This window comes from Kogia breviceps, chromosome 17 (assembly GCF_026419965.1).
Source record: "Kogia breviceps isolate mKogBre1 chromosome 17, mKogBre1 haplotype 1, whole genome shotgun sequence".
In the NCBI taxonomy this organism is placed as follows: domain Eukaryota; kingdom Metazoa; phylum Chordata; class Mammalia; order Artiodactyla; family Physeteridae; genus Kogia; species Kogia breviceps.
The window spans coordinates 51451741-51568475 of record NC_081326.1 but is presented as its reverse complement, the minus strand read 5'-3'; the positions used below and the strand labels follow the sequence as shown (position 1 = coordinate 51568475).

At 36.1% G+C, this 116735-nt stretch overlaps 2 protein-coding genes across 5 annotated transcripts; one reads left to right on the top strand and one right to left on the bottom strand.

The window, feature by feature from the left end:
* Positions 1-16511: 16511 nt before the first annotated feature.
* ENY2 (ENY2 transcription and export complex 2 subunit) lies at positions 16512-28771 on the bottom strand. 2 transcript variants are annotated; one of them, XM_059043514.2, is made up of 5 exons: positions 28608-28771; positions 27107-27183; positions 23463-23533; positions 22091-22165; positions 16512-19068 (listed from the first exon to the last, which is right to left on the bottom strand). In XM_059043514.2, the coding sequence occupies exons 1-5, from the start codon at positions 28611-28613 to the stop codon at positions 18992-18994; spliced, it is 306 nt and encodes a 101-aa protein (XP_058899497.1). In that variant the 5' UTR covers positions 28614-28771; the 3' UTR covers positions 16512-18991. The 2 variants fall into 2 exon arrangements, with proteins under 2 accessions (XP_058899497.1, XP_066873264.1); XM_067017163.1 differs by having other exon boundaries at positions 28680-28771.
* A 187-nt stretch (positions 28772-28958) lies between these two features.
* On the top strand, positions 28959-111268 carry NUDCD1 (NudC domain containing 1). Of its 3 annotated transcripts, XM_067018004.1 has the most exons (11): positions 28970-29189; positions 29782-29813; positions 40656-40810; positions 56629-56814; positions 60414-60594; positions 64012-64194; positions 67795-67999; positions 71134-71278; positions 75983-76108; positions 108799-108958; positions 110966-111268. In XM_067018004.1, exons 3-11 carry the CDS (start codon positions 40703-40705, stop codon positions 111256-111258), a joined length of 1587 nt encoding a protein of 528 aa, XP_066874105.1. In that variant the 5' UTR covers positions 28970-29189; positions 29782-29813; positions 40656-40702; the 3' UTR covers positions 111259-111268. The 3 variants fall into 3 exon arrangements, with proteins under 3 accessions (XP_058899482.1, XP_066874103.1, XP_066874105.1); XM_059043499.2 differs by lacking the exon at positions 29782-29813 and having other exon boundaries at positions 28959-29189; XM_067018002.1 differs by lacking the exons at positions 29782-29813; positions 75983-76108 and having other exon boundaries at positions 28961-29189.
* Positions 111269-116735: the final 5467 nt, after the last annotated feature.

Below are 116735 nucleotides of genomic sequence, written 5' to 3'. Positions count from 1 at the left end.
CCTCCCTCCCGTCCTTCCCCTCCTCTCACCCCCTTCCTTCCTCCCTTCCTTCCATTCTCTCGTCTTCTTCCCTCCCCCTACTCCCCCGGCCGTTTCTGGACCTGTACAATTTCCTCTGCTTGTCTGCCTTGGTTATTAATCATCCCCAGGTGAGCCTCAAAGACCACCTAATACGCAAACCCCACGCAGTTTCCCCCTTCCCATTCATATAAGTTCGTGCTCTCCCTTTAATTGACAATCATACCAAGGTTTATTGGTCTCTGGGCACGTCCCCAAACACGCGCCTTAGAGACGTCAACCCACAATAGTTCCAAAAGGACTATTACTATTATTATGATCCCTCTCGTTACAAGCCGTAGACTGAGGCGAAGGTTAAGTAACTTGCCCGAGGCCGTATACCTAAGTGTACAGCGAGGACTCAAGCCGAGCGACTCTAGAGCCAGGGCTCTTATGCCCGCCACGGGCCCTCTATTCGGCAGACTTCTAGCGAAGGCTTGCAATGCTTAGGACATCCTAATACTAAAAACTATTCATTATTTATCTGAAATTCGTATTTAATTCGGCATTCTGTATTTTTATTTACTAAGTCTGACAACTCTAGTTGGGCGGGAAGAGAGAAGAAATAGAAGAGAGACCTTAAAATCAGTGAAATAAATAAAATTAAGTCCTTGCTCTTCAGAAGTTGTATCTATCTCATTGGGGTTAAATTTTTTTTGTTAGATTTAGTTAATTATAGTCGTCTTATAATTTTGTGCAAACGAACTGTCACCAGTCTACTGAAAGCAGTGCCAGCAAAGGTACCCTGACCTTCCTTACTTCTTTTGGAACTCTGTAGCATGTGACACTGTCAACATCTTTCTTGAAATGCCATTCCTCCTAATAACCTTGGGTTTCTTCCTGCTTCTCCAGTCACTTCTAATATTTTTCTTTTCCATCTTCTTTTGGAAATTGGTATACCTGCAGGGTTTTTTTTCACCCTTCCCGAACTCTGCTATCTAGAAGCAGACCACTTAGCAGAAAATCAGCTAATTGAATGCCAATTTGCTAATTATTTGCCAAATTCCCTAAATTTAAAGATTGCAATGTTGTAGAGCAATAATAAGCAGCTTTAACAAAAATATTCACTTTAGGTTATTAGCTGTGAAATACGTAGAAGTATATATATCAATAACCAAAATAAAAATTAATGTGGGAATTTCTATATGGAATTTTTTGGTTAATTTTGATTTATTTCTGGTGCTTTCAAATTAAAGTTAAATTAATCTAAATTAAATTTTAGATGACTTCACTAAAAAGTGAATAAAGTTTTATTCAAAATCCTGATTTTTGCACATGCTTTTAAATGTATAAGTTTAAATTGAATATAAGACATAAGCTAAATGATACTAAAAAGAATATTTATGATTCTTTTAGTATTAAAAAAGTAGAAAATGTCATTCAAAAAAGATTATGAAATAAGAAGTACGTGAAAAATCTTGTCACAGACATGTACTGAAGTTGTGATTTCTAATCAGGAATCATTGAAATAGGTAGACTTTCTTTAAAGAAAGGATCTATATTGTTTATAACAAAAAGGAAAACTTTTCTTAAGTTTTGGATATATCAATAAAGTGATTAGAGACCTTTTTATGTTGATTTCTGTTTTGCCAAACTTTTAATATTTTTAAGATATTTTCACAAAATTCTTCGAGTGTATCCACCAGCAAATGGCATCCACCAGCAAATGGCATAATATATAAGGTGGTTATTCCTATTGTGTTTTATTTCATTTTTCTACTTAACTTGTACTAACCACATGGTCCCTTCTAGATTAAAATGGTCCCTTCCAGATATTTTTACTTCCTGTACACCTAGCCTTGTAACGAGTTAGCTATATATGTAAGTATGTACAAATATATATACAAACATACATTTATATATGTGTATATGTACATAATATATACACATATCCATATATAATATGACATTATGAATATTACATATTGTAATATGAAAAATGTGTGTATAGTTTTTCTATATATTTCACCATCAGTAACCAAAATCAAATAGTCTTGTTCAAGCTGCTAAATATTTATGTTAAACTGCATTCATTTAATTTAGCAAACTTGGCAAATTAGTCATTCAACAAATTGATCATTTGGCTAATTGGCCTTAAACTGATATTTCAACAAATAGCCTGCTTTCCTGTCATGTAATACCTAAATTTCTTAAAGAGGCAACACTGTAATTTACACATAGATTTTTACTCAATTCTTCTTGAATGAATGAGGATCTTTAACATTTCTATTATAGTGTGTATTTATATGATAAATCAATGTCCTGAAAAATACAGCAGTGAGATTTTTAATCTTAAATTAACATAGTGACAATAAATAATTATAACTAGATGGAAATTTGTATAACTAAAACATCAACTTGGAACCACAAAAAGTGGTTACGTAGCTTACATGACTAATGATTTAAATTGTTTTCATCTTTAGAATCTTTAAACCTTTGCAATACAGACTTATCATGGAACACGGACATGGGGAAACATGAAAAGAGAATCCTAACTACCAAACTGTGTGCTTCTTTTGTAAGTTTTAAAAACATCTAGCTCTAACAAAAAGCTGCCTATAGGGCCAGCATCACGGGAATATGTGCAGTCTCATAGGGCCCCACGTTTGGTTTAGTTCTCTGCTGTCACCATCCTGAAATCCTTAATACTTTTTGAATGAGGGGGAATCTCTATTTTCATTTTGTTTGGGATCTCACAATTATATAGATGGTCCTGCCTGCCCTTATGATGATAAAAAAGACAGGTTTTTAACTTGTTGATCCTTCGATTTAAACATAATAAGAAAAAATGATAACTCTTGCAGAACTAAAAAGAATAAGGAATTCACTGACTTGGAAAATGAGCTGTGTGCTGGAGCCTGATTTTGAATCTGCACCTAATTGTGAGAGATGATGAATAAAATGAAGTACCTACAAAACAATAGTTTGCCTTCAACAATTATTCAGTATACTAGGCATTAAGAATATGGCAGTGATTTAAAAAAAAAAATCTCTGTTCTGATGGAACTTATATTTTTAGTGGAAACAGGCAATAAACAAAATAAATGAGTAAAATATACAGTATGTTAGGAAGTAATACATGCTAGAGAGAAAAAAATAAAGCAGGAAAGAATAGTGTGTGTATGTGTGTGTGTAGGGTGTGATGGAGTTTTAGATAGGATGAACAGGAAGTTGTCGTGGAGAAAGTGCATTTTGAGTAAAGTTCTGAAGTGAGTAGCTTAGCCACGTGGATATCTGGGAGAAGAGCCTTCTAGGCAACTGGGAGAACAAATGCCAATGAGTGAGGAGGGAGTGTGTCTGGTGTGTAAGGGGCAGGAAAACCAGAGGGGCTGGAGTGGCCAGAACAAGCTAGGTGCTATAAGATGTGAGGTCAGAGAGGTAATGAGAAGAGGGGCAGGTCGTGGCGGATCACAGAATTGACTCTGAGTGAGATGAGAATTCACTGTAGAATATTGAGCTGAAATGTGACACGCTTGAACTTTCGGTTTCAAAGAAACACCAACTGCTCTTTTGTTGCACTGGGGCAAGGGCAAACACAGCAAGATCAATTAAATGCCTCCTGCAAATGATCTAGGCAAGAATAATGGTCCAGGATGGAGACAGTGTTGGTAGTGGGAAGTGGTCAGATTATGGATATATTTGAGAGCTGAGTTAACAGGATTTGCTGACAAAGGGTATGGAGGGTAAGAGGAAAAAAAGGAGTCAAACATGACTGCAAGAGTTTGGGCCTCAACACCCAGGAGTACGGGGGCCATTAACTGCAGGGTAAGAATGTTGAAGGGGTGGGTGTGGGTGAGTGTATCAAGAGCTCATTTTGGATATATTAAGTTTAAGACCTATTAGACATCAAGTGAGATGTAAAATAGCAAGTTTGGTTTTGAATCTGAAGTTCAGGGGGAAATCCAGGTTGGAGATATCAATCTGAGAATGATGAGCATATATTTTAAAAACAGTGAGACCAAATACAACCACCTAGAGAGTAGAATATAGATGGAAACATGAAAACATCAGAAACCTGAGCCTTGGGAAACTCCAATATTTAGTAATGGGAAAGATGAGGAAAAACAAGCAAAGCTGACTGGGGAGGAGTGATCAAAGAGGCAGCAGAAAAATCACTTGAGAGTATTGTGGGAAGCCAAGTAGAGAAGTATTTTAAGGAGGAAGAAGTAATGACCATCAATTGTTCCTGCCATGTCAAGCAAGAAGAGCAAGAATCACCTTTGGATTGAACAATGTGGAGCTTATTGGAAACTGATAAGAGTGGTTTTAGTAAAGTGGTGGGGGTGAAATCCTGATTGGAGTGGATTCCTGAAAGAATAGGGATAATTGGGGATCCTTTTAGAGTCTGCCTGCCAAGATAAGCTAGAAGAGTTGGAGAATCAATAGCCCAAGGAAAAATAAAGTCCCTGCCTGGCGCCAAGGGTGGTGGTCTTGAATTGAAGTGCAATCAATGAGAATGGTAGCATTTTTTTTCTCCAGCTACTTGAAATTTGCAGGTACAAGCAAGTGAGTAGGCAGCTTTGGGAAAGCTAGTGGCTTTACTCACTAGACTTTAAAATAGCTTTCCTATACTAAGATGACACTGTCAGCAGCAGCATTCTCAGATAAAAAGTCAGGAAACTAGAAAGATGTTAAGGGGTAAAGAGGCTCTAAAACCTACTGATAGAATAAACCTTTGTTCTCCAGCAAGCCTGTGGGTTTGCTTTTGGTTATTGCTGCCTTGGGAATTTTTGTGTCCATTGTTTGAAGTATGCAGTTTGTTATTTGGCAGGGGCACTCTTATTTCTCCCTTTTTTATATCATCCCAATTTCTCCTTTGTGGAATGATCTCTTCCCCATTAGATATAGTCTGTTGAGGCAAGGTGTGTGTGTGTGTGTGTGTGTGTGTGTGTGTGTGCGCGCGCGCGTGGTGTTGGGGGAGGTGACCTAGAGTAGGCCAATCAGATTCTCCCTGGAACTTGAATCTCAAGCAGAGGGACAGAGAGGAGCCTGAATGCTGGAGTTTGTTTATTGCCTTGGAAGTGACCTGACCAGATTGTTCACACAAGCACTGTTTCAGAGGTTCTTTCCTTGCAGTCCTAGAAAATGCCTTAGTTCCTGCCTGTTTTCCACATTTTGATTTGCCAGGTTTCCCAGTGATAATGTAAGTTTTAGATACTCTTCCTGTAAATTTCCATAGTTATATAGTTTGCCAGTCAGTTACGGTTGTTTGCAACCCCCCAACATTCTAATTAAGAAAACATTGTTATCAGTAAATCATGCTTTTAGAGGGAGGGAGGGGAGGTTTTTTTTTTTTTTTTTTTTTTGCTGTACGCGGGGCTCTCACTGTTGTGGCCTCTCCCGTTGCGGAGCACAGGCTCCGGACGCGCGGGCTCAGCGGCCATGGCTCACGGGCCCAGCCGCTCTGCAGCACGTGGGATCTTCCCGGACCGGGGCACGAACCCGTGTCCCCTGCATCGGCAGGCGGACTCTCAACCACTGCGCCACCAGGGAAGCCTGGGAGGGGAGGTTTTGTATTCTCTTCTCTTTATTTCTCTTATTTTCATATTTCGTTATTTGGCAGGTTGGAAAAGATCTGACATTATAACAACTATGCAATATTTGATTAAAAGGCATGTAAAAGAAGAACTCTAGATGGTTGTAGCAAGCAGTACAAGTACTTTTTCTTGAACAAATTTTGGAAAAATATAGCATTAGTAATAGTGAATGAGCCACATTGGTACCTAGCTGCATGGACTGATAGTAGAAATTAGCCCTGTATAGTGGCTCAAAAGTTTATTGTGCATGCTTTTTTTTAAACATTATATATGAGTTGAAAGAAACAAATAACCTTTTAACAAGTATAACTTGTTTTTAAAAGCCCTGGAAAATGAGACCATTTTGAAAAACGCAGCACTGGGTAAAATGATTTAATAAGGTAGCAATGTTCTCAGAGGGGTGAATCACTTGGTAATTCTTCCTTTTTCCAAAACCCTACAAAAAGTTACATATGGAAGCTATATTGACCCCCAGTATTTTTTTAGACACAAAGTTATTAAGCCTCCCTTCTTCAAATAACTGTCTACATGGTAGGGTAATACTAGCTGAGAAAACTTTTTCTAGTACAGAACTGAGAACAAGTCAGCCTCCTTTGAGCTTTTGCCAAAGGGTAATAAACAAATGCTTCAAAGTAGACAAAATGCTGTTAATCTTGACTTTATATTATGAAATATTCCACAGTATTTCCTGATCAAGTAAGGCTGATGGTTTGTAATTTGTCGCTATTGCCCTCTTTCCTCCCTTTTAAAATAAATGGCAAATAAGGTTGAGTGAGAAAAAAAACACTGGGAAGGAACAAAAATCCAGTGTAACTGGTGATAGCACATTGCGGGGAAGGCAGCGGAGAGATGAGTTTGGAGAGAGAGGCAGGGGCAAATCAGAAAAGCTTTTAGGACTCAAGTAAGGAGTTGTCCAACTTTAAGTGGCGGTGGGTGACTTGACTGATTCATGTTTCAGAAAATGCACTGTTGCTGCTACATGTTAAGGGATTAAATTGGAGACAAGAATGGAAATAAGATCGGTTTAGGATGCTGTTGTGGTGGTCTAGACTAGAGATAGTGAAGATGGAACTACAATGGCAGTATTGGAATTGTTAAAAAATGGGCAGATTCCTGGATATGGGTTGGAGATAGCACTGCTATTAACTTTTGGAATGGATTCACGGGGTAAGGGAAGCCTGGGATGCCCTAGGTTTGGGGTGTTAATGCCTGGTGGATGGTGGTGCCACTTACTATGATGTGGAAAGGCTGGAGGAGGTTCTGTTCTGGGGTAGAAGGTCCATACTCCTGATTCGCCCAACTTGAGCTCAGGGTGCCAATGAGGAGAAGGGTTGCCTAGAGGCTAAGAGTATGGGTTTGGGAGGCAGAGTGCCTGGGCTCCACTCTTCACTCTGCCACTTAGTAGCCGGGAAACCTTGGACCAGCTATTGAACACCTCTATGCCTCAGGGTTTTTCATGTAAAATGAGAATAACAGAACTTACCTGATAGTGTTGTGCTGAGAAGTAAATGACTTAGTAAGTGTAAAATGTTTAGAATAGTCCCTAGCATATGGTAAGCTCTCAACAAATGGTAACTATTCTTACAAACCAAGTGTAAATGTCAAGTAAGTGAACAAATGTGGGAGTTATTCATCAGCATATAGATGGAATTTAAAAACACAAAAATGGCTGAGATCCCCGAGGGCAGATGTTCATGAACTTAGATGGGAAAAAACTACAGCTTTATTTTCACTTTCCTCTAAGTGAAAATTTCCATTCCCTTTAATTATTAATGTAGACAACAAACCACAGTATTGTTATTCAGTATCTGCAACATCAGTGTCACCCAAGGAAAGCATAGATATTTTCATACGATATTACAGTTGTTGGAGGTATCTTAAAACATCATTTACGCTCATCACTACTTAAGGGAATTATTAGACCCACAATAAGACCACACATGACTATACTCTTCCTGTCTCAGACACTTGTGCATTAGTTAATGTGATGGTACACAAAGGCTACAGTGGTGTTATTTTTTAATAGACTATTTTTAGAATAGTTTTAAGTTCACAAAATAGAATGGAACGTACAGAAGTTTCCCATATACCCACTGCCCCTCCATATGCAAAGCCTCCCCTGTTATCAACATTCCCCATCAGAGTGGAACATTTGTTACAACTGATGAATCTACATTGATACATTATCACCTGAAGTCCATAGTTCAGGGTTCACTCTTGTACGTTCTATGGGTTTGGACAAATTTATAATGACATGTATACACCACTAAAGTTTCATACAGAGTAGTTTCACTGCCCTAAAAATCCTCTGTGCTCCTATTCATGCCTCCCTCCCCCAAATCCATGACAACCACTGATCATTTTACTGTCTCTATAGTTTTGCCTTTTCCAGAGTATCATTTGGTTTGAATCATACAGTATTCAGTCCTTTCAGATTGGTTTCTCTCACTTAGTAATATGGATTTAAGTTTCTTCTATGTCTTTTCATGGCTTGATAGCTCATTTCTTTTGAGCATCAGATAATCTTCTGTGGTCTGGTTGTACCATGGTTTATTTATCACCTACTGAAGGACATCATGGTTGCTTCCAAGTGTTGGCAGTTATGAATAACGTTGCTGTAAACATTGTGTGCAGACTTTTAAAATTAATTAATTAATTGATTAAGTTATTTATTTATTTTTGGCTGTGTTGGGTCTTCGTTGCTGCACGCGGGGGCTACTCTTTGTTGTGGTGCGCGGCCTTCTCATTGCAGTGGCTTCTCTTGTTGAGGAGCACAGGCTCTAAGCGTGTGGGCTTCAGTAGTTGTGGCTTGTGGGCTCTAGAGCACAGGCTCAGTAGTTGTGGTGCACAGGCTTAGTTGCTCCACGGCATGTGGGATCTCCCCAGACCAGGGCTCGAACCCGTGTCCCCTGCATTGGCAGGCAGATTCTTAACCACTGCACCACCAGGGAAGCCCTTGTATGCAGATTTTTATAAGAATATAATTTTCTTCTCCTTGGATAAATACCAAGGAGTGTGATTGCTGGATCATGTGGTAAAAGTATGTTTAGTTTTGTAAGAAACCTAACTATCTTCCAAAGTGGCTGTACCATTTTGCATTCCTACCAGGAATGAGTGAGGGCTCCTGTTGTTGCTCCACACCTTCTCCAGCATTTGGTATTGTCGGTATTCTGGATTTTGGCCATTCTAATAGGTATGTAATGTATGTCATTATTGTCTTAATCTGCATTTCCCTGATGACACATGATGTAGAACATCTTTTCATATGTTATTTGCCATCTATAGATCTCTGGTGGGGTGTCTGTTAAGGTTTTTTGGCCCATTTAAAAATCAGGTTGTTTGTTTTCTTATTGTGGGATTTTAGGGGTTCCCTGTATATTTTGGCTTATAATCCTTTATTGGAAATATTTTTTTGCAAATATTTTCTCCCAGTCTGTGGCTTAACTTTTCATTCTCTTGACAGTGTCTTTTGCAGGGCAGAAATTTTAAATTTGAATGAAGTCCAGTTTATTGATTAGTTCTTTTATGGTTTGTGCCAACACAGTGTTTTTATTTTTAAAAATTCTTGCAAACAGCAGGTTATTTCATGCAAGAAAATCTCAAGACAAAGAGCTAGGTACTCCCAAAACTTGGATTTGCCATTTAACAAAATTCTTTTCTCTAACATCCTATAAACTAAAGAGAGACTTTAGTTCAACCATGTGCACTGAAAATGTTCAGGTTGGTTTTTGGACTGGAACAGAAGAGAAATTGTTGGAAGAGGTCAATGAATCAAGAATATGACCATTGGTTGACCCTCAAGATGGACCCAAGCAATCAGAGGCTCCTTACCCCGACCCCTGTCCTTGGAATATATATTCTGCCCACTGTTCCCACATTGGGAGCCGTTTTCAAGGATGCAGCCTTGAGAAGTAAGGTGGTGTTGAGACCATCTGGACTGAATATGTGACTGAACCCCTTTAAGGCCTCCATATACACTTTTTAAAAAGGGGGTGGGGGGTGGCAGGTACAGAAATCTACTTGTCTTGAAGCCACCCAAGATAAGCCTCACATGTAAGTTCCCTTATTTATTAAACCTTCCACCTACCAATCTGGAGTCATCTGCCTCTTTTTTCAGTCTCTCCTTGCCCTCCATGTATGGGGGCCAGTTTCAGATTTCACCTGGTTAGCTCCCAAGGGTTCAAACCAACAGAAATCTAGGAAAGGTTCTAATGTCAAATGTTTTGATACATTGTAGAATTATGGAAATATCTTAACATTTTGAAACAAGCAATGGAGGAATTAACAGCCTCACCATTCCCCTTGAGTATGCACCTGGAAGAAGAATTCTTATTTTGTGAGTTTCTTTGGAAACTATCAAGGCTGTTGACATGTTGGAAATGGTGAAAAGTTGTTTTATTGCTCTATTTTTTAAAAATTATTTTTCCAAACAAAACTTCAACTGGAAAAAAAGCATTATACTCCTTACATGACTGGTCCCAGCAATGCTTGGTAATATATCTGGTATTGCTACCTTAATGGAATAGGAAGCACCTCATGATGTCATCACTTTTTGTTTTTTTACACAGACATGCACCAGGAATTAAAACTTTTCTTCTAATCTTGGGAGAAGCTTTGCCAACCATCAGAAAAATCATCAACATTATCCTCTGATAATTCCTCTGGATCATTGCATTTTTTAAAGTGTCAATAAGAGGACCAGGTTAGGAAGTCCATCTTTACCAAACAGTTCACTGGCTTTCTCAGAGAACAAGACCTAAGTGCTTGTTTGAATTAAAGACAGCTGCTTTAGTTTTTCTGAAAGAAAAGAAATTCCACACTCAATACCTTGAAAAGAATGATTTATCCTTGTGCTGACTCACCTGGCAGTTAGTTTTTAATCATATGAATGAGATAAAGCATTCATTTCAAGCCCATTATGGTTTCTACTTTAAAATAAAAAACTGTTTAGAGAAATGCAAATCAAAACTACAATGAGATATCACCTCACACCGGTCAGATTGGCCATCATCAAAAACTCTAGAAACAATAAATGCTGGAGAGGGTGTGGAGAAAAGGGAACACTCTTGCACTGCTGGTGGGAATGTAAATTGATACAGCCACTATGGAGAACAGTATGAAGGTTCCTTAAAAAACTACAAATAGAACTACCATATGATCCTGCAATCCCACTACTAGGCATATACCCTGAGAAAACCATAATTCAAAAAGAGTTATGTACCAAAATGTTTATTGCAGCTCTATTTACGATAGCCAGGACATGGAAGCAACCTAAATGTCCATCAACAGATGAATGGATAAAGAAGATGTGGCACATATATACAATGGAATATTACTCAGCCATAAAAAGAAATGAAACTGAGTTATTTGTAATGACGTGGATAGACCTGGAGTCTGTCATACAGAGTGAAGTAAGTCAGAAGGAGAAAAACAAATACCGTATGCTAACACATATATATGGAATCTAAGGAAAAAAAATGTCATGAAGAGATTAGTGGTAGGACGGGAATAAAACACAGACCTACTAGAGCATGGAGTTGAGGATATGGGGAGGGGGAAGGGTAAGCTGTGACGATGTGAGAGAGTGGCAAGGACACATACACACTACCAAATGTAAATTAGATAGCTAGTGGGAAGTGGCCACATAGCACAGGGAGTTCACCTCTGTGCTTTGTGACCACCTAGAGGGGTGGGATAGGGAGGGTGGGAGGGAGGGTGACGCAAGAGGGAAGAGATATGGGAACATATGTATATGTATAACTGATTCACTTTGTTGTAAAGGAGAAACTAACACACTATTGTAAAACAGTTATACCCAAATAAAGATGTTAAAAAAAAAAATTGTAAGCTCTCTAGGATTAGCAGCTGATTGGGAAGACCAGAACAGAGGCTGATATCCTTTCCAAACTTTGAAATGCTGGAGAAGGTGCTTTACCCTGAGATGGCTATCAATTTTTCTAAAAAAAGAATTCTATGGACACCTAGGAACTACTGAGGACTCCTTCAGAAGTTACTTCTATCTTGATGGTATTAAAGCTGAACCACAGATCTATAACCCTTTTCTTCCTGATATAAACTCTATCAAAGATTTTGGGGCTTCCCTGGTGGTGCAGTGGTTGAGGACCTGCCTGCCAATGCAGGGGACACGGGTTTGAGCCCTGGTCTGGGAAGATCCCACATGCCGCGGAGCAACTAGGCCCGTGAGCCACAACTACTGAGCCTGCGCATCTGGAGCCTGTGCTCCGCGACAAGAGAGGCCGCAGCAGTGAGAGGCCCCCACTCGCCGCAACTAGAGAAAGCCCTTGCACAGAAACGAAGACCCAACACAGACAAAAATAAATAAATGAATTAATTAATTTTTTTAAAAAACAGATTTTGTCCTAGCTTATGACCTTTGATCTTAGAACCAAATCTTATTAGAGTTAAACACAAAAAGTCTTTGAGAATTCTGGTGTTCTTTGAGACAAGATTTTTGGCCTTGCAAAGTAAGGTGAAGAAGCTTTAACTCCATTTGCAAAAATATATATATCTTACCCAATCAAGAGTTTCAATACTTGCAACCATTAAAAAAAAAATTGAAATTGATGGAATGTCCAACATACCATGTATAGATGATGTATATATGTTGTCCTGTTGAATACCATGTCACAATTTAATGTTCTTATACAAGTTAATAAATAACTTGAATAAGCCTTTACACTGATATTTTAAAATAATAAGACATGAAGCTTACCTGTGTTTGAAATACATGCCTTATTTTTGCGTTAATAAAGAGGAATATCATGCATTTATTTGGAAATATCTTATAATTATATTTTAGTATAGTTTTCCTGCATAACTCTAAGAATTTTATTTTGTGCATTTAAATATATTATTCTGGGAGAGAATTCATAGGCTCCACTTTACTGCTAAAGTAACACAAAAACAGCTAAGAACCTTGATTTAGGGAGAGAGTGCAGATAGAGAAGAAACTAAATCACGTGATTAGGACTTGAGGAACTCTAACAATTAGAGGTCTAGCCGAAGTCAGCAAACAAGACAGAAAGCAGCTGTGAAGCGGAAAGTCAGATAGTTTTGTAGCCCAGAAATCAAGGAAAGAATGTGTCTGAGGAAGGGGAGTGGTCACTTCTTACGGTGCTGCCAAGAGGTTGATTAAGGTAGTAAGTCTCTCTTGACCTTGACATGAATAGTTTCACTGGAATGTAATTTCCATGGGTGAACGGGTGGCAGGTGAAGAAGTGGAGACAGTACCTAGAGACAACTCAGTGATGTCGCCTTCCTTGCTTTGAATGGGAGCAGAGAAATGGGGCGGTTCCTTGAGGGAGATCTGTGATCAAGACATGGTTTTTATAAAAGAGGGACAACTACTGCGCTAAGTGACTGTGCTGCTAGAGAGAAACTTCTGATGGAAGAGGGGGACAACCACAGGAGCGCAATCAGTGAGAAAGAGAGAAGCACAGAGCGCAGGCAGAGGAAAGGCTTGGATGTGTGGGTACAGATTCAGGAAGGCTGGTAGTTTTGGTGATGGGGTGATGCTGGGTTCTTGTCTGATTGCAGCTGTCCCTTGATAAAACATAAGGCAGTGTTGTTAGTACAGGGGAGGAGTGTGAAATAAGCACTTCAGGGGAGTGGGAAAATGTATATATTCAATACTAGGAAAGCGTAGGAGAGTTCTTAAGCAGTGAAAAGTGTTCACGGAGATTTGTGATCAGTTCTTTTCAAAATTTTACTTTGAAAAATTTCAAACCTATCTGAAATAAGCATTTACATCCTCTTCTGTTAGATTCACATGTTCTTTCTCTCTCTCCATATTAAATATATATACATTTCTGTTGTTGAACCATTGGAGAGTTAGTTACAATGTGACACTTCACCCCTAAATGCTTCACAATGGAACAAGGTCATTCTACTTGAATACAAATGTAACATTCAGGAATTTTAAGTGCCACAGTTCATGTTTAAAATTCTCCAATTGCCCTAATAATGTTCGTAATAGTTGTTTTATTTATTTATTTACACATTGCTTTAAATACTAATGTATCTTCATTCTCTTTTAACATAGAATGGTTCCTGACCTTTGTTTTTTTTTTTTAATCTTTCATTCTTTCTTGACATTAACATTTTTGAAAAGTTCATGCCAGTTGTTTTCGAGAATATTGTTATTTTAGAGTGGAACTTACAGAAGGGCTGTGTGATTTTCCTCAACAGAGTTCAGGTGATCAGGTGCACACAGCAAGGAAGCACTCAGGGTAACTAGGTTTAAGCACGACTGTGTGTGAGATTAGAAAAGAAGAAGACAGAAGTAATTGGGGTAATTGTATAGGAGTTCAAATGATAAACCATCAAATCTAAGCGGGTAGGGAGGGAAGAGAGAACATGAAGGGAGTGATGGATAATAATAATAAAGGGGTCATTAACTGACGAGGTCTCTACAAAGTCTCTAAAGTGAAAGAATTGTATCAGGAACATAGGAAATGCAGCTGATCAGTGAAAGCCTCAGTGCTTTTTCATGAAATACGTCTGCTGAAAGCCTGATGTTTATGGATGGGGTAAAATATGGGAGATAGATTCCATACACAAAACTGTTTTATGAGCACCATTACAAGGAGAAAAGTACAGCATATATATAAGGACTTGTAAAGTCCTTTACCATAACTTTGACTTTATGTCACACCTCCGAAGAGGAGTGCCCATAATTCCCATACTTTATTATACTCCCAGCATCCCTAGCGGAAAGGAGATGTGTTATTGATAGGCAACTGCACGTAGAACATTTAAGTGACTAATGAAGTCTTTAAGCACAATAGTGGTAGAACTGAGAAGACCAGAGCACTCACTTACATACCGTACTAGCCACACTGAACACTCCCCAAATCACACGATGTGTATCACTACCTAAATCACCCAGTCACACAGGCTGTGGTTTAATGGACATCTCTATTTCAATTACTCTATTTAGTGCCTCTTACCCTGCCAAAGCCCAACTTTGATATAACTAGCTGCCTAGGAAGGATAAATTCTCAAAGCTGTGCCCCCCCCAAATAATTTTAGAATACAAAGGTATAAAGTAAATGAAAGGCATTTATTATCACTTAATTCTGGTGATCCCAGGCACAAAGCCAAAGCATTTATAGACGTGGTAAGTACCAGCTGCTGTACTGAAAACTATTTTATGAGCAACATTGCACCATGAGTGCAGATCCTGCCTGCCTTCATTTGTTGGCTTTCTTCACCACTGTCATCATAAGCCAATGCTCATTGAATGTCCACAGGGTTTGGAACTATATAATGCTCTATTTATGCACATATGTATATTTTTTAACAAAGTTACATAGTAAGAAAAAGAAAAATATGAATATTATTACCCTTTAAAAGGGTTTCCTGAGAGAATGACAGGGAAAATATACTGGAAATTATTTTATTTATTAATGTACATACTGTGCTTCTTTTTTGATAAAATAGCTGAAACAGAATCATTTCAGTTGTGGTGTATGCTATTTAAATCAGTTTGCTGCCTGAATTACTAAATTGGCTTCAGAAAATGATCCCAGTAAAATAATATCTACAGTATTATTCTTATCCCAGTAAAATAATATCTCAGTGTAGCTTCATCTAAACTTATACCAGAAGCACATTCTGAGGTCCTCATATTAAGCTTTAATTCAATTACACTTGCATCTTGAAAAAGCTGACTGGGCTGCTTTTGGGCCTGTTGAAATGAGAACACTTATTTCAGTGAGCCCCAGAGAGGATCAAAATACAGGCTTCAAATGCCCCCTGGTGGCTGATAAGCAGAATAACCAAATAAATTCGAAGTCTGGCATAAACAGGTTTTCCCTATTGCCGTTTATGTATTAATTCATTTAAAAGAACATGTCAAGAATTTACTGTTTCACACCGAAGATCAAAAGATAAGTGGGATACAGTTTGTTTCATTGTAAAACGAGGGTAAAAAGATAATTTCAACTCACCCTGCTAAGTGCCATTATAGTGATTTTTTTTCTATTCTGATCAAGTAAAACTAGTCTATATTTTTGTAGGTATTCTCATGGCAATTAATATTATTTATAAATTCCTGAAAAATAAAAGCAGCTGTTTTCCACATAAGTGTAATTCATGTATCTAAATAAATCTAGAAGACACATAGTAAATAATTACATTTTTAGTTTTTCCTAGGAGTAACGTGAATCCATACTGCTTTTTCTGATTACCCAGATTGCTTTTTATAATTATCCTACTAATAATATTTACAGTTTTTAAAGTTATTTTCATTCTTTCCAGGTCAGCATTATCAGATCTATTGAGCAGACGAGGAAACTGAGGCAGAAGAGTCAGCCTTACCTGATAATTCAGTATAATAGATGAGACCACAGTTCAAACTGATTGCACCTCTTAGTTTTCTTGGAAGGTTCATCCAATGACTTTTGTGTGGTTTCTCATGGTAAATATGAGGGGTTTTTATGGAGTCACTGAGTAACATGAGAAAGCCGTTTACAAGAAGGGTTAAAACACACACACACACACACACACACACACACACACATTGGATCATTTCCAACATCAGCTACTGAGCAGCTGTCACAATTCTCTTGAGTTGGATGGAGTCTTTTTTCAAGTTATGAAATGTCCTATATCCAATTACCAATCCCCAGAAAACCCAGGCCCTGGCTTTGCACTGTGCAACCAAATGATACACTTGTGATGCCAGAGCAAAGCGATTACATAAATAATTCACTTGGGTCTTCTTTAATCCTATACAAGAGAAGCTTATGGTAATCCTAATTAGTATTTTAGTCACCCAGCACAGTCATGTAACGGTAATCTTCTATTGAATTTCCAACATTGAGCACGAAAGGGTGCAAGATTTTTAAAGAATGTGTTCCTAGTTTACATAAATCAATGATGTGAGTCAAAATATACACAAAGTTGGTTTATTTGAAAGGTATCAGTGTTCTAGATGCAAACTATAAGATAATTTCTAAGATGTCAAAAAAGCCCTAGAGGTGGTGGGGGAGTTCTCAGCATTATCATTTTAAATCTACGCTCTTTAGTATCTTGAATTGCTATTACATATTTTCGATTCAGCTATTTTTGTTCCATTTCAAAATATTTTCATAATAACTTTTCCATTTTCTCATATTTGCTTTTGAGCTATTATTTCTATGAGCAATTTTTGATTCACTTTCATATACAGTACTATGAAATAAAAACTACTCATTTTTAACATTTATGTACCATTTAAGATTGTTTCCTTTTTGATAATCAGTAGCAGAATGGTGAATATAACTATCATTACTTTGGATCATTGCTTTGTAAGAGATGAGGTGAAACAAAAAATTCTTTGGGGTAGTTTTATGATTTTTGTGTGTGTATCTTGGACTCAAAATTTAAATAATTAAGTCCAGTTGGTTCAATGACTACACAAACTATAAATTCATCAGAAATATAAAGTTGTATCTCTAGAACATGAACCAAAAATTAACATAAAGGCTTTCCTCAGCTACACTCAATTGTTACCTTCTTTGGTGCTCCTATAATGTTCATTCACTAGTCCATTCATATATTAATTCCTTTGTCCATTCATCCACAAATGAGTATCATACAAAGTAAAAATTAGTCATGTCTCCTTCCCTCCAGGAGATGCATGCTGAAGTTGGAAAACCAGTGTTGAAATTAGGCACAGGTGCTTCTTACAGAAAAACAGTGGTGGGGAATCTAAACCACAGCAAGAAACGTCAGAATGTTTCGGCAATGGCTCAAGCTCAGTTTTGAAGGGCAAATAGGAATGCCGTAAGTAGAAAGGCTTTCCATGTTGGTGGATTTTCCAATGTATTAGAGATGTAACACCTTGGTACTTTGGGGGACTCTTTAACCAGAGAAATAAGTAAATGACAAATCAAGAAGGGCCTAGGTGCTACGCGGAGCTTGAATTTTACCTTGCAAACTAGGAAGTTATTGAGAAATCTCAAGTAGGGGAATAAAATGACCAGGCTTGAATTTTAGTAAGGTCACTTAGGCAATAATGTGCAAGATATATTGGAGGAAACATGGAGCAACTGGAGTGAGGAAATATTAAGAGCCGACTGAAGTAATCTGGGCTTGAACTAAGAGGGCCTAAGTTAAGCAGGCAGGGCGACAATTTACCGTCTTGCTACACCCAAAATGGTCTTGATCAGCAGCGCGAGCATGTTTGAGAAGCTTGCCTGAAATACAGAATCTTGTGCCATATCCCTTACCTTCAGAATCAGTATTGTAACAAGCTCCTCAGGTAATCTGTATGTCTGGGAGGCACCACACTGGAGGAAAAAGGAAATCACTCTTAGGTGTGGTCAGTTTGAGGTGTTTATGGAACATTCAAGGAAGCTGATCCATAGCAGCTGAGTATATGGATCTGGAGGCTGGGTTGGAGATGCGATTTAACATTTATCAACCTGTTAGTATTTGAAGCCATGGTCCGACCCAACTTTCCTGGTATCTGCCCAGGAAATTGTATCATTAGACAGAGGGCCCAGAGGGAGCACTAAGAAGCACCATTATTTAAAGTTCCATACAGCAAAAGGTATCCACAGGAAAGAGAAGGAGCTTCCAGTGGTAGGTATAAACAACGTGAGCAGTGGCAAGAGTTCCAAGTGGCCGGACGGTCAACATTCTCATTTTCCAGCAGAGGTCACGCAAGAATAGACAAAAGTCCATGGATTTGGCAATCCTGATGTCAGAGTAAAGCTATGGGTGGAGATTATTTCCCATTAAGTTCTTTCTTGACCTTAGTAAGTGGGGATGCAATTTAGTTTCTGCTTTCAAAGTTCAGATGAGTAGAGTATGTGAGAGGAGCTTGGTATGGAGCCAGTTTGCAAATGTTCTCTCTTCCAGTAAGATGGTAAATTCTTTGAGGAATAAGGAAGGCACATAAAGATGAGTAAGACCCGGTCCTAACCCTCAGCGTTTATAACAAATAAGAAATAAGATATCTGTAGTACAAGGTGGGACATATATTATAAAATATTATAGGAATTCAAAAGAGGCATACACTACATCCAAAGAATCAGAAGAGGCTGCTTACCTCTCCTCAATTGTTATTACAGAGATCTGCTTACTTAACATTTACATACTTAACACTTAAACTATATTCACTGCTTGACTTTTTCTCTTAACAAATCTGATGAATTATTAATTAAGTCCCATTTATTCCAAAATCCAAGGAAACTTCAAACTCATTCATGAGATATTTATTAAAATAACACATTTAGGGAAAAAAATCAATACAATTGTATACATCATTACTGAAAACTGTATACCATCATACAAAAAAGGATTTTATTTGGGGAAATCAATTCCTAATTTATGGCAAGTTTTACTTTCAGAAATAAAACCACAAAACAACACAATCTAATTCAATCTTAAAGGCTGGCATGCTGAGCAAGGAATGTTCTTATTCTTTGTAGGAGCTCCTTCTTTACACTGTCAGGTACCAGGGCTGAAATATAAAAATAAAAACATAAGAGTAAAGAAGATCGCAATTAATATATGTCAATTTGAGATTTGGTATTTTATTCAGGACTACCAACAAAATAATTTCATAAGTAACCCTTATGCTTCAATAAAAAAATAAAGACATTTGAGAAAATAAAGTATATTTGCAATTCATTATTTGAATGAATTATCCAATACCTAAAAATATATTGCACATGTGAAAATTCTTTAAACTAGGAATAGAAAAGGCCTTTTTTAAACAGAGGCTATAAAAGATTGATGAATTTGATTCAAATGCAACAACTTAATAAGCTTGGTCAAAATCACCATAAACAAAAACAAAAACAAAAACTGAGAAAACACTGCTAATCTCTCTACTACCCAATTTCTTCAATTTGATATGAAAAAGATCAGCAGGCTTACAGAAAAATGAGCAAAGGAGATGAAGAAAAGGAGAGGCATATAGTTCTTGAATATAAAAGTTTAACCTCACAACAGAAATGAAAATTAAAACCACATTCAGATAGCATGTTTTACCAATGAGACCGGCTAAAATCCAAAGGTCAATAATAATATATGTATTGGCAAGGCTGAGGGAAAACTGGCCCTCTCATATTAGCTGGTGGGAGAATAAATTGACAAAACATTTTGGGGAAGGTAATTTGGCAATACTGTATTGAAATAAATGCATATACTTGAATGAGCAAAGATGTAAAAGCTGTATTTATTATAGGCTTATTTTTAAAATTCTGAACCATGTAATTGTATTATCTATTCAGAATATTAAACTAAAAATGGGAAAATGGCAGTTTTCTGGTGGCCTAGTGGCTAGGATCCTGGGCTTTCACTGTTGTGTGGCCTGGGTTCAATCCCTGCTTGGGAAACGGAGATCCTGCAAGCCGTGTAGCATGGCAAAAAAAAAAAAAAGGAAAAACAGCCCTGCTCTTTGAAATTTAAATTAATATTAAATGTCAATAAATAAATCTACACTATTTTCCCCCTTTTTGGGTACAAAAAATAAGGACAATAGGGAATTAACTATACAGATACTCCTCTTTATAAATTTACTGTAAGCCTGCCTAGAAATAAAGACTACATAATCAAGTCCACTGCAAATGTGATCACTATGTATGTTAAATATACTTTTAATCAAAATTATGGTGATGGAGAACAGATCAGCTGCCTTGGGGTTACAGATGTGGTGTGACTATGAAGGAACAGCTTGAGGGCGTTTTTTAGAGTGAATCTATACATGTGTATAAAGTTCATAGAACTGACACTAAAAAAGGGTCAATTTTACTGTATGTTAATTTAAAAAATAAAAACAAATACTTCTCTTGACAATAAAAAACACTATGAAAATAAAAGAAAAGATTTATTTTTACTTCTCTTTTCTTTTTTGCTCATTCTCTAGCAAGGGAGCTAGCTACAAGGGATTGAAATGGCCAACACACAAGTATTGAAGGAGAAGCAAAGGATGATTTCTACCCTGTTAACAGATTAAGTTCTTAAGTGTTACCAGATTAAGCATACATTACAGAAGAAAAGTAGAAAAAGAAATTATAGTAATTTATTTTTTATTTTTTAATTTTTTTGTTGTTTTTTGTGGTACGCGGGCCTCTCACTGTTGAGGCCTCTCCCTTTGCGAAGCAAAGGCTCCGGACGCACAGGCTCAGCAGCCATGGCTCAAGGGCCCAGCTGCTCCACGGCATGTGGGATCTTCCTGGACTGGGGCACAAACCTGTGTCCCCTGCATCGGCAGGCGGACTCGCAGCCACTGCACCACCAGGGAAGCCCAGAAATTTATTTTAAAACATAAATCCATGGGGAGAACAATAAATACTGCTTTCCCCCGCTCCTTTTCCTGAGACATGATTGACCAAAAAAGTCACATTGTTTAGCTGTAAACAGCCCTAACAAAGATGGCTGGAAAGGACCATGAGATGTTGTAGCTCCTTCCACATGGTAGCAGTTCAGGGGACTAATATTCCCTAGTTATAATTTAAAAATCATTTACTTTTCACACTTAAATTCTTTTTACTATTTCTGTGTGAGGAAACAACTAATGGGTCATCTAATTTACCTGCTTCCATTTATAATACAACTCTCCCCCCGCCCACTGACTTCCTGAAATGAAATGATGAAAATAATCTTACACTTAATTATATGATGTAATTCCTGACTTAATATTTATTACATATAAATATTTTGTTAATAGTTTATTAATATACTACTTCCTCTCTTTCCTTTGGTTTCTCTAAACAAGGTATTAAAGGGAGAAATTAAGAAGGTAGTTGAAGTGTGAGTCTTAAATATGAATTACCCTGACCATGAAGTTACGGAGCTACCAAATTCTTAATTAGACATTCAAGAAGACATTTTTGTTTTTTTAATTTTTATTTTTATTTTTTTTGCGGTACGCGGGCCTCTCCACTGTTGTGGCCTCTCCCGCTGCAGAGCACAGGCTCCAGACGTGCAGGCTTAGCAGCCATGCATAGCTCATGGGCCCAGTCACTCCGCGGCATGTGGGATCTTCCCGGACCGGGGCACAAACCTGCATCCCCTGCATCGGCAGGCGGACTCTCAACCACCGCGCCACCAGGAAAGCCCTTGTTTATTTTTAATAAGGAAAGAGAGCAATGACTCAGGGGCTGCTGTAAAACTCTGAGTTATTAAATATCAGGCTAAAGTTTACAAATCCTAGCTTCAGGTAATATTTGCCTCTACAAAATCCTGTATTTTAAAAATGATCTGTTCTAACAACCACATCAACTTACATTTGTGTACTGTTTTAACAGTGCAAAAACGTTTTATACCTCTTACTTGTTTGTTACTCAAGACCATGCACAAAAGTTGGTGAGGCAACTATAACTCTTCCCAAAGAGGAGATGCAAGTACCCACATAATTTTGGAAAGGGTGCTTTTCCTTGTAAAAAGAAAGAAAAGCTGCACCAGCAAAAGAGAAAAAAAAAAAAATAATGTCTTAGCCCACATTTCCTTTCACACAATTTGTATTCATTCCTTACCTCTGCCTTTTGGTGTGATTTCAGCCACCAAGTCATCAACAGTAACGTGTTCTAGTCCTTTTTCTTTAATTACCTCTTATGCAAAAGCAAAAAACAAATCATATCATTTAAAATCATTATCTGTAAGAAAGATTTTCATAGAGGAAGGGTTAAGATCATGTTTTTAGAGTACAGACTGGTCTTTAAAAAAAAAAAGAGGACACTTTTTTTCTTTTCTAATGAAGGTTTAGTTCAACCTTAAAAACAGTATGTATTCACCAGATCAAAAACATAAAACAAATCATTATAACACTTAGAATGTAAATTCAAATCTATTTGTAAAAAACTGGAAACTTACAACTGCACAGATCTTATTTCACAATAATCATATCAGCTCTTGAATGTATGGAGGGGGAAAAACTGTAATTTAAGTCTAACTTGTAATTTCACAGCCCCAAATTAAAATATAGAACAACTCCTTTGCTCCTTTCTCTTCTCTAGGCTGGGCCAAAAGAAGGAGAAAGGAGTTTACACTTATTGGACCCCTATTATGTGCTGGGTGCTTTGCATCATTTAATATTCATGATAATTTGACAGGCTGGGCATTTTGCCCACTTCAGAGGTGAGGCAAGTGAGGCTTAAAGATTAAATAACTCATTCAAATACGACTTGAAATCCAGCTCTAGTCTTACCAGTGAAGGTCTGTATGACCTCAAAGTCTATGCTTTTATTAATTTGGCACACTGCCTTCTTCCGGTTAATGATATAAATAGTTTCTATTATCATTTGTAGAAACCAATACGAGAATTCATTATAAATATCCAGAATTCCAGCATACCAAAAGCTGAGCCAGAAAGGAAGGAGGCTCATCTTAGTGACACATGTAATTTATCTAATGGCATAATCATCAATACCTAATTGCAATTTAACAAGCTCCCATTTTATAATTTTTAAAATATATGTAATTTTCTAAGAGCTTTTATAGATGATTTTTTCAAAAATAACACTGTTAACGATAGGAGATAGACTTCCTGTAAGTCTGCCAACCGTAAAGTGCTCAACATGTTAAGAAAAACAGACTAGGAATAATTAATGTTTCACTTTGAGTAGGCACAGCAAAAAAGGTGGGATTCCATATTCCATGCCAGAGGAAATCTTGCCTCACTTGTTTTAAGAGAAACACAAAGAAAATTTCTAAAAATTAAGGAATAGGTCTACTTATTATTACTGAGAGGAGGTAATCTATTACCACAAGATTCAGTTTTCTATTTGTTTAAAATTATGCTCGAGCACTCAATATATCTTAAAATACTGACTAATTTTTCTAATGAATTCCAAACCAACACAGTTGAGAGCTATGGAATTAGCTTATCTTCTAAATGAAACAGATTACCTTTACAGTGTGCCTTCAACTGATCCTTCCAGCCACATTCAATTAATTTAGCTCTCAGCAACTCTTTGAGGCTGTTGAAAAAGAAGTGTTTCCAAATTAAACTACAACAGTGTACAATATCTTAGATAGGAATGTTTGAAGTAAAGCTTCAACTGTTCAATTAAAAATCCCACCTTCCAGTTATAAAACTTTAACCATGGCCTAATCTTGGTTCTACCCCTAAAAAGTTCTTTGATCTTATGCAAGTCATTTAAATGCTGGGCCTCATTTTCGTCATCAGTAAAATTCAATGAAGTGGATGGAGTACAATTCTTCTTAAGAAACCCTACTCTCTGGCCTTCTTAACACACTTTCTACTTCCCTCCACCAACAGGAATATTGTGGGTTTTGTACAACTTCAGAAGGGTATTAGTTGAGTTTGAAGCAGCTGTACTTTTGAAATCTTCAAACTCCAAAATCCATTCTTTTACTACAAATTCTTACCCATTAGCTCTCTTATTGCCCCCGTTATATAGCTAACCACATAGACTTGCCCCTCCCTTTTTCTCATTATCCTTCTAAATTACACATTAACTATGGTATTTCATTAATTCCAAGACTGTGTTTTCCCACATTTTAACAATTCAGCAATTGGCATGCCTATCATAATTTAATTGGCAGTATTTTCCTTATTCTTAAAGGTTAAAAAAGTATTGGTGTGTATTACAACTAATGACATCATGGGTGCAATAAAATATTTTATCCTTTTGCAACACCTAGTCTTATAAAACCTCAATCTTCAAAGTAAATCACCTCATTTCTCAGCTTACACATGTCAAGTCCCAAACCAAAGTGCTTCTTTTTCAGTATTCCTAACATCCATTAAGTGACATTTCCATCTAGATGTTTAAGTCATTTAATCGTAACAGGGACAAAACCCAACTCTTGCTTCTCTTCCATCTCAAGCTGTTCTTGTCAGACTGGCAACTCCATTCTTCCAGATCCTCAGGTGGATCCTCAGGCTAGAAACCTTGGCAGCACCCTTCACTCAGCAATTTTGATAACACTAACATCCAATCCATAAGCACATCCTGTTGGTTCCAGTTTTAAAATATATACCTGAAATCCAAATGTTTCTCACCACCTCTGCCATTACTACCTAGTTGAAGCCACCATCTTTCTCTTGACGGGACTGTTGCCAAAGCCTCCTAACTTGTACCCCTGCTACTTCCCTTGTACACGTCCTTCTCCTGTCACTGCTCAAAACCCTCCAGTGGCTTCCCAATTTACTCAGAATACAATTTCAAGTCTTTACTACAACCTAAATGACCCTGAATAGTCCGCCCTCCTCCGAAGCAATGCCTCTAACTTTACTCTTTCTCTCCTTCACCCAGCTGACTCAGTCTTATTAGTTTCCATGGGTTCCTCAAAATGCCAGGCAAGGGAACTCCCTGGCTGTCCAGTGGTTAGGACTTGGCACTTTCACTGCTGGAGCCTCGGTTCCATCCCTGGTCGGGGAACTAACATCCTACAAGGTACACAAGGAAAAAAAATGCCAGGAAAGCCCCTGTGTCAGGACCATGGCTCTTAGGAGTCCCCTCACTCCCTTGTATCCTTTTGATCTCAGTGAAGCCTACTTTTTTTTTTCTTATCCAAAATAACACACCTGATTATTCTCTGCTTTATTTTTCCTCTAGAACTCATCACCATCTGACATATTACACATTTACTTTCTGTCTCCTCCCATTAGAATGTAAGCTGTGTAAAAGAACAGGCTTCATTTTGTTCACTACTGTATCTCCAGCACCTCAACAGGACATGGCATATGGTAGAAACTCAGTAACTTTAAGCTGCATGAATGAAAACAGATAAAAAAACAGTAATACATAATACCCTATACCCATTATTGGCAATACTATCCTCTCAGTTTCCCAAGGCACTGTTCTAGAGGCTTTCTTCTTCCTCATTCCTCATGTCAAGGGTTGTTGATTTTACTTTAAAAAAACAAAACAAAACAAAGTTCTCCTTTCCATTTTTGCTGTTTTCCACTTTTAACCTATTATCTTCTGCAATTTATCTCTAGCCCTTCAAGTCTATCCTCCATATTGCCAAAATAACATTCCTAAAGTGCAAATATGATCTAGTCAGTCCCTTTCTTAGAATTTTTTAATGACTCCCACCACCCAAGGATAAAGTCAACAACAGATGTTTTTGCAAACTACCACCTATTTTCCTGCCATTTCTTTGACAGTAAAAACACTCCACAACTCTCGGTGTAAGAAATCCAGGTAGGGCTCTAGCAATGGAAATGTGGCCTAGGCAATGCTGATTATGAATGGCCTATTACCTAAGTAGGGTGGTGATCTAGCTAGGTCCTTTGCTGAAACTACTAGGAGAACGGTAGTCTCAGTTGGAGAGATGTAAATTGTGAACTGCTAATTTCTGCCACCTTGTGGGTAGTGCCTTCTTGAGAATAAAGCCAACAGAGAGGAAAGCAGAGATGAGAGACAGAAAGACAGACATGTTCTTGGCAACAATTTTTGAGTGCCTGGACCCAGTGGTGCCTGAAGCACCTTCAAGCCCTAGACTTTTAGTTACACGATCTTATATAGAAATTGGCTGAGCCAGTTACTGAGTTCAGTTTCTTAACATTGTTAATGGAAAGATTTTTGATTATACAAAAGCCACATTTCTCCTGTCCACTGTCTTTCGCATTTTAACTGCACAGTTCCCCAGAATATTAACATATTTTAACAAATTTCTTTGACTTTGCATATTCGGTTCCATCTGCCTAGACTGTCCTTTCTCCTTTACCGGGTTGGGGAACTGCCAATCCTTCTTACCCAGCTGAAGTACCACTTCTACTACTCTGTGAGAGCTTTACTGATTACCTTAATCCCCGGGTAGAACTGAGAGATCCCTCTTGTTCCTTATATATATATTTCTCTCATACAATTTATCACCCTGTTCCTGGAAGCCTTTTTTGATTCCTTAGACTCTCCTCTGTACTTCCAAACCTGTTCATTCTTCAAATATTTACCTGGCCAATTACGTGCTAGGCATGATGCTCGGTTTACGGTAGTATTTCTGCTGTCAAGGAACTCAGATTCTTTTGATACAAACTAGCAAAGGAGGTGATTATAATACAAAGTGATTAAACACTATGATGGAACAAGGTATTTTGGAGTTAACAGATTTCTAGAAGAGATGATACTTAAATTAAGACCTGATAATGAGCTAGAATTAGTTAAAGATGGGGGGAAGGAAGAAGAATGTTTCAGAGAGTAGGAATAGCACACATTGCTCTGAGGTTAACAGAGCCTGGCAACTGAAACTGGTTGCATCATGCAGTCTCCCTGTTAAAAAGTAAGTAACATTTTATCTTCCATTGTAGTCATCTGGGTATGTATTTTTTCTTCTCCATTAGATTAGACATTTTTTGAGAGAGAGTCATTTCCTGTTCATCTTTGTACATGATCCACTTCCCTCCAAGTCTTGCCATATTGAACAGACCTAAGCATTTTTAACAGATGTTAGGAATTGCTTTTGATAATCTCAATTTTCTGTAATTATTTCCACCGACATCAGTCTTGTTACTTTTTAGATTCTTATAACTGTAATTTAAAGATGTTAAGTGTAATTAATTAACACAATTGATTACTTACCGTTCTCTTTCTCCAGTTTCTATCAACTTTTGGTTAATTGCTGCTCTCATCTGCGCATCTTTGTTCATCTTGCTAACCTGAACATCAACATGTATTTTCAGATATAGAACACTTACAAAGCATTTTCTTCTAAATCCTCTCAAGCACCTCAACACATTTAACATTCTGTCTATCAACTGAAGGGGTGATAAATTTCAACAATGTGTTAACAAGGTCCTTACTCCTAATATTATTTACTGCATCCCAATAAGTCATGATCATGACTTTACAATTTTCTTCCCCCATGTACCCTTTATTAATGAGTCTTTGGATAATGACAATTACTGTAACATTTATTAAACACTTATGTGCCTGGAACTGAGCTAACGCATTGAGTTTTTAATCTCATTTAACTCCCAGATCTTATTCTTTTATGCAAGTACTATTAACATAGTTTGTATTTTACAGATGAGAAAACTGAGGCACCGAGATAGAAAAGTGGTGAAGGCAGGACTTGAACTCAGCTACTGTGACCCCAGAAGCCGCAAAATACTTTAACCGCACATAATAACTGACTGCTAATCATTTCTGCATCTTAATTAACTGTATTCAAAATTTGGGGGAAGCTATATAACCTAAATATCAATAGAAGATTAGGCACAGTTTGTGAAAAATGAAATTCCTGGGTAAGGATCTTAAGTGCTTTACTTTACTTTCCACTAGTATGTACCCAGAATTACAACTAACAAACTAGCTGTAAGTATGTGTGTGTGTGTGTGTGTGTGTGTATGCTCTTTATCAAAGCTTGCTGGTTGGGTTAAGGAGAAAACAAATCTCAAATTAATTCCTAACTTAGAAGATTCTCAGTTTTCAGTAAAAACAGACAACCAAAACGGTGTAAAAAGGACAGGAAGGATAAGCTGTAAAACTTGGAATAAGCTAACGTTACTCCACATATCTGTCACCAACTTCAGACTACTTTTGTTGTCCCCCACCTCGCGGCCTCTATGAAAACTCAAGACTGGCAGTGAGTTTTCAGAGTTGATTTTTTTTTTTTTTTTAATGGAACAGGAAAGGAGAGGTTGAGAAAGGACTAGGATATGTTTGCTTTTGCAGTTGGAGGCTAACATTTTCAAAATAATACTAAGGTCTAGTCCGTACCATTAGCAGAATACTGAACTTGATCTTGCCTTGGCCCCCAAAATACGGAGAGTGACCTTGGACAAGTCAGTTCTTAAAGGCCTCAGTTTTCTCACTGGTAAAACAAGGGCGCTAGGGGATCCCTCCCAGTTCAGACAGTCTTTGGGAAAACAGAATAGGGCGGAGACAGCGGGAGAGGCGGGAGGGGAGGAGCCAGAAAACAAAGCGAGGACTGGCTTCAGGCCAACTCCGGTAGCACGCCCTGTCGGAGAGCCCTACAGGCCCGCGAGCGCGGGTCGGGGAAGCTAACGAAAGACAGCACATCGAAAGGAGCCTGGGCTGGGCCCGGGTCCCGGCCCTGAGGACCACGGGCATAGCTCACCACCATCACCGCGGGCGAGGGCCGTCCCTTCCCAGCGACGAAATGACCCTTGCGCTGACGACCGTTACCTACCACACTCTTCGGCTGCCCGGACCTAGACCCTCAGTAGCTCGGGCACCTAAGCACACAGAAAGCTAGCACACGCATTTCCGGGGCGGGGTCTCGCCACCCTGCCTATAATGTGAGAATTTAACCAGCGCGGGCCGCCTCCTGGTCGCTTAGCCCTCTGGGTAAGAGAGTCCATATCCCGCTGTCGCACGGGCATTAAGTTCCCTAAAAACTACATATCCCAATATGCAACAGAGCCAACTTCCCTGTGGGCACTACATTTCCCAGAAGGCACGCGACGCCGCAGTGTTTTCTGGGATGGGAACCACGCCGCCTCCCAGCCACGGTAATACGCGTTAAGCGCGGACCTTTCAACCCGAACTTTATTAATTCTCACGCTAGGCCCCTGGAAGGCGATGGAGGTGGCCGCTAATTGCTCCCTGCGGGTGAAGAGACCTCTGTTGGATCCCCGCTTCGAGGGTTATAAGCTTTCCCTCGAGCCGCTGCCCTGTTACCAGCTGGAGCTTGACGCAGGTGGGTAGCGGCGGTGCCCCCTAGCACTCTGTTCCTTTCTCCTTTTGGCTTCCGAAACTCGACGCTTCCCGCATTTTCTTCTTTTCTGACTCCGGCTAGCCAGGCGACCGTGGCCTTCCTCAAGGCCTGCCGGGCAGGGGTGGACCAGAGTGGCTGCCTCTGGAGAATGATGCCCATCCCCGACCCCCGAGGGAGTCGCCTTCGAGTGGCTCTGCCGTAGCGGGACCCTGGGCCGGCCTTAGACTCCTCTGCCCGTGCTCCGAGGTCCTGCATGCGGGTGCTTTCTGGGCTCCGCCCGCCTGTCGGTCCTGGCCTGGCCCCTGCTGCGGAGAGAGCTCAGGGCAGGCTTTCCTCCTGGAGCATCCTCTGTAAACGTGTGCGTTGAGAAGTCACACCTCTTTGGAGGATCTTCTGCTTCTGTTTCCTCTGGCCGAGACCCAGTTCTTAGAAAACTCCATTGCAGTTAGGAGCGTTTTCAATTACCTACGGGCCATCAGATTAAGGACTCTATCGTAGATTACATCTCGAGAAAAATTTGAGGAAAAGTTGGTTTAGTACCCACACTTATACTACTTGTTTTGTTTATCTGTAGGTGGCGGGAATATTCATCCTTGTTTTTACAAGGTAAAGAATGGCATTTTTGTTAATGATAAAGAGCTCTCAAAGATTGCATTTTTAATACACAGCCCTGCTGATTCTGATGCATGTTGTCAGTGGATCACACTTTGAGAAATAATCTAGAGTTAATAAGTTTTATAGAATCAAATAAGTGTTTATTCATTTAATATATAAATTATATAAGTTCAGAAATCTCTATTGAGAGCCTGTTTTATGTTACATGCTTATACAGTCAAGATGAATATGACACAGCCAGTAACATAAAAATGTTGTCTAGTTAGGAAGAAAGGTGTAAACAAATAATTATAAGACAGTAAGGCAGTGATAGGGATATGTACAAAACATATTGATAATGTTTCAGTATCTTTCCCAAACCAGCCTGGGACATCTGGGAATGCTTCCAAAAGAAGTTGATATCTAAGTTGAGCTTTAAAGAATAGGTAGTTGATCAGGGTAAGAGAAAATGAGCTTGATGTTTCTTTTCATTCCCTTCCTTTCTCTCTCCCACCCCATATAAATGAATGATACCACCATGTTAGTTAGCCTTGCATTAAAAAACCACCCCAAAACTCAGTGGCTCAAAACAGTAAGCAGTTATTATTGCTTACAAGTCTACAGGTCAGCTAGGTGGTTCTAGTCATGACTGTATTTTCTCATATGTTTGGGGTTTCTCTGGCTGTAGGCTGGTTTAAGATGATTTCAGATGGTCTCTTATCCTTCAGCATGCTGGCACAGGGTTATTCCAAGAGTCTTGTCTTGAAGAGTTTTTCAAGCTCTGATTGCAGTAAGTGTGTTATTGTCCCGTTGGCCAAAACAAGTCATATAATCAAGCTTAGAGTTAATATTGGAAGCTCAAACCAAAGGGCATAATAAATCCAGGGAAGCATAAAAAATTGGGACTACTAGTGCAGGTTGACATAATTGCTCATGCGAGAGTCATCTTTGGTGTGTTTCTTCTCTTTTATCTCCTATTGTTTCTCAGCAAATCTAGTCAACTCAAAATCTTGACTTCTCCATGCCTGTACCCTTGTCCAAATCCTTGTTATCTCTTACCTGAACTATAGTACCTTCCTGACTAGGCTTCCCGCCTTCGATTTTGGGCTCCTTCATTCCGTTCTTTGGAAGGCAGTACTTATAGTTTTTTATCGATAACTCGACATTTGTTTGATATCTGTTTCCTCCACTAGACTGTGAGCTCCATGGATACAGTGGTGTTTCTCTTGTGCTTGGCATAGTGGGTACTCAATACATTGAGTGAATGAAGAAGAGAGTTTGTTGTTGAGGTCGTTCCATTCATGGGAAGCATGAGCAAAGGGAAAAAATTAGATTGTGTGCAGGGCACTATTGCTGTATTGCCTGAGCAAAAAATCTACTGGGAAAATGAGAGGACTTAGGTGAGGGCATGTTTTGTCTTTTGGACTTTATCCTGTAAGTCAGTGTTTCCCAGACTTTTCCATGGGCAATTACAATTAAAAATAAAGCTCAGCTGTCATAGATTTACCAACTTTTTAATTGCTAAGTGCAGGTGTTTCTTAAGAACTATCACGTACTCACCCACCCTTTCATAAACAAAAGGATATTTTGACACCAAAAAAGCAGGAAACAAAATCTCACAATAAACAGTCCTCTTAATTGAATACATTAACTTTATGAAAAACTGAGTTGTTCTTTTTCGCCCCTCATTTCACCAGTGTTGGTCTTAGATTCTGTTTGGGATGCACAAGTGGAGGTGATGAGGTGCCATTTAGGGTTTTACGTTTGGAAGGGAAGTGGCAGGTTTGGGGATTGAATAGTTCACTCCTAGGCTCTGTGGAGATTGAGTTTGGAAGATGAGGGGAATGGAGATGGGGAGACCAGCTTGGAGGCTTTGCAATAGTTCACATGAGGAGCTTTCCTTAAGAATTAATGACTTGAGGAGGATGATGAAGAAGAGGTTAATTCTTTTAAAGACTGCTATTTGTAGAGATATTGTGAGGTGTGATTGAGCTACTCCTCCTGACAGTTTGATTTCTTTTATAACCAACCTAAGGGGTTCATGTTAATTCAGACTGTTGGCGGGCACCTGTGGTGTGTGAAACTTCCCAATTGGGATGTGAGAATGAAGATGTGGTGTCTGGTCTCAAATTGCTTGGAGCTTTCAGTTTTATTCTCTGGTCTTAAATGTTATTAAGTTGTTCTGAAACCCCCTATGCTACATAAACAGTAAATGTCACTTTGTCTTTTTCTTTTCCAAAGAACTAAGCAAAAAAACCTTTTGTATAAAATTGTAACTGCCCTTTGATCCAGCAGTTCCACTTCTGGACATTTATCTTATATTTTTTCCCTAGACTCTTCATTAAGTAAATGTATATATTTTCCTCCTATATTTCACCTAGCTAAATCATACTCTGTTCTTTCATCTTGGTTTACGTGTTACTTACTCAGATTCCTTTCTTGACTAGTAAAAATCTGTGCTATAGAATCTGTACAAATTAGAATCTGTACTTTTCCACAGTACCTGATTCTTCATAGACTTCATCACACTTGAGCATTTGATGTCTGTTTTCTCTGCTAAGACTGCTAGTTCTATATCGTGGGTCCTGTATCCGTCTTTTTCTGTCTTTCTTCTCTGGAGCTGCAGCATGACTGATGAATAATAGAAGATTTTATATCACAACCTAAACAGCTTTATTGAGCTATAACAATAATCTATACATATTTAAGTGTATAGGTTGATAAGTTTTGACATGTGTTCATATACAGTCATGAAGTCATCATCACAGTCAAGATATTAAACTTAGGTACCATCCCCAAAAGTTCCCTTGTGCCTTTCTGTAACTGGCCCTCTATTCCTCCCTCTCCCTCTCAGTCCCTAAGCAACAACTGCTCTGTCACTGTAGATTCGTTTGTATTTTCTAAAGTATTATATACATAGAATTACACAGTATGTACTTTTTTGTCTGGCTTCTCTTACTCAGCATAATTACTTTGAATTTATTCTCATTGCATGAGAGAGAGATTTTGAAATCTCTGGCTATAATTGTGGATTTTTCTCTTCTTCCTTTCAGTTCTGTCAGTTTTTGTTTCATATATTTTATGTTGCATAAACATTATTGATTATTATGTTCTCTTGATAAATTAACCACTTTATCATTATGAAGTAACCTTTATATCCTTGGTGATAATCTGCCCTGAATTCTCCTGTTTGATAGTCAAATAGTCACTTCAGCATTCTTCTAATTAATGTTACCATAATGTATACATACATATCTTCCATTCTTTTACTTTTAACCTATTTGTGTCTTAGTATTTAACATGCATTTCTTTCGTTTTTTAAAATGTATTTTATTGAAGTATAGTTGTTTACAATGTTGTGTTGATAACATACATTTCTTTTTGGCAAAAATAGTTGGGTCTGTTTTATTCAAACTGATAGTCTTTATCTTGTGATTAGACTGTTTACATTTAATGTGTTTATTGATTTTGTTAGGTTTGTGTCTTTCATCTTGCTGTTGGTAGTCTGTTGGTCCCATTTAGTCTTTGGGAAAATGGAAGTTTCCTGCTTTTCTGCCTTCTTTTGGATTGAGTATTTTTAAATGAATCCATTTTTATCACATTTGTTGGCTTATTAGCTATGGCTCTTTGTTATTTTAGGATTTATAGTATACATCTTTAAATTATTACATGGTGCATTCAAATGATATTGTACTGTTTCATGTGTAGTATAAGAACTTTACAAAAGTATACTTCCATTTTTCTCCTTTATGCTATTGTTGTTGTACATTTTACTTTTACATATTACTATAAACTTGTAATACATTGTTATTATTTTTGTTTAAATAGTTAATTATCTCTTAAAGAGAAGTAAAAAGTAGAGAAAAAAATCTTACATATTTCTGGTGCTCTTCATTCCTTTATGTAGATCCATATTTTTATCTGTATAATTTTCCTCCGCCTGAAGGACTTCTAATATTTCTTGCAGTGTGGGTCTTCTGGTGATGAAATATTTAAGCTTTTGTGTGTCTGAAAACATTTTTATTTTGCCTTGATTTTCGAAAGATATTTTTGTTGTGTGCAGAATTCTAGGTTAACAGTTTTTTGCTTTCAGTACTTTAAAGATGTTACCCCTTGTCTTATTACTTGTATTGTTTCTGATGAGAAATTGTATGTTAGCCTATCTTTGTTCTTTTATGCATAATATCTTTTTCTTCTCTGGCTGCTTTTAAGACTTTTCTCTTTCATATTGGTTTAGAGTGGTTTGATTATGTTGTGTGTTGATGTGGTTTTTCTCATGATACTTGTGCTTGGGGTTTTTGAACTTCCTAGATCCATGGGTTTATAGTTTTCATCAAGTTTGGAAAGTTTTCAGCCATTATTTCTTCCTTTTTTTTCCCCCTGTTTTCTCCTTTGAGGAACCTAGTTACCCATTTTTAGATTACTGGAAGTTAACCCCAGCTCATCAATGTTCTTTTTCTTTTTATTTTTTTCTGTTTTTTTTTTTTTTTAATCTTTCTTTGTGTTTTTTTGTTTGTTTTTTTGGCCCTGCCGCATGGCATGCAGGATCTTAGTTCCCCCGACGAGAGATTGAACCTGTGTCCCCTGCAGTGAAAGCATGGGAGTCTTAACCACTGGACCACTAGGGTAGTCCCTTAAATCTGTTTTATTTTGGATAGTTTCTTTTTTCATGCCTTTAATTTCACTAATCTTTTTTTTTTGCAGTGTCTATTCTGTCATTAATCCCATCTAGTGTACTTCTCATCTTAGATATTGTAGTTTTCATCTCTAGAAGTTTGATTTAAATGATTTTTAATACCTTTCATGTCTCTGGTTGTCATTTTGAACATTTGGAAGGTACTTGAATAACTATTTTAATTTTTTAATTTAATGTTTAATTTAATTAAACATTTTAATGTTTTAATGTTTTGTTCTGCTAATTATAACTTCTGTGTCAGTTATGTGTTGGCTTCTGTTGATTGGGTATTCTCATTGTGGGTTTTGTTTTCTTTCCTCTTTGCATGCCTGGTAATCTTTGGATGCAAAAAGTTGTGAATTTTACCATATGGGTGTAAGACATTTTTGTATCCTTATAAATCTTCTTGAACTTTGTTTTGTGATGCAGTTACTTGGATTAATTAGATTAATTCCACTAGGTGTTGCTTTTATGATTTTTTAGCCTTGTCTGGAGCAATGCTCAGTCTGTGGCTGATTATTCCTCACCACTAAGACAAGACTTTTCTGTGTACTCTGCCTATGAATTTGGAGTTTGCTCTGGTCTGCCTAGTGGGAACTGTGACAGCTCCTAGCCTTGTGTGAGTACCCAACACTGTTCCCTCTAATCCGTTCAGATGGTTCTTTCCCTGGTCTGGGGTAGTTTCCTCAAACATATGCCGTTAGTTCTCTGCTGAATATTTGAGAGAGACTCTCTGGAGTTCTCTATGGCTCTCTCTTTTCTGGTACTCTGTCCGATGAACTGTAGCTGTCTTGGTCTCCCCAGACTTTCAGCTCAGATTCCTCAACCCAGGGAGTTGGTCAGGTTCTACCTCACTTTCCCCTCTTTGTGCTGTGGGCTGGAAACTCACTCATGGCACTAAGCTGGGGCAGTAGTAGAGCTCACCTCATTTGTTTCTCATCTCTTAACGATCACTATCCTTTGTTGCCTGTTGTCTTGAAAATTATTGTTTCATGTAATTTTGTCTTCATTTTGGTTCATTTTATTTTGTCTTACTGGTTGTTTCTGAGGGAGGGATAAATCTGATTACTATTATTCCATCTTGGCTGCTCAATGCATATTTTTAAGGGAAAAATAATTTTATAGAGTAGTAGAGCTAGAAACAAAATTAAAGTGGGTTAATGAGGGTAATGAGCAAATGGGAGTGTAGACTGTTTCAGAGAAGTTTGAGAAGTACAGGGTGGGAGAGAGCTCTGCTATGAGTGCAGAGCGAAGAAGAGGAAATCTTTTTCATGTGTTTTGAGAGTAGGGAAGTTTTCAGCATATTTAAGTGGAGGAGAAGGGGCCAGTGGAGAGGAGTTAACCTGAGGAAAGGCCTAGAAGAGGCAGGAGAGAATGGAATCATAAACAGCTGTGTGAGAATTAGCCTTAGAAGGGAGAAGAGGAACCGGGAGATTAACACTTACTCTTCTTCTTAGGTATCACATAGCAAGTACTTCACATAATTTAAACTTGTCAATAATTTCATAGGGTAAGTATTATTAACTTTTATTACAGGTGAGGAATCAGGGTAGAAAGTTAGGTAACTTAACCTTAGCCATCAGTGGCTAACCTGACCCTAAAGCTAGTGCTTTTTCTAATGCACTTTGTGGTCTCTGGGCTGTTTCTTCAGGGCAGGGAGAATAAAAGCTGGCTAAGGTTTAGGCTATAATTGGAATAAAGGGAGAGAAGAGCCATGTAACTTATTTATGTAGGTTTACTATAAAATTCATGCCTACTCTTCTGGAGGAAAATTTGGGGAAGAGAAGCAAATCAATGTGTTATGGTGCAGAAGCATTGTATAGAAGAGTTGTGGGAGCAATGCTGCTAATTCTAGCCCTGCCTTGTTCTGTTCATTTTGCTTCAGAACTAACACAAACCTGTACTCTTGCTTTTTTACATCTTTATATGTATGCAAAGAGCAAACTCAGTAACTAGGTGAACAGAAGACTTGACTGATCATTTTTAGAAGATAAATGGTCTAAGAAGTGACCTTTGTGAGTTAACGTTCTTTGTCCCTTCCCCTCCTTTTAAAAAAATACTGTACTTTGCTAATGTAAGTGTTAGATTGAGTCATATTCAGTTGGTGTCAAAAGAGTTGAATATTGACAATTTCATGTGGTTCAACCTAATTGTGTATTTTGAAAGGACAAGAAGCAGTAATTGTGACCATTGTTAGCACCATTAGGACACAGGGATCATGTCTGTTTTATTTACCAGTATTTGCCCAATGCCAAGCACCATATCTGGCACGTAGTAGACATTCAATAAATAATTTGTGAAAGAAAAACTACAGGTTTTTGAGGTTCCATGCATGTTTTATAAGAAATTTAGGTAAAGATTAAAGGAGATTCCCTTCTTGTTAGGCCCTAGGTTCTTTTTCATAGAATAAGAGAGAAGGCTTTGGGCCTCTCACTGCCGTGGCCTCTCCCTTTGCGGAGCACAGGCTCCGGACGCGCAGGCTCAGCGGCCATGGCTCACGGGCCCAGCCGTTCCGCGGCATGTGGGATCTTCCCGGACCGGGGCACGAACCCGTGTCCCCTGCTTCGGCAGGCGGACTCTCAACCACTGCGCCACCAGGGAAGCCCTAAAGCTGTTTTATTTCTAATGCAAGATAATGTTAACCAATAAAATATTTTACTACAATGGCTTCTTAGCCCTCTGTTAAAGAGGTTCCTCTTCTTCAATCATTTCAGAGATCAAGCTGGATTGGAGACTCCTTGCTATCCACCCCTCCCTTAGGCTTTACAAAAGAGCCCCATCAGTGGTTAAGCTCTGTCACATTCTGGACATTGTTTTTCTCCTTTAATTTTTCTCTGCCTGCCTTTTTATACTCAAGTTGATTGACATGGTAAATGCAATAACTTTTCCTTTCTCATTTGGGGCCAGAGAGGTGGCCTTTTTCTGAGCACTGTCAGCTTTTGCAAAATAGCAAGTATGTAATGTGCCCTTCATTTGTGTCCTAATAACCTACATAAATTAATCTTGTCAGAATGCAGCAACCTAAAACTTAGACTTATTTCATGGTTTCCTAATAATGGTTTTCCAGAATCAATACAGTTACAGATGAGGTGTTGTTCCAAGGCAAAGGGCTTGTTCAGGTTTGCTCAGGGGTCTTTGGCACAAATATGAACAAAATGTATTTGTTGTATCATTGCCTAATATTACTGCTTTGGACCATTGTGTTACCACGTACACTTCCTGCAGTATCTAGTTTAATCCACACGGTGGTGCTAGAAAAACAAGAATTAATGATTGTTTCCCTTCTAATCAGTGAATATGTATTTTTAGCTTCCTTATAAAATAAACACTTCCTTGAGTCATGTAATAATTTCCTCAGCCTCTGTCAAATCCATCACAAAGTTATGATTTAACCTCTGATAGGTCTCCAAATTTCAACCATCCTTTACTTGGATGACTGCAGTAGCTTCCTGGTGGATCTTCCTGGGTTTACTTTGCTTTGCTCTGGTCTGTTTTCCATAGGTAGTTATAAGTAACTTTAAAAAAATATATATATATATTTTTTATTTTTGGCTGCATTGGCTCCTCATTGCTGCACACGAGCTTTTCTCTAGTTGCGGCGAGCGGGGGCTACTCTTCCTTGCGGCACGTGGGCTTCTAATTGCAGTGGCTTCTCTTGTTGCAGAGCACGGGCTCTAGGCACGCGGGCTTCAGTAGTTGTGGCACGCAGGCTCAGTAATTGTGGCTCGCGGGCTCTAGAGCACAGGCTCAGTAGTTGTGGCGTGTGGGCTTAGTTGCTCCGTGGCATGTGGGATCTTCCTGGACCAGGGCTCGAACCCGTGTCCCCTGCACTGGCAGGTGGATTATTAACCACTGTGCCACCAGGGAAGTCCCTATAAGTAACCTTTTATACATTCAAATCTGGACTTTACTCTCCCTCTTAAAAGTTCTTAAATGAGCTCTTACTACATTGAGTTTATCAACAAAGATAAATAAAGGCAAGGCCTTTTGTGATCCAGCTTCTGCCCAGTTCTCTAGCTTTATTCATCTCTTGCCTTTCCTTGTGCAGTTCTCCTTGTTGGTCTGTATTTCAGCCAGTCTGGCTGACTTAGTTTTTTGAACACAAGTGTTTCCTTCTACTTTTGCCTGCTCTCATTTTGCCTGTGATAAGTAGTTTTTTGTGTGTGTGTGAGTGAGTGTGTGTGTGTGTGTGTGTGTGTGTGTGTGTGTGTGTGTGTGTAGGGATGTTTCTTTTTTTTTTTTTTTTTTTTTTTTGCGGTACGCGGGCCTCTCACAGCCGCGGCCCCTCCCGTTACGGAGCACAGGCTCCGGACGCGCAGGCGCAGCGGCCATGGCTCACGGGCCCAGACGCTCTGCGGCACGTGGGATCTTCCCGGACCGGGGCACGAACTCGTGTCCCCTGCATCTGCAGGCGGATGCTCAACCACTGCGCCACCAGGGAAGCCCTGTAGGGATGTTTCTTAACTCTACCTTGTCCTTTGTAACTTGGCTCAAATTTTTTAAAGTCTTCTTTAATCTCCCCAGGTAGATCAGCTTCCAGTGTTATTTGTTCTCACAGTATCCAAGAATTTTTCTTTATAACATTTATTACAGTTTAATTATATATTTATTTATTTGACTAATGTCCATTTCCCCACTGGATCATAAGTGTTAAGAAGGTAGATTCTGTGCTCTTTTCTCATCATTGTATCATTTGTGCCTATTAAAATATTTGCTGAATAAATGAATGAATAAATAAATGTAAGTCAGCCAGGACTCAAGGCAGGTAATAGAAATATGAACAGGTGAACATTTGGGGAAAAAAAGATGAAAATACTTGCAATCAGAATACAGTAAGGTGAGTTTCATAATTAAGGTAAAATATTGGCCCAGCATAGTCTACTTATGTATTTCCTTTTGGAGCAGAAATTAATTCTAGGTCACTGTCAGCCCTGAACTATAAGTTTCTCTCTACATAGAAGGGAAGGAGGAGTGGGAGGCAGAGATCACGCTTGGCAGATTTAAAATTACAGAAGCAGGACTTCCCTGGTGGCGCAGTGGTTAAGAATCCACCAGGGTTCGAGCTGGTCCGGGAAGATCCCACATGCCACGGAGCAACTAAGCCCGTGCGCCACAACTACTGAGCCTGCGTGCCACAACTGCTGAGGCCTGCACGCCTAGAGCCCGTGCTCTGCAACAAGAGAAGCCACCGCAGCGAGAAGCCCGTGCACCGCCACGAAGAGTAGCCCCCGCTCGCCACAACTAGAGAAGGCCCGCGCACAGCAATGAAGACCCAACACAGCCAAAGATTTAAAAAATAAATAAATAATAAAAAAAAAAGGAAACATAAAATTATGGAAGCAGCTAAGAGAGTAGATCTTAAAAGTTCTTATAATGAGAAGAACAGTTGTTAACTATGAGGTGATGGAGGTGTTAAGTAAACTTATTTTGATAATCATTTCACAATAAATACATATATCAAATCATTATGTTGTATACCTTAAACTTATACAATGTCATACGCCAATTACATCTCAATAAAGCTGGAAAAAAGCAAAATAAAGTTATGGAAGCTTCCAGTGCCCTAGTGGAAAATACACTGTTCTTTAAATAGGAAACCTTGTTTCTGTTCCAGATATGATCACTGTTTTGTTCTGTACTCTTAGGAAGGATGTGGTATAGCATTAGAGAAGTCACCATTTGCACTTAACATTTATTTCCATAATTATTTTATGGGGTAATAAAAACATTCTCTTTATTTCTTAATGTGTGGTAAAAAATGAGCGAGGTGATAGAGGTAGAGCATTTTAAAAAGCACACACTTTATAAAGTGTACTTAATATTTTCCCAGAAAACAGGAAATCTTTCAATTTTATGATTTCTCTGTTCTGTTTATTTATAATTACAAGGAAGAGGTACCTGAAAGAAAAGAGTGTGGTATGAAGAGCTCTGTCTGCTCTGGCCACTGTATTCTGAGTTCTGTAAGGGCAGGGGCCTTGTCAGTTTTACTTTCTGTTTATCCTCTGCACACAGTGCCTAGTAGGGGCCCAGAAATTGTTTTTGAAATGAAAAATGTAGTGAATTGTCCTGAAGGCCTTGGTAATTAGTATTCTGTGATTTTATTGCCTTGTTGGCATTCTGCAGAAAAGAACAATCTGAGGCAGAACTCTTGATGTTTGTTTATTTTTCTTATATTTCAGCTGTGGCAGAAGTAAAACTTCGAGATGATCAGTATACACTGGAACACATGCATGCTTTTGGAATGTATAATTACCTACACTGTGATTCATGGTATCAAGACAGTGTCTACTACGTTGATAACCTTGGAAGAATTATGAATTTAACAGTGATGCTGGTAAGAAAAAAATTTGTAATACTAGGATTTTCCAATAAATTTGTTACTTAGTTTTCCCTTTTCATCTAATGTCTAGAGAATTGAGGTATACATACCTTTAATATATGGAATCCTATCATCAGTTTATGTAAGGCTTCATTTTGTTTAATTCAATTTTAATTTTTCCCCTTATTCCTGTTACTTAAATTTACTTATTCCCCTCCACTCTTACCAACAGGCAACTACTCTGATATGTTTTATATCTCAATATTGATGTAACTGCTTTTTCTATGTGAGTAATTAATCCTATGACAGTGGATTTGTCTGTTTTTTCCTTTTAGTTAATTTTTGCTTTATGTATTTTTAAGTATGTTAATTGGATGCAGACATTTTATCAATAGGATTGTTTTGTCTGCTATGCAGTGTCCTTTTAGCATTATAAAATATCCCTCTTTATCTCTGGGCTCTGGGAATAATTTGTCTTGAAGTCTTCTGATATTAATATAGCTGTCCTGGCTTTTTTTTGTTGTTTAATTAGTATTTGTCTTTTCTTTCCTTTTTCTTTGAGTTTGTCAGTGTTGTTATTTTTAAAGTGTGTCTGTTGTAAAGAGCATATAGTTGGGTCTTGTTTTTATCCAGAATGACAATCTTTGTCCTTTAATTGGCTTAGTACATTTATATTTAATGTAATTACTGATATGGTTGGGTTTATGTTACCATTTGCTAATTCTTTCCATTTTATCCTATCTGCTCTTTGTTCCTTTGTGTCTCTTCCTACCTGTTTTTTTAATGCATCACAGTTTTTCTTCTAAAAAATTTTTTTTCTTAAAATTCCACTTAATTTTCTCTTTTGGCTTTTTATTTAAACCTGTTTGTATTGTTATTATTTTTAATGGTTAATGTAGAGATTGTAGTACTCATCCTTAATTTATCCTACTTTGCCTCTAATTAATGTTATCCCACTTTTTAAAAATGTAAAGATCTTATGATATTATTATTCCTTTTACTTTTCCATGCTCTGAGCTGTTGTCATACATTTTATACTTCTTCATACGTCCTAAGCTACACAATACATTGTTAATGTATTTGCTTTAAGTAATCAGTGGTCTGTCAATAGCTTCCTGACTACTTTCTGTTCCTTTTAGCTTTCCTTTGTGTTGCATCTACAGAATAATCTATCCAGTTTGCTTGTTTAGTCTAATCACTTCTCATTTAAATTCCTTAAATATTTCCTTTATGAAAAAATCCACACTTTTTAATATGTAATTTTAGAATAGGTAATGCTTTCATATGATTTAAAAAACAAGAAATTTAAAAAGGTATTTAGTAAAGTCTCTCTGACCCCAGTTTTATCTGTCCTGTGTTCAGTACCCCTTTTCCTTCCATAACTTCTTTTTATTAGTTTCTTGTATTTTCTTCCAGAGGTGGGGTTTTGTGTGTGTGTGTGTGTTTGTTTGATTTTGATTTTGCAGGCAAGTATAAGCATAAAGTGATATATTTGTTTAAAAAATACAAACTCCTCACCTTGGCAAATGCAGCTTATAATGCCCTTTTCTGCAGCCTTGTCTTTCACTACTCTGTACACTATATTCTAACAGTACTAAACTCTTGCAGTTACTGAAACATGCTCTGTATCCTTTTCCCTCCAGCCCTTTTCCCACATAATTTACTCTACCTGAAACATTCTCTCTTACTTGTGTGTCAGGCTGCTTCCCAGTCTTCACTTGAGTATCAGCTAACCATTTCATCTAGGAAGCTTGCCCTGACGTCCTCCCTTTGTTCCCCCAGGGATATTCAAACCATTGGCTCTCAGATCTGCATGAACTTTGAATTCCTGCTAGGCCGGGGGTTGGCAAACTTCTTCTGCATGGGGCCAGATAATAAATGTTATAGGGTTCATGGACCAGACAGTCTTATGTCACAGCTGCTCAGTTTTGCTGTAGTAATGTGAAAACAGCAATTAACAATATGTAAACAATGAGTGTGGCTGTGTTCCAATAAAACTTTATTTGCAAAAACAACAGGCTAATTTGGCTCATGGGCTATAGTTTGCCAATACTTGGTCTAGGCTGTGGGTCTTACTTCTATTTCTGTAACCCTAGCAGCCAGCAGAAGGCTTAATCAGTATGTTTATACAATGGATAACAGTTGTTTAAAGCTTGTTCTTACTCTTTGGAGTTGGCTTTACATTCTTGATAGGATTTTTTTATTCTTCAGGTACAAGTATGACTCTGGTTTGTTGAGATAATTTTACTGAATAAGAAAGATTTATTTTTCTTCAACAAACATTTATTGAATACTGCTGCATGCTTTGTAGCCACACACACAAATAAATTGATAATGTCACAGTGGAAGTAAGGATAAGATGCAGAAGTAGTATGGAGGAGGAAATAGTTTACTACTATGCATGGCTAGGAGAGGGATGCAGATAGGGTCACAGTTGAGAGCCAGAAACTTGGTTTTATTAGTTCAGTCATTGATAATCATGATTTGGGATACTAATTCCAACTTAAATCAAAAGATTAGAAATCTAGAATTAAAGTTCATGACTGCATTTGAAATACTGTAGATAAGCAGTGTGGACTGGTCAGTATATTTTTCTTCTATTGCAAAGTTTCCATAGGAAATAAAATTATTTTATTTAATTTAATGTATTTTTTTTGAGGAGACTATTTACAGCTTGTTTTTTTTACTTTTTGAATTTTATTTTATTTATTTTTTATACAGCAGGTTCTTATTACTCATCAGTTTTATACACATCAGTGTATACATGTCAGTCCCAATCGTGCAATTCATCACACCCCACACCCCCGTGGCTTCCCCCCTTGTGTCCATACGTTTGTTCTCTACATCTGTGTCTCAACTTCTGCCCTGCAAACCAGTTCATCTGTACCGTTTTCCTCGGTTCCACATACATGCGTTAATATACGATATTTGTTTTTCTCTTTCTGACTTGATTCACTCTGTATGACAGTCTAGATCCATCCACGTCTCAACAAATGACCCAATTTTGTTCCTTTGTATGGCTGAGTAATATTCCATTGTATATATATACCACATCTTATTTATCCATTTGTCTGTCGATGGGCATTTAGGTTGCTTCCATGACCTGGCTATTGTAAATAGTGCTGCAGTGAACATTGGGGTGCATGTGTCTTTTTGAATTATGGTTTTCTCAGGGTATATGCCTAGTAGTGGGATTGCTGGATCATATGGTAATTCTATTTTTAGTTTTGTAAGGAACCTCCATATTGTTCTCCATAGTGGCTGTATCAATTTACATTCCCACCAACACTGCAAGAGGGTTCCCTTTTCTCCACACCCTCTCCAGCATTTATTGTTTCTAGATTTTCTGATGATGGCCATTGTAACTAGTGTGAGGTGATACCTCATTGTAGTTTTCATTTTCATTTCTCTAATAATTAGTGATGTTGAGCAGCGTTTCATGTGCTTCTTGGCCATCTGTATGTCTTCTTTAGAGAAATGTCTATTTAGGTCTACTGCCAATTTTTGGATTGGGTTGTTTGTTTCTTTAATATTGAGCTGCATGAGCTGTTTATGTATTTTGGAGATTAATCCTTTGTCCGTTGATTGATTTGCAAATATTTTCTCCCATTCTGAGGGTTGTCTTTTAGTCTTGTTTATGGTTTCCTTTGCTGTGTAAAAGCTTTGAAGTTTCATTAGGTCCCATTTGTTTATTTTTGTTTTTATTTCCATTACTCTAGGAGGTGGATCAAAAAAGATCTTGCTGTGATTTATGTCAGAGTGTTCTTCCTCTGTTTTCCTCTAAGAGTTTTATAGTGTCCGGTCTTACATTTAGGTCTGTGATCGATTTTGAGTTTATTTTTGTGTATGGTGTTAGGGAGTGTCCTAATTTCATTCTTTTACGTGTAGCTGTCCAGTTTTCCCAGCACCACTTATTGAAGAGACTGTTTTTTCTCCCTTGTATATCCTTGCCTCCTTTGTCATAGATTAGTTGACCATAGGTGCGTGGGTTTATCTCTGGGCTTTCTATCTTGTTCCACTGATCTATACTTCTGTTTTTGTGCCAGTACCATATTGTCTTGATTACTGTAGCTTTGTAGTATAGTCTGAAGTCAGGGAGTCTGATACCTCCAGCTCTGTTTTTTTCCCTCAAGACTGCTTTGGCTATTCAGGGTCTTTTGTGTTTCCATACAAATTTTAAGATTTTTTGTTCTAGTTCCGTTAAAAATGCCATTGGTAATTTGATAGGGATTGCGTTGAATCTGTAGATTGCTTTGGATAATATAGTCGTTTTCACAATATTGATTCTTCCAATCCAAGAACATGGTATATCTCTCCATCTGTTGGTATCACCTTTAATTTCTTTCATCAGTATCTTATAGTTTTCTGCATACAGGTCTTCTGTCTCCCTAGGTAAGTTTATTCCTAGGTATTTTATTCTTTTTGTTGCAGTGGTAAACAGTAGTGTTTCCTTAATTTCCCTTTCAGATTTTTCATCATTAGTGTATAGGAATGCAAGAGATTTCTGTGCAATAATTTTGTATCCTGCAACTTTACCAAATTCATTGATTAACTCTCGTAGTTTTCTGGTGGCATCTTTAGGATTCTCTCTATATAGTATCATGTCATCTGTAAACAGTGACAGTTTTACTTCTTCTTTTCCAGTTTCATTCCTTTTATTTCTTTTTCTTCTCTGATTGCCATGGCTAGGACTTCCACAACTGTTGAATTATAGTGGTGAGAGTGGACATCCTTGTCTTGTTCCTGATCTTAGAGGAAATGCTTTCAGTTTTTCACCATTGAGAATGATGTTTGCTGTGGGTTTGTTGTATATGGCCTTTATTATGTTGAGTTAGGTTCCCTCTGTGTCCACTTTCTGGAGAGTTTTTGTCATAAATGGGTGTTGAATTTTGTCAAAAGCTTTTTCTGCATCTGTTGAGATGATCATATGGTTTTTCTTCTTCAATTTGGTGATATGTTGTATAACATTGATTGTTTTGCGTATATTGAAGAATCCTTGCATCCCTGGGATAAATCCCACTTGATCATGGTGTATGATCCTTTTAATGTGTTGTTGCATTCTGTTTGCTAGTCTTTTGTTGAGGATTTTTGCATCTATATTCATCAGTTATATTGGTCTGTAAGTTTCTTTTTTTGTAGTATCTTTGTCTGGTTTTGGTATCGGGGTGATGGTGGCCTCATAGAATGTGTTTGGGATTGTTCCTTTGCAATTTTTTTGATGAGTTTGAGAAGGATGGGTGTTATCTCGTCTCTAAATGTTTGATAGAATTCATCTGTGAAGCCATTGTTTGTTGGAAGATTTTTAATCACACAGTTCCAATTTCATTACTTATGATTGGTCTGTTCATATTTTCTATTTCTTCCTGGTTCAGTCTTGGGAGGTTATACCTTTCTAAGAATTTGTCCATTTCTTCCAGGTTGTCCATTTTATTGGCATAGAGTTGCTTGTAGTAGTCTCTTAGGATGCTTTGTATTTCTGCGGTGTCTGTTGTAACTTCTCCTTTTTCATTTCTAATTTTATTGATTTGAGTCCTCTCCCTCTTTTTCTTGACGAGTCTGGCTAATGGTTTATCAATTTTGTTTATCTTCTCAGAGAACCAGCTTTTAGTTTTATTGATCTTTGCTATTGTTTTCTTTGTTTCTATTTCATTTATTTCTGCTCTGATCTTTATGATTTCTTTCCTTCTGCTAACTTTGGGTTTTGTTTGTTCTTCTTTCTCTAGTTCCTTTAGGTGTAAGGTTAGATTGTTTATCTGAGATTTTTCTTGTTTCTTGAGGTAAGCTTGTATAGCTATAAACTTCCCTCTTAGAACTGCTTTTGCTGCATCCCATAGGTTTTGGATCGGCGTGTTTTCATTGTCATTTGTCTCTAGGTATTTTTTGATTTCCTCTTTGATATCTTCGGTGATCTCTTGGTTATTTAGTAACGTATTGTTTAGCCTCCATGTCTTTGTGTTTTTTACCTTTTTTTCCCTGTAATTCATTTCTAATCTCATAATGTTGTGGTCAGAAAAGATGCTTGATATGATTTCAATTTTCTTAAATTTACTGAGGCTTTATTTGTGACCCAGGATGTGATCTATCCTGGAGAATGTTCTGTGTGCAGTTGAGAAGAACGTGTAAACTGCTGTTTTTGGATGGAATGTCCTATAAATATCAATGAAATCTATTTGGTCTATTGTGTCATATAAAGCTTGTGTTTCCTTATTAATTTTCTGTCTGGGTGATCTCCATTGGTGTAAGTGAGGTGTTAAAGTCTCCTGCTATTATTGTGTTACTGTCGATTTCCTCTTTTACAGCTGTTAGCAGTTGCCTTATGTATTGAGGTGCTCCTGTGTTGGGTGCATATATATTTATAATTTTTACATCTTCTTGGATTGATCCCTTGATCATTATGTAATGACCTTCCTTGTCTCTTGTAACCTTTATTTTAAAGTCTATTTTATCTGATATGAATATTGCTACTCCAGATTTCTTTTGATTTCCATTTGCATGGAATATCTTTTTCCATCCCCTCACTTTCAGTCTGTATGTGTCTCTAGGTCTGAAGTGGGTCTCTTGTAGACAGCATATATATGGGTCTTGTTTTTGTGTCCATTTAGCAAGCCTGTGTCTTTTGGTTGGAGCATTTAATCCATTCACATTTAAGGTAATTATCGATATGTATGTTCCTGTGACCATTTTCTTAATTGTTTTGGGTTTGTTTTTGTAGGTCCTTTTCTTCTCTTGTGTTTCCCACGTAGAAAAGTTCCTTTAGCATTTGTTGTAGAGCTGGTTTGATGGTGCTGAATTCTCTTAGCTTTTGCTAGTCTGTAAAGCTTTTGATTTCTCCATCGAATCTGAATGAGATACTTGCCAGGTAGAGTAATCTTGGTTGTAGGTTCTTCCCTTTCATCACTTTAAGTATATCATGCCACTCCCTTCTGGCTTGTAGAGTTTCTGCTGAGAAATCAGCTGTTAAGCTTATGGGAGTTCCCTTGTATGTTACTTGTCGTTTTTCCCTTGCTGCTTTCAGTAATTTTTCTTCGTCTTTAAATTTTGCCAATTTGATAACTATGTGTCTTGGCGTGTTTCTCCTTGGGTTTATCCTGTATGGGACTCACTGTGCTTCCTGGACTTGGGTGGCTATTTCCTTTCCCATGTTAGGGACGTTTTCGATTATAATCTCTTCAAATATTTTCTCAGGTCCTTTCTCTCTCTCTTCTTCTGGGACCCCTATAATGCGAATGTTGTTGTTGCATTTAATGTTGTCGCAGAGGTCTCTTAGGCTGTCTTCATTTCTTTTCATTCTTTTTTCTCTATTCTGTTCCGCAGCAGTGAATTCCACCATTCTGTCTTCCAGGTCACTTATCCGTTCTTCAACCTCAGTTACTCTGCTGTTGATTCCTTCTGGTGTAGTTTTCATTTCAGTTATTGTATTGTTCATCCCTGTTTGTTTGGTCTTTAATTCTTCTAGGTCTTTGCTAAACATTTCTTGCATGTTCTCGATCTTTGCCTCCATTCCTTTTCCAAGGTCCTGGATCAATCTTCATTGTGATTATTCTGAATTCTTTTTCCGGAAAGTTGCCTATCGCCACTTCATTTAGTTGTTTTTCTGGGGTTTTATCTTGTTCCTTCATCTGGTACATAGCCCTCTGCCTTTTCATCTTGTCTGTCTTCCTGTGAATGTGGTTTTTGTTCCACAGGCTGCAGGATTATCGTTCTTGCTTCTGCTGTCTGCCCTCTGGTGGTGAGGCTATCTCAAAATAATTTTATTTGATAGCTTACTTGATATGAATCAGAGCAAAGACTAATACGTCTTTGATTCCTTTGCCTGTACTATTGTCTAGCTTCTGTGGACACCTTAGAATAATTTGTTATAGTTCCTTATTTGGTTTAGTCTCTGCCTGTCTATTGACTCATTAAAGACACTAAATATATATACACTCTATATACACTATATACTGGATAGTGTATGCACACAACCAGATGCCCTGTAGACATACATGTGTGCTCTATTGCCCATATATGATCATACACATCCATACTCTGCATATTCATAGTTAGCATTTTATTGTGTCTTTTAAATTTAAGGGCTTTTACTTTTTTTTAAGATTCTGTTACGTTTTGTCTAGAAAGACAAATCTAAAATCTGGATATTCTTTACCTAACTCAGTCACATAGTCTAATTTAATACTATTCATTTGACATTCAAAATGTTTATTGAATACTTGCTGTATGTTATGCATTATTGTAGGCACTGGGAATGCTTCAGTATACAAAGTAAAGTCTCTTCCAGTTTATTAATTTACAGTAGAATATGAACAGCTTCCTTCCCTCTCTTCCCCAATTTGAACTTGACATTGAAATAACCTCTTTTGTATGTTTGTACATGTTCAAAGCAGTGTACGTCTTCCTAAATATAGTGTACATTTAAATTTGTTTAGGTTCCTGGTAAAATTGGAAAGTTTTTTTTTTTTTCCTCTTAGAAAGCATCAAGGAAACCATAATTTAGAATGCATGACTTCTGGGAAAGTTTCTACAAGGTGCATTCTTTCCTAGTTCTCAGTTGTCATTCTCATCCCTGAATTCTTTTAGCACTTCATATGTTTTCTCTTTTTAGCAATTGGATTACAAAGTCCTTGAATTATTTAGTTGAAAAGACATAATACACACTCTAAAAATAATTTATTAGATCCTCTATCAAAAGACCTACCGTATACCTATATATACCTTTTTTGTTTTTTTCCCCAACTGTTAAGTGACAACTGTATGTTTGAGTGAGAATCCCCTGACCTGAATGTTAGTTTTTGTAAGTTATATCTCCTGGGCTGGCAGGTGTCCTCAGAGAGGAGTCCTCTGGTTTCTTGTCTGAGAAGTATTAAGGCCTGATTGTGGCTTTCTGGGATCCAAAGGAAAGAAAAGAGTTTGTAGTCTCATCTTTTAATATGTGGTGATTTGCTGATGCCTCTGTTTTCTTTCAGTGGTGTCCTTTACCCCTGTACTTAGCTAGGCCTGTTGGCCAGAGTCAGTCTAGTTAAAACTTTCATTAGAGAAATCTCCAGTTTTTTGCTAGAGTGGGTAGTTTTTTTTGTTGGGAAAAATTGGCTTTTTTTTTTTTTTTTAACCCAAGAACATCATGTATTTAGATCTTCTTTTATGTCCTTAAGTAAGAGTTTTATAGTTTTCCCTTGATCTTACACTTAAGTTTATTCTTGAATATTTTATGATTTCTGCCTCTCATTAATGGAATATAGTTTTTTCTGTTTTCTTTCCTAGTTGCTTATTGATAAAGACTATTTGTTGTGTAAGCAGTCACCTTATTCGATAATTCAGTAATTTTTACCTACTCCCATTTAAGTGTTCAAAGTACATAGACAATTCCATCCTTAGCAAAAGGAAATAGTTTTTATCTCTCCTTTTCCAGTATTTATGAAGTAACATTCCTGTGTCATTTCATTTTTGTCTTATTGATGTTAGTAAGTAGAACCTCTGAGACAATGTTGAATAATAATGTGGACTGCAAATATCCCTGTTTAGCTTTTGATTTTAATTGTAATGACCTTTAAATTTACTTAAGAGAATACTTATTGTCAGTTTTAGATAAATAGCTTTTATTGTTCTAAAGTTGCTTCTTTGAGTTTGTTTCTATTTAATGTTTATTATGCCTACTGAATTTTATTGCATGCCCTTTCAGAACCCACATATTGTTAATGATTGTGTGCCTTTTATTTATCAGTGTAGTGAATTAAATTGATATATTGTAGTTTTACAGTTCCTTAATTTTGTAATTCCTTAAGTTCCTGGAATAAACTATTTTTGGTTAGAGTGTGTTATTCTTTTGATACATTATTGGTTTCTGTTTGCTGACATTTGTAATATTTGTATTTGTTTTCACAAGTTATATTGGTTTTTGATTTTGATTTTGTTGATATCTGTCAGATTTTGATTAACATTCTGCTGGCTTCCTAGAATTGGAGAGCTTTCTGGAACTGGAATAGTTTCAGATTGGAATAATCTGTTATTATTTTTCTGATTAGCAACAAAGGAAATTGACTTGCTCTTTGAACTGTGTTGGGGGCAGGTGGAGAGTATTGGCTGCTAGATACTCACTAACTTTTTTTAAAGCAGAAAACAGTTCTAATATACATTTTATTGTCTGATTTTTTTTTTTTTTTGAGTCAAAGGCACGCATGCACAAATTCCAGAGAGGTTCTTTTCTTGAGGCTGATTTACAAAAATAACCATCCATGTTAATCTGGGCTAAACACTATTGTGGTCAAGATGAAGGCTGTAGGGCCCAAGAAAGGAAATCCACAAGTTGCTTGACTGTTAGATTTTGTCAGGAGCCAGCAGGTGGCAGCAGTTCAACACACAGGTTTATAGAGGCATTATACTTCTAAGTCAGTCTAACTTGTAGTTTACAATTGTTAATTTTAGAGAAATGTCAATTGGGAGGAAGTACAGTTTGGAAGTAGAAAATTCCTTAGGAAAGAAAAAAAATTGTGTTTTAAAATTTGGTTCTTTATTATTTTGTCATTTTATTATGATATTAGGGCTTATTTTAAAGTAATATGTTCTGTTTCTTAATATTTAGGGGATTAATTCTGTCCTAATTTATTTTTCTGTTTATCTGAAGAACTCATGTTTTTGCTACTAAAGAAGAGTGTCATCTTGTGGTGCCTCTTTAAATTGCATGTAAAGATCAAGAGGAGAGTTACTGGATTCCATTTGAAGCATGCATTTGTGAGGTTGCTTGTTAGTCCAGCTCAGTTGTATGCCAGTATGTTCTTATCTAGACCTGAATCTAGCTTATTTTTTTACAGCTGAATTTATTAATAGGGAGCCAGTAATTTACCTGGTTAAAGAAAAACGAGTGGAGTAAGTTTTTGGAACTGTGTGTGCTTAATGCATTATTGAAAGCTTTGTGGTACATAAAGACGTTACTCAGTCAAATTGCAATTAATTTAGAACACCCTTCCTTAAAGCTTTAGCAAAAAAAAAGGGGGGGTGGGGCCAGAAGAAGGAAAAAGGAAGACATTTTTTTCTTCCAAATAAAGTTAATAGTTATTAGTGATAAAAGCCTTTCTCCAGAAAAAGATCACTCCCTTTTAAAAGGGCAAATTTTTAAATGTCAATGTCTAATAATACTAGTAAATGGCATCCTTATTTAATATAGCTTGACCAGTTTTTTAAACTTGAGTAGTGTTTTCTGTAAATGTACATGTATTAGAAAAATGCTTTGTTAGTTCAGAGCTTGTCTCCTTGTAGCTGTAACTAAGAGATCCCCAAATGGTTTTGAGATGTTTTCATAAATATGTGTAGTTTATGAAAACAGTACTTATTTACTGTTTAGTGTCATTTATATATAATATGTGGACATTGAGATTTTTGTATTATGTTTTGTTGACTCAGGAATCTAATTAAAATACTGTGTAATATATTAGCCTGAAAGAAAAACTGAATATGATAGTTTCGTTCATATTAGGGTTTTTTTTTTTTGGCAGGGTGGGGAGTTATTCTATAAATTGCATTGAGTTCTGGGGTGTCATTTGTTTAGAAAAACTTGAGATGTGGTTTCTTCTCAAGAAAGTGTGGAATACAGGAAAGACCAACTTTTGGAGTGTGGTCAATCAAGATTTGAATATTGGCCCTGCCATTTTCTAGCAGTGGAATTCCAGGCAAGTTATTTAATCTTTTTGAACAGAGTTCTTTATCTTCTTAAAGTGGGATAATAATTTCAACTTCATAGGGTTTGGAAATAATTAAATGAGATGGCAAAAAGGACACTTATTTAATACAATACTGTACATTGTAGTCATTCAATAAGTGCTCCATTTATCAATGAAATTTTAATTCTTTTGCAATTAACCTGTGAAATGTTAGAATGATTTTCAACAGCTTTGCACATAGTTACGTTAATTTTTTTTTTGACTGGAGGAAGAAAATGATTGAGTGGGACCAGGACATTATAGATGATAATTACAAAAAGCTTTATTATTAGGACACTGTAACACTGTTATTGAAGTTTATTCAGAAATAATTTAGTACTCTAATTTACACAAGAAAATATTTTATTGGTACAGTCCATTTAAAATTAAAATGTACTCTGAGAATTAGGTTTCAAAAATCAGGAACATTTAGGTTCTTTCACATAAACTATCATATAACTTTGAGATACTGTATGCTTTCTTTTGCATTTTAATTTAATTAATTTTGGCTTCACATTTATAAACTTGAATATTTTAATCATTCTACTAGATATTGCACTCATTTTTCTGATAATTAGATGCCTAGCAATCTCAGTTATGTGGAACCTTGTATTTAAAAGAAGATGGCTTAAAACCACCTTTATAAATGAATATGAAACGAAGAATAGTGGCTCCCTAAGAATGCTTCCCTAGATTAGACATAGTGAAGAGCATGTAGTGGAGGAGACCACTAGAAACTTTTACTTTGAAACAACTATTCTGAGGAAGAAGTTCCATTTTATTTTATCTTATTCACATCCTTTAATTATGTATATCACACGTAAATTATTCAATATGAAAAAAAAAAGTCAAGCAATGTATTTGAAGCACTAATGGAAAGTTCTTCTTCACCCCCAATCTCCCTTACCACCAGTTGCACTTTGATCTCATTTTCCTAATAGTAAACGCTATTAACAGAATAGCATGTGTCTGTCTGCAGCTTACTCTGTGCTGTCATATCACAATGTTTGTTTCAACATACGTGGATTTATACATATTCTGCATCTTTTTTCCCAGTTATTATCTTGGTGATCTTTTTGATGTATTGTAAATCTACTTCAGTATATTTAACAGTTATTTGGTATTCCAAAGGATGATCATTCCACAGTTTACCATTCCTCTGCCAATGCTCTCCAGACAAAGATGCCAGGTACACATCTATAGTTGAACACATTGGATTTATTACTTTTTGCAGCAGAGGAGAATGCATACCATGTGGAACCATAGGGTATCTCAGAAGATGTTAGAAAGGACTTATTGTAGGATTGAGCTTATATTAGATGATTTTGGGGGAGGATTTAAGAAACTGGGGCTTTGCTCTGGATTGGATACTGTTAGGAAACTGGGTAATTCCATGATGGATATCTTAATAAGTCTTATCCAGAAGGAGGGAAGAAGACTGGGCAAAGGCTCAAGCTGTGGTTAGTAATATTGGCATGGATTAGGCTCCTGTTTGTAGCTTTGACAATGTTCATGTTTTATCTGTATTCAGATACCATTAATTACAGGGTGATGCTGTTTTTGTCTTGTTCTATTATGGTGACAGAGGTTACACAGTGGCCTTGTCTTACGATGATGTTCTGTGAAATTGTTTATGTTCATCAGGAGAACATAGCTGTTAGTGTCACCAGCTCATAGCAAAACCAAGGCCTAGCTGATACTACCAGGCTAGCACTTGGATGTCAAGGGCTGCTATTTTCTCACTGTTGATAAACAGCTAGGTTGTATCTTAGTTTTTATTGACACAGTTTTTCATTTTCATCGTTAAAATAAACATTCTCGTTATATGGGTCTTAGTGTACATGTGCAAGTATTCTTATAATATAAATTCCTAGAAGTGGAATTATATTAAATGGTATATAATACATTATAAAATTTGATTTATAATCATTGCTGAAAGCCTATACTTATTTATATTCCCACCAACAGGGCACCTTAGCCAAGAATAGACATTAACAGTCTGAGATTTTTTTTTTCTGGCTAATAGAGGTATTTTATATTTTAATCATATTTTTTTTTTTTACTAGTGAGTTTGAGCATCTTGCCCATTTTTTTTTAAACCATAGTTTTCCTGTTCCTATTCTTTTCCCATTAAAAAATTTTTAATAACCTTGTCTTTCTTGTTGAGTTTTAAGGGTACTTTGTATGTTATAGATATTAGTACTGCTTTATATTTGTGGCAAGTATTTCTCTCCCTACCTCCTGCATGTCTTTTATTTACATAGGAAGGCTTTCTCCACCTTGAGATTATTAAAACATTATTAATCTTCTAACACGGTTATTTTACTTTTCCCTTAAGACATTTATTTTATTAATCTGTCTGGAGTAAGGAATATTTTTGTGTAATTTTTTTCCTAAAGATCCCTAGTGTTCCACTATCATTTGTTGACTAGTCCATTTCCTTCACACTAATTGGAAATACCACATCATGTTCTAAATGCCTACGTAGACATCAGCCTGCAGTAAAATTTCTCTTACTTGCCCTTCACTTAACTAACTGGATTAACTGATATTCTCTATTCTCTTTGAATAACATACTGACTGAAGACCACACGGTAAGCTTAATGTTTATTGCCAGTAGGCTACTCAGTACTGTGCTGTTACAATTCTGTTTCTGTTAGTTGAGCATTACGTCACTAATACCCAGATTTTGCCATTCTAAAAACTTTATGCCAGCTGTGTTTGTCGTTGCATTTTCATTATTTAATGCAATATTATGTAAATCAGTAAAATATGAGTACAAAAAGAAGGAAAGTTGCTGTTTTAAAGAAAATTGCATGCTTTAGAAAGAAACAGTGGGTCACTAAAAAACTTGAGGCTAATAAGGACACAGTTTACTTAAATTTTTTTAATATGTACATATATTGATCTGAACAGTTCTAGGAACAGGGAATAAAATACATGAATCAAGGATTATTTTTGTACTGCAGGAAAACCTGTTAACTAAAAACTAAAACAACAATAAAAAATTAATTGAGGGCTTCCCTGGTGGTGTAGTGGTTAAGAATCTGCCTGCCAAGGCAGGGGACACGGGTTCGAGCCCTGGTGCAGGAAGATCTCACATGCTGCAGAGCAACTAAGCTCATGCACCACAACTACTGAGCTTGCGCTCTAGAACCCACAAACCACAACTACTGAAGCCTGTGCACCTAAAGCCCGTGCTCCGCAACAAGAGAAGCCACTGCAACAAAGAGTGGCTCCCACTCACCGCAGCTGGAGAAAGCCTGCGCGCAGCAACAAAGTCCCAACGCAGCCGAAAATAAAATAAAATAAATAAATTTAAAAAAATTAATTGAATACAGTATGGTGTATGAGAGGAAGTTTATTTTCTCAGTTGTAGCCCTTTTTATATATTTTCTTGTAAAACATTTTAATGATGTGTAATCCATCTTACAACTTTATATTGTCAGGACATATACACAATAAAAATGTGTCAACAAAAACCCAAGTTGTTAATAGCATAATACAGCATTTCCATACCACAGGAATGTCCATGTAGACATTTAGAACATGATGCAGTATTTCCAATTAGTTAAAAATACTGATCATTAATTTTAAACTTAAGAATGAAGACTAGATTACTGCATTGTAGTAGTTTTCTGCCATATTGCTATGTAACAACTCCCTTCAGAGCTTAGCAACTTGAAACAAATGTTTGTCATCTCACAGTTTCAGTGAGAAATCAGAGTGGCTTAGCTGGATGGTTCTGTTCCAGGGTTTCTCAAGAGAATGTAGCCAAGGTGTCAGCCAAGACTGCAGTGATCTGAAGGCTTTACTGGGACTAAAGTGTACACTCCCAAAATGATTCACTCACAGGGTGCTGGTTTTTGTCAGGAGCCCTCACTTCCTCCTCATGTGTGTCTGCCATGTGCAATCCAAGAGAAAGCAAGATAGAAGATGTAAAGTCTTTCATGACCCAGTCCGGGAAGTCACATTACCATCACTTATTTCTTAGAAGTGAGTCAGTGGGATAGCTCACACTGAAAGGCAGGAGAATTAGGCACCTACTCTTGAAGAGGAGCGTAACCAGTGCGCTGAAGATATCCTGTGTGTATGGGTCACAGAGAGGGAGGGGGTTCATTTATAATGTTTTCTTCTTTTTAGGACACTGCCTTAGGAAAACCACGAGAGGTGTTTCGACTTCCTACAGATTTGATAGCATATGATAATCGCCTTTGCGCATCCATGCATTTCACATCTTCTACATGGGTTACCTTGTCAGATGGAACTGGAAGATTGTATCTCATTGGAACAGGTGAACGTGGAAATAGTGCTTCTGAAAAATGGGAGGTGAGTTTTTTTTTTTTCTTTAGCTTTCGCAAAGTCTGGAAAGTATATGCAAATTAGATCTTAATGATTTTGAAATAACACTTTTTTCAGGATAGTTTACATGTGACTTCTTGATTTTTATAATGTATAATGTTTTGGATATCTTTTTAAGTTAAATTATAAAATGTATACCTTTTATGAAACTGATATATTAGCTATTCCTGTTTTGATCTGGGGTGCGTGCAGTTGTCAAGAATTGCATTTGTTTTTCAGCAATACCTATTGAGTGCTTTATACGTGTAAAGCAGTACACTAAGCAATGATGTTGCCACCTTCTTCTTGAAGAGTTGGCCAGAAAATTGCATTGTCATTTCGTTTCTCCTCTACTCTTGTTTTATGTGCTAGTATGTTTAAGGGCCCAGCACACTGCTGCACCACTCTGCTAACTGTCTGGTATGTTTAAAATGGTCAAATAGTAACTTTACCAGAGTATTCCTGACTTAGAAAAATATACGGTAGCATAAATAACTATAGTTACCTACCAGTCTCCAAGATGTCACTTTTACTTCAGTTTTTTAAAAACAATGTAACAGACTTAAATCTGAGGGGCAGGTGTTAGGATTTTAATAGTAATAAATATGGAATTATTTTCTCTAGAGCCACAGTTTTTGAAGGTAGAAAAGAATGACACTGAGTTGTGCTAATAAGTACAATGTGATATTGCTACTGTCTAAATCTCAGCAGGTGGCCTTTCGTTCTGGGTAGCTAAAGCGATATGAATTTAATATTTTACATCTTATAAAATATTTTTATCAGACCAACAGATGCCTACAAAGACCAGGCTTTAATTATTTGAGAAAAACCAAGAAGGCCTTAGTGGTTTACCTTTCTTACTAAGTTATACCAAATGCTGTACTACCAAATTGTAGTATGTTCAAAAAACTAAACAAAAAACACAGTAAATTATCAGAACAACAATAGCCTGTTTATAGGGTAAACTGTGTAATCACAGTTTCAAATAGTTATTGGACATTGTGACATTTTCTGTTCTGGCCTCCAGTAATAACTTTTTTTGCTGAGGCAATGTGGTATATAGCACAGCTACCTGAAATAGTTGGAAGGAATTTGGAGAATGATGGGGGAGAGAGATGAATGAGAATTTATCTGTTATCAAGCCGTGTGGATTCTGATGGTTTTCAGTAGTTAGAAACACACTGACCTTGTTCACCTTCAGATTAAAAGTAACACCACATATTCCACCAGAAGGAAATTCATATGGGTTTATATTTCATTTGGTTTCTGCTGTGTATATCTCCTTGGCACATATTAGGCCTTCAATAATATTTTTTAAATGAATTAAAAATTTAAATTTACTCCACATCCTCTTCAGTATTTGTACTATCATAATGAAATCACTCTCTGGGGAGGTGGGGGGAGTGGGAAAGGGATGGGACTTGGGCATTACTGAGGTGGGAGGAATACTGTGGGATATTGGTCACTTTGAGAGAAATAACTCAGTAGAGTTTTGAGACTTTGGGGGAATTCGTGTAAGAGAGGAGGCTAAAGGTGAGCATGATGGGGGCATGGTAGGGCCTAAAGGGGCCCAGCAAGCGTGGTGGTGATGACTCATATGTAGAAAGAGAAATAAAAGAAAGCAAGGAAGACTGCCTGTTTCCAAATGTGTGGCCTCTAATGTAGTGGGCATGCTATATATCAACAATATCACAGTTGATTGGCTAGGTTTGTTCAGAAGACTGGAAACTTCAACCTAAGAATTTGTAAGAGTCCAGACATCTACTCCTCTGGTCTCATTCCAGTCCCTTTCACTCACATGAGAGAGAAAGAAGAGAAGGAAACAGTAAACTGGCTACTTGTGCTTGGCAATACTTTCAATTTTTTCTTCCTATGTTTTATTTCTTCTTGTCCCCCAAACAAAAGTAGAACCCAGTCAACCAACTATAAAAAACCGTGTCTGTCATCTCTGTTATGAGTATTAGAGGTGTTTCCCCCCCCACCCCGCTTATGGAAGACTTTAGAATGGATTTCAAAGCTCTACTGTTCGAATAATTTTGGCGGAGTTGGTGAAACACAAAGAGAAAATGATGACATTAAAGCACACTTTTCTTTTTCTATTATTTTTTATTGAAGTATAGTTAACTTACAGTGTTTTGTTAGTTTCTGGTATACAGCAAAGTGATTCAGTTTTACATATATATATTCTTTTTCATATTCTTTTCCATTATAGTTTATGACAAGATACTGAATATGTTCCCTATTGCTGTACAGTGGGCTCTTGTTGTTTATCTGTTTTATATATAGTAGTTTGTATCTGCTAATCCCAAACTCCTAATTTATCCCTCTTCCCCTTTGGTAGCCGTAAGTTTGTTTTCTATGTCTGAATCTGTTTCTGTTTTGTAAGTAAGTTCATTTGTATCATATTTTAGATTCCACATATAAGTGATGTCGTATGGTATTTGTCTTTGTCTGACTTCCTTCACTTAGTATGATAATCTCTAGGTCCATCCATGTTGCTGCAGATGGCATTATTTCATTCTTTTTTATGGCTGAGTAGTATTCCAGTGCATGTATACCACATCTTCTTTATCCATTCATCTGTCAATAGACATTTAGATTGCTTCCATGTCTTGGCTGTTGTAAACAGTGCTGCTGTGAACATTGGTGTAAAGCACATTTTTCTTTATAAGGCTTTCAGGTAGGAGCTGATATGAGGGGATTCCAGATAATGGGTTTAAAAAGAATAAAAAAGCTAATTTTTGTCTCTCAGATTAGTATTTAGCTATTTATTTTTTCATTTATTTGAAAAGCTTGTTTAGAAATTAGTTTTAAAACCTCTATTTGGTATTTAATAAAAATATAATAGTCTTTTAGATTATGTGTTTGTCTTATAAAAAGAATTTGATAAGATTTTGTGTCTTTGCATAATGCTTTGATTTGCTTTTTAAAAAGAAACTTCAGTATTTAAATAGAGTTGGTGGAATTATACCTTTTAAATGTCAGTGGGCTCTTTTGTTTTTGAAGTATAAGAAAGTTTTTGTGATTTGTTCTCTAATTCCTTTGACTCTTACCTTTGTAAATTTCCAGAAAACAAAGAAAAACAAACCAAACCAAAAACAAAAGGAAAAAAAGCATACACACATGCACTCACAAACACACACAAACAGTATTCAGAAACTAAGAGGAAGAAAGCAGAAATAAATCAGAGATGAGACAGGGGAAGAGATGCAGTAATGCATGTTGACTTTCTCATGTCCTGTACAGAACATTCTTTTCACCTGACAGTTTTTTTCTAGAAGATTGCTTTTAATTCCCTTTCTCCTCTAGGTGCTGTTTGGATGCCCTGTTTTCTTTGTTTTTAAGCCAAGAGTACTGATCAGTTTTCTCTGTTAAACAATTAGATATTTTCCAAAAGTTCTTTCTCCAAGCAATATGATTTAAACTTGTAAGCTTTATTTAAGGGCTTTTTTCATGTTTGTATCCTTGTAGTAAATATGGATAGTATTGAGTTATTTGTTGGATTGTCGGAATTCTGTATATTTCCTCTGTGCCGTATAATTCATGTAATACATTTTTGTGAGTGTCATCTCTTTTCTTTTTTGTAGATTATGTTTAATGAAGAGCTTGGAAATCCTTTTATCATAATTCACAGTATCTCATTGCTGAAAGCTGAAGAACATTCGATAGCTACCCTGCTTCTTCGAATAGAGAAAGAGGAATTGGATATGAAAGGAAGTGGTTTCTATGTTTCCTTGGAGTGGGTCACTATTAATAAGAAAAATAAAGGTAAAACATAACAAAAATCTGATCTCTCTGTAGTGGTTGCCATAATTTAGTGGCTTTTGAAATGCAAAGCAGTTCCTGTAAATGCTATTTGCTTTTTCTTAGGCACTGTGTTACGATTCTGGTACCTGCCACCCAGTGGAATTTATAGCTAGTTTCTCCTTAGGTATGGATTATAAAAAATTAATAATGTGTTTCCATAGTCAGATGTGCCTTTTTGTGTAAAAGGAGACACTATTACATAGTTTTAGAATAATTTAAGTGTATATTTTTAATATATACAAAAGTATATGTTAATATGTGTGTGTGTATACACACACACACACACACACACACACACACACACACAAGATTTGTTCTTCGAAATATTTAATGTAATTTGTTTTTTCTTCCCAGTGTTGTAGTTTTATCTCTGGAGGAACACAGTAACTGAAAACTTTAGATTACATGTTAGAAAGTTTCTGTACAGGTCTAGATGGTAACCTAGCCCTGTACAGAAACTTATATCATTTGAGTTATATCATTACTACTCAACTATGATGTTGTGGTGCAAGAGCAGCCATAGATGAATGCATAAATGAATAAGTCTGTATTCTGGTGTTTATGGACACTGACATTTGAATTTTATATAATTTTTACATATGTTTAAATATTCTTTTGATTTTTTGTGAACGATTTAAAAATATAAAATTCATTCTTTGGCTCACAACTTTCTTTTCTTAATATCTCAGTTCCTCTTGTCCCTGAATTACTAACATAATTGTGTTACTTTCTATTTTCCCTGAACATTACAGAGCAGTGTTATATTTCTAAACTCTTTTGAGTAGAACATTTGATAAGTTATATTTTATGGTCAAGTAAGTTTGAAAATGTGGGCATATGATATCCCCATATCACATTAAGCATACTCAAGTTTCTAGAAATTTTGAGTAGAAAAAATTTAATTTTGACCCAGCATTTCCCAACCCATTTAGCCATGGAATAATTCACTTGAGACCTACTGTTTTCCATCCCACACTTGTTGGGAAAAACCATCCTATAAAATATACAGTGTCTAAGGTTGGGTCTTTAGAGGCAGCTAGGACTCTTTGCTGTTGCATGTACCTGTGGAGGAAAAATAGGAGTTTTTATTTCATTCATGAAATGAAAAGTCTGTTCCTAAATATGTATGAAGAGAATGTGTGAATGTAGGTGAAGATTTAGAGAAAAAACACTGACAGATGTTTTAGAACAGATTGTATTATTATGTATGTGTTATTATGTGTAACTCATGACATTGAGTTATGATTTTTGACTATTCATTGTGAAGCTTACAAGCACTACCCACTGTAATAAAAATTTGTTACCCACAATAACAATATAAGTAAAGGTACGAAGTCAACTGAAATGTTTGGGTACTTTTTAAAGCAAAAAACAAAAAACCCTTATTTTCATAGAATAAATTCAGTTAATTTACCAGAAACTTTCAGAGTACAGTTAATTGTTCATATCTTAAAAATTCTAAGTACAATTATTTATATTTGATTATAGTAGGCAGATCTATATCTGAATGTGTATAAAAATCATTTCTACCATAAACATATTTCATTTAAAAAAAAACCCTTATCAGTAGCTAGAATGGGAAGAAAATAGTCCACACCACACTTTTTCTGGTATCATCAGTTTGTAGCTTTTTTCAGAAGACACTTATCGTATACTGGCTGAGAAAGTAGACAGACTGTAGTCAAGGAACGGGTAGATTTTTCAGAGGTTGATGTTTCAGGTAAGTCAGTCGCTTTTATGATTTAGAGCACTGCTCTCCAATAGAAAATTTTCCAAAATGGATGTGTTTATATGTGAGCCACTCAGTGTGATAGCAGCTAGCCATGTGTGGCTTTTGAGCACTTGAAGTGTGACTAGTGTGACTGAGGAATTGAATTTCAAATTTTACTTAATTTTAATTAAATAGCTACTCTGGCCAGTGGCTACCACATTGGACACCACAATCTAGAACAAATTTCATCAGACTCAATATTTTTTTTTCTTTAACATCTTTATTGACGTATAATTGCTTTACAATGGTGTGTTAGTTTCTGTTTTATATCAGAGTGAATCAGCTATACATATAGATATATCCCCATATCTCCTTCCTCTTGCATCTCCCTCCCACCCTCCCTATCCCACGCTCTAGGTGGTCACAAAGCACCAAGCTGATCTCCCTGTGCTATGCGGCTGCTTCCCACTAGCTATCGGTTTTACATTTGGTAGTGTATATATGTCCATGCCACTCTCTCACTTCGTCCCAGCTTACCCTTCCCTCTCCCCATGTCCTCAAGTCCATTCTCTACGTCTGTATCTTTATTCCTGTCCTGCCCCTAGGTTCATGAGAACCTTTTTTTTTTATTCCACATATATGTGTTAGCATATGGTATTTCTTTTTCTCTTTTTGACTTACTTCACTCGGTATGACAGACTTTAGGTCCATCCACCTCACTACAAATAACTCAGTTTTGTTTCTTTTTATAGCTGAGTAATATTCCATTGTATATATGTGCAACAGCTTCTTTATCCATTCATCTGTTGATGGACACTTAGGTTGCTTCCATGTCCTGGCTGTTGTAAACAGAGCTGCAATGAACATTGTGGTACATGACTCTTTTTGAATTATGGTCTTCTCAGGGTATATGCCCAGTAGTGGGATTACTGGGTCATGTGGTAGTTCTATTTTTAGTTTTTTAAGGAACCTCCATACTGTTCTCCATAGTGACTGTATCAATTTTACAGTCCCACCAAGAGTGCAAGAGGTTCCCTTTTCTCCACACCCTCTCCAGCATTTATTGTTTGTAGATTTTTTGATGATGGCCATTCTGACTGGTGTGAAGTGATACCTCATTGTAGTTTTGATTTGCATTTCTCTAATGATTAGTGATATTGAACATCCTTTCATGTGTTTGTTGGCAATTTGTATATCTTCTTTGGAAAAATGTCTGTTTAGGTCTTCTGCCCATTTTTGGATTGGGTTGTTTGTTTTTTTAATATTGAGCTGCATGAGCTGGTAAATTTTGGAGATTAATCCTTTGTCAGTTGCTTCATTAGCAAATATTTTCTCCCATTCTGAGGTTGCCTTTTTGTCTTATGGTTTCCTTTGCTATGCAAAAGCTTTTAAGTTTCATTAGGTCCCATTTGTTTATTTTTGTTTTTATTTCCATTTCTCTAGGAGGTGCAGACCCAGTATTTTAAAATAGGGATTTATTTACAGAATATTAAGTTGTAAAATTTTTTTTATCCTTTTTAAAAAGGTACCTAATAGTGTGCTTTTTAATAGTACATTTAAAATATTTAGTTTAAATTAGAGTTAATATACAAATATATTCAAATATTTTTATTATATAGTTTTTTATTTGTAATTTTTTTGTTCTAAAATGCTTTATTTTCTTACAGATAAAAAAAAATATGAAATTACTAAGCGTAATATTCTCCGTGGAAAGTCAGTGCCCCATTATGCTGCTATTGAGCCCGATGGGAATGGTCTAATGATTGTCTCTTACAAGTCCTTTACATTTGTTCAAGTTGGTCAGAATCTTGAGGAAAGTAAGGATGAAGACATGTCAGAGAAAATCAAAGGTAATTTTACTTCAAATATCCATAGAGCTCCTGTGTAAAATATATCTGATTTGTCCTCCCAGCTAGGTTATGAGTTTTACCAGGTCAAGATAGTCACTTAATTTTTCTTTATGTTTCTTTCTATTTCCCAGAATGGTCTTTTATAAAATGTGCCACCTAAGTAGTGTGAACTGTTCAATTTAATACTTTGTAATTACCAAAAATGTTTTTAAAACCTATATATTATCTTAACCGGATTAGATATTTAATAAATACTTATTGAATGAATAAACAAATACTAATGTCTACTTGTTGTTGGTGTTTGAAAATCCAGCATATTAGTATTGTCAGTAATAATTTTTTAAAATAAGCTAACCTCTGTTCATTATAGGTGTCCTAATTACATATTCTTATCTTTCATACTAAACTGAAAGAAGGTTCCTTTGGGGGTAGAATCACTGACTGAGTTTTCTCAGTGTTTAATTCATCATGAATGCATGAGTGAATGAATGAAGATAATGTTTTAGAATGAAAAGAGTAAAAACGTCTTTCAGGAGAAATTTATATTTGTATACAAAGAGTACATATTCTTTAAAAGTATTCAAGAGAAGATTTTCCTATAATCATTACTGTTTATATTTCTGGTATTTATAGCCAGGGACTAGTATATTTTACTTAACAGAGATTTTCACAATATTTAACAATTATATATATTACTCTTTGAATCTACCCTTTTTATTACTTTAACAACTTAATTATTTAAAATAAAAATCAGTTTCACCAATTTTGTAAGTATAGTTTTATATACTTTTATAGCTTAAAAAAATGAATCCTTTGAAAAGTATTTAAAATACTTTTCAAATACTTAATTTATATATTATATAATATTTGAATATGTAATAAATATTTGAAAAATATTTTCTCCAGGTTTATAAACATGTACACCTCCAATTATAAGGGTTGTGCTTGGTAGCGTTTTATTTAGCATCTTGTGATGTTTTTATGTAAGATCCCTTTCTGAGTAAATTCTACTATTTTGTCTTAATTATAATGTTAAACTCTCCTAAAGCTTAGCCAGAGCAGCTATCCATATCTCTAGACAACATGCCCTTTAGAACTCCTTTGGTGAGCGGTTGTGGAAGAATGAAAGACTGCCTTAATCCTTAGAACCAGTCTGCCTAGTAGCTAGGACCATGTGGTTCCAAGATAGATTTGCAGGCTAGCTGGGACACATCATGTGTTTAAATCACTAGCCACTAGTCCAGTGCTTCTTTTGTTGACATCTCACATTATATTTTGCATTCCTCCTGAATTCGTTTTTCCCTTTTAGTGTAAACCACAAGTCCCTTCCATTTTTCTGTTTCCTTTCTAATAAATAGCCCTTTCTTTACCCACTTTCTCTTGGGAAATTTCTTCTGTATTTATTTTATCATTGGACTTTCACAATAAGAAAGGAAAATTGTTCTCATTTAAAAAAAATTATGCATAGTTTGTTAATTAGTATGCTTTCTTTTAAACACTCTTTTAAGTATGTATACTGGTTTCATTTTCTATAACCTATTTGGTACTGTCATGATATTATAAATAATGATATTTTCTTTGAAAGACCTAATACAATCTCTAGAGATATAGAAAGGTACTCAAAGCAACCAACAATGGAAAAAATTATTTAGGTGTTTGTATAGTTTTGATGGAGAGGGGAGTAAGAAAATTCTGGCTTTCTCTTTAGTCTATGTCCATGGCCTTAATTTATACTAAAAGCTCATGTGATTTTGCAGGTTCCTCCCATCCCCATATCTGGCAGAAATTATATATTGCATGATTATTATGTATAAACTGCCTTCTTAATGTTTGTGGGAGACGAGGGATGAGTAAAACATTTCTTACCTTAGAGAGCTTATAGTATGTCTTTTAAGCTATATTTCAAGCTTTTACAGTAAGTTTTTATTAAAAGTACTTCTAAAGGCAAAAGATAGAGGATCTGAGACTTAAAGGAATGTGATACAAGTTAGATATTACCCTGGAGTAACAATTTTATCCTAAAAATTCATGCATTTTTTAAAAAAGTTTATTTTAATTTATTTCATTTTTGGCTGTGTTGGGTCTTCTATAGCTGCGCATGGGCTTTTCTCTAGTTGTGGCGAGCAGGGGCCACTCCTCTTTGTGGTGGTGGGCTTCTCATTGTGGTGCCTTCTCCCGTTGCAGAGCACGGGCTCCAGGCACGTGAGCTTCAGCGGTTGTGGCTCACAGGTTCCAGAGTGCAGGCTCAGCAGTTGTGGTGCATGGGCCCAGTTGCTCCGCGGCATGTGGGATCCTCCCAGACCAGGGCTCAAACTTGTGCCCCCTGCATTGGCAGGCGGATTCTTAACTGCTGCGCCACCAGGGAAGCCCGCGTGTTTTATATTTATTTCTATATTATCATATTTGTTAAAAGAAAAATTTTAATATCAGATAAAAGTGACCCTTCCAGGAGACACACCATGCTTATGCTATATCTTTCAGCATATCAAGTAGCCCCCCAAGTTTTAACATAAAACCACACGAAAATAAAAAGAATAATAACCCACATTTAGTGAGAGTTTATAATATATTTAGCTAACAGAATTGATATTAAATGTTTTACATGCATTAACTCATTTAAATGTCACCAGTGAGTCCTAAGAGGTGTGTAATATTCTGTTACACTATTTTACAGATTAGGAAAATGAGGATTAGAGGTATAGTTTTGTATCAGAATTATTAAATGGTTGAACCAGGATTCAGACCGTGGACTAGCCAACTCTGGAGCACTAGTTCCTAACAGCTCTGTTATATTCCTTTCTGATGAGTGGATAGACAGATTAATGTTTATGGATGCCATTAAGCAAATATTTATTCATTTTGCATTTAAGCCCTATTTTCCTACTTCCATGGTGATAGTATGATGGGTCTAAAAGTGTTTCTTTAGTAGATAGCTTTTTAGGAGACAAGCTGAGGAGTTAGAGAAGGTGATGAAGGGAGGATTCTTTTATTGGGAACTTAGACAAAATATACTGACAGCCCTTGAATTTGCTATGAAATTGCTTTCATGTTGTGAATGAGGTAGAATAGCCAATACCTTTATAAGGAAAATATCTTTTATTTTTGTGTGGACATGTATCCCACCAAATAACAATAGTCTCTTGTATCACAGAGTTCCTATATTGCCCCAAAATTGGCAAATCAAGGCTGTGGTGAAAGTTTCAGACAGGAGTTTATGACATATTTGGTATTCTTTTGAACTCGGAATCCACTGTGTGTGTGCTCACGTGTGTGCATGTGCGTGTATAAGAGGAAGAGGGAGAAGTAGGGAAGTAGGGATACTGAGAGGCAGGGAGAGAAGGAATGGGGATGAAAGAGTTGCTATGATTTGTACTTTATGAATGTGTATCTCTTGGAGCATGAGGTAATCCTGGAACAGGAAAATGTCAAGTAAATTGCTACAACTCTTTTAGTGAAAATTCCCCATGGAGATCTCTGTGTGTTTGTTCATAATTATTTTTTTGTGAGAGGATCGCTAGAAAATATGCTAAGATAGGTGTTCTTTTGTGTGACCTAGTCTCAGCTTTTTAATTACATAATGCATTTTTCTTTTCCTAAAAGAAACTCTGTATTACTGGCAACAGACTGAAGATGATTTGACAGTAACAATATCGCTTCCAGAAGACTGTACTAAGGAAGACATTCAAATACAGTTTTTGCCTGATCATGTCAACGTTGTGCTGAAGGGTCAGAGGTTTTTGGAAGGAAATCTCTATTCATCTATTGATCATGAAAGCAGTACATGGATAATTAAAGAGAATAATAGGTATTTTTATAGTTTTATTTATATTTAAAATTTTATTTTTTATTATTTCACTTTTTTCTTTTCCTTTTATGCTTTCTGCAGTGGTTACATCATAGGAGAATACTACAGTAGGTCCATCAGTATTGCTGATTATTTTTCTTAAGATAGATTGAAAATGGAATTACTGTAGTTAAGATTAATGATACTATTATAGTTATTGTTTACATAATACTGCAGTGCTTTTCATTTCCAACTCTGGATACAATGATAATAACAGAAACAATAATAATAATAAATAGGTGAAAGTGGTCATTTATTTAAATTTGTGCTTTTTAAACTTTTTAATAGAAATAATTTTTTTCTATTAACTTTAATTTGCTAATTAGTGGAATGCTACTCTGCAATAAAAAGCAGTGAACTCCTGACAGACATAATATGAATGAACCTCAAAAACGTTCCGTGGACTGAAAGAAGCCAGAGACAAAAAGTATGCCCTGTGCAATTCCACATAAGTGAAGTTTTAGAACTGGCAAAACTAATCTATGGTGATACAAATCAGAACCGTGGTTACCTCTAGGGTGCAGGAGGATTGACTGGAAAAATGCACAAGGGAACTTCCTGGATGTTTCAGTATCTTTATTGGGTTATACGGGCATATGCATTTGTCAAACAATGAATTCTACACTTAAAATCTAAGAATTTCATCTATAAATTACACCTCAGTAAAAAGAATATGTAAATAAAAGGTAAACAAAGGTTGTGTCTTATAAGGCTAATCCTCTGCCCCAACTACCATTCCTCTTTGTAAATCTATTGTTCCAGATACTTCATTCCCTAATCATTTGGATTAATAAAATTAGTCTCTTTCATTTTAGATCAAGTCTTTGTAATTGAATTCAGTGATGGTTAATGAATGGTATTAGGCACTTAATTTTTAAAATGGTCAAGTTTTGTCAGAAGTGGGTTAAAATTAGATGTTTTTATTAAGTGTAATTCTTGGTTAGTGGTATTTTACCCATCCATGTGAGTCTTGATGTGACTCTGAATTCTGTGAGCCTAAGAAATATATATCTAGTTCAAAATTGTTTTTAAATTAAGCAGATACCCTGAAATCATTTTATTAATGGAGAAATTTGGTGACTTTGTTATACTTTTTAATGTATTATTTTAAAAACTCAATATCTGAAAGGTCCTTTCAAAAATATTTTATATTTCCATATATTCTGTTTAAACATATCTTACTAGTGTGTGTGAGAGATGAGGATAGCATTTTTAAATTGGCAAACCAGCTGGAACATATTGCTAAATATAAGTCATCAAGCAGTAACCCAGCCAAGGTTTAGGAGAAGAGTTGGACCTTATGCAAATAGTTTCAGCATTTAACACATGAATATAGGCCAGTATTCTTTTTTCATTAAATTTGAGGTGCTTGATTACTATTTTCTGTTACAAAAGATAATTACAGTGTGGTGTAGGTGGTATCATTGGTTTAAAAACACATGATTTTTTTGTACTTGATTGTATTATTCATCTCATTTTCAGTAGTTAACGTTCCTTCTAGTTTTGGAAGGATTTGTTAACTAATCTGTAGTTTATTATGTATGGGGCTATGTGTTCCTTTTTGCTTGGATGGTAGGATGTGATTCTAGTTTTAAAATGTAGAAATGCATTTGTGCTAAAAGAGTAACATTGACTAGATATGCCAATTTAATGATGGTTCATAAATTCTTTATAACTAAAACTGTATGAACTCTAACTTCTTTAGGTAGCAACTGACTAAGAACAGTATTTATGCATTCTGGTCACTAGGTACAAGTTCTTTAATAGTTATTTACATATATTTTTTCAGAGAGGCAGAATAGTGCAGTAGTGAAGAACATGGACTTGGAGCCAGACTGCTTTACTAGCTTGTGACCTTGGCAAGTTACTTAACCTCTCAGTGCTTTCTTTTCTTACTTGTAAAATGGAGATGATAATAGTACTTTATTTGTTTGTGGTGAGCAATAAATGAGTTAAAACATGTAAAGTGCTTAAGATAGCACCTAGCTTACGGTAAGCATTAGGTAAGTATGAGCTGCTGTCATTTTTATTATCATCATTATTATCATCACCATCATCATTCAAGATTAGCTTTCTCCTTAGAAAATGTAACTAAATCTGGGCATTATTGACCATGGTGGTAGTTTTTAATGCTAATGATAGGAACTCATTACATAAGAAAGATATTATTTTGTATAGTCTCTTAAAATATAAGAAGTTTTAGAAAATTTTAAAGTACTGTAATTAATTCATGAGGTAGTGATAATAGCCTTGAAAAAGAATATCTGATAAGTTTGCATGTTCTATTTGATAATTACGATAATAGTTACTATCGTGTTCTTGAAATTGTTTCCTTGCAATTGTGTTCCAGGGCATGGGTTAGTATGGCCCACGTGTGCCAGAGATGGCACATGGAAAAGGTTGCTTTGCTGTGAAACAGCTACCACCAACACCACTTTTCTCTGTATTATAGCAACAGCTAGCTTACCTAGATTTCCTTTCCTATTCAAGAGGCACATGGGCAACTCCTTATCCCATGTCCACAGTCTGCCCTGACTCAGCTCTCTCTCCCTTTTCTGCTGCATCAGTCCTTAATCTTAGTATTCCCCGATGGGTCCCTTTTTATTGATTTAACTAACCTTCCTGATATTTAGGTTAATAATATGTCTACTAGTTTGTGATAATGAAGGTAATTGTTGGCTTCACACACAAAGAGGTACCTTTAGTTATAGGCCCTTTTCAGTTAACTTTATTTGCCCACCCCCCACCCCACCACCACCGTTCCCAGTGAAATAGCTCATAAATTCATGTTGCTTGCACTTTTCTATTGAAGATTGGTAACACACAGCACACCTGAACTGCAGCAGTACTTTCTGAGTGCTCTTACTCTTTCCAGTCACTCCAGTGGTACCTTCTTATCTATTAAATCTGTATTGTTTACCCTTGGATGATAGGTTTTTCATCATATGCAGAATGAAAATGAACATGATTTTTGGTAAAACATCCTCTGGACATCAGAGGGGTAATTTCTGTGGAAGATTCTTCTGTTTGGTATTGGTTGTATACTTTGTATAGTTGCTTAATGTAACATTACTTTCCTCATCTTAAACTTCTAGCTTGGAGATTTCCTTGATTAAGAAGAATGAAGGACTGACATGGCCAGAGCTAGTGGTCGGTGATAAACAGGGGGAATTTATTAGAGACTCAGCCCAATGTGCTGCAATAGCTGAACGTTTGATGCATTTGACCTCTGATGAACTGGTAAGCAATTGCAATAGCAGTGTAACTTCCCAAGAATCCAGAAGTATGTTATGTGAGGATTATACCATGTTTGTTTGTTTGTTTGTTTGTTTTTTCTGATACGTGGGCCTCTCACTGTTGTGGCCTCTCCCGTTGCGGAGCACAGGCTCCGGATGCGCAGGCTCAGTGGCCATGGCTCACGGGCCCAGCCGCTCCACGGCATGTGGGATCCTCCCGGACCGGGGCAGGAACCCGCGTCCCCTGCATTGGCAGGTGGACTCTAAACCACTGTGCCACCAGGGAAAAGCCCTACCATGTTTTTCAAACATTATTTTGCTTTTCCTAATGTAAGAGACAGGTTAAGTATTAATGACTAGTGTTTGAACATGGCTTAAAATTCTAATATTTACTCCTTATACTGTGTGAATATATATATGTGTGTGGGCATGTTGTACATATAGGGTGGGTGTGCATGTATGGTTGTATGTGGTTGTTCGTGCACTCAAAAATCCAAGAATAACTTTACTTTTGGTCCTCTGTATCTACTGCTCCACATTCTCAGATTCAACCAATCGGGTATTATGTATTTCTGTAGTATGTATTTTAAGTGGACCTTTCCAGTTCAAACCCATGTTGTTCAAGTGTCAACTCTATCTCTGTGTATATCTATATTCTCTTTTAGAAGAATTGACTGACCAAAGCTGACAGGGACAAAAATTAAGATTTTACTCCCTACCTTGCTAATAATCTACGTGAAGTCATTGAAATTTTCTGGGTGCTCTTAGAATATCACAAGGTGTGTGTGTACACATATAAAACATAAAACTATGAGATTTTTGTTGAGTATGTTCCTACTCCGATAACATTTAAGATAATATTAAGAATTTGAACAAATATAGCAATACACCAGAACTTCAGTTATGTTCCTTTACCAAAACATATCAGCAAATTTAAAATGTCTTATTTATTGCCATCTGGAATTATAGCAATGAGGAAGATTATATAAAGAAGTATTTATACTGTAGGGTTAGTTGCATCCTAAGTTAGAAAGGAAAGATTAGAATATTGAAAGTAAATGTCTCTGACAAAAGAAAACATGACCAAAATGGAGAAACCAAGTTTCACATTTTCTAGCATAATGGAAAATTTCAAGAATCACTGGAATTCATATGTATGACTGTAGAACTTTGATTTCAATAGTCCTCTTGTTACAAGCCATGCAGACTGCATTGCTCTGTGTTCATCCAATATTCAGCAAGTATTTATTGTGATAGGGCTCTGGGGATATAATTATAGTGATAGTAGTGGGGGTTTGTTTTGAGATTGTAGATAATTGCTACTCTTTTAAACTTGATGATTTCAAATGAATATTCATATATATGAGTAAGTTATTTATGCCTAAACACTAGTGTGTTTGTTACTTTTAAAATAAAAAGCAGAATCTTGTCATCTCTAACTGAAGGCAGTTTTGTGTTTTTCAAATCTTTATACTTTTTCTTGCCTTACTGCATTGATTAGAACCTCTAATCCACTGTAAAATAGGAATGGTGACTAGTGGAAGCAGATATTCTTGCCTTATTCATGATCTTGGGGAAAAGACTGAATTTTCACTATTAAGTATGATGGATTCTTTTTATCACTTTGAGGAAATTTCCTTCTATTCCTAGTATGCTAAGAGTATCATGATGGTCATGATGTATTATTCTTTTTTACATATCACTGGTTTGGTTTACTAATATGTTATTGAAGAGTTTTACATTTATGTTTGTGAGGAATATTGAGGCCTATAGTTTTTGTTTTGTTTTGTCTTTTTACTGTCTTTATCTACTTTTGGTATCTGGGTAATGCTGAGTTCATAAAATGAGTAGAGAAGTGTTGCTATCTTCTGTTTCTGGAAGAGATTGTGTAGACTTGGCATTATATCTTCTTTAATGTTTGATAGATGTTGCCAGTGAAACTATCTGGACTGGAGTTTTCTTTTGAAGGTTTTAAACCATGAATTTAATTTCTTTAATAGTTACAGGATTATTTGGGGCATCTATTTCTATTGACTTTATTTTTCCTTTTTTTTCAGTTTCCAGTGTCATTCATTTCTATTATTACATTTATTTCTCTCTTTTGCTTGCTTTAGATTTATTTTGCTCTTTTTTGAAGGTGAAATCTTAGATGATTGATTTTTGACCTTTCTCCTTTTCTAATGAAAGCATGTAATGCTATACACTTCCTTCTAAATACTACATTAGCTGCATCCCCAAAATTTTCTGCCTGTTTTCTTAATCCTGTTATTGATTGATTTGATTTGATGCTGGATTTCAGTTTTTTGCATGACTGGCTTATTCTTTGTTCTTACTCCTAGGGCGGAACTTTTCATGAATCTCAGCTGAAAGTCTGGAATGTTTACCAGGGTTTCTCCTCCTGTGTGGGCCCTGATCTCTAATTTTTGTCTCCCAAGCACTTTGATAATTATCAAAACTCAGCTTTTTAACCCCTTATCCTCTGCTTTCCACGTGTCTTTATCAGCTCAGCTTGAAATAGCAGATAACTCTAGGAAAGCAGCATAGTCTTGGGTTCTCCTTGCTATTCCCTTTTCTCTGTAATCTTGTCCTGTTAAGTACTGGCTGCTTTGATAGTCCTTAGCTTTTAATTTTTGCCCTCCCATCTCTAACATGGGTAATTGAAAGGAGAAGGGAGGGAGGAGTGGAGAGGGTGCTTTCTTTTCTGCTGGATGTATATATCTTCTTGAGACACTGTGACAAAATGGCCCCAGCTAATTGCTGGAATTACCTTCTCAGCCAGCCACTGCAACCAGAATTGTTTCTATTGGTACTTAGTAAGGAGAAGACAACCACAGCTAGCTGAGTGCTTTCTTTTCTGCTGGATGTGTATATCTTCTTGAGATACTGTGACAGAATGGCCCCAGGTAATTGCTGGAATTACCTTCTCAGCCAGCCACTGCAACCAGAATTGTTTCCATTGGTACTTAGAAAGGAGAAGACAACCACAGCTAGCTGGCTCCATATCCCAGCTGGAAAATGGACAGATTTGATAATGTCTGTAACTTCCAGACATTTAGTTTCACAGACTCTCTGGTCTTTTCATTAGGTTCTCAGTAACATGACTGCATTTTGGCAAACTAGTTGTGTGGACATTTTATCAGTTGTTATAGAATTGTATTTCTGTTATGTGCATGTGAATGTATAATTTATCATTTAAGTGATCCTTTTTTACTCTTTGAGGGATATAAGACCAAACAGTGATTTTTGCATTCAAACAGTGAACATATTAAAATTACTTTAATGATTCCATTTATCTCTACTTTTGGCATATTTTTAACTATACCTCTGTGTTTTTGTTTGGGTAGATATTTGTGTGTGTGTTTCGTGGTTGTTCTAGAGTTTATAGTATACATCTTCACCTTATCACCATCTATCCTCAAAATATATCACTTAACTCATAACTTAAGAACTTCACAGTATATTTCCATTCCATCTTTTGTATTATTTTTGTCATTTTATTTCTATGTTATAAACTTCATGATATGTTATTATTTTAACTTTAGTCAGTCAGTTTTCTTTTAAAGAGATTAAAAATGCAGGGTGAAAAAACCTTATATTGATCCAAATATTTGTCATTTCCTCTTTTTTACATTCCTTTGTGTTGATTCAGATTGCCGTCTGGTGTCATTTTTTTCCTGGCTGAAGAACTTCTTTTGTCATTTCTTGCAATGTAGTTCTGCTGGATAAATTCTTCAGCTTTTGTTTGTCTGCAGAAATACATGTCTTCCTTGTCTGCAAAAATACATGAGTTCCTTCTTTTAAAGCTATTTTTGTTAAGGGTATAAGTCAGTGCTGACAGGGTTTTTTTCCCTTTCAGAACTTCAAATATACTCCATTGTTTTCTGGCTTGTGTAGTTTCTGATGAGAAGTCAGCTGTCATTTGTAATTTTGTTCCTCTGTCAGTAATGTGATTTTTCCCTCCTGTAACCACTTGTAAGATTTTCTCTTTATTACTTAGAGAATAGTTTCATTTTTCTCATTTTCAGCAATTTCATTGTAATGTGACTTGCTATGGTTTTTTTTTTCTTAATATTTGTTATGCTTGGGGTTCTTTGACCTTCTTTAATCTGTAGGATTATAGTTTTCATCAAATTTGAAAAAAAATTGCCATTATTTCTTCAAAATGTTTTCCATTCTTCTTGCATTCTTCCAAATACTCATATGTTAGACCATTTGATATTGTTCCACAGGTCACTAGGGTTCTCATCTTTTGTGTGTTTTTATTTTTTGTCTTCTCTGTGCTTCGTTTTTAGATAGACTCTATTACTATTTTAGATAGACTGTTACATTTTAGATAGACTGCAACTCACTGGTTGTCTTTTCTTCTGCAATGTCTAATCAGCTGTCAATCCCATCTAATATTGTGTTTTCCATTTCAGATACTGTATTTTCATATCTAGAATTTCAGTTTAGTTCTTTTTTAGATCTTCCATATTTCTCAATGTGTTTGTTTTTCTTTACATCTCTGAGTATATAGAACAAGTTTATAATAGCTGTTTTCATATCTTTTTCTGCTGATTCCATCATTCTATCTTTTTTGTGTCTGTTTTTACATTTTTATTGGTCATGAGTCTGAAATTTAATATTTAATTATTGCTGTAATCTTAATATCGTTGAGTATGAAGAAATTCATTCTCTTGTTGTTATTTATTTTCTTTTATGGTCTAAGAATCCAAATCCAGATAAAGGTAAACCTCCTTGTAATGCTCAAGAGTTAGAAGAATGTGATATTTTCTTTGAAGAGAGCTCCAGTTTATGCAGATTTGATGGCAGTACATTAAAAACTACTCATGTGGTAAGTTCTTGATAATGATATTTCTAAAACTTTGTGAATAAATAAAAGTTATTCAGATGAAATGATAATTGATTGACTAAATACTATTTTGCAAAGACAGCTTGTGTCTTGTGACAGCTTGTGACTGGCTGTGACGTAAATTTCTTCACTCCCTAAAGTAGCCATCTTTTTATACCATCATTCCTAATTAAACAATGTTGTATGTTTGGCACTACTGCATATTGATATCTTTTCAGTGGGCTTTTTTTCTGTGCAGTTTTTCTGTGTGTAGTTGTGCCTGTAATATATAACAACTTAATATCTAACTTTCTTCTCACTCACTGTCTTTTCCTTTTTCTGGATACTTAACATTTTTTTAACTAATGGCTGGGTATTACAATACTCAAAGGTGTTACAAAAATGAGCATTTTTTTGATTATACCTATGTAGACAAATGAGGTGGAATGGCATAAGACTAGTGGGTAGAAAGAGGTGTCATTTAAGCTTGTACCAAAATTACTTACTCTTATGATTAATTTCTGCATCTGCTTTGCTCTCCTATAACTAACTAACTCCAATAACTTCTAAAAAACACAGAGATGACATTTTGCTTACCACAGTGTACCTAACACCCACCAAAGGTTCTGATTCTGATAACTGCTTAAAAACATATTTTTAGACTGATCTCTTGGTGACAGTCATAGAAATAAAAATTGTTTTAGGTGCATCTTGGATCTCAAGAAATTTGCATACACTTTTATGTTTCCCTTCTTTGTCAGTTACTCCTCTAACTGAAGAGTAAACAGAGTTCTAGGTCATATTATTTTATGCAAACTGGGCATTGATCCAAAGCCCAGATGATCAAAGTCGTTAGATTTTTTTAGGCATTTTGCTTCTTAGATATTGTTTAGTTCTGACATAATCCCATAGATAACTCCCTTAATTGTGAGTGAAGAGCCATTACACAATTACTCTTACAGCCTTGGGTTAGATTTTAGAAAATCATTCTTAAGTGTGACTGATGAAAGACTCTTCAATCTGACTAACTGTAGATTATTTATTCTTGAAGGATCTGGCCTTTCTTCCTAAAGTTATAGTCTTAGGAGCTATAACTTTTAGGTACTGTTTTCTGCCTAACTTTTATAGAGAAGACACCTGATCTTAGATGTCGTAAAATGTTATTGTTTAAGCTTAGCTTCTCCGAGAATTTCATTTCATTTTAGTATAGCACTACTAAGTAGTATTGATCAAGTAGTTTAATGTTGGTCACTGAGAGGCATCTAGTTAATGATACCTCTCTTTATTTGCTATGTTTAAGCATACTAAAAATTAAAACCAAGGAGTAACAGAAGGGGACCGAAATAAAACATTTATTATTTGCAAATTAGGGTACAAAAGCCCCATCTGCGGACTAAATCCTAGAATTTAGCAAATTTAATCTTAGTTACAGGCAGTGCCAAACCAGATCTGGCTGACCCTGGTGGAGCGGTGGAAACATCTTATTCTCTGAGGCCTCTAAGAGGAAGAAGTTGATACTACTTACATACTTATATAAATATATACTCTCTTATTTTTCTAAGCTTCGTTGAAGTTCTCAATTTGTTCAGTCTTCTCCCAAGCTCCGTGAGCATCTTTATGACCATTATTTTGAACTCTTTATCAGTTAAATCACTTATCTCTGTTTCATTAAGGTCTCTTTCTGAGGTTTTATCTTATTGCTTCCTTTGAAAAATATTCCTCTGTTTCTTCATTTTCCTTGACTTGCTGTGTTGGTTTCTATCCATTAAATAAAATAGCCATCTCTCCCAGTTAAAGACGTGGTCTTATATAGGAGATGAATCTTATTGTTCAACTCCGCCCCTAGTTCTTAGTTGCCTCTCAGACTTTGTGATTGTCCAAGCAGCTTTTTTTTTTTGGCTCCCAGTAGTTGAGGGTGTGCCAAGACCTGTTAGTGTACCAAAACGGACAATCTCAGTCAGCATCTGAATTCAGGCTGGTTGGAAGCCAGACCCTTAGGCATCAGGGTTTGAAGTACACAAATATGTACCGTCCAGTGGGATTGCAAACATAAGTCAGTCCCACTGTCCACCAGAGCCAGGTGATCTAGAGGTATACCCTGGGCGACAGTCGCAAAAATTGGGGCACCAGATGAGTATGCAAGCTCCTTTCCTGGAGATACCAGTGACTTAGAGTAAGGCCGAGGGAATGTGCAAAGATGGCAGTCACTGGCCTCTGTCCACAAAGAGCAGCAGCACCTCAGTAGGCCTCTAGGTATGTGTCACATCAGAAGCTTCACTACTGTAGTGAAGTAGTGAAGTAGCTTCACTACTCTGAGGCTTTAGGACAAGCAGAGAGGGTCTTTTCACAGAAAGACGTGGTGTGTTTCAGTCTGCCATCTCCATTGAGCCCTGTAGTGGTGGTCAGCCAGGAACTGTCTCTAATTGCTATAGTCCCATGGCACCAGGAATGCAAGCCCTACTGGCTACCAGAACCAGGCAATCAGTGAGCATCCCCTGGGCAGAAACCACAAAAATCAGAGTACCAGATGTGTGTACAATCTCTGGGAGATTACTGATGCTCTGAAGTGAGGCAGAGGAAGAGTGCAAAAGATGGCACTTACTTCCTCTCCCTGAAGTATATTTCAGTAGGCTCCTAGATGTGTGTTGAATTAGATACTTGCCCCTCCTTCATGGGAGGAGGTGAGTTCAGTATCTTTCTATATTGCTGTCTTGAACCAGTATCTCAATTGAGTTAAATTTGAGGCCAAAGTTTTTTTTATAATGATAAGCACTTTGATTTTTCTATCATTAGTCAATTTTTATGACTATAGGCAAAGATTCAGTGAAGTAAAAATGCATAAACATTGATGTTTGGGAATAAGTGGAATGGTAATAACTGGAACAACAATTCAGTACTAAGTCCATCTTCTTTCTGTAGACAGATTTGGGGACTTCCCTGCAGGTCCAATGAAGGGGGCACAGGTTTGATCCCTGGTCGGGGAACTAAGATCCCACATGCTGTGCAGTGTGGCCAAAAGAAATAATAATAATTTTAAAAGTAAAAATAAAAAAGACAGATTTGGTAGGTCAGTGTATTGTATGAAAGTCAGGATCTGTGTTGTCAAATGTAGCTTGTTCAAAAATAGTTTCTTGGTGTGCCTAAGGATACCAGTTGGCATGTCATTGGGAAAGGGAATGAAGGAGGCTCCAATATTGTGGATATTCAGTGGTACATCCATTTTAGGCATCAGATAGTACTATATGGGTAATTTGTACTCCTTTCTGCAATGTTTGCTTCAGATTTATCTTCTTGATTTCATTTGTCATGACTTTGGACAATTTGAAATTACCTGTACATGGAAAGGTCAGTATATGTCCTTAATTTAGAAGAAAAAAAATACTGTAACAAAAAGGTCAGAACTCTATATTGTAAATGACAGATTTTCCAAAATATAAAATTCCCTGAAAGAAATGTAAATTAGGGTTAGAATTTGGCATTTGGAAAGTAAAATGTTAAATGAATATATGTAGCAGCAGAATAAAAGAGAAATATTAAGTTTGAGAAGCGAAGGAGAAAAGTAATAAGATGTGATCACTGGGGTGTAAAGCTCAAATCAGAATTTAGATACAGTTGAAGATGAATTATTTTTGCTTTTATCTAGAGCTGTGTTATCCAAAATATTAGTCACTAGCCACATAGCTTTTGAGCACTTGCATTGTGGCTAGTTTGTTTGAGATGTGCTGTAAGTGTAAAATACACAACCAGATTTTGAAAACTTAGCATGAAAAAAAGAATGTGAAATATATTATTAATAATGACTTTTATATGAATGTTCATGTTGAAATGATAATTGGTTATGTTTGGTTAAGTGAAATACATTTATTAAAATGAATATATCCCATTTCTCTTTACTTTTTTTTTTTTTTTTCGGTATGTGGGCCTCTCACTGTTGTGGCCTCTCCCCGTTGCGGAGCACAGGCTCCAGATGCGCAGGCCCAGCGGCCATGGCTCACGGGCCCAGCCGCTCCGTGGCATGTGGGATCTTCCCAGACAGGGGCACGAACCCGTGTCCCCTGCATTGGCAGGCGGACTCTCAACCACTGCACCACCAAGGAAGCCCTCTCTTTACTTTTTAATGTGGCTGCTACAAAACGTAAAATTATGTATTTGCCTTGCATTTTATTACTGCCAGACAACACTGATCTTTAGAGATCAAACTAAATATAGCCTTGAACAATCAAAAGATGATAAGATGTTTTTTAAAAATTACAGTGAATTTTGCAGATCAGGTAGTATTTATCATTTACTGTTTAAAACATGAGAATGAAACAGCTGAAAAGAATATTTGTAACTTATAAACTCACTGAGACAGTAAGCAGAGGAAGTACAAACAGGAAATAATTCTTTTAGGTTAATGTCACTAAGAAAGGTAGTAGAAATGGCATGTATTCAGTATACTGTTTCTTTCAAAAAGATATTAATAGGATCAGAGTTTATAGAGGAAGGGAAGTACATTTAGAAAGTATCTAAATCCGTGGTTCTCAAGCTTTTAAGCTCCTTGAGGTACTGAATTGATAATTTTCTTGATTATATCAAATTTGACTATATTAGAAATGAAACTATGTAATAATTTCCCTGCCTTCCTGCTCAGAGTAGGTATATATGTCTGTAACGGTGCCTGAAAGTGGGAGGAGACAAATCCTAGTGCTAGTTGTTACTCTGGGATGGACCTGAGACTCACCATTAGGTTGCTGAGGAGGTATTCTCTTCTGGAAGAGTTAGAAACAACCAGAGCACCATTCAGGCAGCTGTCTATGAACCATCTTCCCTGGAACCAGCCTGCACCCCTCTCCCCAAGTCTTCCTAATTACCAGGCAGTAAAATAGAGGAACATTTGTTGCCTGATTGGCCCATACAATTTGGTCAGCATATTTGCTACCAGTACCCACAGACTTACCTCAAATTGTATAAATTGAACCATAAATCCCTCATATTTTTTCTTTAAGAGAGCCATGTCTCTATCAGCATCCCATCTTTCTCTCCAAAATCACAGTGCATTTGAGATTTTTAACTTTCCCATAAACTAGCAAGTTAGCCTGCCATAGTTTCATAGATGCTGGTAAAAGACATGAGACTCTTGGGTCAGAAACAAAGGACAGTTTATTACCGACAGCAGTAACATTAGCTAGAATATCAACATTTGGACCAATTCCCAGTGCCCCAATTCCCACAGTGTAATATGGAGACGACCAGAAAGCTTGGCTGACTTGCAGGAGAGAGATTATGTTCATGCTACTGGACAGTAAAAAAAAGCCTGCCTTTTGCTCTGGAGGGAGATAGTTTACCTTGCACAGTTGTTTGCTCTAAGAACACCTTGAAGTAGTAGTCTAGAACACATTAGTGCTTCTGCTAGAAAGATGTGCAGAAATGAAAGAGTCCTTAGGATAATTGTCTCCCTGCAAGTTAATGTTCAGGTATCAGAGTACTACTGGTGTCATAATGAGTGTGATTCAACTGAAAGCACTTCAGTTTCTTTCAGGGTTATGAGCATATAATGGATAATGTCAATTATTTGTTGCCAGTGGTTATTATTGACACTACCTGTGACAGACCTATTTGAAGTAGTCTTCAATTCCATTTTTACCTTTTGTTCTCTGAAAGGAAAGATAATTTTAGTTGCATATCACATATTTCTTGATTCTTAAAGTTTCTACAGTTATCAAGCCCTCAGTCCCCTAGAATTTAGCCTTTCCCTTGCGATATCAATGAGATTGTTACTTGACTGACAGAATTTTTTCTTAGAATATGAGTTCAATATACTGAGCATCTCTACAAGAAGAAACTCTTCCTAAAGTTTTTGTTTTATATAGAATATTTAATAAACTTTCATCTAGAATCTTTTTTTTTTTTTTTTTGTGGTACGCGGGCCCCTCACTGTCGTGGCCTCTCCCGTTGCAGAGCACAGGCTCCGGACGCGCAGCCTCAGCGGCCATGGCTCACGGGCCCAGCCGCTCCGCGGCATGCGGGATCCTCCCAGACCGGGGCATGAACCCGTGACCCCTGCATCAGCAGGCGGACTCTCAACCACTGCGCCACCAGGGAAGCCCTCATCTAGAATCTTAAAGGACAAGGATATTTTCAGAAACTATCCTAAGTGACAATCCCAGTTAGAAGACCTTTTATCAGACAACCTATGGCTCTTTTCTTTTTTTATTCAGCAGCCTTTTTCCCAGGACGATTGCCCCTCACACACCAGATAAGGGAAATTCCCTTATCTGGGAATTTATAGATACTTGACAGCAATTTATTATTGTCAATTTATAGATACTTGACAATAAATGTAGTTTGTTATTATGGACAATAAGCCTAACACAGAAATACAATTAGCCTGATTTGTGACAAGGATAATACTACAATATAGTGGGGAAAAGGATGGTCAAAATAAATGGCTGTTAGTCTGTTAGATATCCATAGGAAAAATAATTTATTGACACTTACATCACACCATATGCAAAAATCAATTACAGATGGATTGCATGTCTAGACATGAAACAGTAAATTAATAAAGCATATAGAGGAAAACACATTTTTGCGGCACTGGAGCAGGTAGAGATTACTTGAACAGGGCATATAAAACACTAACTGTAAAAAAAAAGATGTTCAGTTGGATCAAAATTAAAAACATTAAAAACGTCTGTTTATCGAAAGATGCCATTATGAGAGTGAAGAAGGAAACTTGCAATGAGGAGAAGATATTTGTAATACACGTGTTTGACAAATGGTTCATGTCTGGAACAGGGTCAGTAACCGTACTGGTTACCTACAGCCACCTGATTGGTAAAAAAGTTTTATTGGAATACAACCATAGACATTTATTTGTATGTTGTCTGTGGCTTCTTATATTACTACATCAAGAGAGTTGAATAGTTTTAACGGAGACCATATGGCCTTTAGGCCTGAAATATTTACCATCTGGTCCTTTGAGTAAAAGTTTGCTGATCCCTTCTTTAGACAGTACTATACTGGCTTGATTCTGTAGCTATGTAGTGAGTCTTGATTTCAGTTAGCGTTAGTTTTGATCTTTGTTTTTATTTTCCTAAATTGGTTTTGATTTTGTAAAAACTTTACAATCAGCTTTTCAATTTGTACAAAAACATCTGCTGGGATTGTCATTGGGATTGTGTTTAATTTGTAGGTCAACTTGAGGAGAATTGATTGATATCTTAATAATATTGAGTTGTGTCATTCATGAACATTGTATGTCTCTGTTTATTTAGGTTTCCCTTAATGTTTCCTAGCAATATTTTGAAGCTTTTAGTGTTAACACCAGTATTTCATATTTTGGAAGCTATTATAATTAGTATATATTTTTAATTCCCAATTTGTTTAGTCTTTTACATAGAAATAAGGTTGAGTGACTTTATATTGTAACTTATAAATTCTCTTTTTCCAGTGCTTTTTTGTAGATACATCAGTATATTTATGTACAGGATAATGCCTGTGAATTAAGATAGTTAATATTTCTTTTCAGTCAGTACACCTTTTATTTCTTTGTCTTGTCTTATTGTACTAGGTAGGACATCAGATGCAGCGTTGAATTTCATTGATGGGAGCAGAAATCCTTGTCTTATTCCTAGTCTTAGGAAGAAGGATTGAGTGGTTTATCATCAAATATGACGTTAGTTCTAGGGTTTATGTATGTTAGGTTGAGGAACTCACTTATAGTCTATTTTGCTGAGATTTTTATCTTTTTAATCATGAATGTGTGTTGAATTTAAGTGCTTTTTGGGGCATTTGCTTGATTATATGGATTTTCTTCTTCTGTTAATATGTTCAGTTTTATCATTTAATTAAAAAATTGTAACAGCATTATTTTAAGGATTTTTTAATTTCTGTATTCATACGGGATATTAATCTATGGTTTTCCTGTAATTTCTTCTTTAGATAACAGTAATCCTGTCTTCATAATATGAATTGAGAGGTTTATTTTCTGAAAGAATTTGTATAGGGTAGGTATTATTTGCTCCTTAAATGTTTGGTAAAATTTATCACTGAAATTACCTGTGCCTGGCGATTTTTTGTGGGAAAGGTTTTAATTACGAATTTAGCTTTCTTAGTAGATACAGAGCCATTCCGATTTTCTCTTTTTTCTTTAGCTTGTGTTGATCATTGTTGTCCTTCAAGATATTAATCCATTCCATCCAAGTTGTTGAATTATTGCAGAAGTCCTCCAAAATACTCTCATTGTCTTTTTAATGTTTGTAGGATTGTAGTAATGGCCCCTCTATATACTAATTATGGGTTTAATTTACTCTTTTTCTAGTTTCTTAGGTGGAAACATAGGTAATTGATTTGTAGCACCTCTCCTCTGATAAATGCATTTAGAGCTATAGATTTCCATCAAAGTACCACTTAACCTTCATTCCATATATTTCATTTTATTTCAGCTTAACATATTTTCTAATATCCTTTGAGATTTCTTCTTTGACGCGTGCTTATTTATAAGGTGGTGGTTTAATTTCCAACTATGTAGGGATTTTTGTGGTGTGTGTGTGTGTGTGTGTGTGTGTGTGTGTGTGTGTGTGTGTATACAGGTTTTTTTTTTTAAAACTGATTTCTCATTTAACTTCATTGTGGTTAGGGATAACCAGTCTTTTTAAATTTATGCAAACTTGTTTATAGCCTAGTACATACACAGTATCTGTAGGTATTTTTTCCATATATACTTAAAAATATGTATATGCTGTGGTTGGGTGACCTTAATTTGTGTTAGGTCAAGTTGTATTAGGTTCAATAGCTGAGGTTTTTTTTTTAAATTTTTATTTTATATTGGTGTATAGTTGATTTTCGGTGTTTTGTGTTAGTTTCAGGTGTACGGCAAAGTGATTCAGCTACACATATACATGTGTCTATTCTTTTTCAAATCCTATTCCCATTTAGATTATTATAGAATATTGAGTAGAGTTCCCTGTGCTATACAGTAGGTCCTTGTTGGTTATCTATTTTAAATATAGTAGCATGTATATGTTAATCCCAAACTCCCAATTTATCCCCCCCCCCACCTTTCCCCTTTGGTAAACAGAAGTTTGTTTTCTAAGTCTGTGAGTCTGTTTCTGTTTTGTAAATAAGTTCACTTGTATCATTTTTTTAGATTCCACATATAAGTGATATCATATGATATTTGTTTTTCTGTGTCTGACTTACTTCAGTTAGTATGATAATCCCCAAGTCCATCCATGTTGCTGCAAATGGCATTTCATTTTTTTAATGGGTAATATTCCGTTGTATATATGTACCACATTTTCTTTATCCATTCATCTGTCATTGGACATTTAGGTTACTTCCATATCTTGGCTATTGTAAACAACACTGCAATGAACATTAGGGTGCATGTATCCTTTCGAACCATGGTTTTCTCTGGATATACCCAGGAAAGTGGGATTGCTGGATCATACGGTAGCTCTATTTTTAGTTTTTTTAAGGAACTTCCATACTGTTCTTCATAGTGGCTATACCAACTTACATTCTCACCAACAGTGTAGGAGGGCTCCCTTTTCTCCACACCCTCTACAGCATTTATTATTTGTAGACTTTCTGATGATGGCCATTCTGACTGGTGTGAGTGACACCTCATTGTAGTTTGATTTGTATTTCTCTAATAACTAGCAGTGTTGAGCATCTTTTCATGTGCCTCTTAGCCATCTGGATGTCTTTTTTTTTTTTTTTTTTTTTCTTTTTTGGCTGCACCGCATGGCTTTTGGGATCTTAGTTTCCTGACCACAGATTGAACCCAGGCCACCAGCAGTGGAAGTGCCAAGTCCTAACCACTGTACCACCAGGGAATTCTCTGTATGTCTTCTTTGGAGAAATGTCTGTTTAGATCTTCTGCCCATTTTTTGATTGGATTGTTTGTTTTTTTGATATTGAGCCACATGAGCTGTTTGTAAATCTTGGAGATTAATCCCTTGTCAGTTGCATCATTTGCAAATATTTTCTCCCATTCTCTGGGCTGTCTTTTCATTTTGTTTATGGTTTCCTTTGCTGTGCAAAAGTTTTTGAGATTAATTAGGTCCCATTTGTTTATTTTTGTTTTTATTTCCATTATTCTAGAAGATGTATCGAAAAAGATATTGCTGCAATTTATGTCAAAGAGTGTTCTGCCTATGTTTTCCTTTAAGAGTTTTATAGTATCCAGTCTTACATTTAGGTCTTCAGTCCATTTTGAATTTATTTTTGTGTAAGGTGTTAAAGAATGTTCTAATTTCATTCTTCTACATGTAGCTGTCCAGTTTTCCCAGCACCACTTTTTGAAGAGACTGTCTTTCCTCCATTGTATATTCTTATCTCCTTTGTTGTGGATTAATTGACCATAGGTGCATGGGTTTATTTCTGGGCTTTCTGTCTTGTTTCATTGATCTATATTTCTGCTTTTGTGCCAGTACCATACTGTTTTGATGACTGTAGCTTTGTGTAGTGTAGTCTGAAGTCAGGGAGCCTGATTCCTCCAGCTCCGTTTTTCTTAAGATTGCTTTGGCTACTTGGGGTCTTTTGTGTCTCCATGCAAACTTTAAGATTTTTTTTGTTCTAATCCTGTGAAAAATGCCATTGGTAATTTGGTAGGATTGCATTGAATCTGTAGATTGCCTTGGGTAGTATAGCCATTTGACAGTATTGATTCTTCCAATCCAAGAACATGATATATCTTTCCATCTGTTTGTGTCATCTTCAGTTTCTTTCATCAGTGTCATAGTTTTCTGAGTACAGGTCTTTTATCTCCTTAGGTAGATATATTCCTAGGTATTTTATTCTTTTTGATGCAAAGGTAAGTGGTATAGTTTTTTTAATTTCTCTTTCCAATCTTTCTTTGTTAGTGTATAGAAATGCAACAGATTTCTGTGTATTAATTTTGTATCCTGCAACTTTACTGAATTCATGGATGAGCTGTAGTAGGTTTCTGGTAGCATCTTTAGAATTTTCTATGTATAATATCATGTCATCTGCAAACAGTGACAGTTTTACTTCTTTTCCAATTTGGATTTCTTTTATTTCTTTTTCTTTTCTGATTGCCATGGCAAGGACTTAGAAACCTATGTTGAATAAAAGTGGAAAGAGTGGACATCCTTGTCTTGTTCCTGATCTTAGAGAAAATTCTTTCAGCTTTTCACCATTGGGTATGATATTAGTTGTAGGTTTGTCATTTATGGCCTTTATTATGTTGAGGCATGTTCCCTCTATGCCCACTTTCTGGAGAGTTTTTATCATAAATGGGTGTTGAATTTTGTCAAAAGTTTTTTGTGCATCTCCAGAGATGATCATATGGTATTTATTCTTCAATTTGTTATTTTGGTTTATCACACTGATTGACTTGCAGATATTGAAAACTCTTTGCATCCCTGGGATAAATCCCACTTGGTCATGGTGTATTATCCTATTAATGTGTTGTTTCTAGTTGTAGCCTTTTCTTTTCCACCTAGAGAAGTTCCTTTAGCATTTGTTGCAAAGCTGGTCTGGTGGTGCTGACTTCTGTTAGCTTTTGCTTGTTTGTAAAGCTTTTGATTTCTCTATCAAATCTGAATGAGAGCCTTGCTGGGTAGAGTATTCTTGGTTGTATGTTCTTCCCTTTCATCACTTTATTGTGGCACTCCCTTCTGGCCTGCAGAGTTTCTGCTGAGAAATCAGCTGATAACCTTAGGAGAGTTCTCTTGTACATTATTTGTTGCTTTTCCCTTGTTGCTTTTAATTTTTTTTCTTTGTCTTTAATTTTTGTCAGTTTGATTATTATGTGTCTCAGTATGATCCTCCTTGGGTTTATCCTGCCTGGGATTCTCTGTGCTTCCTGGACTTGGTTGACTGTTTCCTTTCCCATGTTAGTGAAGTTTCCAGATATTATCTCTTCAAATATTTTCTCAGGTTCTTTTTCTCTCTTCTCCTTTTGGGACCCCTATAATGCGAACGTTTGTGAGTTTAATGTTGTCCCATAGTTCTGTTAGACTGTCCTCAATTTTTCTTTATTCTGGTCTGTGGCAGTGATTTCCACTGTTCCGTCTTCAAGCTCACTTATCTGTTCTTCTGCCTCATTTATTCTGATACAAATGACTTCTATTGTATTTTTAATTTCAGTTTATTTTATTGTTCATCTCTGTTCTTTATATTTTCTAGCTTTTTGGTAAACATTTCTTGTATCTTCTTGGTCTGTGCCTCCATTCTTTTTCTGATATCTTGGATCATCTTCACTGTCATTATTCTGAATTCTTTTTGGGGTAGATTGACTGTCTCCACTTCACTTAGTTGTTCTTCTGGGGTTTTATCTTGTTCCTTTGTCTGGGACATATTCCTCTGCTGTCTCATTTTATCTAACTTCCTGTGATTGTGGTTTCCATTCTGTAGGCTGCAGGGTTGTAGTTCTTCTTGCTTCTGCTGTCTACCCCCATCTCGTTGTGCCGCCTTCTTTGTCTTTGGATATAGGATATCGTTTTTGGTAGGTTCCAGTGGTTTTTTTGTTGATGGTTGTTCAGCAGTTATTTTGGTGTTTTTGTGAGAGGAGATGAGCTTACATCCTTCTACTCTGCCATCTTGTCTCCACCCAACATTTGACACTCTTGAGCCTCTGAATTCACAGGGGCAGGTGGTCCTCATGGTTGCCACCAAGTCAGCAGAGTTTGTGGCTGCAGCTCTGCCTCCTCTCAATTAGTTGAATTTTTAATATCCCTTTTGTCCTTCTCTCTACTTATTACAGTTTCCAGGTGAGGAGGGTTACAATCTTCAACTGTAATTGTGAATTTTAAAGTTTCTCCTTTTAATTTTTAGTCTTGTCAGTCTTAATTCAAGTATTTTGAAGCTGTGTAATATTAGGAGCATACACATTTGAGATTTTTTTTTTGTTCTCTAGATGAACTGACCCTTTTGTCATTATGAAATGCTTGTTTTTATCTCTGGCTAATACTCTTTGTCATAAAACATACTCTGTTTGATATTAGTGTAACCACAACAGCTTTCTTGTGATTAGTATTTATATGATTAAATTTTTTCCATCCTTAACCTGCAGCATGTATCTTAATATTTAAAACATGTTTATTAGTTATCTGTTGCTATATAACCAGTTATCCCAAAACTTAGTGATTTAAAACAGAAACATTTATTATCTCATACTTTTGTGGGTCGGGAATTTGAAAGGCATTTAGCTTGGTGGTTTGGGTTCAGAATACTTCTGAAGGTTATACTCAAGGTGTTGGCCTGGGCTGTAGTCATCTGAAGCTTGACAGGGGCTTCAGGATCCACTTACAAGCTCACTTATGTGGTTGTTGGCAGGAGACCTCAGCTTCTAGCCATGTGACCCCTTCATAAGTTTGCTCATGACATGGCCACTGCCTTCCCTTAGAGTGAGTGATCTGAGGAGGGTTGTAGGGAGAACAGAAGTGACCAAGATGGAAATTGCAATGTTTTTCTATAACTAGATCTTGGTAGTGATATGCTGTTATTTCTCCTATATTCTGTTGGTCACACAGACCCACCCTAGTACATTGCAAGTGGGGAAGACATAGGCTGTGAATAAAAGAAGGCAGGGATCAAAGGGTGCCACTTTGGTAGCTGGCTATCATAGCCACTGATATGGGCATTGGGGGTACTGGCATACCCATTGTTCCCGATGATTTATGGCCTTCTCACATGCAAAATAGGTACCCTGCAAAGGTCTCTTAAAGTCATATTCTGATATAGCATTCACTCAAAGGCAAGTATATCATCACCTAAATCTTGTCCTGGTGTAGATAAGGACCCTTTAAGGACAGCTCCTTGGGTACAGTTGCTCTTGATCTGTAGCCCTGTGAACTAAAAGGCTAGTTATCTGCACCAGTATATCCAATATAACATGATGGGGTAAGCATAGGATTATCACTGTACACATTTCTATACAAAAAGGGGGAATATGGAAGGTACACAGGGGTGACAGGTCCAAAGCAATTCCAAAATCTAGCCAGGCAAAATGTTGGAAGTTTCTCAAGCAAGACTCAACCCTACTCTTATTTGGAAGTGTTTCTCCCTGGCTCTTGGTTCTTTCTTCTGCCCTCTGGGCTCTTGATTCCACCCTTTAGGTCATCTTTCCTTATTTCTGAGAGATTACAGGCATACCTCGTTTTATTGTGCTTTACTTTATTGCACTTTGCAGATATTGCAGTTTTTACAAATTGAAGGTTTATGGCAATCCTGTGTTGAGAAGTATCTTCTAGTTGACTCTTGGCTCTTTTTTTAGTAACATGCTTAATTGAGGTGGTATTTTAGAACTGACAGCTTAAGATTCAGCATCTGAATTCCTCAGTTTCAATATGCACATGCCTCTGGCCAGGGCAGTAACTATTCTTGGGTGAGGATTGGTGGTTGGGAAGAAGATGGTAGCTATAGAAACTGGCACCTGGATCGAGCTTCCAACAGCACTGTACAAGCCACCACTATAGTAAAAAATCTAACCATGGTTGGTGTTCCAAAAAGCCTAAACTTTTCATTACAAGCATACCTCATTTTATTATGCTTTCCTTTGTTGTAGTTCTCAGATATTGAATTTTTTTGTTTTTGTTTTTACAAATTGTAGGTTTGTCACAGCCCTGTGTCAAGCAAGTCTATCAGCAACTTTTTTCCAACAGCATTTGCTCACCTTGTGTTTGTCACATTTTGGTGATTCTCACAGTATTTCAGATTTTTCATTATTATATTTGTTATGGTGATGTGTGATCAGTGATCTTTAAAGTTAGCATTGTAATTGTTTTGGGGCACCACAAACCATGCCCATATCAGATGGCAAACTTAAGAGATAAAGGTGTGTGTTCTGATTGTTCTGCTGATTAGCAGATTAGTGATTACTGTTCCCCCATCTCTCCCTCTGCTTGGGGCTCCCTATTCTCTGAGACACAATAATACTGAAATTAGGCCAATTAATAACCCTACAGTAGCCTCTAAGTGTTCGAGTGAAAGGAAGAATTGCATGTCTGTCACTTTAATCCAAAAGCTAGAAATGATTAAGCTAAGTAAGGAAGGCATGTCGAAAGCCAAGATAAGCTAAAAGCTAGGCCTCTTGTGCCAGTTAGCCAAGTTGTGAATGCAACGAAAATGTTCTTGAAGGAAATTAAAATTACTACTCCAGTGAACACATGAATGGAAGTCTAATTAAAGTCTAATGGAAGTCTAATTCTCCAGTCTAATTACATGGAGAAAGTTTTAGTGGTCTGAATAGAAGATCAGACCAGCGACAACATTCCCTTAAACCAAAGCCTGATCCAAACCAAGGCTGTACTTTTCTTCAATTCCATAAAGGCTAAGAAAGATGAGGAAGCTGCAGAAGAAAAGTTTGAAACTAGTAGAGATTAGTTCATTAGGTTTAAGGAAAGAAGCCATCTCCATAACATAAAAATGCAAGGTGAAGAAGCAAGTGCTGATGTAGAAGCTGCAGCAAGTTATCCAGCTAAACAACATTACACAACAGATTTTCAATGTAAGTGAAACAGCCTTATATGGGAAGAAGATAGCTGGAGAGTAGTCAATGCCTGGCTTCAAAGGATAGGCTGACTGTCTTGTTAGGGCTCATGCAGATGGTGACTTTAAGTTGAAGCCAGTGCTTATTTATCATTCCCAAAATTCTAGGGCCCTGAGAATTATGCTAGATCTCCTCTGGCTGTAAATGAAGCAACAAAGCCTGGACGACAGCACGTCTGTTTACAGCTTGGTTTACTGAATATTTTAAGCCCACTGTTGAGACCTACTGCTCATTGACATTGTACCTGGTCACTTAAGAGCTCCAGTTGAGATGCACGATGAGGTTTATGTTGTTTTCATGCCTGTTAACATAACATCCATTCTGCAGCCTGTGGATCAAGGAGTTGTTTCGACTTTCAAGTCGTATTTAAGAAATACACTTTGTAAGGCTGTAGCTGCCATGGATAGTGACTCCTCTGATGGATCTGGGCAAAGTAAATTGAAAACCTTCTAGAAAGAATGCATCATTCTAGATGCCATTAAAAACATTATTTATGGGAAGAGATCAAAATATGAACATTAACAGGAGTTTGGAAGAAGTTGATTCCAACCCTCATGGATAACTTTGAGGGGTTTAAGAATTCAGTGGAGGAAGTCACTGCAAATATGGTGCAGTGATATGGAAATAGCAAGAGAACTGGAATTAGAAGTGGAGCCTGCAGATGTAACTGATTTACTGCAATCTCATGATAAAACTTTAATAGATGACAAGTCACTTACTCCTGGTGAAGATGCTGTCAAGACTGCTGAAATGGCAACAAAGGATGTAGAATATTACTTAAACTTAGTAGATAAAGCAGTGTCAGGGTTTAAGAGGATTGATTCCAATCATGAAAGAAGTTCTGTAGGTAAACTGCTGTCAAATAGCACTGCATGCTACAGAGAAATCAGTCGTCCATGAAAGGAAGAGTCAATTTTTGGCCAACCCAATATTTTTTAAAGTAGGTACATTTATTTTTTCAGACAGTGTTACTGTGTGCTTAATAGACTGTAGTATAGTGTAGACATAACTTTTATATTCACTGGGAAACCAAAAAACTCGCTTTATTGTGGTATTCACTATATTGCAGTGGTCTGAAACCGAACCTGCAGTGTTTTCAAGGTAGGCTTATACGTGTTTGCACTTTAATAGTTTTCTCAGCCTGTATTATGGGCTGAATTGTATACCCGCCAAATTCATATGTTGGAATCCTAGCCCCTAGTCCTATCCTAACCTTGAGAATGTGACTATATTTGGAGATAAGACCTTTAAAAGATAATTAAATTAAAATGAGGCCATTATGGTGGGTCCTAATCCAGACTTCTAGCCTCCAGAACTGTGAGAAGATAAATTTCTGTTGTTTAAGCCACCCAGCCTGTGGTACTTTGTATGGCAACACTAGCAAAATAATATAGCCTACCTCCTAGAACTTGGAGAAATTGCAAGCGTAGGGGGGTGGGAGTGGGAATCTAAGGACCACTTTTCATTTCGTGCTGTGTCCATTTCAGTCCAGACTGTTGTTATTCCCGCTGACTTAATTATCTTAAAATTTAGTGGATATTCTGTTAATCTTACTAGGATTTACTCCATTATACAAAAGCCACACCCACAATATCTTGTAGATAAGGCCTTTCTCTACCTTGAGTTTCTGTTGAGATTCAGCTAATGAACAATGTCCTTAAGCTATTTAGAAGCCCATTGTTGGATTAGTGAAGCATACTTTTTAAGTCTTCAAGGAGCCTTTTGTCTGACTGAGTGGTGCTTTCTTTGCACTTTGAGTTCTGAGTAAAGAGTTTTACAGTTATACCCTTGCTTTCATCTTTAGATTATGCTTTCCTGAGAGTACCCTGGATGTGATCTTTGCAGAGAAGCCATTTCTTAATTTGAAATCAATAGGTAGAACAGTATGTGTGTGTGATGACAGAGTCCACGTTACATGTGACTTCCTGTAGTCAGCGTTGAATTCTGAGTTAAACAATGACCAGTAGAAAAAAGATTTACTGGCAAATAATATTTCATTTTTGTTGTTTGTGTAGGATAGGATTGTCCATGTTACATCTCTGAAGGCAGTGAGTGTCTGATGGGCAGCAGAAAGATTTGGTATACGTTTAACACATGGAAACATCAATCTTAAACCTTTAACCTTAAATCTTAAACTCTAGAATAGGTGAGATTTCAAATTACTCTGCAAAATAGAGTATGTAACCCAGCCTCTGTCTAGCTAATTTTTCTTAAAGGTGTATCTTAATGTATAACTAACCTATTAATATAAACTGGTCATGTAACACTAGCATTGACACAGCTGCATTTAATCCTTATAATTCAGTCTTGGAAGTTTCCATTTTATTATTGTCCCACTTTACAGAGTGAGTTGGCAATTGATTTTTATAAGCCAATTTTATATTTAGTAGCCACAGTGACCCATTTTAAAATTTTGACTTTGTTTTTTAAAAAATTACAGAAACGTTACAAAAATAACACAACAAACTACTATGTACCTATATTAGTTTTCTGGGACTTGCCATAACAAAGTACCACAGATTGGATGGCTAAACAACAGAAATTTATTTTCTCACAGCTCTGAAGGCTAGAAGTCTGAGCAGGGTTGGCTTCTGGAGCCTCTCTCCTTGGCTTGTTAGATGGCTGTCTTCACATGGTCTTCCATCTGTGTATCTGTGTCCTAATCTCCTCTCCGGACACCAATCCTATTGGAATAGGACCTACCCCAATGACCTCATTTTAAATACCTTTTTGAAGGTCTTCTTTCCAAGTATAGTCACATTCTGAGGTGCTGAGGATTAGAACTTCAACATATGAATTTGGGAAGGGATACACCTCAGCCCATAACAGTATCCTTCACTTAGATTTTAGTAACTATAATATTAACATTTGCCAGATTTTTTCTGTTTCTCCATTTCTTTTTGTTTAAACATTTAGGAGTAAGTTGAAGGTGCCATGCCCTTTTACCCCCAATACCTCACAATATATACTAAAAATGAAGACATTTTCTTGTAGAACCACAGTATAATTCAGGAAATTTAACGTTGGTATATATCAATACTTTCATCTCATATAGAGTCCATATTCAAATTTTACCAGTTGCTCAAATAATGTACTTTACAGCAATTTCTTTTCCTGATTCAGGGTCCAATCCCATGTCTCATTGCATTGAGTTGTGGTATCTGTAGTCTCCTTTAATTTGGAACATTCAATTATGCAGCCTTATGACATTGACTTTATTTTCTACCTTTTATCGACTATGTCCAGTATTTCCTCAAGATCAGATTTTGCTTTTTTGCCGGGAATAATTGTACATATTGGTAACTATGGTTATCAATATCATATTACATATAATAACTATGATAATATTACATAAATGATGCTTCCTTTCCATTGTATCACATTAGGAGGTACTTGGTTGACATCTACTGTTCTCATACTATTGTGGTGGTAAATTTGATTACGTGGTATCCACCAGATTTCCCTATTTTAAAGTTATCATCTTCCCCTTTGAATTAATAAGTACTTTGTGTGAAGTTCAAAGTAATCCTCGTAAAGGGCTTAGATTTTGTCATTCCCCTGTTTCTTTCCTCCCTTTACTGGCTTCCTGTCACATTTAGAATAATGTCTAGGATCCTCACTGTGGTCTACAAGCAACCTTATGACTCACTGTATTTTGTATGTTTTAAATTGAGAGATCAGGATACACATATAACATGAACATATCTGAAGCAAAGATTTCACAAACCAGTACTATCCTTATTGTACAAGACATATTTTAGTACTGTACTCCATACTATTTTTAGTGAAGTAAAATAGAAAATTCTTTTCTTGATCTACTAAATTGATTTTGCTACCAATGTTGAAACCCATAGTTAAAAATCACTGCCCTCCGGTACTGATTGTCTCTCATTTTTTTACCATTTTTTCCCCAGCTTACTTTTCTTAAACCACACTGGACTTCATGCTATTCCTTGTACTAAACATGCTTCTCCCTGAGTGTGTTTGCATTTGTTATTCTCTGAACCTGAAATGTTCTTCCTTTTCTCATTTGTTCCCATACTTTATTCACACCTCTGTTCACATGTTAGCTTCCACATTTACTAACCTATAGGAACCACAACCGCATTATCTACTCACCATTATCTACTCACCTGTTCACTCTTTTTTTTTTCTCACGGCACCTTCTATTTTCTGGTATGTATTTCTGTTATGTTACATTTATATATATATATATGTATATATATCCTCCATTAGAATAGTCAGTGAAATTTGATATTATGATACACACAGCTAAAGATCCAACTTGATAATTTTCAAAATGAAAAATCAGCATTTTTTCCTATTTCTAAGTAAGTTATTTTCTTTCTATGGCTTTTATTAAAAATGTAAGTGCATTTCCTCCCATTTCATTTTATACCACTTAGCTAAGATCTGACATCTTCCTATGCTACAATCTCTAGTCAGTATTAGAAGGTCTTTAATTATATGGTTAACTTTATGAATGGATATTCAAACAAAAATGTACCTCAGGATTTTATGACTTTTCTGTAGTTTTCAGACATCAATTTTAGACATATCACACATGTACAACTTATTAACACAACTGACCAAACAATATATACATATTATCAGCTTCTTAACCTAACTCTCTTAACCTCTTGAGTTTGAGTTTCTTCTTCCATAAAATGGGAATTCTCAGGTAGTGAAGATTAAATAGGATTAAGTAAGGTAGCTGTGAAAAAGTATATGTTGATCTCTGTCCAGTTCCTGATACAGAGCTCCTAAAACCTTTGTAATTTCCTAAGTGATAAGAGCACTAGGACTAGGAGCATATTTTGGGTTTTGGTCTTTGATCCCGGTTCTTGACACAGCTCTTAAGTCCCTTGGAATTTCCTGGGTGATAGGAGTGTCTTTTATGCTAATGAGGTGGTACTGTTGGTGAGCTCCTGGATAGCTTCGTGATGGGGGCTGGTCACCAGAAAGACCAAGTCATGATTACAAGATTGGAACTTTCAGCAGCAGCCCTCCTCTAAGCTCCAGGAAGGGGAAAGGGACTGGAGACTGAGTTAATGATTGATCATGCTTATGTGATGAAATGTCCATAAAAATCCCAAAAGGACAGAGTCTGTAGAACTTCTGGGTTGCTGAACACATGGAGGCACTAGGAGGGTGGTGTGCCTTGCAAGGGAATGGAAGCTCTGTTCCCCTTCCTCAGAAGTTTGCCTTATGCCTCTCTCCCATCTGAATGTTCATAGTTATCCTTTATCATATCCTTTTATGGTAAACTGGTAAATATGCTTCCCTGAATTCTGTGAGCCATTTTAGCAAATTATTGAACCCAGGGAGATTCGTTGGAATTCTTGATTTATAGCAGTCAGTTGGAAGTACAGGTGACAACTTGGGATTTGTGATTGGCATCTGAAGTGGGATGGTAGGGGGAGCAGGGGAGTGGTACTCAGTCTTGTGGGACTGAGCCCTTAACCTGTGTAATCTGATGCTATCTCCAGGTAGATCGTGTCAGAACTGAATTAATTGTATGACACCCACCTGGTGTTAGACTTGCTGGATGTGTGGAAAACCTACACATCTGGTGTCAGAAATGTTTTGAGTGTGGTGGTATTGTGAGTAAAGGAGAAACACCAGGGAGTGTTTTTCCTTATACAGTAGTAGATGCAGATCAACTCAATACTTCATGCATAGTAAGAATAAATTTTAGTAATTTATTCTATGTACAGAATATGAATTTGGAGTTAAAGTTTCATGTCATTAACTTTTCAGTCTGACCTCTAACAGATACATTATTTATGAATAGATAAAACCTTTTTCTTAATACTACTTTTCAGTTCAGTTTGGTAATAGCAGTGGTTAAAGGTTGTTTAAATGTCTTCACTTTGACATATAATCTTCATAAATCTTTAATTGCTAAGTGTTCTACAAAGAGAAGAAAAAGACAATCGACTACTTGAAATTCATGTTCCAAATTTTTCTCTAGAGAATATTTTACTCTAATTGTAATCTTCACTGGTACTTCAAAGATAAACACGAGAATAGAAGAAATGTGGGATTACATTTTATTTGTCAAAGGGTTTATGAATTTAAGAGTTTTTTTTAAGGCAATAGGTCATTTGGCATTAACAAAGAATGAGTTTTCCAAATTGTCTAGTATAAATTAGTTCTTCTCATTTAAGTGCTAAAACTATATTTAGAGGGTTTTTTTTATGGAATCTTACTAAAATTTATTATTTGCCCCAAATCTAATGTAGAGCATTCTGAAAAGAAAGTAACATTTTATAGATTGTCGAATGTCATCAGAGTGAATATTAATTACCATGCTGTATATGTCTATAGTAAAGCCATTAGAAGCATCTGAAGTTAAGTTGGGTTGTTTACTCCCACACTAAGTAGTCTCAGTCTACTCCATTTAAAAATTTCTTCTCTGGTTCCGCATGGTTTGTTTTTGTTCTTTCCACTGCTAATAAGCTATTGGCTACTATTCTTACCTTTGACAGTGTATGCCCCGAACATCCTTTTCTTTTCCTTTCTTATTTGCTGTCGCATTTTGCTTTTGGCTACCAAGTTGTGAACTCAGTGGGATTTTTGGCATCTGTTCTTTTTAAAAAAATTTTTTTTTTTATTGAAGCATAGTTGATTTCCAGTGTTGTGTTAATTTCTGCTGTACAACAAAGTGAATCAATTATACACATATATATTCTTTTTTATATTCTTTTCTATTGTGGTTTATCCCAGGATGTTGAATATTGTTCCCTACTGCTATACAGTAGGACCTTGTTGTTTACCCATTCTATGTGTAATAGTTTGCATCTACTAATCCCAAACTCCCAGTCCATCACTCCCCCACTTGCCTTCCCTCTTGGCAGCCACAAATCTGTTCTCTATGTCTGTGAGTCTGTTTCTCTTTCGTAAATAGGATCATTTGTGCCAGTTTTTGATTCCACATATAAGTGATATCATATGGTATTTGTCTTTCTTTCTGACTTCACTTAGTATGATAATCTCTAGATGTACCCATATTGCTGCAAATGGCATTATTTCGTTCTTTTTTTATAGCTGAGTAGTATTCCATTGTGTGTATATATATATATATATATATATATATATATATATATATATATATATATCCCACATCTTCTTTATCCATTCATCTGTTGATGGACATTTAGGTTGTTTCCATGTCTTGGCTATTGTGAATAGTGCTTCTGTGAACATAGGGGTGCATGTATCTTTTTGAATTACAGTTTTGTCTGGATATATGCCCAAGAGTGGGATTGCTGGATCATATGGTAATTGTACTTTAGTTTTCTGAGGAACCTCCATACTGTTTTCCGCAGTGGCTGCACCAACTTACATTCCCACCAACAGTGTAGGAGGGTTCCCTTTTCTCCACACCCTCTCCAGCATTTGTTATTTGTAGACTTTTTAATGATGGCCATTCTGAGCAGCATGTGGTGGTACCTCATTGTGGTTTTGATTTGCATTTCTCTAATAATTAGTGATGTTGTGCATCTTTTCATGTGTCTATTGGCCATCTGTATTTCTTCTTTGGAGAAATGTCTCTTTAGGTCTTCTGCCCATTTTTCAATTGGATTGTTTTCTTGTCGCGTTGTATGAACTGCTTGTATATTTTGGAAATTAAGCACTTGTTGGTTGCATCGTTTGCAAATATTTTCTCCCATTCTGTAGGTTGTCTTTTCGTTTTGTTTATGGTTTCCTTTGTTGTGCAAAAGCTTATAAGTTTGATTAGGTCCCATTTGTTTATTTTTGTTCTTATATCTATTGCCTTGGGAGTCTGACCTAAGAAAACATTGGTACGATTTATGTCAGAGAATGTTTTGCCCATGATCTCTTCTAGGAGTTTTATGCTGCCTTGTCTTATATTTAAGTCTTTAAGCCATTTTGAGTTTACTTTTGTGCATGGTGTAAGGGTGTGTTATAACTTCACTGATTTACATGCAACTGTCGAACTTTCCCAGCACCACTTGTGAGACTTCTTCCCATTTTATATTCTTGCCTCCTTTGTTGAAGATTAATTGACCATAGGTATGTGGGCTTATTTCTGGGCTCTCTGTTCTGTTCCATTGATCCACAGGTCTGTTTTTTTGTGCCAGTACGACACTGTTTTGATTACTGTAGCTTTGTAGTATTGTCTGAAGTCTGGGAGGGTTATGCCTCCTGCTTTGTTTTTTTCCCTCAGGATTGCTTTGGCAATTCTGGGTATTTTATGGTTCCATATAAATTTTAGGATTATTTGTTCTAGTTGTGTGAAAATTGTCATAGGTAATTTGATGGGGAATGCATTAAATCTGTAGATTGCTTTGGGTAGTATGGCCATTTTAACAATATTAATTCTTCCAATCCAAGAGCATGGGTTATCTTTCCATTTCTTTGAATAATCTTCAGTTTCCTTTGTTAATGTTTTAAGGTATTTTTTCCTTTTATTTTCCTTTTCTGACATTTCATTGTTGGTGTAAAGAAATGCAACCGATTTCTGTATGTTCCTCTTGTATCCTGCTACCTTGCTGAATTCATTTATCAGTTCTAGTAAGTTTTTGTGGAGTCTTTAGGGTTTTCTATATATAGTATCATGTCATCTACCTATGATGACAATTTTACCTCTTCCAATTTGGATAACTTATTTTTCTTGTCTGACTACTGTGGCTAGAACTTCCAATACTATGTAGAATAGAAATGGTGAGGGTGGGCATCCTTGTCTTCCATATTTTCATGGAATGCTTTCAGCTTTCACTGTTGAGTATTATTTTGACTGTGGGTTTGTCATAAATAATTTTTATTATGTTGAGATATATTCCCTCTATACGCACTTTGGTAAGAGTCTTTATCATGAATGGATGTTGAATTTTGTCAAATGCTTTTCCTACATCTATTGAGATGATCATGTGTTTTTTATCTTTTCTTTTGTCCATGTAGTATATATCACGTTGATTGATTTACATATGTTGAACATCCTTGTGAACTTGGGATGAATCCCACTTGGTTATGGTGTATGATCTTTTTTATGTGTTGTTGGATTTGGTTTGCTAGTATTTTTTGAGAATTTTTGCATCTATATTCATCAAAGAAATTGGCCTGTAATTTTCTTTTTTGGTGGTGTCTTTGCTTTTGGTATCAGAGTGATGGTGGCTTCATAGAATGTCTTTGGGAGTATTCCCTCCTCTTCACTCTTTTGGAAGAGTTTGAGAAGGATGGGTAAAAGTTCTTCTTTGGATGTTTGGTAGAGTTTGCCTGTGAAGCCATCTGGTCCTAGACTTTTGTTTGTAGGGATTTTTTTAAATTACAGATTCTATTTCACTTCTAATGATTGGTCTGTTCAAATTGTTTCTTGATTCAGTTTTGGTGGGCTGTATGTTTCTAGAAAGTGTCTATTTCTTCTAGGTTGTCGAATGTGTTGGCATATAATTGTTCATAGTATTATGGGGTTTTTTTTGTATTTCTGCGGCATCAGTTGAGATTTCTCCTTTTTCATTTTTTATTTTGTTTACCCTTTCAAAGAACCAGCTCTTGGTTTTATTGATTTTTTTCTGTTGTTTTTTAAACTCTTATTTATTTCCTCTCTGATCTTTATTATTTCTTTCTTTCTTCTGACTTTAGGTTTTGTTTGTTCTTTTTCTTTTAGGTGGTAGGTTCGGTTGTTTGAGATTTTCCTTGTATTTTGAGAAAGGCCTGTATTGCTATGAACTGCTCTAAGAACTGCTTTTGCTGCATCCCATAGATTTTGTATGGTTGTGTTTTCATTGTCATTTGTCTCAAGATATTTTTTAACTTCCTTTTTGATTTCCTCATGGACGCATTGTGTTTTTTTGTATGTTGTTTGGTCTCCATGTAATCTTTTTTTTCTCATTTCTTTTTCCATGGTTGATTTCTAGTTTCATGCCATTGTCTAAAGATGCTTGAAATAATTTTTATACCAGATTTTGTTCTGTGCCCTATTTGGTCAGTCTTAGAGAATGTTCCATGTCCACTTGAAAAGAATGTGTATTCTGTGTTTTTTGGATGTATTCCTGAAAATATCAATTAACTCTGTTCTTTTGTATCATTTAGGATCTCTGTTGCCTTACTGATTTTCTGTCTAGAAGATCTGTCCATTGATATGAGTGGGGTGTTAAAGTCTCCTACTATCATTGTATTCCCATCAGTTTCTCCCTTTATGTCGGATAGTTTTTGTTTTATGTTCTTGGGTGCTTCTATAGGTGTATATATATTGACGAGTGTAAAGAGTGTAAAATCCTTTTCTTGTATTGATCCTTTTATCATTATATAGTGTCTTTCTTTGTCTTTATGGCCTTTGTTTTAAAGTCTGTTTTGTCTGATATGAGTATTGCAACCCCTGCTTTCCTGTCACTTCCATTTGCGTGAAATATCTTTTTCCAGCCCCTCACTTTCAATCTATGTGTGTCCTTTGCCCTAAAGGATCTTTTGTATGCAGCATAATGTAGGCTTTTGTTTTTTTATCCAGTCTGCCATACTGTGTCTTTTGATTGGAGCATTCAGTCCATTGACATTTAAGATAATTATTGATAACTATGTATTTATTGCCATTTTAAACTTTGTTTTCCAGTTAATTCTATGTTTCTTCTTTGTTTCTGTTGTTCTTTTTGTGGTTTGATGATTTCCTTTTATTTTATGCTTGTCTCCTTTTTGTTTTTTGTGAATCTGTTGTGTTTTGATTTGTGATTACCCTGTTTTTCAAGTATGTTAAGCCCTTCCAATAGCTGCTTGCTTTAGACTGATAGTCATATAGGCTCAAATACATTCTAAAAAAAAAAAATCTACATTTTCTTACTCTCCTCCCCCACATTTTATGATTTTGATGTCTTCTTTTACATCTTTATGTTTATCCTTTTGCTGTCCCATGTGTTTATCATCACTTTCACAGATAGCTTTTTTTTTTCTTTTTGATCTGTATACTGGCTTATTTAAGTGATTTACTTTCCAACTGTGAGCTTCTTTCCTATATCTTCTTGCTTCCTTTCTATTTAGAGAAGACTTTTCACTTTTTCTTTTAGGATAGGTTTAGTATTGCTGTAGTCTTTTGGTTTTTGCTTGACTGAGAAATTGTTTATCATCTCTCTTATTCTAAATGATAATGTTGCTGGGTAGAGTATTCTAGGTTGCAGATTTTTCTATTTTAAGACTTTGAATTGAACATCTTGTTCTCGATTCTTACAGGTGATTGCCCATGCCAGATAATGAATAACATCTTATTTTCCTGTTTTGTCTGCTTCAAATTAATGATGACATCTTTGTTGTTCTTCATTTTCTTTTTCTTATATTGATTTTTTTGTTTCTACAGCATCATACAAAAAGTGCACTTAATTTGAATTGTAGTTTTAAATTTTCACACTTTATTTTCATTCACTTAATTAACTTATTAGCAAAACTAGTTTGCTTCAGTTTGTAATCTTAATTCTAATTTTCTTCTCTTTTGGACAAAATCCTTTAGTCTGGACTGTTTTTTTTTTTTTTTTTTTTTGCGGTACGCGGGCCTCTCACTGTTGTGGCCTCTCCCATTGCAGAGCACAGGCTCTGGACGTGCAGGCTCAGCAGCCGTGGCTCACGGGCCCAGCCACTCCACAGCATGTGGGATCTTCCCGGACTGGGGCACGAACCTGTGTCACCTGCATCGGCAGGCGGACTCTCAACCACTGAGCCACCAGGGAAGCCCCTAGTCCAGACTTTTAAAGGTTGCAAAGAGCAGAGAAGACCTCTCGTTACCTCAAGTCTTAGATATTTAGTGTGAACATATGTGGAGACTATAAGGAGTAGTGGAAACAATCTCTTTAGATCTCACAGAGAAGTAGAAGGTCATTCTGTAAACAAACGCATTTGCAAGTTCGACCTAAAAGAGAAGGGAAACATTGTTTAGAAAATAGCACATAGTTCTGATGACAAGGTAATCTACTTGTCTCTTGAGAATCAAGTGTCCCTTGCTGTCTACTGTAGTGCTGTGCCATTATCATCACATCACCATCTTCTTTATTTGCTTCTGCTGCTCATACCTCTGTGATTCACTTCCTCATGATTTCTGCTTACTGTAGTCTCTCTGGGTATGTCTTTTGCCTCTCTCTTATTGGCTGTATGTTTGTGTTTACTGTTCATTTTTGGCATTTAGACTTCAAAAGAAGAGGATTTACTGTTTTGGGCCAGCCACCGTCCCCTATGGGAAGCACCTGTTCAAGAAAACACTTCAGTCTAACCACTTCATAAATCAGTGGATAAAAGATGTTTGCCTTTAAGTTAGTTATCTACCCCTTGATTCTGTTAGTAGAAGCCAGGGTGTGGGATCCTACAGTTTGCCTACTTGGGTATATGGAAGCTCTTGTGGATATTGAACTATCACCAGTCTGCTCATTATAAATGGCTTGCTTTTTAGGCAAGTTTGCAAACTGTGAGCAGGGGACTTCTAGTTCAGTCTAGGGTCTAGAAAGCTGGAAAGAGTGTCACTCCCAGTGTAACAACCAGAGAAGCCTGGATAATCTGTAGAATCCTTACTTTAAAAAAATTTTTCAGAGATCTCAGGTTACAGGGCAATCAACTAGCTTGAAATCCAAGGGAAAAACAGGTACCACCAAGGAGAGATTGGATAGGAGAGCTGGTTCATCTGAACATGGGAAGAAGAAAGGATTGCCATATAAGTGGGTAAGAAAAATTCAACAAACTGCTAAAGGCCTAGTGGGGGCTAACAAGAAAGTATAGAACCCATGGGATTTACAGATCCTTTTTATGGACCTTGACCAGGGCCTGATGCAAAAGACTGGGAGCAGGGGAGGAGACAGGAGGAAAGCCACCTTGGTGAAGCAGGGTTGGAGGAGGGAAGTGTCTTCTACTGTGAAAGAAGCATGAAGTCCTGCCTGGTTTATTTTCCTTAAGTAGCAAAAGCCTTAGCTGCGGAGGGAAGAGCATCAGATCTTATCCTAAGGGCTCAGAAGAAGACCCACTGCAGCCGGGGGGAATATAAAAATAATTTTGAAACACCACTGGTATGCCTGGGGCAGGGGCAGGAAATCAAGGGTAGATTATTAGAATTCTCCTACCATTGGAGATGAAGCAGTATCACTAAAAAGGCCCAAACCCTGAAACCCAAGGACACAAGGCCCAATACTGAGCCTGAACCAAGAGAACCCTCTCCCTGTATCCTTCCATCCACCATCATCAGGCTGAGAAGCACCAAGTAACAGGCAATAATAATCTACCACTAGGGAAGGAGTAAGAGCATAGAGAGACTCTCTGAAATGCAGATGTATGGTGAAGGCCTAAAGTTAGGGGTGGAACAGTACAGTTTGGGAAAATCCTCCAGCATCTCATTCCCCACCAGAGTGCAAAGTAACACTGAAGGAATTTCAAGTTGGTGATGCACAGAAGGTATCCATAGCAACAACAGAATTCAAGCTCAGATCAGCCCTTTCTTAGCCCTTTCTCAACCTCCCTCTGTCATGACCACCCACACGAATGGCCTAGCAGAAGAAATGTGTCCATTACTAGGCATAAATACTGCTTACCTTAGTCTCTACTGTTTTTTACATCCAGTATTCAGTCAAAGGTTACAAGACACACAAAAAGAAGTAAAAAAACATCCTGCTGTCAAGAAACAAGGGGAAACAAACCAGACTCAGAGATGACCCCTATTTTGGAACTACCAGACAAAGGATTTAAAATAACTGTGGTTAATATGTTAAAGCCTCTAGTAGAAAAGATGAATAAATTAATACAGAATTTTAGCAGAGAGAAACTGTAAAAGAGTGATTAAAAATGCTAGAAGTTTAAAAAAAAAAACCCACAGCAACAAGAGAAGAATGCCTTCAACAAACTCATCAGTACACTCATCTGAGGGGGAAAAAAAAATCAGTAACCTTGAAGATTTATTTCAGTTCTGCTAATTTTTACTAACCTAAGAGGGTGGAAGTGGGGTGGGATTGAAAACAAAAAGAACATCCAAGAGCTGTGGGGCAATATCAGATGGTCTATCATACATCTAGTTGGAATCCCAGAAGGGACATGGAACATTTGCCAAAATAGACCATAAAATAAAGGTTAATAAATTTAAAAGAAAAAGAATCATGAACAGAATGTTCTCTGGCCATAACAGCATTAAATTAGAAATTAATAATAGAAAAATCTGGAAAATGCACAAGTATTTGGAAATTAAATACATTTCTGAATAACCTATGAGTCATAGTGGAACTCACAAAGGAAGTAGGAAATATTTTGAATCGAATGAAAATGAAACACAGCACATATGGGATGCAGCTAAAGCAGTGCTTAGAAGGAAATTTATGGCATTACAATAGAAAAAAATGTCTCAATTTTATAATTTAAGCTTCCATCTTAAACCAGGAAAAGAAGAGCAAACCAAGTCTAAAGAAAGTAGGAGGAAGGAAACTTACAAAGAGCAGAAATCAGTGAAACTGAAAACTGAAAATAATAAAACCAATGAAAAGATCAAAATTGATAAGTCTCTAGCCAGAGTAACCAAGGAAAAAGACAACACAAATTACCATATCAGAAATAAAAATGGACATGTCAGAAGTCCAAAAGACACTAAAGTATAATAATGGGATGTTATAAACAACTCTTATTTTCATATATTTGACAATTTAAGTGAAGATAATTCCTTGAAAGACAAGCATTACCACAGTTCACTGAAAAAGAAATAGATAACCTTAATAGTCTTATATCTGTTAAAGAGACTGAATTTATTGTTAGGAACCTTCTGACATAGGAACCTTCTGACAAGTCTCCAGACCTAGGTTGCTTCACTGGTGTGTTCCACCAAATGAACAAACAATACCAATTCTATACAAACTTCCAGAAAAGAGAAGAGGAAGGAACACCTCCCAGCTTGTTTTATGAGGCCAGCATTACTCTGATAGCAAAGACATGACAAGAAAACAGGAAAAAAATTAAAAACCACACCAGTATCCCTCATGAATATAGATTAAAAAGTCCTCGGTAAAATATTAGTAAATGAAATCCAGCAGTAAGTAAAAAGAATAATACATCATGACCAAGTAGTGTTTACCCAGGGAATTCAAGGCTGATTCATCAACATTCAAGTATCAATCAACATAATTCAGTGTATCATCAGACAAAAGAAGAAAAATATTTGACCATTCTAGTAGATGCAGAAAAAGAATTGACAAAACTTGTATCTGTTTATGATAAAAATGCTTAGCAAACTAGGAGTTGAAGGTAACTGCCTCCTCGAAAAACCTAGTGTTAACATCGTATTTCATGGTAAAAAAACTAGAATGCTTTCCCCTAAGATTGGTAACAGGCAAGGGTGTTTGCCCTCATTACTCCTAGTCAGCATCATGCTGGAGCTCCTAGCTAGTGCAGTGAGGCAAGAAAAAGTAGTAAAAGGTATAAAGAATTATCAAGAGGTTTCAGTAACTACCATGAGAAAGATGAAACCATTTTTAGATGTTATCTTAAAAGCAGTGTTTATCTGCAGTTCCTTTGTCTACTCTTAGCTTGCAACCTTTGAATGAAATTAAAGTTTATTTTCCTAAGATGGCTGCTGACCAGCCTAATAAGTATCATACATCTTAAGTGGTGTAATCTTTTTAATTTATCTGTATGGAATACTTGATTTTAAGAATAGGAAGGCTAGAATTTATTAAATGAATATCACACAGTCTCTTACTACATAAAGAAAAAATTATCTCATTTAAAGGGAGTGTTTTATCTCACAGTAAATTATATTTGCAGTTAGTTCCATCAGACTAGTTTATTATAATTTCTTTTTAAAACTTCCAGATAATTAGTTTTGAGTATATTTAAAGCATCCAAATCTTACTTGAGGAATAATTTGTTCACTTTCTGGGGGGCAGATCCACAAACTATTTGCTGAAACATGCATTAATGGAAAGTATAAAACTGAAAGTAATGAGAATACAGTTGAAACTACAGAAAAAACTGAATTTGACAATAAAACTTACTGTAAAATGTAATATAAAAGGCCAGTTAATTGGCAGTGATTTTGAAAATAAACCTCACTTAGCCAGTGATTATCAGGAGCAAAGGGAGAGAAGAAATAGTCTGTGAACACTGTGTGCCAGCCTTTTCCCCTTCTGCAGAGAACAAGCACTGGCCCCACCCAAAAGCCCTATCCCTTGGCATTGTTGCAGGAGGTTGCTCTGTCTCTGGATTCTCCTGTGACCAGTAGCCTGTGGAGAGCCACTTCACAGCTTTCCCTACTGAACGCAGGTCAGGTCTCCACCTTTAATTTCAACCCAACATTTTATTCTCCAGTCTGCTCTAAAACTCATGGAAGCAATTCATTGTTTATTAAGTGCTATGCATATTTTATGTTTTCTATATTTGATATGATTTTTGTTGGTATTTAGGCATTTTTAACTCTGATAAACAGCATTTGTAATGAAGAATATCACTGCAACCCCTTTCCATTAAAAAAAAAAAGTATTCCTATAGATGGAATCCAGTTATGAGCCTCAACCTAATGAGCCTGTAGTAAAATGAGTTCCTTTAGCCATCAGTATTGCAATAAATTAACATAATGAACATTCTTGACATTTTACTGTAAATAGTACAAAGTCAATAATTTGTAAACAGATCTGCATTTGAATCCTAGCATTGTGATTTTTCTCTGTAGCCTAGAGTAAGTTACTCAAGCTCTCTCAAAATATATTCTTTCATCTATTATGAAGATAATAAAAGCCTTGTGGGTTATTGATGTTAATATTTATAACATGTCTGGCACAGATTTTGCTCATAAATCATAGTAGCTATCGTTGTTCTTGGTAGTTATTATTACAGGTTAGCATTTGTAAACTTCATATTTGTATTTTGTGGTTTAAAAAATATTCTGCCTATAAAATTGGTGCTTTATAGCATGTTGTAAATGAGTTACTAACAGTTGACAAATACTACAGTGTAGTGGTTAAGAACACAGACTCCAGATTCAAATCTCAGCTGCACAACTTATTACCAGGCTGACCATGGGCAAGTTACTTAAATCCTTTGTGCATCACTTTCCTCAGCTTTAAGATAGACCTAGCAATAGCACATTTCTCCCAGGAAAGATTTATTAATCAATTTTAGGTATGTAAAAAGTTTAGAACAGTTGTTGACATGTAGTTCTGTGTGTCAGCTGTCATCTGTATTGTTATTAATTTGTTGTTGAGTAAATGATTTTTTGTCACTATTTTAGGTGAATCTTGGAAGCAACCAGTACCTTTTCTCTGTCATAGTGGATCCTAAAGAAATGCCCTGCTTCTGTTTGCGCCATGATGTTGATGCCCTTCTCTGGCAACCACACTCTAGCAACCAAGATGATATGTGGGAGCATATCGCAACTTTCAATGCTTTAGGTATAAGCAAGCTCTTTGACAACTTTTTCCTTTATATTGAAAATTACAGTCTTTTTTTTAAGTTTTTGGGTTTGGTTAAATTTGAACTGTCCTAATTATGCTTGGATTGATTTGTGCTATAATTTGGTCGCTTGCATATAGTTGATGAATGTTAGTACTTTTGGAACAGTAGGACTAATTTGTTTTTATGCTTGTGCAGAAGATCAGCACAGAATAGAAATCAAAGTGGTAATCTAACTGCATGAATCATTCTAATCAGTTATTTGCTTATTCCAACTAAGCTATACAATATCAGAATATGAACAAGGGGCTTGACAGTACCCTACATGGAACTTGTATTCTGGTTTCTTCAGAGTAGTCTTCAGTAATCATGGAATTGCTCTAAGGTAAAGCACATTATGAGACATCTTTCATGGAACTTAAGTGAAAAACAGCTATTATAATGAGAACACTTAGGGAAGATGATGATAAGCAGAAATGAAATTTATTCTGTAGGATAAAAGGGAAAATACTGGTTTTAAAACTAGAGCTTGAAACATTTTGAGCTACATAATTGTAGACGTATGCAATAATTGATTTAATGATAAAATACATTAGTATTGTGTGGGAGAAATTTTTTATATGAATTGACCACAACTATTGTTTTATTGAAAGGTTATTTTAAACTGCCAGGAGGAAGTAACATTATGCATTGTGATTGGTGTATATGTACAACCCTAATTGTAGAGATTTTTTTCAATTATCCCATATAGTTAACAATATGGGCTGTTAAACTGGTTAATTTAGACTCCAAATGGATTTTTATGACCCGAAATAAAGTTTGATTGAATAATTTAACCACATAATTTCTAGCCTTTCTACTAAAATTCCTGATTTTTTATTCTGTTTTTTCAGTAGGAGGAAAGCTTTATCTTAATTTTCAGATATTCCTTTTGTATCCCTAAATCCCCTAGTATAATGGAATACTATTATGCTTGAGTAAGTTAAATCAACATTACATTAGATGTGTAGTCTTGAGATGTTATATACATTATTTTGGCAAGATTAGCCTGGAGAGCTAAATCTAGGCTCTCAAACAGGTGTCTATGTCCTATTTTTTCCTTCTCAAGCCCTGCTTAATATTAAAAAACCAGCATTGATCTGCCTGTGCTCAGTGGTTTCTTTGCTCATTCATTGTTTGATGAGGTCTCAATTTACATTAGTGTTATATTTCCTGTCTCACGTTATAATGTTCAGTAATCATGTCCCAATCTGAAAATTCTAATTTTTATTTCAGAACATAAATACTCTTTTAGACTATAAAGATAATTTTTTAAAAGATTATTTTTTCAAAGTTTAATTAGTTTTCAAGGGATATCCCAATGGAATTTTTAAAAATAGATACTTGAATTTTCTTTGAGTCTGTAGTGGTCTCAAGGCTCTACTTCTGAGAGGTGAAGTACAAGTCCTGTTACAGTGTTGGTATTAGTGTATAAAAATACCACTAACATAGAAATAATGGGACTGCATTGTGCATATTAGTACCTTCGGGGATGGGATCTGCATTATGCACACACACTCCTAAAATAACTTTATAATACATCCTATAAACACTTCCCCATTTATTTGATAAGAAAAAAGAAAAGATGCTGTAATGCCACATCTGTGATTGATGTACTCAATTATTATTTAAAGATATTTTGGCATGTTTTTAGTGTGTTAGATTTTTAATGTTTTAATTATTCATGGAAATTATATAGGAACTATATTGTGCTTCTTTTTGAAGTGATGAAACATTATTTTGTTCCTTAGGGATTAATGCTTTATTTCTGCACCATTCGGGAGAGACTGATTGTGGCTAGTCATTAATGGTTCAGAATTTAACCACTTTTGAGTATCTATGATATATATTTTTATTTAATCCTTTCAATTTGTAATAAGATTTATGAACCATTAAATGTTAAATCACTGTTTCTCCCCTTCTGTTTAACATAGTTTTTCTTTTTTTTGTCTCATATTTCTTGGCAGGCTACGTCCAAGCATCAAAGAGAGACAAAAAATTTTTTGCCTGTGCTCCAAATTACTCTTATGCAGCCCTTTGCGAGTGCCTTCGACGAGTTTTCATCTATCGTCAGCCCACTCCCATGTCCACTGTACTTTACAATAGGAAGGAAGGCAGGCAAGTAGGGCAGGTTGCTAAGCAGCAAGTAGCAAGCCTAGAAACCAGTGATCCTATTTTAGGCTTTCAGGCAACAAATGAGAGATTATTTGTTCTCACTACCAAAAACCTCTTTTTAATAAAGGTAAATACAGAGAATTAATCACTCCCAACATGTTGGCTTCTGTGTACTGGAAAAGTGTTCAGTGGTAACTGGAAGGCTGGGCAGTTGTGCTGTAATCTGTTAAGTTTTATTGTGTTAAAATTATCTTGTATGAATTTATTTTTTAAAGGATATTGGAAATATATTTGAGATTATGAGTCTATAAAAGCTATGGAATGAAGCTGCAAATTTAAAGAAAATTAGCTTCTGTAAAAAGTGTAAAGATAGTATTAGCAAGTATAATTTTTTTAAAACAGGCTAGAATCTCATCTTTTATATGAAAGATGTACAATTCATGTTTAAAAATAAAAATATTTATCGTGTATTCTTTGTTCACAGATACAGTTTCTACTTCTTTACCTATAGAATGTATAAGATAATAGTTAAAGTGTTGATTCTTGTAAATACTTTTTAAATGGACTGAATAGCTGGGGTAGAGGGAGAAATATAACAGGTACAGCAGGTCTAGTACTGTTAAAGTTTGCTGAGAGACCTTAAGTGTTTTTTTTCATATTAAATATAGCTTTATTTTATTTAACTTTTATCCATTTGGTCTTCCACAGACATAAATAGAGGTGAAGTGTAGTTCTTATCCATTGCTATGTAACAAACCACTCCAAAACTCAGTGGTTTAAAACAGGATGTTTTATAATTTTTCATGGTTCATTGACTTGACTGTCTCTGTTCTGCATGGCCTTTCCTCCTCCAGTGAGCTAGACTGTGTTTCTTCCCATGACAGAAAAAACATTACAAGAGGGCAAGCCCTAATGTACAAGAGTTTATCAAGCCTGCACTTGCATCATATTTGCTCATCTTCCATTGAACAAAGCAAGTCTAGAGTCAGTGTGAGAGTGGAGTACACAAGGATACAGATAGCAGGTGGTATGTTTCACTGGGAGCCATTTATGTAAGTCTACCATACAAATTATAATTCGTCCTAGTAGTTCTCCTTACATTTCTACAGTTAAGAAAAAAGTAATCCTGTTTGTTTTTAGTTTCTTATATTATTTCCTTGGATTTCTTTTGGTGTGCATTTACCTGGAAAGTTGTTTACTTTTATACCATTTTTGTACGCTTCTTATATAAACTTCAAGTTAAATTTTATATTATAATAGGGGGATTGAGACTTTAATATGAGGCAGAAAATGAAGAAAAGAGTACAAGATAGGAAACATTTGTTCCTAACATATCTCTTGCCTATCTAGACAAGTGTTTGGCTGAATTAAATTTTAGTGAAAGAAGGAAAAATAAGTTTGAGAGACAGAAAAGGAGGGAAAAGATGGGGATTACATGCATGTTCTAAACACTATGTCAGAAAGCAGTTTCCTGGAGAGAAGTATTGGGATGCTAGATAAAAAGTTGGGAAAAGTCCTGAGAACTGGTAGTGATAGTGGAGTCCTAATAGTACTCTGTTAGTACTAGGAAAGAGGACTAGATAGCTATCAAGCATCAAGAGATCATGAACACAGAAAAAAAAAAAAAAAGTATGGCTGAACCAAAAAACAAAACAGTGATATTTGCAGAACTTTTTAGTGTCATTGTAAAATTTAATGAAACAAAAGACTGTTTCAACAGTGAACTATTAAAAGCCTTTGTTATGTGACAGTAGATTTAAATTTTCTTTAAAATTTACCTCAGAGATCATAAATACCCTCTTAGGGAACTCAAGAAAAATACAGATTAATGTGGTACTTAATTAACCATATGACAATATATATATGCAAATTTCCATATGGTAATCAATTTTCTTTCCTTTGTATATGTGATTTTTAACATGATTAATGTTGAACTGAAACCTAACAGGATAACTAGTCGTAAATATTTTTGCATATTGATCTATGTTAAGAGAGTAACAGGTCTAGAGCAGTGATTCCAAGTCATGTTTTCTTGAAATGTTTCAAGGATTCCACAAATATTTAACTCAGTTTGAATAATCTTCTGAAGAGATATATACAACAAGTGCTATGAACGTAGTACCTTGTGTTTTGTTGATTTTTTTTACCATAAATTATAAATGGGAATTTATAAAATATTTATGATAGCAATAAAGTAGTATTTTGTGTTTTTCATATGGAGTCATTTAACTATATTCATTATATCAACATGCAGCTGGTAACCTATTTGCAGCACAATGATGTAAAGTCTGTAAAGAGATGTGTGCATACTTTGAAAGACTGCCAATTATAGTTAAGTGCTGTACTCAATTCTCAAAAAAAATAAATAAAAATTATTGAAAAAATTAAATTTAGAAAAATATGCAGGGCCATTTAGATCTAAAATCTGTAATTATTAATATTTCAAATGTACATATTATCACTGTATCAGCTTTTAAAATAAATTTTATTGAGGTATAATTTGCACACAATAAACTGCCCATTTAACATGTACAATTAGATCAGTTTTAATATATTTAATATATATTTTGATTTAAAGTATTCATCTGTAATAATATGTACATTGTATATATATTCATATATATGAAACCACCAGTATAAAATTAGTTGGAGTGGCCATATTAATATCATTAATATTAATATAATTAATATAAAATTATATATAAAAATTATATATAAAATTAATATAATTAATTATCACACAAAGTCAATTTCAGACCAAAGAATAATACCAGGGATAGAGAAGATTACTTCATGATAATACAGGTATTAGTCATTTAAGAGGACATAATTCTAAATGTTTATACACCTAAAATAACAAAGTTTCAAATACAAAAAGTAAAGACTGATAAAACTGCAGCAATAAACAGGCAAATCAACAATTATAGTTGGAGATTTGAATACCCTTCTTTCAATTATTGATAAAATAAGTAGACAGAAAGTCAGCAAGGATATAGAAAATTCAAATAACACTATCAACAAAGTTGACCTGATTGACATTTACAGAAAACATTACCCAATAACAACAGAATAACATTCTTAATATTCTTAATCTTAAGAATAAACATTCTTAAGTGCAAACATTTATGAAGATAGATCATATTCTGGGCCATAAAACAAATCTCAATAAATCAAAAATGTCATACAAAGTATGTCCTCTGAGCAAAATGGAATTAAATTGTAAATCAGTAACAGAAAGAACTTTGGAAAATCCCCAAATATTTGGAAACTACGTGACACACTTCTAAATAGCTAAGTCAAAGAAGAAATCAAACAGTAACAAAGTATTCAAAATGAATGAAAATAAGAACACATATCAAAATGTGTGATGCTGCTAAAGCAGTATTTATAGGGAAACTGATAGCACTAAATGCTTTTATTAGAAGAAAGATTTCAAATCAATGACCTTAGCTTTCACTTTAAGAAACTAGAAAGGGAAGAGCAAATTCAACCCAAAGTAAGTGGCAAAAAAAAAAAAAGAAAATAATAAAGATCAGAGTAGAAGTCAATGAAATAAGAAACAAAAAATTTGAGAGAATCACCAAAACCAAAAGCTGGTTCATTTAAAAGACTGATAAAATTAATAAATGTTTAGCCAAACTGATCAGGAATAAAAGAGGGAAGATAAAAATTACCAATATCAGCAATAAGAGAGGTGAGTGAAATCACTAAACATTCTACAGATATTTAAAAAACAGTATGGGATTATGAGCAACTGTATCCCAATAATTTGGACAACTTAGAAAATATGGTCAAATTCTTTAAAAAAGACACAAGTGTCCAGAGCTCAGTCAAGAAGAAATAGATAACTTGAAAAGCTTTATATCTATTTTTAAAATAGTTAAGAACCTTTCCACAAAGACTTACAGACCCAATGGCATGAAAGGTAAATTCTGCCAAACATCTGAAGAAATAATACCAATTTTACACAAATTCTTCCAGAAAACGAAAGAAGAAGGAATATGCCCAATTTATTCTACCCTGATACCAAAACCAGGCAAAGACATTACAATAAAAGAAAACTATAGACCAATATCCTGCATGAGCATGAATGCAACAATTCTGAACACAATTTTAGCAAAATTAAAGAATAATATAAAGGAAATAAAAGGGACAATACATCATGACCAGGTGGAGATCTGAGCAGTGCAAGTTTGGTTTAATATTTGAAATACATCTCAATGAAATTTACCATTTCAACAGACAAGAAGAAAGAAACATAAGATCTTTCGGTAAATGTAAAAAAAGCATTGGATAAAGTCCAACATCCTTATTTACAAATCACAGCAAACTAGAAATGAAAGAGAACTTCCTCAACCTGATAAAAGGCATCTACAGAAAACTAGTAGCACCATACTTAATCAGGAAAGACTAAATGTCATCCTCCCCCACCCCTGCCGTAAGGTTGAGGACAAGGCCAGAATGTCTGCTCTCACCACTTCTATTCAACATTGTACTAGAGATTCTAACCAGTGCTGTCTGGCCAGAAAAAAATAAACAGAAAGAATCCAGTTCGAAAAGAAGTAAAACTGTCTTTATCCATAGGCAACATGACCATTTATGAAGAAAATCATTTGGAATTTATTTAAAATAAAAACTACTAGATCTATAAGTGAGTTTACCAAAGTTGCAGGAAATGAAATCAATATACAAAATTCAATTGTATTTCTATATACTGGCAACATTCAGAAACTGATATTATTAAAAAAATAGCATTTATAATAGCACAGTGTTCATAAATCAGAAAGTCGGTATTGGAAAGATGTCTCCCCAAGTTCCTATGTTTATCTATAGATTCAATGTGATCCGTCAATCCTAGCAGGGACCAAAAACAACCAACAGGTCTTACACCACCTGACTTTAAGGCTTATTATAAAGCTACAGTAATCAAGTCAATGGACAATGTGGTATTGGCATCAAGATAGACATATTGATGATCCATAGAACAGAATAGAGAGTCGAGATACAGATGCATACATGGACATACACGGTCAATTAATTTTAGACAAAAATGTGAAGACAATTCAGTGGAGAAAGGATATCCATTTTTGCCTTTGGGGTAGACTGGATAATGGTTACCCAAAGATACTAAGTTCTAATCCCTATAACCTGTAAATGTTAACTTATAAAGAAAAAGGGTCTTTGCAGAAGTGATTACGTTAAGGATCTTTAGCTACATTGAGAGATTATTCTGGATTATCTAGGTAGACCCTAAATCCAATTACAGTATCTTTATAAGTGAGAAAGAGATTATAAACACACAGAAGAAGCCATGTGAAGACGGAGGCAGAGACTGGAGTGATAGGTCCACAACCCAATATGCTGACAGCCACTGGAAGTGAGAAGAAGCAAGGAATGGATCTCTCCCAGAACATGGAGAGAGAGGATGGCCCCACTGACACCTTGATTTTAGATTTTTGTCCTCAGAACTATGAGATAATACATTTCTGTTGTTTTAAGTCACAGATTTCATGGTAATTTGTTAGAGTAGCCATATGAAACTAATAGCCTTATACCTAAAGTAACTCAAAATGGGTCATAGATCTAAATGTAAAGCCTGAAACTCTGACACTTCTAGAAGAT

What these genes read in the sequence shown, in the direction of transcription:
- ENY2 (XM_059043514.2), bottom strand. An exon ending in GTTGAAGGCACACTGTAAAG is followed by an intron (nt 22,166 to 23,462) that starts GTAATCTGTTTC and finishes CTTTTGCATAAG; the next exon opens with AGGTAATTAAAGAAAAAGGA. An exon ending in AATCACACCAAAAGGCAGAG is followed by an intron (nt 19,069 to 22,090) that starts GTAAGGAATGAA and finishes TTTATATTTCAG; the next exon opens with CCCTGGTACCTGACAGTGTA.
- NUDCD1 (XM_059043499.2), top strand. Translation starts at nt 29,072, where the DNA reads ATGGAGGTGGCCGCTAATTGCTCCCTGCGGGTGAAGAGACCTCTGTTG. An exon ending in CATTAAAAACTACTCATGTG is followed by an intron (nt 76,109 to 108,798) that starts GTAAGTTCTTGA and finishes TCACTATTTTAG; the next exon opens with GTGAATCTTGGAAGCAACCA. An exon ending in CGCAACTTTCAATGCTTTAG is followed by an intron (nt 108,959 to 110,965) that starts GTATAAGCAAGC and finishes ATTTCTTGGCAG; the next exon opens with GCTACGTCCAAGCATCAAAG.